The 121,896-nt window shown below is 44.5% G+C and overlaps 3 protein-coding genes and 1 long non-coding RNA gene across 11 annotated transcripts in view; 3 read left to right on the top strand and 1 right to left on the bottom strand.

Annotated features, from left to right (window-relative positions):
* The first annotated feature begins 2,327 nt into the window (after nt 1-2,327).
* LOC109905819 (kinase suppressor of Ras 1) lies at nt 2,328-64,231 on the top strand. Of its 5 annotated transcripts, XM_020503441.2 has the most exons (21): nt 2,328-2,773; nt 23,652-23,792; nt 45,959-46,106; nt 46,213-46,618; nt 46,810-46,946; nt 47,184-47,253; nt 50,569-50,652; nt 52,089-52,150; nt 52,271-52,383; nt 52,507-52,687; nt 53,123-53,164; nt 53,603-53,660; nt 53,842-53,899; nt 57,632-57,886; nt 59,963-60,159; nt 60,368-60,464; nt 60,761-60,900; nt 61,018-61,149; nt 61,390-61,525; nt 62,207-62,340; nt 63,237-64,231. In XM_020503441.2, exons 1-21 carry the CDS (start codon nt 2,639-2,641, stop codon nt 63,313-63,315), a joined length of 2,805 nt encoding a protein of 934 aa, XP_020359030.1. In that variant the 5' UTR covers nt 2,328-2,638; the 3' UTR covers nt 63,316-64,231. The 5 variants fall into 5 exon arrangements, 4 of the variants coding, with proteins under 4 accessions (XP_020359030.1, XP_020359031.1, XP_020359032.1 ...); XM_020503442.2 differs by lacking the exon at nt 53,123-53,164; XM_020503443.2 differs by lacking the exons at nt 2,328-2,773; nt 23,652-23,792 and adding an exon at nt 32,072-32,433.
* Nucleotides 64,232-64,979: 748 nt separating this feature from the next.
* On the top strand, nt 64,980-78,825 carry LOC109905821 (galectin-9B). 2 transcript variants are annotated; one of them, XM_020503445.2, is made up of 8 exons: nt 64,980-65,320; nt 66,297-66,385; nt 66,580-66,787; nt 67,653-67,772; nt 67,858-68,040; nt 77,354-77,442; nt 77,776-77,932; nt 78,223-78,825. In XM_020503445.2, exons 1-8 carry the CDS (start codon nt 65,285-65,287, stop codon nt 78,367-78,369), a joined length of 1,029 nt encoding a protein of 342 aa, XP_020359034.1. In that variant the 5' UTR covers nt 64,980-65,284; the 3' UTR covers nt 78,370-78,825. The 2 variants fall into 2 exon arrangements, with proteins under 2 accessions (XP_020359034.1, XP_031646899.1); XM_031791039.1 differs by lacking the exon at nt 67,858-68,040 and having other exon boundaries at nt 65,009-65,320.
* Nucleotides 78,826-83,648: 4,823 nt separating this feature from the next.
* On the bottom strand, nt 83,649-87,458 carry LOC109905822 (uncharacterized). The gene is made up of 2 exons (XR_002257316.2): nt 85,140-87,458; nt 83,649-83,945 (listed from the first exon to the last, which is right to left on the bottom strand). It is a non-coding gene; the product is annotated as an uncharacterized LOC109905822 (long non-coding RNA).
* A 6,910-nt stretch (nt 87,459-94,368) lies between these two features.
* LOC109905816 (unconventional myosin-XVIIIa) overlaps nt 94,369-121,896 on the top strand; it is a 159,594-nt gene continuing 132,066 nt past the window's right edge. For all 3 annotated transcript variants that reach the window (XM_031791034.1, XM_020503439.2, XM_031791033.1), the window contains exons 1-2: nt 94,369-94,494; nt 96,931-98,155. In XM_031791034.1, coding sequence (XP_031646894.1) covers nt 97,103-98,155 — 1,053 coding nt within the window. In that variant the 5' untranslated portion in view covers nt 94,369-94,494; nt 96,931-97,102. The remainder of the gene's footprint in view (nt 94,495-96,930; nt 98,156-121,896) is intronic.

The raw sequence follows: 121,896 nt of genomic DNA, 5'->3' as shown, positions 1-121,896 counted from the left end.
GCCTTAGAGGAAGATTAAGACGTTGAAGAACGCAGAGGACCTCATCCATAGCCGTCCCCAGTTGCGCCAGCTGGTCGTGGTGTTGGAAGTGGTTCCCCCTGTTCGCCGACCATCTTGGAGATGTCTCATTTGGCTGCTGCTTCCATTCTGTGAGGTAGTATTCTGTAATGGAGACACAGGGAGTCAGGAAGCAGGTGCAGTCGTTGAGTTTACTTCACCTTTATCTAGCACTCCGTTGTATCACCCATTAGGCAGTATTGTCTTTTTGAATGCTTAGACGCTATTCCTGTTTTTGTATTCATTCTATGTTTGTTCCTATTAATCAGGGAGTGATGGAGTCCAGCTGTGCCTCATGATGGGGCGCATGTGTGCTTAATGATGGCTGCCAGGTGTGTGTAATGATGGTTGCCAGGTGTGTGTAATGATGGTTGCCAGGACCGGTGGTTAGTAGTCCGGAAACGTTGAGCGCGGGAGTAGAGATGACATTAATTATTTTCCTTTTTGACTGTGCATTTTTGGCCCTGTTTATTTTCGCCACTAGATGGCGCTCAAACTATTTCTGGTGGTGTGTACTTCCGAAGTTGTTAACTGGTGGAGGCTGGTGGGAGGATCTTTAGGAGGACAGGCTCATTGTAATGGAATAAATGGAACGGAGTCCAACGTCTATTCCTGACATGAAAATGAGCCCATCCTCCTATAGGTCCTCTCACCAGCCTCCACTGATGTTGACTGTTGAAAAGATGGCACCGTACTGGATGGCCGCCTTTTTGTGAGCTCCGACCCAACTTTGCTATTTTGTAATTATTTTGGTGTTCATTTGTACTTTATTTTCACAAAATGTATCCGCTATCATTTCTTATAGCCGACAAGAAATGTTGAACTTCAGATCGGCAGTTACTTACCTCAGATCTGAATTTGACTCATCAGCCCTGGGCTCTTTCTGTAATTCTGACCCAATCTTTGATGTATCCAAGAGGAAACGCCGGTGTCACAGAGGCAAAAGTGGGAGTCCTGGCGAGATTAAGGTGAAGGGAAAACTGGCCACCTCTACCCTCCATTCTTCTGACCAAGATGGGTGAACTATCTTGGCCAATAGAATCACTTGATAATAAGGTGGATGACCTCCGATCACAGATTTGCTACCAATGGGATTCTCATAACTGCAATATTCTCTGCTTTTCTGAGATACCCCCCATCACAGTCCAACTCGATGGATTCTCCATTCCCGAGTGGACAGGACAGGGAAGTCAGGGATATTGACAGTGGGAGGGGTTTGCCTCTTCATCAACAACAAATGGTGTGCCGACTAGAGTGCAGTGGAAGTCTTGACCCATTGTTGACCCTTCTTGGAATACCTGATGGTCAAAGGCCGACCCTTCTACCTCCTGAGTGAGTTTTCAGCTATCGTTGTCTCAGGACAAGAAAAATAACAAGCTGGAAGTTAACAAACTGTACAAGGCTATAAACAAGCAGGAAAACTTGCCCCTCCGGAGGCTGCTTTCTTCGTTGTGATGCCCAACTTCCATCAACACGTCTCCTTCACTACTAGGGGCAATAAAGGCTCCTGAGTGGCACTGCATCTCAGTGCTAGAGGCACAACCTGCCTTGATCGGGAGTCCCATGGGGCGGCGCACAATTGGCCCAGTGTCGTCCGGGTTAGGGGAGGTTTGACCGGGGCTGTAATTGTAAAATAAGAATTTGTTCTTAACTGACTTGCCAAGTTAAATAAAGTATTTTATTTGTATTTTTGCACTCTCTATGCACACTCACAGGACTCTACACACACACACACACACACACACACACTTAATTTGCTCACACATATAACATTCATACACATTTATACTGACTCTACACACACTCACATTCAATAATCATATATGCTGCTGCTACTCTGTTTATCATATATCCCGATCCCTAGTCGCCCAGTATCCCTGCACATTACAGTTGGCTCAGAAAATGCAGCATGGCTGGCGCTTAAATGTACACACAGAGCCAACATTAATAATATGCATAACAATCTCTCATGGCTCAAAGTGGAGGAGAGATTGACTTCGTCACTACTTGTTTTTGTAAGAAGTATTGACATGCTGAATGCACCGAGCTGTTTATATAAACTACTATAAACTACTACGCATTGCTGGTTTTAGAGCTTGCAAGAAAGGCATTTAATTGTACTTGTATGATATTGCCATCTTCTTGTGAAGATTTCTACATGTTATTATATATCCTGATAGGATAAACAGTTCTCCAGGAGTTGTGAGATGTGATCTTCTGCGCAGTGTGAAAGAGGTTAAAAGACGACGCGGCCACTATGTCAAACACCATGCATAAGTAAACTACGTAGCTCTTGAGAATACACGGAACCCACGGTGTGCTAAGTGAAGTGACAGACAGCTAAGACTTTAAAGGTTTTAAATTAACTGTTCTATTCGTTTTGTTTGCAGCTCTTGGGAGTCTATTACTAAGTGCAGATTATTTGTTTGTATGCGTTCCTGTAGCGTGTCTACTTTTTAACTGTCCAAACTCAACCCAACCTGTCAAGCCGTGCCAATGACGAGGAATGGATAGTGTGCCAGTCAAAGGTGGAAGGATGGTTTAAAGTAATTAACTATCGGACGGGGACAGTGGCGCAGCGATGGACAAGGACGCACTCCGCCAGTGCGAACTCATCCAGAATATGATCGAGATCTCCATCTCTAGTTTACAAGGACTCCGAACCAAATGCGCTGCATTGAGCGACCTCACTCAGAAAGAAATACGCACTTTGGAGGTACAGTATGGTCAGCATAGCCATAACATACACTTCGACAGTTATCGTAATAAACTTCAGCTTATTGGTGTGTGTGTGTGTGTGTGTGTGTGTTTGTGTGAGCGAGAGAGACAGTGGAACATGACATTGTTTGATGTGCGTTGTGCCCATGATATAGGCTACTAGATTGGTTTTTATATAGAAAATAATAGACATTGCAAGCACACCACATTCTTAAAATAAATACATGTGCTGTCTTTGATGTGCTGTATTCCTATAGTAGGTACAATTGAAGTCGGAAGTTTACATACACCTTAACCAACTATATTTAAACTCAGTTTTTCACAATTCCTGACAATTAATCAGAGTAAAAATTCCCTGTCTTAGGTCAGTTAGGATCACCTCTTGATTTTAAGAATGTGAAATGTCAGAATAATAGTAGAGAGAATGATTTATTTCAGCTTTATTTCTTTCATCACATTCCCAGTGGTTCAGAAGTTTACATACACTCAATTAGTATTTGGTAGCATTGCCTTTAAATTGGTTAACTTGGGTCAAACGTTTTGGGTAGCCTTCCACAAGCTTCCCACAATAAATTGGGTGATTTTTGGCCCATTCCTCCTGACAGAGCTGGTGTAACCGAGTCAGGTTTTTAGGCGTCCTTGCTTGCACACGCCTTTTCAGTTCTGCCCACAAATTGTCTATGGGATTGAGGTCAGGGCTTTGTGATGGCCACTCCAATACCTTGACTTTGATGTCCTTAAGCCATTTTGCCCCAACTTTGGAAGTATGCTTGGGGTCATTGTCCATTTGGAAGACCCATTTGCAACCAAGCTTTAACTTCCTGACTGATGTCTTGAGATGTTGCTTCAATATATCCACATAATTTTCCTCCTCATGATGCCATCTAATTTGTGAAGTGCACCAGTCCCTCCTGCAGCAAAGCACCCCCACAACATGATGCTGCCACCCTCGTGCTTCATGGTTGGGATGGTGTTCTTCGGCTTGCAAGCCTCCCCCTTTTCCTCCAAACATAACGATGGTCCTTATGGCCAAACAGTTCTATTTTTGTTTCATCAGCCCAGAGGACATTTCTCCAAAAAGTACAATCTTTGTCCCCATGTGCAGTTGCAAACCGTAGTCTGGCTTTTTTTAATGGCGGTTTTGGAGCAGTGGCTTCTTCCTTGCTGAGCGGCCTTTCAGGTTATGTTGGTATCGGCCTCGTTTTACTGTGGATATAGATACTTTTGTACCTGTTTCCTCCAGAATCTTCACACTGTATTTTGCTGTTGTTCTGAGTTTGATTTGCACTTTTCGCACCAAAGTACATTCATCTCTGTTTGTACAGATGAACGTGGTACGTTCAGGCATTTGGAAATTGCTCCCAATGATGAACCAGACTTGTGGAGGTCTACAGTTTCTTGGCTGATTTCTTTTGATTTCCCCATGATGTCAAGCAAAGAGGCACTGAGTTTGAAAGTAGGCCTTGAAATACATTCACAGGTACACCTCCAATTGACTCAAATGATGTCAATTAGCCTATCAGAAGCTTCTAAAGCCATGACATTATTTTCTGGTATTTTCCAAGCTGTTTAAAGGCACAGTCAACTTAGTGTATGTAAACTTCTGACCCACTGGAATTGTGGTACAGTGAATTATAAGTGAAATAATCTGTCAGTAAACAATTGTTGGAAAAATTACTTGTGTCATGCACAAAGTAGATGTCCTAACCGACTTGCCAAAACTATAGTTTGTTTACAAGAAATTTGTAGAGTGGTTGAAAAATGTGTTTTAATGACTTCACCCTAAGTGTATGTAAAACTTCCGACTTTAACTGTATATTGTATTTAGGTTAAACTTCCCTGTTCCTTCCATGCCCATAATCAATAACAGTTACGTAGCCTAAGGCAACACCTATGTGTTTATTACAGATTTTAAACTAATAATTAACAGTTTATGAACTTTTTATAAAACAGTAAGACAGAAACACATTGATGAAAGGTACAATGAAGGATATGGCTGTCTGTCATCAGACAAAGTCTGTGTGATATTTTGACACATCTGACCCCCCAATGAATACTGTCAGTTTCACTTCTCCCTCAAGTCAGTATGTCCCCCAGGCAACCCACAATGCACAGCTCTACTCTTTACTAAAAAAAGATTGAGTTGCCACTTCCACCATGATCCATTCACATTGTTATTCAGCTGGGTATTACAAACGGAGCGACCTCCTTATAATGTAAAGCCCTATAGGATCATACATAGATGGAGATGCCAACTGTCATTATCATCACATCACCTATTCTGTACTGGTCATATCAGGTACAGTACCAATCTCCCATGGGATTGTTGACTTCGAAGCACTGGATAAGACCGTATGTTCTGTGTTTCTCATCGCTATCATTGCCATCTTCCCAAGGAGAGAGCTGGTTCAGGGAGTGCAGATCAGAGTGCTTGTTGTGTACTAGTGACTGTAGAAACATCTAAATGTGGACTTCTCTCCCTCCCACACATTCTCAGTGTGGGCTGTTGAACAACAAAATCAAATGAAGCGCAGTGGGAGGGGAGGAAGGAAGGGGAGAAAAGGGGAAAGAAGGGCGGAGAAGATAAAGGAGGAGATATCCAACATGGCCGTTTCTTATTACAGATAAACAGTGAGGGGTTGTCTTTAAGACTGGACTGGGGGAACCAGGGAACCACCAGTCAACAACATGGTTAGAACAAAAGAGGCAGACTAAGCCACTGCCAGGCCTTTCTCTTCCCGTCTTTATCTGTCTCTCTCCTCTCTCTCCCTCCTCTCTCTCTTCTCCCCCTCTCTCTCTCTTTCTTTTTCATTCCCTTTCTCTCTTTTTCTCCCTCTCCTCTCTCTCTTCTCCCCCTCTCTCTCTCTTTCTTTTTCATTCCCTTTCTCTCTTTTTCTCCCTCTCCTCTCTCTCTCTCTCTCTCTCTCTCTACCCCCATCTCTTTTTATCTCTAACCCACAATAGGCCTGTCTGTCTTTTACCCCCAAGCCATAAGACTCCTGAAGAGCTAATCAAATGGCTACCCAGACTATTTGCATTGTCCCTCTCCCCCACCCCCTCTTTTACGCTGCTGCTACTCTCTGGTTATTATCTAGTTATTATAGTCACTTTAACACTACCGACATGTACATATTACCTCAATTACCTCGACTAACCGGTGCCCTCGCACATTGACTCTGTACCGGTACCTCCTGTATATAGTCTCCACATTGACTCTGTACCGGTACCTCCTGTATACAGTCTCCACATTGACTCTGTACCGGTACCCCCTGTATATAGTCTCCACATTGACTCTGTACCGGTACCTCCTGCATATAGTCTCCACATTGACTCTGTACCGGTACCCCCTGTATATAGTCTCCACATTGACTCTGTACCGGTACCTCCTGCATATAGTCTCCACATTGACTCTGTACCGGTACCTCCTGTATATAGCCTCCACATTGACTCTGTACCGGTACCTCCTGTATATAGCCTCCACATTGACTCTGTACCGGTACCTCCTGTATATAGCCTCCACATTGACTCTGTACTGGTACCTCCTGTGTATAGTCTCCACATTGACTCTGTACCGGTACCTCCTGTATATACCCTCCACATTGACTCTGTACCGGTACCTCCTGTATATAGCCTCCACATTGACTCTGTACCGGTACCTCCTGTATATAGTCTCCACATTGACTCTGTACCGGTACCTCCTGTATATAGCCTCCACATTGACTCTGTACCGGTACCTCCTGTATATAGCCTCCACATTGACTCTGTACCGGAACCTCCTGTATATAGTCTCACTACTGTTAATTTACTGCTGCTCTTTCATTATTTGTTATTTTTATAAACATTTTTACTTATTTGGTATGGTGACATTTGCGTGATTGGTTTTCTATCGCTCATTTGCACGTCACGTCAATGATATCATGTCACCATGTTGGACTGTGGGTCAATTAACCTTGTCGGAGTGGGAGCCCTGATTCTAGTTTGTGAGCTAGGCAGGCTACTGCCTGGGAAGGTCTCCCACTCAGAAGTACGAGATGGGGAGGGGGCGGGGATAGGTTGACCTCAGGTCTCCCCACTGGAAGCCCGAGGTAGGGGGAGGGGGGAATCTAGCAAATAGCGCACCTCTAACTTTGTTCAGTACTAATGCAATTAGTAAAATCAGTCACACTACGAAATGCTGCCAAATAAACCACAATTCATTCATAATACTGTGAATACATAGTTAAACAGACATATTGTTTAATTTTTGTCTGGTTTGTGCGAAATCGTTAAGAATAAAGTAAAACCAGTCTGCACACCACCAAGGTGAATTGGTTTAGTCTTGACTCTTGGTTGACAGTGTTGGGGGATGGGTAATGTATTGATGCTGGGTGCCAAATCAACACAAATGTGTTTATATTTCTCTTTGTTACTTCTTTTTGATAATTATGAGTCTTATTTTTGTATATATTTTTATATTTATATATTTTTACACTACTGTTCAAAAGTTTTGGGTCAATTAGAAATGTCCTTGTTTTTGAAGAGTTGCAAAGAAAAAGCCATATCTCAGACTGGCCAATAAAAAGAAAAGATTAAGATGGTCAAAAGAACACAGACACTGGACAGAGAAACTCTGCCTAGAGTCGCTGTAACGGCTGTCTTGGGTGGAAGAAGGAGAGGACCAAAGCGCAGCGTGGTTAGTGTTCATCCTTTTTAATGGAAAACTGAACACTTCAAAAACACAAAACAACTAAAACAAAGAAATAACACAAGAACTAGGGTCAGAACGTGACAGTCGCCTCTTCACTCTTGACGTTGAGACTGGTGTTTTGCGGGTACTATTTAATGAAGCTGCCAGTTGAGGACTTGTGAGGCGTCAGTTTCGCAAACTAGACACTCTAATGTACTTATCCTCTTGCTCAGTTGTGCACCGGGGCCTCCCACTCTTTCTATTCTGGTTAGAGCCAGTTTACTCTGTTCTGTGAAGGGAATAGTACACAGCGTTGTACAATATCTTCAGTTTCTTGGCAATTTCTCGCATTGAGTAGCCTTAATTTCTCAGAACAAGAATAGACTGATGAGTTTCAGAAGAAAGGTCTTTGTTTCTGGCCATTTTGAGCCCGTAATCGAACGCACAAATGCTGATGCTCTAGATTCTCAGCTAGTCTGAAGAAGGCCAGTTTTACTGCTTTTTTAATGAGGACAACAGTTTTCAGCTGTGTTAACATAATTGCAAAAAGGTTTTCTAATGATTAATTAGAATTTGGATTGGATTAGCTAACGCAACATGCCATTGGAACACAGGAGTGATGGTTGGTGATAATGGGCCTCAAGTCAGAAGTTTACATACACCTTAGCCAAATACATTTAAACTCAGTTTTTCACAATTCCTGACATTTAATCAGAGTAAAAATTCCCCGTCTTAGGTCAGTTAGGATCATCTCTTGATTTTAAGAATGTGAAATGTCAAAATAATAGTAGAGAGAATGATTTATTTCAGCTTTTATTTCTTTCATCACATTCCCAGTGGGTCAGAAGTTTACATACACTCAATTAGTATTTGGTAGCATTGCCTTTAAATTGTTTAACATGGGTCAATCGCTTTGGGTAGCCTTCCACAAGCTTCCCACAATAAGTTGAGTGAATTTTGTCCCATTCCTCCTGACAGAGCTGGTGTAACTGAGTCAGGTTTTTAGGCCTCCTTGCTCGCACATGCTTTTTCAGATCTGCCCACAAATTGTCTATGGGATTGAGGTCAGGGCTTTGTGATGGCCACTCCAATACCTTGACTTTGTTGTCCTTAAGCCATTTTGCCACAACTTTGGAAGTATACTTGGGGTCATTGTCCATTTGGAAGACCCATTTGCGACCAAGCTTTAACTTCTTGACTGATGTCTTGAGATGTTGCTTCAATATATCCACATAATTTTTCCCCTCATGATGCCATCTATTTTGTGAAGTGCACTAGTCCCTCCTGCAGCAAAGCACCCCCACAACATGATGCTGCCACCCCCATGCTTCATGGTTGGGATGGTGTTCTTTGGCTTGCAAGCCTCCCCCTTTTTCCTCCAAACATAACGATGGTCATTAAGGCAAAACAGTTCTATTTTTGTTTCATCAGACCAGAGGGCATTTCTCCAAAAAGTACGAACTTTGGCCCCATGTGCAAACCGTAGTCTGGATTTTTTATGGTGGTTTTGGAGCAGTGGCTTCTTCCTTGCAGAGCGGCCTTTCAGGTTATGTCGATATAGGACTCGTTTTACTGTGGATATGGTATCTTCAGGCGTTTGGAAATTTCTCCCAAGGATGAACCAGACTCGTGGAGGTCTACATTTTTCATTCTGAGTTCTTGGCTGATTTCTTTTGATTTTCCCATGATGTCAAGCAAAGAGGCAAGACATTTGTGCAGTGGTTGAAAAACGAGTTTTAATGACTCCAACCTAAGTGTATGTAAATTTCCAACTTCAACTGTAGATATTCCATTAAAAATCTGCCGTTTCCAGCTACAATTGTAATTTACAACATTAACAATGTCTACACTGTATGTAAACAGCCTGTATTGTGTTTACAATGGACATTGCAGATGAGTAGCACTGTCCTACACTGTCATTGCCTTAAAGAGATGGATAAAGGACTCTGACCACAAGATGCAGATGTTTTCTGTCAGGACAGGACAGGTGTGTGGGGGGTTGGGATAGGCTAGTTTCGAGTGTTGCTGGACACCAGATGATGAAGAAATGGAGAGATGTTTGGTGCTGCCTGAAACATGTTTCTTATGTAATTGCAGAAGTGGTGTTGTGTTTCTGACTGGTTTTCAACTTCTTCATATTAGCTGCAGTGAAGTAGGCTAACTATATTTATTCCTCAACTTTTCTAATATTAATATGCACATTGCTTCACTTTACAACTAGAGTAGCCTGGCTGGCGGGAAAAGCATCCTACGCATGTCATGTATTTTTTCCCCTGCCCCTGTTCCGACAAGTGCATGATAATGGCCCATTCTAAATCAAAACTAATTTCACACATATATTATTTAGTATATGTAAAGACAAGATTACATTGAGAATAGTCTGATGGGTGACTATATTATCACTTGTGAATGATGCTCAGCGTGTGCAGTCTAAGGCAATAAACAGCGAATGCCTTTTTTTGTGACTTTTTCAAATCATAGTGGCATGCATAATGTAGCCTAGCCCATAGGCCTATATGTTTTGATAAGGTTTGTGTCACACCTCATGTAGCCTAGCCCATAGGCCTATATGTTTTGATAAGGTTTGTGTCACACCTCATGTAGCCTAGCCCATAGGCCTATATGTTTTAATAAGGTGTGTATCACACCTCATTTAGTCTAGCCCATAGGCCTATATGTTTTAATAAGGTTTGTATCACACCTCATGTAGCCTAGCCCATAGACCTCGGTTTTGATAAGGTGTGTATCACACCTCATGTAGCCTAGCCCATAGGCCTATATGTTTTAATAAGGTGTGTATCACACCTCATGTAGCCTAGCCCATAGGCCTATATGTTTTGATAAGGTTTGTATCACACCTCATGTAGCCTAGCCCATAGGTCTATATGTTTTAATAAGGTTTGTGTCACACCTCATGTAGCCTAGCCCATAGACCTCGGTTTTGATAAGGTTTGTATCACACCTCATGTAGCCTAGCCCATAGACCTCGGTTGTATCACAACTAAAGTGGACAAATAACTCCAAACGTGGTAACCAAAAAAGTGTACAAATCAAAATATATTTTATATTTGAGATTCTTCAAAGTAGCCACCCTTTGCCTTGATGACAGCTTTACACACTGTTGGTATTCTCCCAACCAGCTTCATGAGGAATGCTTTTTCAATAGTCTTGAAGGAGTTCCTACATATGCTGAGCACTTGTTGGCTGCTTTTCCTTCACTCTGCGGTCCAACTCATCCCAAACCATCTCAATTGGATTGAGTTTGAGTTTGGGTCATCCGTTCACCTACTCTGCATCTCACAAAGACATTGCGGTTGGAACCAAAAATCTCAAATTTGGACTCATCGGACCAAAGGACAGATTTCCACCTGTCTAATGTCCATAGTTCTGGTTTCTTGGCCCAAGCAAGTCTCTTTGTCACGTCCACTATAATGATTGGACCAAGGCGCAGCGTGCGTAGAGTTCCACATATTTTAATGAATAGAAACTCACCAAACAAAACAAACAAGCACAAACGAAACGTGAAGCTACTGGTGTGCACACAGGCAACTAACTGTAGACAAGATCCCACAAAGAACAATGAGGAAATGGCTGCCTAAATATGATCCCCAATCATAGACAACAATAAACAGCTGTCTCTGATTGGGAACTATACCAAGCCAACATAAACCATTGATCACCTAGATGACCCACCCTTGTCACTATCACGCCCCAACCAACTGAGAATAAACAGCTCTCTATGGTCAGGGCGTGACAGTACCCCCCCCCCCCCCCCCCCCAAAAGGTGCGGACTCCGACCGCAAAACCTGACTTAGGTACAGGACTTACTGGACTGTGGAGGCCTGATGCGTGGGACCGGTACAGGTGGCACCGGCTGATGACACGCACTTGAGGGAGAGTACGAGGAGCAGGAACAGGACACACCAGGAACAGGAACACCTGACTGGGAAAGCGTACTTGAGGGAAATTGCGAGGAGTTGGCACAGGACGCACTGGGTTGTGAAGGTGCACTGGAGACCTGGTGTGTATAGCCGGCGTCAATTGTTGCCAAACTTTAACACACTTCTCAGGACGAGTACGGGGAGCTGACTCAGGTGGCACCAAACTGACAACACGTTCCTTTATTCCAAATCTGTGCATCCTCCACCAACTCAACAACTTTCCCATTTCTCTCTCCTCCAAATTCTCCTTCTCCCAGACTGGCTCTGGTTCACTCCTCGGCTCAGCCGACTGCTCCATGTGCCCCCTCCAAAAACTTTCTTGGGGTTTCTGTGGCCTACCTCCCCGACTTCGTCGCTGTCCCTCCTTCGCTGCTTCCTCCTGCCTCCATGGCAGGCTCTTCCCTGTTATTATGTCGCCATCCCAAGTCCAGGATGCTCTCTCCCTAATCTCCTCCAGAGACCAGGATGCCATTATCTCCTGGGCACGCTGCTTGGTCCGTTGTTGGTGGGATCTTCACATATTTTATTTAATAGAAACTCCCCAAACAAAACAAACAAGCACAAATGAAACGTGAAGCTACTGGTGTGCACACAGGCAACTAACTGTAGACAAGATTCCACAAAGAACAATGAGGAAATGGCTGCTAAAATATGATCCCCAATCAGAGACAACGATAAACAGCTGTCTCTGATTGGGAACTATACCAGGCCAACGTAAACCATTAATCACCTAGATGACCCACCCGTGTCACTATTACACCCCAACCAACAGAGAATAAACAGCTCTCTATGGTCAGGGCGTGACACTCTTCTTCTTATTGGTGTCTGTTAGTAGTGGTTTCTTTGCAGCAATTCAACCATGAAGGCCTGATTGACGCAGTCTCCTCTGAACAGTTGATGTTTAGATGTGTCTGTGAAGCATTTATTTGGGCTGCAATCTGAAGTGCAGTTAACTCTCTTACCCTCTGCAGCAGAGGTAACTCTGGGTTTCATCAGAGCGTTTGATGTTTTTTGCGACTGCACTTGAAGAAACTTTTAAAGTTCTTGAACCTTTCCGTATTGACTGACCTTCATGTCTTAAAGTAATGATGGACTGTCGTTTCTCTTTGCTTATTTGAGCTGTTATTGCCATAATATGGGCTTGGTCTTTTACCAAATAGGGCTATCTTCTGTATACCAGCCCTACCTTGTCTCAATACAACGGATTGGCTCAAATGCATTAATTAATAAGGAAAGAAATTCCACAAATTAACTTTATTTTCTTTCCTTTTTTTGTACCCCCCTTTCTCCCCAATTTCATGGTATCCAATTGTTATTAGTTACTATCTTGTCTCATCGCTACAACTCCCGTACGGGCTTGGGAGAGACGAAGGTCGAAAGCCATGCGTTCTCCGAAACACAACCCAACCCAACCAAGCCGCACTGCTTCTTAACACAACGCGCATCCAACCCGGAAGCCAGCCGCACCAATGTGTCAGAGGAAACAATGTGCACCTGGCGACCTGGTTAACGTGCACTGTGCCCGGAAATGAAATGCATTCCAGGTGACTATCTCATGAACCTGGTTGAGAGAATGCCAATACTGTGCAAAGCTGTCATCAAGGCAAAGGGTGGCTACTTTGAAGAATCTCAAATGTAAAATAGTTCAGTTTGCAAATCACCTGCATGCTCGTCATCCTGAGCAGGGTATTGACCTAATGGCAGTTCGGCGTCGTAAATGCACACCTTCGGTAGCCACTGGAGAAGGGTGCTCTTCAAGGATAAATCCCCATGTCGCAAGGATCTGTACACAATTCCTGGAAGCTGAAAATGTCCCAGTTCTTCCATGGCCTGCATACTCACCAGATATGTCACCCATTTAGCCTGTTTGGGATGCTCTAGATAGACATGTACGACAGCTTGTTCCAGTTCCCGCCAACATCCAGCAACTATGCACAGCCATTGAAGAGGAGTGGGACAACATCAAATCAAATCAAATTTATTTATATAGCCCTTCGTACATCAGCTGATATCTCAAAGTGCTGTACAGAAACCCAGCCTAAAACCCCAAACAGCAAGCAATGCAGGTGTAGAAGCACGGTGGCTAGGAAAAACTCCCTAGAAAGGCCAATACCTAGGAAGAAACCTAGAGAGGAACCAGGCTATGTGGGGTGGCCAGTCCTCTTCTGGCTGTGCCGGGTGGAGATTATAACAGAACATGGCCAAGATGTTCAAATGTTCATAAATGACCAGCATGGTCGAATAATAATAAGGCAGAACAGTTGAAACTGGAGCAGCAGCACAGTCAGGTGGAAGTTGAAACTGGAGCAGCAGCATGGCCAGGTGGACTGGGGACAGCAAGGAGTCATCATGTCAGGTAGTCCTGGGGCATGGTCCTAGGGCTCAGGTCAGTTGAAACTGGAACAGCAGCATGGCCAGGTGGACTGGGGACAGCAAGGAGTCATCATGTCAGGTAGTCCTGGGGCATGGTCCTAGGGCTCAGGTCCTCCAAGAGAGAGAAAGAAAGAGAGAAGGAGAGAATTAGAGAACGCACACTTAGATTCACACAAGACACCGAATAGGACAGGAGAAGTACTCCAGATATAACAAACTGACCCCAGCCCCCCGACACATAAACTACTGCAGCATAAATACTGGAGGCTGAGACAGGACGGGTCAGGAGACACTGTGGCCCCATCTGAGGACACCCCCGGACAGTGCCAAACAGGATCAGAGGCAATCAATCAGAAGCAGCTGTCTATCGTTGTCTCCGATTGAGAACCATACTTAGGTACCCTTTCCCCCACCCGTTTTGTGGGAAGTTAACTTTGTCTTTGTTCAGGGAACATAGCCCAAAGCTTCACGGTTTGGTTTTTGTTCTTCATTTTGTCGGCGTCATTTTTTAAATAAAGAGAAAATGTACGCTTACCATGCTGCGCTTTGGTCCAGTCCTTCAGCCAGCCATGACAGTTTCATTGAAATGTACAGCGGTGTGTCATCCACATAGCAGTGAAAGTTAACATTATGTTTTCAAATGACATCCCCAAGAGGTAAAATATATAGTGAAAACAATAGTGGTCCTAAAACGGAACCTTGAGGAACACCAAAATGTACAGTTGATTTGTCAGAGGACAAACCATTCACAGAGACAAACTGATATCTTTCCGACAGGTAAGATCTGAACCAGGCCAGAACTTGTCCGTGTAGACCAATTTGGGTTTCCAATCTCTCCAAAAGAATGTGGTAATCGATGGTATCAAAAGCAGCACTAAGGTCTAGGAGCACGAGGACAGATGCAGAGCCTCGGTCTGATGCCATTAAAATATCATTTACCACCTTCACAAGTGCAGTCTCAGTGCTATGATGGGGTCTAAAACCAGACCGAAGCATTTCGTAAACATTGTTTGTCTTCAGGAAGGCAGTGAGTTGCTGTGCAACAGCTTTTTTATTTTTTATTGAGAGGAATGGAAGATTCGATATACGCCGTTAGTTTTTTATATTTTCTGGGTCAAGGTTTGGCTTTTTCAAGAGAGGCTTTATTACTGCCACTTTTAGTGAGTTTGGTACACGTCCGGTGGATAGAGAGCTGTTTATTATGTTCAACATAGGAGGGCCAAGCACAGGAAGCAGCTCTTTCAGTAGTTTAGTTGGAATAGGGTCCAGTATGCAGCTTGAAGGTTTAGAGGCCATGATTATTTTCATCATTGTGTCAAGAGATATAGTGCTAAAACACTTGTGTCTCTCTTGATCCTAGGTCCTGGCAGAGTTGTGCAGACTCAGGACAACTGAGCTTTGAAGGAATAAGCAGATTTAAAGAGGAGTCTGTAATTTGCTTTCTAATGATCATGATCTTTTCCTCAAAGAAGTTCATGAATTTATCACTGCTAAAGTGAAAGCCATCCTCTCTTGGGGAATGCTGCTTTTTAGTTAGCTTTGCGACAGTATCAAAAATAAATTTCGGATTGTTATTATTTTCCTCAATTAAGTTAGAAAAATAGGATGATCGAGCAGCAGTAAGGGCTCTTCGGTACTGTCTTTCCAAGCTAGTCGGAAGACTTCCAGTTTGGTGTGGCACAGCCCTAGTGCTACTGTGACCTTATTACAGAGCCCTGTGATTCCTTCAGTCTAAAGTTAAATCTACAGACTGGCCACACCTAACTAATAGCCGTCATCTGATTTCCATACACTAACTAATGTTCTGGTGGTCAGCTTCTACTCTGTAATCAGATCTGGCAAACCAGGGATGGACATGGCCCATTATTATCTCTATTGATGATCATTTTTCAGAGATTTGTACTTTTGAGTCTCTCTCCCACTTCATTGGTAAAATCATAGAAGTGCTAGTTTGATCATTTTGAGATTTTCCTAAGCAGCAGCTACGGTGAAGTCATTGGAAGAAACAGAAATACAAAATGATAGGTCGTGTGGTGTCAGGAAACTCCCATGTGGTTTTGCAAATGATCTGTCCCCCCCCTTTCATCTTTCTTTCCTTCCGTCTGGTTCGCTTTCTCCTTCCTTCTTGACCTTTTTGCTCGCACTCTTTGTCACATCTATAAACATCTAAAATGTTTTTTCCACAGATGGAAAAAATGTGGGTACTGTGGTCTTTTCATAACCGCAACACAAGCACAGCTTCAAGATATGAACTGTGATAGTGGCTGAGAATTATACCTTAAACCACTATCATCCCACCCCCACGCAGGCTTTGTCTGGTACATAGAGACTAGCATTGAAAGGTTGAGCACTGGCAGCCAAGGCCACCTCCTTTATTGTATCAGTGAAAAGGCCCTTCCCTTGGGTCATTGTCACACACAATACACACAATTTGGTTACATACACTGTGGTAAAACAGGTGGGCACAGATACGTGCTGCCTGTCTGCCCCATGGACCCACTCAGCGTGCCCCACCCCTTGCTGAGTGTCAATGCCATGTAACAGAGCTGGGAGATGGAGAGAAAGATAGACAGTGAATAACGGCGAGCACCACAGTGGAACGAGGCCAGGCGTTGTCTGGTGCAAACCAACACCGCCTGGTTTACTCTAGTCGCTCAGTCAAGTGCATCAAATCAACTACGGCCATTCTCTGATAGGGAGAGAGACAGGAGGGCATTCAGAGACAGTCTCCCTCAGACTGGTCTAGTGCTGATAAAACTTTAATGTTATTCCACTGAGCACACGGCAAGCGGTACCTGAGTGCCAAGTCTAGGTTCAAAAGGCTCCTTAACATCTTCTGCCCCCAAGACGTTAGACTGCTAAACAGTTAATCAAATGGCTATCCAGACTCGCTTTTTAAGCTGCTGCTACTCGCTGTTTATTATCTATGCATAGTCACTTTACCCCTACCTACATGTACATATGATCTGAATTACCTTGACTTAGCCGTACCCCTCCACACACATTTACTCGGTACCAGTACCTCCTTTATAAAGCCTAATTATTTGTATTTTATCGTGTAACTTTTTTTGTTACTTTATTTTATTATTATTGATATTTTTTAGCAAATATTTTCTTACTTAAAAAAAAGTCTGCATTGCTGGTTAAGGGCTTCTAAGTAAGCATTTCACGGTGCATGTGACAAATACAATTTGATTTGATTTGACTAGGCCAGGCTCCCTAAAACCTACCAGGACCAGCAGTGTTTGAAGATGGGAGCTTACACATATTACACACATATTTACAGTTGCAGCTTTTTGGGTAAGAGGTCAGGTAAAATCCAGCTTTGAAAAAACGAAATACTTAAAACACTGCCATATTAAATTCAGCTCCAAAAGGTGCTAGAAGTAATGTTTGTGGCTGGACAGAGGGGTAAGACTAGAAGTAATGTTTGTGGCTGGACAGAGGGGTAAGACTAGAAGTAATGTTTGTGGCTGGACAGAGGGGTAAGACTAGAAGTAATGTTTGTGGCTGGACAGAGGGGTAAGACTAGAAGTAATGTTTGTGGCTGGACAGAGGGGTAAGACTAGAAGTAATGTTTGTGGCTGGACAGAGGGGTAAGACTAGAAGTAATGTTTGTGGCTGGACAGAGGGGTAAGACTAGAAGTAATGTTTGTGGCTGGACAGAGGGGTAAGACTAGAGTAAGTATTCAGACCCTTTGCTATGAGACTCGAAATTGAGCTCAGGTGCATCCTGTTTCCATTGATCATCCTTGAGATGGGAGTGCCCCTGTGGTAAATCCAATTGATTGGACATGATTTGGAAAGGCACACACCTGGCTATATAAGGTCCCAGTTGACGGTGCATGTCGGAGCAAAAACCAAGCCATGAGGTCGAAGGATTGTCCGTAGAGCTCAGAGACAGAATTGTGTTGAGGCACAGATCTGGGGAACGGTACCAAAGAATGTCTGCAGCGTTGAAGGTCTCCAAGAACCCAGTGGCCTCAATCATTCTTAAATGGAAGAAGTTTGGAACCACCAAGATTCTTCCTAGAGTTGTCCGCCCTGCCACACTGAGCAATCGGGGGAGAAGGGCCTTTTTCAGCGAGGCGACCAAGAACCCGATGGTTACTCTGACAGAGATCTAGAGATCCTCTGTGGAGAGGAGAATCTTCCAGAAGGACAACCATCTCTGCGACAGTCCACCAATTAGGCCTTTATGGTAGAGTAGCCAGACGGAAGCCACTCCTCAGTAAAAGACAAATGACAGCCCACTTGGAGTTTGCCAAAAGGCACCTAAAGACTCTCAGACCATGGGAAACAATTTATTAATTCATTTTTATTTCACCTTTATTTAACCAGGTAGGCCAGTTGAGAACAAGATCTCATCTACAACTGCGACCTGGCCAAGATAAAGCAAAGCAGTGCAACAAAAACAACAACGCAGAATTACACATGGAATAAACAAACATACAGTCAATAACACAATAGAAAAATCTATGTACAGTGTGTGCAAATGTAGAGAGTAGGGAGGTAGGCAATAAATAGAGGCTAAATAATTACAAGAAACAAGATTCTCTGGTCTGATGAAACCAAGATTGAAGTCTTTGGCCTGAATTCCAAACTTCACATCTGGAAGAAACCTGGCACCATCCCTACTGTGAAGCATGGTGGTGGCAGCATCATGCTGTGGGGATGTTTTCAGTGGCAGGGACTGAGAGACTAGTCAGGATTGAGGAAAAGATGAACGGAGCAAAGTACAGAGAGATCCTTGATGAAAACCTGCTCCAGAGCACTCAGGACCTCAGACTGGGGCAAAGGTTCACCTTCTAACAGGACAATGACCCTAAGCACACAGCCTAGACAACACAGGAGTGACTTCGGGACAAGTCTCTGAATGTCCTTGAGTGGCCCAGTCAGAGCCCGGACTTGAACCTGATCGAACATCTCTGGAGATACCTGAAAATACGTCTGCAGCGACTCTCCCCATCCAACCTGACAGAGCTTGAGAGGGTGTGCAGAGAACATTGGGAGAAACTCCCCAAATACAGGTGTGCCAAGCTTGTAGCGACATACCCAAGAAGACTCTAAGCTGTAATCGCTGCCAAAATACTGATTAAACACTTATGTAAATGTCATATTTCTGTTTATTTTATTTTATACATTGACAAACCTTTCTAAAAACCTGTTATTGTGTGTAGATTGATGAGAAAAAAAATACAATTTAATAATACATTTTATAATAAGGCTGTAATGTCAAATCAAATGTTATTTGTCACATACACGTGGTTAGCAGATGTTAATGCGAGTGCAGCGAAATGCTTGTGCTTCTAGTTCCGACCATGCAGTAATATCTAACAAGTAATCTAACCTAACAATTTCACAACAACTACCTTATACACACAAGTGTAAAGGAATGAAAAAAAGATGTACATAAAAATATATGAATGAGTGATGGCCGAACGGCATAGGTAAGATGCAGTCGATGGTATAGAGTACAGTATATACATATGAGGTGAGTAATGTAGGGTATGTAAACATTATATAAAGTGACTAGTGAAACATTTATTACATAAATTTTTTCATTATTAAAGTGGCTAGAGATGAGTCAGTGTGTTGGCAGCAGCCACTCAATGTTAGTGATGGCTGTTTAACAGTCTGATGGCCTTGAGATAGAAGCTGTTTCTCAGTCTTTCGGTCCCCGCTTTGATGCACCTGTACTGACCTCGCCTTCTGGATGATAGCGGGGTGAACAGGCAGTGGCTCGGGTGGTTGTTGTCATTGATGATCTTTTGGCCTTCCTGTGACATCGGGTGGTGTAGATGTCCTGGAGGGCAGGTAGTTTGTCCCCGGTGATGCATTGTGCAGACCTCACTACCCTCTGGAGAGCCTTACGGTTGTGGGCGGAGCAGTTGCCGTACCAGGCGGTGATAGAGCCCGACAGGATGCTCTCGATTGTGCATCTGTAAAAGTTGGAGAGTTTTTGGTGACAAGCCAAATTTCTTCAGCCTCCTGAGGTTGAAGAGGCGCTGCTGCGCCTTCTTCACCACCCTGTCTGTGTGGGTGGACCCATTCAGTTTGTCCGTGATGTGTAGCCGAGGAACTTAAAACTTTCCACCTTCTCCACTACTGTCCCGTCGATGTGGATAGGGGGCTGCTCCCTCTGCTGTTTCCTGAAGTCCACTATCATCTCCTTTGTTTTGTTGACATTGAGTGTGAGGTTATTTTCCTGACACCACACTCCGAGGGCCATCACCTCCTCCCTGTAGGCTGTCTCCTCGTTGTTGGTAATCAAGCCTACCAATGTAGTGTTGTCTGCAAACTTGATGATTGTGTTGGAGGCGTGCATGGCCACGCAGTCATGGGTGAACAGGGAGTACAGGTGAGGGCCCCAGTGTCCTCCCCAGTGTTGAGGATCAGCGGGGTGGATATGTTGTTACCTACCATCACCACCTGGGGGCGGCCTGTCAGGAAGTCCAGGACCCAGTTGCACAGGGCCGGGTTGAGACCCAGGGTCTCGAGCTTAATGATGAGTTTGGAGGGTACTATGGTGTTAAATGCTGAGCTGTAGTCGATGAACAGCATTCTTACATAGTAATTCCTCTTGTCCAGATGGGTTAGGGCAGTGTGATTGCGATTGCGTCGTCTGTGGACCTATTGGGGCAGTAAGCAAATTGGAGTGGGTCTAGGGTGTCTGGTAGGGTGGAGGTGATATGGTCCTTGACTAGTCTCTCAAAGCACATCATGATGACGGAAGTGAGTGCTACGGGGCGATAGTCATTTAGCTCAGTTACCTTAGCTCTCTTGGGAACAGGAACAATGGTGGCCCTCTTGAAGCATGTGGGAACAGCAGATTGGGATAAGGATTGATTGAATATGTCCATAATCACTCCAGCCAGCTGGTCTGCGCATGCTCTGAGGACGCGGCTGGGGATGCCGTCCGGGCCGGCAGCCTTGCGAGGGTTAGCATGTTTAAATGTTTTACTCACGTTGGCTGCAGTGAAGGAGAGTCCGCAGGTTTTGGTAGTGGGCCGTGTCAGTGGCACTGTATTGTCCTCAAAGCGAGCAAAGAAGTTGTTAAGTTTGTCTGGGAGCAAGACATCCTGGTCCGCGATGGGGCTGGTTTTCCCTTTGTAGTCCGTGATTGACTGTAGACCCTGCCACATACCTCTCATGTCTGAGCCATTGAATTGCGACTCTACTTTGTCTCTATACTGACGCTTAGCTTGTTTGATTGCCATGTGGAGGGAATAGCTACACTGTTTGTATTCGGTCATGTTTCCGGTCACATTGCCCTGATTAAAAGCAGTGGTTTGCGCTTTCAGTTTTGCGCGAATGCTGCCATCAATCCACGGTTTCTGGTTGGGGAATGTTTTAGTAGACGCTGTGGGTACAACATCACCGATGCACTTGCTAATAAACTCGCTCACCGAATCAGCGTATTCATCAATGTTATTGTCCGACGCTATGCAGAACATATCCCAGTCCACCTGATCGAAGCAATCTTGAAGCGTGGAATCCGATTGGTCGGGCCAGCGTTGAACAGACCTGAGCACGGGCGCTTCCTGTTTTAGTTTCTGTCTATAGGCTGGGAGCAGCAAATTGTAGTCGTGGTCAGATTTTCCGAAAGGAGGGCAGGGGAGGTCTTTATATGCGTCGCGGAAGTTAGAATAACAATGATCCAGGGTTTGTTTTCAGATTAGCCTTGTTAAAATCCCCAGCTACAATAAATGCAACCTCAGGATATGTGGTTTCCAGTTTACATAGAGTCAAATGAAGTTATACACGACTGTGATTATGATCGAAGACTTCTCTTGGTAGATAGTGTTGTCGGCATTTGATTGTAAGGAATTCTAGGTCAGGTGAACAAAAGGACTTGCGTTCCTGTATGTTGTTATGATCACACCACGTCTCGTTAATCATAAGGCATAACACCCCCGCCCTTCTTCTTACCAGAGAGATGTTTGTTTCTGTCGGCGCGATGCGTGAAGAAACCAGGTGGCTGTACCGACTCTGATGACGTATCCCGAGTGAGCCATGTTTCCGTGAAACAAAGAACTTTACAATCTCTGATATCTCTCTGGAAGGCAGCCCTTGCTCGGATTTCGTCTACCTTGTTGTCAAGAGACTGGACATTAGCGAGTCGTATGCTAGGGAGCGGTGAGCGATGTGCCCGTCAATGGAGACGGACCAGAAGACCGCTCCGTCTGCCCCTTCTGCGGCCCCGTTGTTTTGGGTCGCCGGCTGGGATCCGATCCATTGTCCTGGGTGGTGGACCAAACCGAGCATCCGCTTCAGGAAAGTGGTATTCCTGGTCGTAATGTTGGTGAGTTGACGTTGCTCTTATATCCAATAGTTCCACCCAACTGTATGTAATAAAACATAAGATTTCCTGGGGTAGCAATGTAAGAAATAACACAAAAAAAACTAAATAGTGTATAGTTTCCTAGGAATGCGAAGTGAGGAGGTAATCTCTGTTGGCGCCGGAAGATTAGTGTGACGAAAGTGGTTGCCATTGGTTGCCAGGTAAAGCTTGCTATCTGGGTCTGGAACCCAAAGGTAAGGTGACATCTTGACTCTGCTATACTCAGGGATGGGCAACTGGCGGCCCTCTGGTCTATCCCCCCCCCACTGCAGCCCCTTATGATAAATGAAGATTTTTTCAGGGTTTCCATGGCGCTCAGTTGTCTTGGGACAGGCCAACGCCCCCATGACAAAAATTGCTCTGTGTCCTTTGAGTTTGTATGTAATGAGGACTATTTGCTGTTAGCTGCTCTGAGGGGAGAACTGTTAAAAACACATGAAGTCATAGATGAACTGAAACTGTCCCCTCCCCCTCTACCTCCCCCTCTACCTGTCCCCTCCCCCGCTTTTTCTCCTCGTTTCCTCTCCTTCATCAACATTCTACATTTATGTTCTTGAGAGTTTTTATCACTGAGGTGCTTCTGAGACAAAGTTGTACTTTTTTAGGCCTGAGTGTACAAAACATTAGGAACACCTTCCTAATATTGAGTTACACCCCCGACCCCCCACCCCTTTTGCCCTCAGAACAGCCTCAATTCGTTGGGGCATGGACTCGACAAGGTGTAGAAAAAACGTTCCACAGAGATGCTGGCCAATGTTGACTCCAATGCTTCCCACATTTGTGTCAAGTTGTATCTTTTGGGTGGTGGACCATTCTTGATACACACGGGAAACGGTTGAGCGTGAAATCCCAGCAACGTTGCAGTTCTTGACACAAACCGTCGTGCATGGCACCTACTACCATACCCCTTATTCAAAGGCACTTAAATCTTTTGTCTTGCCCATTCACCCTCTGAATGGCACACATACACAATCCATGTCTCAATTGCATCAAGGCTTAAAAATCCTTCTTTAACCTGTCTCCTCTCCTTCATCTTAACTGATTGAAGTGGATTTAACAAGTGACATCAATAAGGGATCATGGCTTTCCCCTGGTCAGTCTATGTCATGGAAAGAGCAGGTGTTCTCATCTACACTCAGTGGATCTCTCTCTCTCTCTCTCTTTCTCTGTCTCTCTTTCAGTTGACAGGGGGATTTCCTCAGCCTGAGCTTAGTCTCACTTCTCACCTGTGTTTTGCATAGAACACCAGACCTCATGCTGAAAATAACAAGAAAGAAATACTGTGCAGTTTGTTCTCAAACATCAGTGGGTTTCACACCTGCAGTTGTCAGTTTGTTGTCAGTCTCCTTTGTTAAAATTAAATGAAACTCCTACACACTGTGCTGCAAGTTTTAGTTTCCACTCATTTTGTTCTACTTTGTTATAATTACTTTCAGGATTATGCTTTTGCTTAGCATCGTCTCTGTTTCAGTTATTTTGTGAACATTCTTAATTACATTTTCCCCATCAACATTTTTGGAGACTCTTGTGTTTGTGTTGTCGCCCCCTCCAGGTGAAGCTGACTAAGTACATTTGTAAGCAGCTGCAGTGTAAGCAGAGAGTGCCTGAGAGACAGAGGACCCAGGCTCTGGCCAGCTACCCTCGACTGGGAGACTGGCTCTGCACCATCAACCTCAGACCTGAACTCATACAGGTACTATTTAGTCACACTGTGTATGTTGGTTGTGCATCTTGGTTGTTCCAATGAATATACTCTCCTGCAACCCGCCTCACCCAATGTTGTACAGATCTGCTATTGTTATACTTTAGAACCAGAACCCCCATCAGGAGCTAGCCAGCTAACTAGCTACTAGCTAGTAGTCAGTTAGCCACTGCAAGCGGTCTTCACTGTTAATTCGGACACCAGCCAGCCTCAGCTCGGTCAGTACCTGCCAGTCTGCTCAGCGCGATATCAACCCAGAGCATATCGGACAGCTTTTTCTCTACCACATCTCCGGATTCCTACCGCAAGCTCTGAAACTTTACACCGGATCATCGCAGCTAGCTAGCTGCAATCCGAGTGGCTACTCCTGGCTAAGGTCTATGTCCCAAAGCAAGCACCAGTTAGCCTTGAGCTAGCCTCGAGCTAGACCCATCTCCCGTTTAGCCGAAGAGGTCCACCAGCTAATTCCTGGGCTACAATACCTCTTTTGCCAATTGGCCTGGACCCTTTACTGCCGACATGGAGCCCCGCCGATCCATCACAACTGGTCTGCTGGCGTAATCGTCTGAGGTGGTTTCAACAGACTCTAACATTGTGACGTTGCTGAAGGCCCATCTGCTAGCCATCTGCTAATCGGCTCCCTGACTCACCTATTGTTACTCATTGGACCCCATGATCACTCGGCTACACATGCCTCTCACTAATGTCAATATGCCTTGTCTATTGCTGTTTTGGATAGTGATTATTATATTATTTCACTGTAGAGCCCCCAGCCCTGCCCAATATGCCTTAGGCTGTGGAGGTCAACTCCCTCTTGTAGGCGTCAATTGGGTTTACCTTGGTCTACAATCATGAGAGTTTTGCAGCTCCCATTCCTCTTTTGTCCCCCCCCCCCCCCACACACACATGCAGTGACCTCACCTGGCTGAACTGGTGCCTCTAGAGACATAACCTCTCTCACAAACCTCTCTCACAAAATGCCTAGGTTTACCTCCACTGTACTCACATCATACCATTCCCTTGTCTGTACATTATGCCTTGAATCTATTCTTCCATGCACAGAAATCTGCTCCTTTTACTCTCTGTTCTGAACGCACTAGACAACCAGTTCTTATAGGCTTTAGCCGTACCCTTATCCTACTCCTCCTCTGTTTCTCTGGTGATGTAGAGGTTAACCCAGGCCCTGCAGCCCCGAGCACCGCTCCCATTCCCCAGGCGCTCTCATTTGTTGACTTCTGTAACTGTAAAAGCCTTGGTTTCATGCATGTTAACATCAGAAGCCTCCTCCCTAAGTTTGTTTTATTCACTGCTTTAGCACACTCCGCCAACCCTGATGTCCTAGCCGTGCCTGAATTCTGGCTTAGGAAGGCCACCAAAAATCCTGAAATTTCCATCCCCAACTACAACATTTTCCGACAAGATAGAACTGCCAAAAGGGGCAGAGTTGCAATCTACTGCAGAGATAGCCTGCAGAGTTCTGTCATACTATCCAGGTCTGTGCCCAAACAATTCGAGCTTCTACTTAAAAAAATCCACCTTTCCAGAAACAAATCTCTCAATGTTGCCGCTTGTTATAGACCCCCTCAGCCCCCAGCTGTGCCCTGGACACCATATGTGAATTGATTGCCCCCATCTATCTTCAGAGTTCGTACTGTTAAGTGACCTAAACTGGGATATGCTTAACACCCCGGCCGTCCTACAATCTAAGCTAGATGCCCTCAATCTCACCCAAATTATCAAGGAACTTACCAGGTACAATCCTAAATCCGTATCCACAGGCCTCTTAGATATCATCCTGACCAATTTGCCCTCTAAATAAACCTCTGCTCATTGCCTGTGTCCGTAATGGGTCTGCGGTCAAACGACCACCCCTCATCAATGTCAAATGCTTACTAAAACACTTCAGCGAGCAGGCCTTTCTAATCAACCTGGCCTGGGTATCCTGGAAAGATATTGACCTCATCCTGTTAGAAGAAGATGCCTGGCTGCTCTTTAAAAGTGTTTTCCTCAACATCTTAAATAAGCATGCCCCTTTCAAAAAATGTAGAACTAAGAACAAATATAGCCCTTGGTTCACCCCAGACTTGACTGCCCTTGACCAGCACAAAATATCCCGTGGCGTTCTGCATTAGCATCGAAGAGCCCCTGCGATATGCGCTGATTGACAGAGTCCAAAGCCTTGGCCAGGTCGATGAAGGGGAGTCAGGGAACCATTATACACAGTCAGTTAAGAAAGCTAAGGCTAGCTTTTTCAAACAGAAATTTGCATCCTGTAGCACTAATTTCAAAATGTTTTGGGACACTGTAAAGTCCATGGAGATTAAGAGCACCTCCTCCCAGCTGAATATTGCACTGAGGATAGGAAACACTGTCACCACCGATAAATTTACAACAATTGATAATCTCAATAAGCATTTTTCTACGGCTGGCCATGCTTTCCACCTGGCTACCCCTACCCTGGCCAACAGCTCTGCACCTCCTGCAGCAACTTGCCCAAGCCTCCCCCCGTTTCTCCTTCACCCAAATCCGGACGCTACAAATCTGCTGGGCTAGACAATCTGGACCCTCTCTTTCTAAAATGATCTGCTGAAATTGTTGCAAACCCTATTACTAGACTATTCAACTTCTCTTTTATATTGTCTGAGATCCCCGATGATTGGAAAGCTGCCGCGGTCATCCTCCTCTTCAAAGGGGAGACACTCTAGACCCAAACTGTTATAGACCTATATCCATCCTGTCCTGCCTTTCTAAAATCTTCGAATGCCAAGTTAACAAACAGATCACTGACCATTTAGAATCCTTCTCCACTATGCAATCTGTTTTCCGAGCTGGTCATGGGTGCACCTCAGCCACGCTCAAGGTCCTAAACAATATCATAACCGCCATCGATAAAAGACAGTACTGTGCATCAATCTTCATTGACCTGGCCAAGGCTTTCGACTCTGTCAATCAGCGCATTCTTATTGGCAGACTCAATAGCCTTGGCTTCTCAAATGACTGCCTCGCCTGGTTCACCAACTGCTTCTCAGATAGAATTGAGTGTGTCAAATTGGATGGGCTGTTGTCCGGACCTCTGGCAGTCTCTATGGGGGTGCCACAGGGTTCAATTCTCGGGCCGACTCTTTTCTCTGAATATATCAATGATGTCGCTCTTGTTGCTGGAGATTCTCTGATCCACCTCTACGCAGACTACACCGTTCTGTATACATCTGGCCCTTCTTTGGACACTGTGTTAACAAACCTCCAAACTAGCTTCAATGCCATACAACACTCCTTCCGTGGCCTCCAACTGCTTTTAAATGCTAGTAAAACTAAATGCATGCTCTTCAACCGATAGCTGCCCGCACCCTCCCACCCACCCGACCAGCATCACTACCCTGGACAGTTCTGACTTTGAATATGTGGACAACTACAAATTCTTAGGTGTCTGGTTAGACTGTAAACTCTCCTTCCAGACTCACATTAAGCATCTCCAATCCAAATTAAATCTAGAATCGGCTTCCTATTTCGCAACAAAGCCTCCTTCACGCATGCTGCCAAACATATCCTTGTAAAACTGACTATCTTACCTATCCTTGACATCGGCAATGTCATTTACAAAATAGCCTCCAAAACTCTACTCAGCAAACTGGATGTAGTCTATCACAGTGCCATCTGTTTTGTCACCAAAGCCCCATATACTACCCACCACTGCGATCTGTATGCTCTCGTTGACTGGCCCTCACTACATATTCATCGCCAAACCCACTGGCTCCAAGTCATCTATAAGTCTTTGCTAGGTAAAGCCTCGCCTTATATCAGCTCATTGGTCACCATAGCAACACCCTCCCGTAGCATGCGCTCCAGCAGGTATATTTCACTGGTCATCCCCAAAGCCAACACTTCCTTTGGGCGCCTTTCCTTACAGTTCTCTGCTGCCAATGACTGGAACTAATTGCAAAAATCACTGAAGCTGGAATCTTATATCTCCCTCTCTATCTTTAAGTATCAGCTATCAGAACAGCTTACCGATCACTGCACCTGTACACAGCCAATCTGTAAAAAGAACACCCAGCTACCTCATCCCCATATTGTTATTTATCTTCTTGCTCTTTTGCTCCTCAGTATCTCTACTTGCACATCACCATCTGTACATCTATCACTCCAGTGTTTATGCTAAATTGTAATTATTTCACCTCTATGGCCTATTTATTGCCTTTCCTCCCTAATCTTCTACATTTGCACACACTGTACATAGATTTTTCTATTGTGTTATTGACTGTATGTTTGTTTATGGGTAACTCTGTGTTGTTGTTTTTGTCGCACTGCTTTGCTTTGTCTTGGCCAGGTCGCAGTTGTAAATGAGAACTTGTTCTCAACTGGCCTACCTGGTTAAATAAAGGTGAAATATAAATTAAATAAATAAGTGTGTGTGTGTGTGTGTGTGTGTGTGTGTGTGTGTGTGTTTGTGTGTGTGTGTGTGTGTGTGTGTGTGTGTGTGTGTGTGTGTGTGTGTGTGTGTGTGTGTGTGTGTGTGTGTGTGAATCAAGGAAAAGCAAGAGTCTACAGTGCCTTGCGAAAGTATTCGGCCCCCTTGAACTTTGCGACCTTTTGCCACATTTCAGGCTTCAAACATAAAGATATAAAACTGTATTTTTTTGTGAAGAATCAACAACAAGGGCGACACAATCATGAAGTGGAACGACATTTATTGTATATTTCAAACTTTTTTAACAAATCAAAAACTGAAAAATTGGGCGTGCAAAATTATTCAGCCCCCTTAAGTTAATACTTTGCAGATTGAATTTGGGTCTTTGTTTCTTTTGGACAGCAACATGCTTATGATAGGGCATATTTCATAGCAGTGAAGGCCTTTGCTGGAAGCTGAAAGCAGGCTTTTGTAGTTCCGCTCTGTCTCCACCCTTCCAGTTGGCAGTAGCAGCTTCACGGGGAGAGTTTCTGTCACTATTTTGTCAGGACTGGTACATACACAAAAACATTTAATCTGGTGTTTTTATAGAGACAGTTTGCTCTGCCAATGGAAAATGAGTGATCACTTTTTACCGTAAATGTATTCTCTCAAATGTATTCTCTCACAGACCTGCATTTAGGACTGTTGTTGTACGCTTTGGGTACCCACCCCCAAACCCTATTGGTCTGTAGTCAACTCTTGACGTGATCTTCTCCATTCCATGTCCCAGCTCGTGTCCTTGGCCTCCAGCCATACCCCCCTCACTATACCCCGGCCTATGTTTAGGTGTTATGTGTTTTTACTTTGTAACAAAATGGCAGAATATATATGTATGTGTACTGCACACCCAGCAGGTTTGTGCAGATGATGCTATTCAGAAATTGGCAACTGTCAAAAACAGAATAGGAGGATACTATTTTGTTATATACTGTATGTGTCCTGGCCCACTAATCTATGTCTATCACGGACCAGTCTAAGCTGCTCCTATCTACCAAGCCCTCTTTGCAAACACAGCCCAGTGGGCAAAAACTCATTGAATCAACATTGTTTCCATGTAATTTCAACAAAAACATTGAATGTGATGATGTTGGGAATTTCATATTTTTTCCACCAAACTTTTAACATAAATTCAATGACATGATGCTATTTTTTGTTGGTTTGGTATTTGGTATTTTATTAGGATCCCCATTAGCTGTTGCAAAAGCAGTAGCTACTCTTCCTGGGGTCCACACAAAACACGAAACACAATACAGAATGACTTAATACAGAACATCAATAGACAAGAACAGCTCAAAGTCAGAACTACATAAAAAAAAATGAAAGGCACACGTAGCCTATATATCAGTGCATACACACAAACCATATGGGTCAAATAGGGGAGAGGAGTAGTGCCTCGAGCTGTTGCTTTATCTGTTTTTTTGAAACCAGGTTTGCTGTTTATTTGAGCAATATGAGATAGAAGGAAGTTCCATGCAATTAGGGCTCTATATAATACTGTACACTTTCTTGAATTTGTTCTGGATTTGGGGACTGTGAAAAGACCCCTGGTGGCATGTCTGGTGGGATACGTGTCTGTGTCAGAGCTGTGTGTAAGCTGACTGTGCAAACGATTTGGGATTTTCAACACATTAATGTTTCTTATAAAAACAAGAAGTGATGCAGTCAGTCTTTCCTCAACTCTTAGACAAGAGAGACTGGTATGCATAGTATTTATATCAGCCCTCTGATTACAATGAAGAGCTAAATGTGCCGCTCTGTTCTGGTCCAGCTGCAGCTTAACTAGGTCTTTCCTTGCAGCACTGGACCACACGACTGGACAACTATAGAGATTAGACAAAACTAGAGCCTGCAGAACTTGCTTTTTGGAGTGTGGTGTCAAAAAATCAGAGCATCTCTTTATTATGGACAGACCTCTCTCCATCTTTACAACCATTGAATCTATATGTTTTGACCATGACAGTTTACAATCTAAAGTAATGGCAAGTTATTTAGTCTCCTCTACTTGTCCAACAGCCACACCATTCATTACCAGAATCAGCTGAGGTCTAGAATTTAAGAAATTATTTGTACCAAATGCAGCTAGGGGCCACACCAGATACTGACTGTTACTTTTGATTTTGACCCCCCCCTCCTTTGTTCAGGAACACATTATTACATTTCTGTTAGTTACATGTCTGTGGAACTTGTTCAGTTTATTTCTCAGTTGTTGAATCTTGTTATGTTCATACGAATATTTACACATGTTAAGTTTGCTGAAAATGAACACAGTTGACAGTGAGAGGACATTTATTTTTTTGCTGAGTTTAGTAAGAGACTGAAATAGTGACACAGAAAGAAAGAGTGGGTTCCGAGATAGAGATAGAAGGAAAGATATAGAAGTAAATAGATAAAAGGAAAGATAGAAGTAAAGACAAAGAAGTAAAGACAGACGTAATGACAGAAGTAAAGACAGAAGTAAAGACAGACGTAATGACAGAAGTAAAGACAGAAGTAAAGACAGAAGTAAAGACAGAAGTAAAGACAGACGTAATGACAGAAGTAAAGACAGAAGTAAAGACAGAAGTAATGACAGGAGTAAAGACAGACGTAATGACAGAAGTAAATAGATAAAAGGAAAGACATAGAAGTAAAGACCTAGAAGTAATGACAGAAGTAAAGATAGAAGTAATGACAGAAGTAAAGATAGAAGTAAAGACAGAAGTAATGACAGAAGTAAAGACAGAAGTAATGAGATAAAAGGAAAGACATAGAAGTAAAGACCTAGAAGTAGAGACAAAGAAGTAAAGACAAAGAAGTAAAGACAGAAGTAATGACAGAAGTAAAGATAGAAGTAAAGACAGAAGTAATGACAGAAGTAAAGACAGAAGTAATGAGATAAAAGGAAAGACATAGAAGTAAGGAAATAGAAGGAAAGACAGAAGTAAAGACAGAAGTAAAGACAAAAGTAATGACAGATGTAAAGACAGAAGTAATGAGATAAAAGGAAAGACATAGAAGTAAGGAAATAGAAGGAAAGACAGAAGTAAAGACAGAAGTAAAGACAGAAGTAATGACAGAAGTAATGACAGAAGTAAAGACAGAAGTAATGACAGAAGTAAAGACAGAAGTAATGACAGAAGTAATGACAGAAGTAAAGACAGAAGTAATGACAGAAGTAAAGACAGAAGTAAAGACAGAAGTAATGAGATAAAAGGAAAGACATAGAAGTAAAGACAAAGAAGTAAAGACAGAAGTAATGACAGAAGTAAAGACAGAAGTAATGACAGAAGTAATGACAGAAGTAAAGATAGAAGTAATGACAGAAGTAAAGACAGAAGTAATGACAGAAGTAATGACAGAAGTAAAGATAGAAGTAAAGACAGAAGTAATGAGATAAAAGGAAAGACAGAAGTAAAGACCTAGAAGTAGAGATATAGAAGAAAAGACAGAAGTAATGACAGAAGTAAAGACAGAAGTAATGACAGAAGTAAAGACAGAAGTAATGACAGAAGTAAAGACAGAAGTAATGACAGAAGTAAAGACAGAAGTAATGACAGAAGTAAAGACAGAAGTAATGACAGAAGTAAAGACAGAAGTAATGACAGAAGTAAAGGAAAGAAATAGAGAAATAAAAGGAAAGGCATAGAAGGAAAGATATGGAAGTAAAGAGAAGTAAAGACAGAAGTAATGACAGAAGTAAAGACAGAAGTAATGACAGAAGTAAAGACAGAAGGAAAGAGATAAAAGGAAAGAGATAAAAGGAAAGAGAGAAGGAAAGATATAGAAGTAAAGAGATAAAAGTAAACACAGAAGTGAAGACATAGAAGGAAAGAGATAGAAGTAAAGAGATATAGATTTAGTAGATAGGTAGTAGTGTTTTCATTGCCCCATGCCAGCTACAGTACACCCCACCCCCCCGCCACGCTATTTATACACACGGTCCTGCCTCCCCACATACCACACACACGCACACTCACACACATGGACGTAAGCACTCACACACGCATGGACATGAGTGCTCTCACAAACACAGACACATAACACTGGACAGCGTAGGATCGCCGATACAGACTATGAGAAAGGAACTTACGTGGCTAAACTTGCAGGTCCTGGATTCAACAGGTGGATTTATAGGGAAAGGCAGACAGAGATAGTAGGACCAGTGAAGAGCAGCACATGTGGTGCTGTGTCCGGGACACTGAGGTAGGCTAATGTCGTGTCTAATTGAAAATAACATTATTCTCCGCTCACAGCAAGAAAGCATGTGGATGTATGTTGTTATGCAAAGGATTGACAACAATGTTTTGTCACCAAAAATGTGTTAAGTCCATGAATGCAAATCTGCATTCTTGCAGAACAACAATGTTTTGACTGTTCCTGTAAGTCTGGCAACCTGTTTTAATTGAATAGGTTAGAATACAAGCCATTCTCTACTTTAGCATCTGTGTGGACCATACTATCACAGCTCCTAAAACGCTTTTGTCAATTGTCTTTCACTCCCTATGAAAGTGTCCTGGCAACAATGGCCATTCATTTAGCCAGGGCTCCTCTCCATTTGCTATATGACTCACAGTGCAGGAATGTATTCACCCATGCCTCATCACACTAAAAGTGGCACCAGTTGGCTGACAGTCTGTTGGGTACATTTGGGATCGGATGTGCTAAAAGAGCTAGCCTGGTCCCATATCTGTTTTGTTTTGGGTGATCTCGCACTTCGAGGCCCACGTGAGAAGGTTCTTTAATCAGGTCAACACCAACAAGGCCGCAGGCCCTGACGGTATTCCAGGGCGCGTTCTCAGAGCATGTGCAGAACAGCTGGCAGTCATTTTCAACCTCTTCTTGTCCCAGTCTGTAATCCCCACATGTTTTAAGATGACCACAATCATCCCTGTTCCTAAGAATTCCAATGCTTCATGCAACAATGATTAATGCCATGTAGCACTCACTTCTGAAATAATGAAGTGCTTCGAGAGGCTGGTTATAGCACACATTAACTCCACCATCTCAGCCACCCTAGACTCAAATCAAATCAAATCAAATGTATTTATATAGCCCTTCGTACATCAGCTGATATCTCAAAGTGCTGTACAGAAACCCAGCCTAAAACCCCAAACAGCAAGCAATGCAGGTGTAGAAGCATGGTGGCTAGGAAAAACTCCCTAGAAAGGCCAAAACCTAGGAAGAAACCTAGAGAGGAACCAGACTATGAGGGGTGGCCAGTCCTCTTCTGGCTGTGCCGGGTGGAGATTATAACAGAACATGGCCAAGATGTTCAAATGTTCATAAATTACCAGCATGGTCCAATAATAATAAGGCAGAACAGTTGAAACTGGAGCAGCAGCACGGCCAGGTGGACTGGGGACAGCAAGGAGTCATCATGTCAGGTAGTCCTGAGGCACGGTCCTCAGGACCTTGGCTCAGGTCCTCCGAGAGACAGAAAGAAAGAGAGAAAGAGAGAATTAGAGAGAGCACACTTAAATTCACACAGGACACCGAATAGGACAGGAGAAGTACTCCAGATATAACAAACTGACCCTAGCCCCCCGACACATAAACTACTGCAGCATAAATACTGGAGGCTGAGACAGGAGGGGTCAGGAGACACTGTGGCCCCATCCAAGGACACCCCCGGACAGGGCCAAACAGGAAGGATATAACCCCACCCACTTTGCCAAAGCACAGCCCCCACACCACTAGAGGGATATCTTCAACCACCAACTTACCATCCTGAGACAAGGCCAAGTATAGCCCACAAAGATCTCCGCCACGGAGACCCACTCCAATTTGCTTACTGCTCCAACAGATCCATTGCTCTCAACACTGCCCTCATCCACCTAGATAAGATGACTACCTATGTGAGAATGCTGTTCATTGTCTACAGCTCAGTGTTCAACACCATTATCCCCTCCAAGCTTGTCACCAAGCTTAGGACTCTGGGTCTGAACACCTCCCTCTGCAAATGGATCCTAGACTTCCTGACGGGCCAACCCCAGGTGGTGAGTGTAGGCAACATCACCTTCACCACGCTGACCCTTAACACAGCGGCCCAAGGGTGGGGGATGGGGTGCTTAGTCCCCTGCTGTACTCCCTGTTCACCCACGACTTTGTGGCCACACTCGACTCCAACACCATTATCAAGTTGGCTGATGACACGACTGTGGTAGGCGTAATCACCGGCGACGATGAATCAGCCTACAGGGAGGAGGTCAGTGACCTGGCAGTATGGTCAGCAAGACGAAGAAGCTGATGGGGCGCGACAGTGTCTCTTCGCCCTCAGGAGGTTGAAAAAGTTTGACAGTTGTACCATTGAAGCATATTAACTGGCTGCATCACTGCTAGGTATGGCAATAGCACCACCCTCCATCGCATGGCGCTACAGAGGGTTGTGTGGACAGCCCAGTATATCACTGGGGCCGAGCTCCCTCCCATCTAGGACCTCTATATCAGGCGTTGTGAAAAGAAGGCCCTGAAAATCATGAAAGACCCCACCCTCCCAAGCCATAGTCTATTTTCTCTGCTACCACACGGCAAGAGGTACCTGTGCATGAAGTCTGACAACAACAGGCTCTTGAACATCTTCTATCCTTAAGCAATAGAACTGATAAATAAATACACAGACTGAGTTTACCTTGTACATTTATTACATTTTAGTCAATTAGCAGACATTCTTATTCAGAGCAACTTACAGTAGTTAGTGCATAGATTTTCTTTGTACTGGTCCACCATGGGAATCAAACCCAAAGCCCTGGCATTGCAAGCATTGCTCTACCAACTGAGCTACACGGGTAGACCTATTAATTCAATATTTGCACTGTCTCAAAGCACACTCCCAGGGCCACACACACACACACACACACACACACACACACACACACACACACACACACACACACACACACACACACACACACACACACACACACACACACACACACACACACACACACACACACACACACACACACACACACACACACACACACACACACACACACACACACACACACACACACACACACACACACACACACACACACACACACACACACACACACACACACACACACACACACACACACACACACACACACACACACACACACACACACACACACACACACACACACACACACACACACACACACACACACACACACACACACACACACACACACACACGGCGGCAGGGTAGCCTAGTGGTTAGAGCGTTGGACTAGTAACCGAAAGGTTGCAAGTTCGAATCCCCGAGCTGACAAGGTACAAATCTGTCGTTCTGCCCCTGAACCCACTGTTCCAAGGCCGTCATTGAAAATAAGAATTTGTTCTTAACTGACTTGCCTAGTAAAATAAAGGTAACATTTAAAAAATATTAAAAACACACACACAAACACTCACTCCATCATCATCATCATTTTCTCACTCGCACATACATTTAAACTGCACATACATTTATACTTTCATGCATGTTAACATTAGAAGCCTCCTCCCTAAGTTTATTTTATTCACTGCTTTGCAACACTCCACCAACCCTGATGTGCTAGCCGTGTCTGAATCCTGGCTTAGGAAGGCCACCAAAAATCTTGGAATTTCCATCCCTAAGAATAACATTTTACGACAAGACAGAACTGCCAAAAGGGGCAGAGTTGCAATCTACTGCAGAGATAGCCTGCAGTTCTGCCATACAATCCAGGTCTATGCCCAAACAATTCTAGCTTCTAATTTTGAAAATCCACCTTTCCAGAAACAAGTCTCTCACAGTTGCCACTTGTTATAGACCCCCTTCAGCCCCCAGCTGTGCCCTGGACACCATATGTGAATTGATTGCCCCCCCCCCCCCCCATCTATCTTCAGAGTTCGTACTTTTAGGTGACCTAAACTGGGACATGCTTAACACCCGTCCTACAATCTAAACTAGATGCCCTCAATCTCACACAAATTATCAAGGAACCTACCAGGTACAACCCTAAATCCGTAACCATGGGCACCCTCTTAGATATCATCCTGACAAACTTGCCCTCTAAATACACCTCTGCAGTCTTCAACCAGGATCTCAGCGATCACTGCCTTATTGACTGTGTGCGTAATGGGTCCACGGTCAAACAACCACCCCTCATCACTGTCAAACGCTCACTAAAACACTTCAGCGAGCAGGCCTTTCTAATCAACCTGGCCCAGGTATCCTGGAAGGGTATAGACCTCATCCCGTCAGTAGAGGATGCCTGCTTGTTCTTTAAAAGTACTTTCCTCACCATCTTAAATAAGCATGCCCCATTCAAAAAATGTAGAACTAAGAACAGATATAGCCCTTGGTTCACCCCAGACTTGACTGCACTTGGCCAGCACAGAAAATTCCTGTGGCGTTCTGCATTAGCATCGAATAGCCCCCACGATATGCAACTTTCAGGGAAGTCAGTAACCAATATATTCAGTCAGTTAGGAAAGCTAAGGCTAGCTTTTTCAAACAGAAATTTGCATCCTGTAGCACTAATGTAGCACCTCGGACTCTTTTCTCTGAATATATCAATGATGTCGCTCTTGTTGCTGGAGATTCTCTGATCCACCTCTACGCAGACGACACCATTCTGTATTAATCTGGCCCTTCTTTGGACACTGTGTTAACAAACCTCCAAACGAGCTTCAATGCCATACAACACTCCTTCCATGGCCTCCAACTGCCTTTAAATGCTAGTAAAACTAAATGCATCCTCTTCAACCGATTGCTACCCGCACCCTCCCACCTGCCCGACTAGCATCACTACTCTGGACAGTTCTGACTTAGAATATGTGGACAACTACAAATTCTTAGGTGTCTGGTTAGACTGTAAACTCTCCTTCCAGACTCACATTAAGCATCTCCAATCCAAAATTAAATCTAGAATCGGCTTCCTATTTCACAATAAAGCCTCCTTCACGCATGCTGCCAAACATACCCTCGTAAAACTGACTATCCTGACGATCATTGACTTCAGCAATGTAATTTACAAAATAGCCTCCAACACTCTACTCAGCAAACTGGATGTAGTCTATCACAGTGCCATTCGTTTTGTCACCAAAGCCCCATATACTACCCACTACTGCGACCTGTATGCTCTCGTTGACTGACTATGCTCGCTACATATTCGTCGCCAAACCCACTGGCTCCAGGTCATCTATAAGTCTTTGCTAGGTAAAGCCCCGACTTATCTCAGCTCATTGGTTACCATAGCAACACCCTCCCGTAGCACGCGCTCCATTAGGTATATTTCACTGGTCACCCCCAAAGTCAACACTTCCTTTGGCCGCCTTTCCTTCCAGTTCTCTGCTGACAATGACTGGAACGAATTGCAAAAATCACTGAAGCTGGAATCTTATATCTCCCTCTCTATCTTTAAGTATCAGCTATCAGAACAGCTTACCGATCACTGCACCTGTACACAGCCAATCTGTAAATAGCACACCCAACTACCTCATCCCCATATTGTTATTTATCTTCTTGCTCTTTTGCACCCCAGTATCTCTACTTGCACATCATCATCTGCACATCTATCACTCCAGTGTTTATGCTAAATTGTAATTATTTAGCTTCTAAGGCCTATTTATTGCCTTACCTCCCTACTCTTCTACATTTGCACACACTGTACATAGATTTTTCTATTGTGTTATTGACTGTATGTTTGTTTATGTGTAACTCTGTGTCGTTGTTTTTGTCGCACTGCTTTCCTTTATCTTGGTCAGGTCGCAGTTGTAAATGAGAACTTGTTCTCAACTGGCCTCCCTGCTTAAATAAAAAAAAATAATACAAAATACTGACTCTACACACCTGCACACCCACTCACCCCTCACCCACTCACCCACTCACATACAAGCTGCTGCTACTCTGTTTATCTTATATCCTAATGCCAAGTCACTTACCCTATAAGTATTTTGTTTCCCTGCACATGTAAATACAGTATTGGAACTGACTATTTAAATATTTCTTGCATATAGCATGCTTACTTATTTACTTTATTGTGTATTTCATATAGCTTATTCTTATTTCTCATGTGTTTTGTTCTGGTGATACATTTTTGTTGATTATTGCATTGTTGGGTTATGAGTTTTTAAGAAAAGCATTTCACTATACTTGTGAATGTGACATTAAAATGTGAAACTTGCCTTGCCAAGTCCTGGTGGTGACAATGACCATAGGAGTTAGGAAGACAGCACAAACAGATCTCAGGCTAGGCTATAAAAGATCTCAGATAATGAGCGCTCTTCTCCCAGCCCTCAGCCATTGTAAACCTTGGGAGATTTGAGAGAGAGGGAGGCTTTGTCCCCGGCTCAGCGCTGCCACTGTTTACACAGGAAGAAGTGAGGAATGGCCCTCAGGGCAGAGCCCAGATCAGGCGTGCCTCTTTGCCACATTTGCATGACTGGACAGTTTAGGAAAATGTATGAAGAGGCAGTGATAACCAGGGGGAAAAAGTTTTGTTTAGTTAGCATCAACTAATATCATATTTTTTCCATTTGTTCCTGATATTTACTAATTTACAGCTACCTAAAACACTTGGGACTTGCTTGTGTAAAACTTCAACTAATGGGGGATGTCAGTATGTGTTAAGGATGATTTGGGTAGGGTAGCCTAGTGGTTAGAGCGTTGGACTAGTAACCAAAAGGTTGCAAGTTCAAATCCCCGAGCTGACAAGGTACAAATCTGTTGTTCTGCCCCTGAACAGGCAGTTAACCCACTGTTCCTAGGCCGTCATTGAAAATAAGAATTTGTTCTTAACTGACTTGCCTGGTTAAATAAAGGTAAAATAAAGAAAAAAAATTGGTGTCAGCATGGGACCAGACTGAATCAACACATGTATGAAGAACCAGGGGTTAGTTTGTGTAATCTCAGGTCAGCTGCAGTAACAGGGAACACATAAAAGTATGTCTCTCAAGGAAGAGAGGAAAGAGGTCGGTCAGAGCAGAAAAAGTACAAAGGACCTCAACAAAACTTCTGTTTCCTGAGCCCTTGTGGAAGATACAGTTGAAGTCAGAAGTTTACATATACTTATGTTAGAGTCATTAAAACTGTTTTCAACCACTCCACAAATGTCTTGTTATCAACTATAGTTTTGGCAAGTCGATTAGGACATCTACTTTGCGCATGACACAAGTCATTTCTCGAACAATTTTTGACAGACAGATTATTTCACTTATAATTCACTGTATCACAATTCCAGTGGGTCAGACGTTTACATACACTAAGTTGCCGGTGCCTTTAAACAGCTTGGAAAATTCCAGAAAATTATATCATGGCTTTAGAAGCTTCTGATAGGCTAATTGACATCATTTGAGTGTATTGGAGGTGTACCTGTGGATGTATTTCAAGGCCTACCTTCAAACTCAGTGGCTCTTTGCTTGACATCATGGGAAAATCAAAAGAAATCAGCCAAGACCTCAGAAAAACCATTGTAGTCTGGTTCATCCTTGGGAGCCATTTCCAAATGCCTGAACATACCACGTTCATCTGTACAAACAATAGCTCGCAAGTATAAACACCATGGGACCACGCAGCCGTCATACCGCTCAGGAAGGAGAGGCGTTCTGTCTCCTAGAGATTAATGTACTTTGGTGCGAAAAGTGCAAATCAATCCCAGAACAACAGCAAAGGACCTTGTGAAGATGCTGGAGGAAACAGGTACAAAAGTATCTATATCCACAGTAAAATGAGTCCTATATCGACATATCCTGAAAGGCTGCTCAGCAAGAAAGAAGCCACTGCTCCAAAACCACCATAAAAAAGCCAGACTACGGCTTGCAAATGTACATGGGGACAAAGATCGTACTTTTTGGAGAAATGTCCTCTGGTCTAACTGTTTGGCCATTGTTATGTTTGGAGGAAAAAGGGGGAGGCTTGCAAGCCGAAGAACACCATCCCAACCGTGAAGCACGGGGGTGGCAGCATCATGTTGTGGGTGTGCTTTGCTGGAGGAGGGACTGGTGCACTTCACAAAATAGATGGCATCATGAGGAGGAGAATTATGTGGATATATTGAAGCGTCATCTCAAGACATCAGTCAGGAAGTTAAAGCTTGGTCGCAAATGGCTCTTCCAAATGGACAATGACCCCAAGAATACTTCCAAAGATGTGGCAAAATGGCTTAAGGACAAGGTATTGGAGTGGCCATCACAAAGCCTTGACCTCAATCCTATAGAAAATTTGTGAGCAGAACTGAAAATGTGTGTGTGAGCAAGGAGGCCTACAAACCTGACTCAGTTACACCAGTTACACCAATTTAAAGGCAATGCTTCCAATTACTAATTGAGTGTATTTAAATTTCTGACCCACTGGGAATGTGATGAAAGAAATAAAAGCTGAAATAAATAATTCTCTCTACTATTATTCTGACATTTCACATTTTTTAAATAAAGTGGTGATCCTAACTGACTTAAGACAGGGAATTTTTACTTGGATTAAATGTCAGGAATTGTGAAAAACTGAGTTTAAATGTATTTGGCTAAGGTGTATGTAAACTTCCGACTTCAACTGTATATCCCCTAACTACCCCCCCCCCCCCCCCCTCCCTCTCTCTCTTTCTCTTCCCGTCTCACTATCCCCGGTTCTCTGGTCTTAAGGCCAGCCTTAGTCTTATCTGGAGCGTCCAAGACGATGGCCTGTGGAGAAATGCTAGTGTTCATAGGAAGTGGAGGCAGTCTTCTGAGATTGGGTGGCAAAGCACTGATTAGTTATGGTTCTCTCCTTGTCTTCATGGTCCTGTCTGGCGGAAGGACTTCCTGAGCCATCCGATATTGAGAGAGATATATGAATCAACCCCATCAAGTAGTTTCTATGGCTCTTACACTTGAGGTCACTGGCTGCATTCTGCACAGCTTATCTGTTGAGATTCTCTAATACTGTTTCTAGCAGTCTCCCATTCCACTACGGCTGCTTTGTGGGGTTACTAGGGCCACTGTGTTTGGCGGCTTGCTGTTGTGTTGGGCTACTCTGTAGGGCTTCCCTATTATGCCTAGCATGGAGATATTCTGTTAGGCCCAATGCCTGATGCACCGCTTTGGCATGCCAGAAGCAAACTGACAGGCTGGCTATCTGGCAGAGCCTGCTTGGAAAGAAAAGAGAGAGACAGGGAAGGAGGGAGGGAAGGGAGGGAGGGACTGAGGGAGTGAGCGAGAGAAAAAAAACAGTGTGTGAGACTGCGCTCAGGAGACACTGTCACAGTGTTTTTGACAGTGTTTTGGAGCACTAGGGATATCACTGGGACATTAGAGAAGACAAAGTCCATAAGGAGCACATGGTACGTACTACAGGAAAGCTTTTGAACAATCTACTGAAGGAAAGCCTTTTGTATAGCATAGCAACATGGCTTTTTTTTACCAGGTGTTTCCTGTTAGCCAGAGGTGTCTTACTAGAGAGTGACTTGTTTCCGCAGTGCTGATAGACCGTAGCTCTGTGTAGACTAAATACGTTATTAGCTGATAATACTGTGTTAGTACACAAGACATGGGATTTAGTAGCACAGAGAAGATTACTGTTGTTGAGTCTGGCCTCTTTTAATTTGAGGATTTAAGAGGCGGTTGTTCTGTTTAGTTTGTTGACGTTAATAGGTTTTAGTATGCTCCCGTCTGTGTGTGTGTGTGTGTGTGTTCATGTGTGTTCCTTGCGAAGTTTATTTCTCTTTGTCTAGTATTTCATTTCACTCCAGATACGAACTTATACATACGAACAACAAATTACAGACACACACAAACAATGACAACATCTCATCTGCCCAGACCCGCATGCTCACACCCCCATCCCTAGTGCCTGCATTACTGTTTGCCACTTGGCCTTAAATTGTATCAATTTGTTTTTCCTCAGTTTCCCATGCTATTTCAATATTTCAATAATTAAATCATTTGATTTTTCTGTTGTGTTAATAATGGCGGATTGATTTATTTCTACTTTTTTTGTATATGTTTTTTCAAGATGAGTGATGAGAAGAGAATCACCCAGCCCATTGGGTATCTCAGTACACCCCATAAGTTTCTACGTATTCCAGTAGCTTCCAGTAGCTAGGCTGATTAGTGTGTTCACCTCCTGGCTCACGTGTATATGTTGTGTGTCTGGGTGAGTGTGTTTCTTTGATGATTTATAGAAAGGGGCTTGTATTGGGTTATTAAATCATTAAGAGTCTATTGACCCACCAGGGCGTTAATCTAAGTAACATAATAAAAAAATTCCCATCAAAATCCGTCAGTTTAAGCTAGAGATATCAATTTATTTTGCATGGGCTGCGGCTCAATCCGCCACATCCCCCTATGTTGGCCTTCCTCATCTGAGGTGGAAGGTGGCCGAGCTACACCGGTGTTTGTCAGACCATGAGACATCACAAAAATCGGTCTTCTCACAAAACGTCTGTCGAGTCCGAACGGTTTGGCCTACACTCTATGGAAAGATGGGGTTCTCCATTTTGCTCTACTACCCCCACAAGTGTCACAGACTCGTCTGAAGATAACCTATACAAATGAATAGAAGTATGGACGTAGTTTTGTGCCAACAAAAATAAGGGGTTAAATATGTGTAGAAAAACTATATATACCATATTTCCTTAGCTTTCTTACTGTATACCTCCTCCATATATGACAGACACTTCAGAACCTTATTCCTTATGATTGATTTTTGGACTGTCTTTTTTGCCATTTATGAATGCGTTTCTATGGGCTATAGTAGTAAACGTCTTGAACTTTTAGAGGTTTAATGGGTGCAGGTAGCAAACGGATGAGATAAGGGGTTTGTGTGTGTGGTCATGGTGTGTGTGGTCATGTGTCTGTTTGTGGTAAGGGACCGTTTAGTTGAGTTGTTTTTGTCGACCTCTCTCTCTCCCTCTGCTTCTGTGTAGTCAGTCATCTGTTCTATCATTATTAGGTTACGTCAACACCAAACACAGCCAGTCATAGCATGCCCAGAAAGGCTGACACCCAGGCAACGATATGTGTCAGCCTTTTCATAGCTTTCAGTTTGAAGTTCTGGCCTGCCCCACACACAGTATCATAACCCACAGCACACAGTATGTGTGTGTGTGTGTGTCTCTCTCTCACACACACACACACCTGCTATGTGTGGTCTGCAGTGTGCGTGTGTACATTCAACAGATGAGTTGGTCAGGTTCTACTGACATGACAGTGCAGTTGGTTGAGATTGTGTCATATCGCCCGAAGATAAAGAGTTTAAAGGTACCTTCAAGCAAAACCATATCCCCATTAGACACCTTGCTTCCTGGTGAATTTCCAGCTCAGCTTGTCTTTTGTTGTGGGTAACAAGTCTGTCTGCTGATAAGAAGAACGTGACTCCCTGGAAAAACAAATCATTCTATGGAGGGGTTGAGTTCCATGGTAGACCATTGCACCCCAATACACATCAAGTGCAACAGTGCTTATTGAAGAAGTAATACCTTAGGCAATAGGCATGACGGGCAAATAAGTTATCAGGTTTTAATGGGGAGGTTCCAGCCAGGGGCTCTGTATCCTGGGACTCTCCTCTCACCATCTGCCTAGATACAGATACTGATAAAGTAGCCCTGGTCCGCTGCCACCCACACCACCCTCCCTTTGATCCTGCTACTACTGGAATAAGTGGGCACTTATCTAAGCCTCTGGTCCTAACCATGTCCCTTACAGAAATACCTTGTTGTTATTAATCTGTACATAAAAGTGATTAAGTTCTTTAACACTAATTATACAAGCTGTTGAATTGATTACCTATTTCTGCCACGTGTGCATGCATTCACACACACAAGCACCCATGCACACACATACCCATGCACACACATACCCATGCACACACACACACACAAATACACACACACACACTACACTATCTGTCAATATGATAGCAAAAGGCTGGCTGGCTGGCTGGGTTCCTCCAGGGCCCACACACAGCCTGTACCAATCCTGCTAGTTTATTTCTGTTAAGCAAAACAAAAGGGTCCAAAATAACAACGACAGGCTAAAAATAGAACCCGTCTGTTGTCACCAGTTGCCCAACCCTAGGCCCTGCTGTGAAGGCCAGTGGTTCTTAGGGGGTGAGGGAGTCCGTGTGAGGTCTTGGAAAAGGTGGCCTATTATTCTACAGCTGTGTAGTCTCAGTGCTTGTCTAAGCTGCTGACTCTGAATGTTAATTGCATTGAGGTCCATTGTTGTGTGGACATAGTAACGTTATGGTCAGCTAGGTTATTGGGAATAGGCTTTAGGAAGTAGAATTAGGATTTCCAGGTCTCATCATTTCAGTGACGCAGGGAAATAAACCACCTTTTTATTTCCATGGTATTGTTAGGTACTACAGTAAAAGGAGCATACCACAGTAAGAAACTAGACAAGGGGCCTTTGAAGTTGACTCAAGCCCCAGTTTTCCCAAGCAGCATTGATATGACTGTAGAAACATATACTTAGTGGATCTCCAGATCGTGACTATAACTAATAGACCTAGATAATATCCAACTCCTCAGTCTCCTGCGTCACTCACTGAGCCAAACACCACTTCATGCTTCCTTTTGTCCGTTTCCTCCATTTACCATGGAGACAATGCAGGAAGCTATTGGTTGCCAGGCGATTAAGCCTCCATCCCAGAAACCTCCCTCCCCCGCTACTCTGGTTAGTACGGTCCACTGGGCTGAGGACGGTCGCCGGGGAGACCAGAGGTGTGAGAATTCATTCCAGGGAAGCAATGGGGGATGTTGGTGGTATATGGGTTGGTATAAGCCTTCTTTTTATGGCTTGCCAGTAGATTCTGGAATTCACCAGTCCAGCACTGGGGTACCTCATCTCAGAAACCTTTGAGTGAACTATACTGAACAAAAATATAAACACAAAATGCAACAATTTCAAATATTTTACTGAGTTACAGTTCATATGAGGAAATCAGTCAATTTAAATAAATTCCTTAGGCCCTAATCTATGGATTTTACATGACTACCAAATTTTCTAAAATAATGTTGGAGGTGGCTTATGGTAGAGAAATTAACATAAAATTATCTGGCAACAGCGCTGGTGGACATTCCTGCAGTCAGCATGCCAATTGCATGCTCCCTCAAAACTTGAGACATCTGTGGCATTGTGTTGTGTGACAAAACCGCACATTTTAGAGTGGCCTTTTATTTTCCCCATTGTGCACCTGTGCAAACATCTTGCTGTTCAGCTTCTTGATATACCACACCTATCAGGTGGATGGATTATTTTGGCAAACGAGAAATGCTCACTAACAGGGATGTAAACAAATTTGTGCACAACATTTTTGAGAAATAAGCTTTTTGTGCATATGCAACACTTCTGGGATCTTTTATTTTAGCTCATGGAACATGGGATCAACACTTTACATGTTGTGTTTTTATTTTTTTTCAATGTAGCTATCCCTTTAAGGATAGTGTTTTTCACTGGACTTGAAATAGCCACCAAGTAACCTCTAGAGTGACCAAATGTCACATCTTACACAATGTCCCCCACTCCCTGCCTGCCTTGGAGTGACACAGGGTTGACGCAGTCCTGTCTGAAGGTTGGGTTGATAGTTTGTCACAGCACGTCTGTGTAGAATGTCATAGCAACTTGTCTGGGAGAACCACATACACACATTGCCCACGTCTCTCTCTCTCTCCCCTTTCTCTTTACTTCATCTCTGGCACACATACCTCCCTGCCTAAGTCTTCTACCCATCTGTTTCAGGTCTCCTTCCATCCTTTCCCATTCTCATCCTCTCTCCATCTCTCTCTCTCTCTCACTCTCTGTCCAGGCTGTACCAGTGAAGCTGTCCCTGGATGCTTTGCTGCAGATGTCCAGTTGTCAGGTGCAGGACACCATGAGACGGCTGGGCTCCAACCCAGAGGAATGCTCTCGACTCACCGTTGCCCTCTCCTGCCTGAAGAATGCTACTGAGATCGGTCAGTTACACCGTTATGTTACACCGTTCTGTCATTAATAACAGTGCTTATTGATGCTGTGTGCTCTGTAGTTTAGTACTATTTGTAACTCTGACCTCTGCTTTAGGTGGGGACATCAGGGAAGACACAGGAACCTTGATAACAGAGTCGCCCCGCTGTGACAGTAACACATTACCTCCTCTGGACCGTCGCCCCTCCCCCGCCACACTACCCTGTGGCCCCATCCTCAGTCCCCACACCCATGCCCGTTCTGTCTCTGTGACTGTTGTACCCTGTGTGGACGATAAGGGGCATAAAGTCTACACAGGCGACATGACGGACACCTTCCCCTCCTCGCCACTGCTCCTCTCCAATTTCCCTCCCTCCAAGAGACGCACCAAGCACCCCCCACGTGTGCCCCCACCCCCCTCCCGAATGCTGCTGCATCTCCCCTTCAACATCACCCTCACACGCAGCAAGAGCCACGAGTCACAGCTGGCCAATCGCATAGAAGAGCCAGTGCCCAACAACAAGTGGGTGTTTCTCTAGTCTGTCTTCTGAAATTAATTAAGGCAGCTATTTTGTGTTTTCTCTGTTGAATATGAGTGGCCATTTTCATCGCAAGTGTGAGTGTTTGAGTCAAAACCTATGGAATGAGTTGGTTTCTGTGTGAATGATGTGTCTGTTCTCTGAGTGACCCACACAGCTAGCCCACTCTCTGCAGGAGGGGGAAGAAGAATAAGCTGCTCCTGAACGTGCACATCAACAGTAGCAGTGGGAACGAGTGTGAAGACTCCGCCTGCACCCCTGGTCCGGCCACCACCCCCTACACCCTCCCAGGCACCCCCACGCTGCTCGAACGTGAGTCCTGCTGCCCCACTGGAACCTGGGAACTCTGCCGTTCTGCGTTTCCCTTTCTTTTCCTCCCTTTCTGTTTCCCTCATACTCAATTAGAACTCCATCACTTTTCTCCTGTCTTTCTTTCTCCCACTCTTTTTTTCTCTCTCTCTCTTCCCCCACCTCCCTCTTGCTATCTCCTGTCCTCTGTTCCCCTTTGTCTAGCTCCTCTCACACTCCCTCCCTCTCATTTCCTTCCAGATAACCTGGCATTGCACCGGGGGTCTCCACAGATAATGAGGAGAGATATCGGCCTCTCTGTAACACACAGGTAGGACACATCATCACCATACTTACGTATCTATTGTTTAAACCTTAGAGGCCCTCTGGGTCTTAGTGGAGTACAGTTGAAGTCGAAAGTTTGCAGACACATTAGCCAAATATATTTTAACTCAGTTTTTCACAATTCCTGACATTTCATCTTAGTAAAAAAAATCCCTGTCTTCAATCAGTTAAGATCACTACTTTATTTTAAGAATGTGAAATGTCCAAATAATAGTAGAGAGAATGATTTTATTTCTTTCATCGTATTCCCAGTGGGTCAGAAGTTTACATACACCCAATTAGAATTTGGTAGCATTGCCTTTAAATTGTTTAACTTAGGTCAAACGTTTCGGGTAGCCTTCCACACGCTTCCCACAATAAGTTGAGTGTAACGGATTTCCTCCTCTTCGTCTGAGGAGGAGTAAGGATCGGACCAAAGCGCAGCGTGGTAAGTGTTCATGATGATTTCAATTAAAGAAAGCACTGAACACTGATTCAAACCGATAACGTGAATTTACAAAAACCGAAACAGTACCATGTGGCCCAAACACTCACACGGAAACAAACACCCACAAACCAAAAGTGAAACCCAGGCTACCTAAGTATGATTCTCAATCAGAGACAACTAATGACACCTGCCTCTGATTGAGAACCATACTAGGCCAAACACAAAAACCAACATAGAAAAACCAACATAGACTGCCCACCCCAACTCACGCCCTGACCATACTAAAACAAAGAATAAAATAACAGAACTATGGTCAGAACGTGACATTGGGTGAATTTTGGCCCATTCCTCCTGACAGAGCTGGTGTAACTGAGTCAGGATTGTAAAGGAAGGAAAAGGAAATTAAGTTCATGTATATATAATTTGATATACAGAAGAATATACATAACTGTCTTATGATTTATATTATCTTGTTTGATATTGTAAATTTAATTGCTTGCTCGCACACGCTTTTTCAGTTCTGCCCACAAATTTTCTATAGGATTGAGGTCAGGGCTTTGTGATTGCCACTCCAATAGCTTGACTTTGTTGTACTTAAGCCATTTTGCCACAACTTTGGAAGTATTCTTGGGGTCATTGTCCATTTGGAAGAGCCATTTGCGACCAAGCTTTAACTTCCTGACTGATGTCTTGAGATGTTGCTTCAATATATCCACATAATTTTCCTCCTCATGATGCCATCTATTTCGTGAAGTGCACCAATCCCTCTTGCAGCAAAGCACCCCCACAACATGATGCTGCCACCCCCATGCTTCAAGGTTGGGATGGTGTTCTTCGGCTTGCTTGCATGCCTCCCCCTTTTTCCTCCAATCATAACGATGGTCATTATTGCCAAACAGTTTTATTATTGTTTCATCAGACCAGAGGACATTTCTCCAAAAAGTACATTCTTTGTCCCCATGTACAGTTGCAAACCGTAGTCTGGCTTTTTTTATGGCGGTTTTGGATCAGTGGCTTCTTCCTTGCTGAGCGGCCTTTCAGGTTATGTCGATATAGGACTCGTTTTACTGTAGATATAGATACTTTTGTACCTGTTTCCTCCAGCACCTTCACAAGGTCCTTTGCTGTTGTTCTGGGATTGATTTGCACTTTTCTCACCAAAGTACGTTCATCTCTAGGAGACAGAACACGTCTCCTTCCTGAGTGGTGTGATGGCTGCGTGGTCCCATGGTGTTTATACTTGCGTGTGTCACGTTCTGACCTTAGTTCTTTTGTTATGTCTTTGTTTTAGTATGGTCAGGGCGTGAGTTGGGTGGGTTGTCTATGTTTTAGTATGGTCATGGAGTGAGTTGGGTGGGTTGTTTTAGTATGGTCAGGGCGTGAGTTGGGTGGGTTGTCTATGTTTTAGTATGGTCAGGGCGTGAGTTGGGTGGGCTGTCTATGTTTTAGTATGGTCATGGAGTGAGTTGGGTGGGTTGTTTTAGTATGGTCAGGGCATGAGTTGGGTGGGTTGTCTATGTTTTAGTATGGTCAGGGCGTGAGTTGGGTGGGTTGTCTATGTTTTAGTATGGTCAGGGCGTGAGTTGGGTGGGTTGTCTATGTTTTAGTATGGTCAGGGCGTGAGTTGGGTGGGTTGTCTATGTTTTAGTTTGGTCAGGGCGTGAGTTGGGTGGGTTGTCTATGTTCCTTTTTTTATGTGGTGTTTATGTGTTTGGCCTGGTATGGTTCTCAATCAGAGGCAGGTGTCGTTAGTTGTCTCTGATTGAGAATCATAGTTAGGGAGCCTTTTCCCACCTGTGTGGTGTGGGTGATTATTTTCTGTTTCAGTGTTTGCACCATTCGGGACCGTTTTGGTTTTAATTTTGTTTCTTTTTGTATTCTGTATTCATTCTCATTAAATTACATTATGGATACATACCACGCTGCATTTTGGTCCTCCGATCCTTCCTACTACTCCTCCTCAGAAGAGGTAGAAGAAAGCCGTTACAGCGTGCTATTGTTTGTACAGATGAACATGGTACCTTCAGGCATTTAGAAATTGCTCCCAACGATGAACCAGACTTGTGGATGTCTACAATTTTTTTTCTGAGGTCTTGGCTGATTTCTTTTGATTTTCCCATGATGTCAAGTAAATAGGCACTGAGTTTGAAGGTAGGCCTTGAAATACATCCACAGGTACACCTCCAATTGACTCAAATTATGTCAATTAGCCTATCAGAAGCTTCTAAAGCCATGACAGTTTTCTGGAATTCTCCAAGCTGTTTAAAGGCACAGTCAACTTAGTGTATGTAAACTTCTGACCCACTGGAATTGTGATACAGTGAGTTATAAGTGAAATAATCTGTCTGTAAACAATTATTGGAAAAATTACTTGTGTCATGCACACAGTAGATGTCCTAACCGACTTGCTAAAACTATAGTTTGCTAACAAGAAATTTGTGGAGTGGTTGAAAAACTAGTTTTAATGACTCCAACCTAAGTGTATGTAAACTTCTGACTTCAACTGTATGGTGATGGGATTTGTGAAAAAAATACATTCCTGGTTTTTAGCTCAGCTTCCTAGCTTGGCACAGACCCCAAACATTTCTTGCATTGGTCTGGTGGGAATGGCGCCTCAAGAATCTGAGAATTTGAGTTATGCAGACACTCAGTCAGACCCAGTGTTTATCTGACTGGAAAGTGTGTATTTATTCATTTTGATCTTCCGTAAAAGTTTTGGGAAAAGAGATAACAGATTCCAATGAGAACCATTTGGGATCTGGCAGAATTACAACACACAAACTTCTCTGGGACAGTTTGTCCACTACAGTAGGCAACTCCAACATTAGAAGGTGTGAAATATATTAATATTTTGCTTCTCTCTCTCCTTCTAAGGTTTTCAACCAAATCCTGGCTCTCACAGACATGCCAGGTGTGTCATAAGAACATGATGTTTGGTGTTAAGTGCAAACACTGCAAGTAAGAAGAAGCCTTCTATGCGGTGCATTCAGAAAGTATTCAGACCCGATGACTATTTCCACATTTTGTTACGTTATAGCATTATTCTAAAATGTATTAAATTAAATGTTTTCCTCATCAATTTACACACAATACCCCATAATGACAAAGCGAAAACAGGTTTTTAGAAATGTTTTCACTTTTTTTTTTAAGTATTCAGACCCTTTGCTATGAGACTCAAAATTGAGCTCAGGTGCATCCTGTTTCCATTGATCATCCTTGAAATGTTTCTACAACTTGATTGGAGTCCACCTGCGGTAAATTCAATTGATTGGACATGATTTTGAAAGGCACACACCTGTTTATATAAGGTCCCACAGTTGACAGTGCATGTCAGAACAAAAACCATGCCATGAGGTCGAAGGAATTGTCCTTAGAGCTCTGAAAAATGATTTTGTTGAGGCACAGATCTGGGGAAGGGTGCCAAAACATTTATGCAGCAGGAACACAGTGGCCTCCATCATTCTTAAATGTAAGAACCTTTCAGAAGGACAACCATCTCCGCAGCACTCATCTCTGTAGTGTGGCCACTCCTCAGTAAAAAGCACATGACAGCCCACTTCGAATTTGCCAAAAGAGAAACAAGATTCCCTGGTGTGATAAAAACAAGAAGTCTTTGGCCTGAATGCCAAACATCACGCCTGGACGAAACCTGGCGCCATCCCTAAGGTGGAGCATGGTGGTGGCAGCATCATGCAGTGGGGATGTTTTTCAGCGGCAGGGACTGGGAGACAAGTCAGTATTGAGGGAAAGATGAATGGAGCAAAGTACATAGCGAAGCTTGATGAAACCTTCTCCAGAACGCTCAGGACCTCAGACTGGAGCGAATGTTCACCTTCCAACAGGACAACGACCCTAAGCACACAGCCAAGACAAAGGAGTGGCTGCAGGACAAGTCTTTGAATGTCCTTGAGTGGCCCAGCCAGAGGCCGGACTTGAACCCTATCAAACATCTCTGGAGAGACCTGAAAATAGCTGTGCAGCAACGCTCCCCATCAAACCTGACAGAGCTTGAGAGGATCTGCAGAGAAGAATGGGAGAAACTCTCCAAATACAGGTGTGCCACGCTTGTAGTGTCATACCCAACAAGATGCTGTAATCGCTGCCAAAGGTGTTTCAACAAGGTACTAAGTAAAGGGTCTGAATACTTATGTAAATGTGATATTTCCATTTTTATAAAAAACAGTTTTTGCTGTGTCATTATGGGCTATTGTGTGTAGATTCTGGGGGGGGGGGACAACAAAGATTTAATCAATTTTAGAATAATACTGTAGAGTAACAAAATGTGGAAAATGTCAAGGGGTCGGAATACTCTCCGAATGCACTGTACATCTCCGCTTTCATTTGTTCACAAGTCACTCTGCTCCTCTGCGAACTACTGTCTCCTCTGCTTCCAGGTTAAAGTGCCATAACAAATGTACCAAAGAAGCCCTTCCCTGCAGGATATCTTTTCTTCCACGTAAGCCCTTGTCAATTCCTGCATATAAAACGACAAAAAATGCACAATGTAATTATCTTTTTCCCGATACATCCCAAGAATGTCAATTTAGTACTGAATCATTGTTCTCCTATTTTTCAGTCCCGCAAATCCGCCGGGCAGAATCTGTACCATCCGATATCAATAATCAAATTGACCGCACGGCAGAGTTACCAATCCAGTTTGGCACTTTACCTAAGGTGCTAACCAAAAAGGTAGAAAAAAGTGTTTTAGCATACGTGTGTATGTGTATTAATAGTAATATCACCATACATGGAACCTCTAATTTGTCCTGAACCTTAATTTATGAAACCTTTCTGTTGAAAACCCTCTTTCAGGACTACCCTCCCATGCTGAGCCAGATGGATTCCAGCAGTAACCCCTCCTCCACCACTTCCTCTACACCCTCCTCGCCCACCCCCTTCCAGCAGAGCAACCTCCCCAGCGTCACCGCCACACCGCCCCCCAATCCCTCGCCCGGACCCCAGGGGCCCCGAGACAGCCGATTCCACTTCCCAGGTCCTCACAATGACAGGCCCTTACAGGCCCAAGTGTTCTCTACAGGCCCAAGCGTTCTCTACAGGCCCAAGCGATCTCTACAGGCCCAAGCGCTCTTTACAGGCCCAAGCACTCTCTAGATTCCTACCCTGTTCCACTAACATTTCACTCCAAAGCAGCACTTCTCCAGTATCTCTCACAGGCATCCACCCCAAAGACTCTAGATTCCTACTGTGTTCATCTCAATCACAACACTTAACTCCAAATCTACCCTAAGCCAGTAATAGCACATCTCTAATCATATTCCAATTCCTGATTATACTTAATTTGCTATTTTACCACTAATCATATAATATATCCTATTATAACATCTTAACTGCTTGTGGCTTATCTAACCCAATCATATCGCTCTCTCTCTATTTTCCTCTGGTGGTTGTTTCTCCTCTTGTCCTTTAGCTGGCTGTTATTTACAACCTAGACAACAGTTTATCTTCCCTGGTGAGTTAACAATGCGTTAACACCGCTCCCTCCCTGTGTGTCCTGTAGTCCTGCCCAACTAGTACAGTACCATCCCCTTATCATGTTCCCTCTCTCCCATGTTGCTTTGCTGCAGTGGCTTACTATGACTCATGCTATGTTGTGGGAGGGGTCATGGGGGGTTGGTGTCACCTTGGGCACTGCTGCAATGGCATGTTGTGGTCTGCCACTGTAGTTTCTGACAAGCTTATAGCAGAGCCATCATATTACATGCGGATAGCTTTGGCTTTTATAATGCATACCTGCCCTCTGGTAGACAAAGAGGTGAACTGACTGACTGTGCTGCTTGGCGCTGTGCATGGTTTGACAGAGTTAGGCAGCCATCACAATTTAGAGAATATATGCTCTGAAGTGCAGTGAAGATAATAGTTTTGAACATCCTCATTGTCCCACACACAGACGTTTCCTCTTCACCGTATCCTGTTGGACTAGACTCTGAAGGCCACCATGGCACTGGGTAAGAGACAACCGCTTTAAATGACAAAGTCACTGTAGAGTCCGAGTAAAGACCATTTAAAATGCTGTGGTTTTTCACCCACATTGTCTACTGTAAGTCCACCATAGTTACCATAGTTTCTACTAGACAGGGTTAGGTTAAAGTTAGGAACCCCTGTTTATGGTGATGCTTGTCCCAACAGAGACACACAGCAACTGGCCCAATCAGAACATCCATCTCAGGGACAGGAAGGAGGATCGGTGAGTACCCAAAATCCCTAGCGGCAGGAATATAATAATGATACTAAAGAATTATACCTTAAAGCGCTTTTCATTATACAACAATAATCTCAAAGTGCATAATATTAAATAGAAAATAGAAATAGTTAAAAAAATAAAACATATGTACGGTGCATTCAGAAAGTATTCAGACCCCTAGACTTTTTCCACATTTTGTTCAATTACAACCTTATTCTAAAATGGATTAAAAAAGGTAAAATCCTCATCAATCTACACACAATACCCCATAATGACAAAGTGTAAACAGCTTGTTTGAAATTTTATCAAATTTATTGAATCTAAAAAACAGAAATACCTTATTTACATAAATATTCAGACCTTTTACTATGAGACTTTAAATGTTGCTCCGGTGCATCCTGTTTCCATTGATCATCCTTGAGATATTTCTACAACTTGATTGGAGTCCATCTGTCAATATAAGATCCAACAGTTGACAGTGCATGCCGTAGAATTGTCCGAGAAGCTCCAAGACAGGATTGTATCGACACACAGATCTAGGGAAGGGTACCAAAAGATTTTTGCAGCATTGAAGGTCCCCAAGAACACAGTGGCCTCCAACATTCTTAAATGGAAGAAGTTTGGAACCACCAAGACTCTTCTTAGAGCTGACCACCCAGACAAACTGAGCAATTGGGGGAGAAGGGCCTTGGCCAGGGAGTGACCAAGAACTTGATGGTCACTCTGACAGAGCTCCAAAGTTCCTCTGTGGAGATAGGAGAATCTTCCAGAAGGACAACCATCTCTGCAGCACTCCACGAATCAGGCCTTTAAGGTAGAGTGGCTATACGGAAGCCACTCTTCAGTAAAAGGCACATGAGTTGGAGTTTGCCAAAAGGCTTCTAAAGGACTCTCAGACCATGAGAAACAAGATGCTCTGGTCTGATGACACCAAGATTGAACTTTTTAGCCTAAATGCCAAACGTCGCGTCTGGAGGAAACCTGGCACCATCCCTACGGTGGAGCATGGTGTTGGCAGCATCATGCTGTGAGGATGTTTTTCAGCGGCAGAGACTGGGAGACAAGTCAGGATCAAGGGAAAGATGAACGGAGCAAAGTATAGAGAGATCTTTGATGAAAACCTGCTCCAGAGCGCTCAGGACCTCAGACTGGGAAGGAGGTTCACCTTCCAACAGGACAACGACCCTAAGCACACAGCCAAGACAACGAAGGAGTGGCTGCAGGACAAGTCTTTGAATGTCCTTGAGTGGCACAGCCAGAGACCGGACTTGAACCCGATCGAACATCTATGTAGAGACCTGAAAATAGCTGTGTAGTGACGCTCGCCATCCAACCTGACAGAGCTTGAGAGGATTTGCAGAGAAGAATGGTGAGAAACTCCCCAAATACAGGTGTGCCAAGCTTGTAGTGTCATACCCAAGAAGACTTGAGGCTGTAATCACTGCCAAAGGTGCTTCAACAAAGTACTGAGTAAAGAATCTGAATACTTATGTAAATGTATCTGTTTTTTATCATTAATACATTTGCAAACATTTAAAAAAAAAACAGTTTTTGCTTCGTCATTATGGGGTATTGTGTGTAGATTGATGAGGACAACTAATTAATTTAATCAATTTTAGAATAAGGCTGTAATGTAACAATGTGGACAAGTCAAGGGGTCTGAATACTTTCTGAATGCACTGTATATCTAACCATATCATGATAGCAACAAAGTCTAAGAGAAGGGTAGGCCAGCTGTGGAGTCTTAAGGCCACAACAGTCTGAACAGCCCTGAGATTATCAGGGAGGGAGTTCCATAGGCATGGTGTACGAGAGGAAAATGCACGGTCCCCCATTGTGTGGAGCCTGGTCCTGGGGGCATGGAGGAGTTTAGCGTGGCTTGAATGTAAGGGAGGTTCATGAGGGAGAGTAGGTCTGACAGGTAGGTGGGTCAGATGCCATTTAAGGTATTTTAGACAAGGAGATGTTCAAATAAATTATTTGAGGAACTGGTAGCTAATGGAGATCAGCAAAGATGTGGATGATCTGGGCAGAATGTTTTGTTTGTCAGAATCCTTGCAGCACTCTTTTGGATGAGCTGTAGTTTATTAATTGAATGTGCATGCAGTCCCCCAAGTATTGTTTTCCCAAAATCAATTCTGGAGAAAATGAATGCATGCATTAGCTATTCTGCGTCAGATGTGGTGAGAGGGTCTTAGGCGGAAAATGTTCTTCAGGTGAAAGAGTGACGTTTTACAGACGTGACTAATGTGGGTATTGAAGGAGAGAGCATTGTTGAATTTCACACCCAAATTATTGAGGCGAGGGGGATGATGTGGCCAAATATGGCAGGGCAGATGCTGCAGGGCAGATGCTGCAGGGCGGATGCTGCAGGGCGGATGCTGCAGGGCGGATGCTGCAACAATGATCTACTGGAGGATGACTGTCAGCATTGCCTCTGCCTTGTTGCTGTTGAGTTGGAGGAAGTTGTTCTGCATCCAAGAATTTCCTTCTTCCAGACAGTTGGACAGTTGACAGAGCAGATGTTGTATAATGCGTTGTTTTAATGCATGGCAGGGGAAATGGACACTGTGCTGTCTGAAGAGCTGGCCAAGTGGGGGCATGTAGAGCAGGAAGAGGATAGGTCCTAACACCTACCATTGCAGGCTATGATGGACTCCTCTGATCTTGCCTCACTGAGGGTGACGTACTGCTTGTGGTTAGAACGTAGGAGATAAACCAGTTTAGGGCAGTCCCGCAGATGGTAGTGTGCTGTCTGAGGTGCTGCACTAGAATGGTTTGATCTACTGTGTCAAAAGCAGCACTGAGTTCCAGAAGAACCAAGATGGTGGGGGATCCTGTATCTGCAGCAATGAGCAGGTCATTTACAACCTTCACCAGGGCTATCGCGGTACTGTGCATGGGCCTAAAACCAGACTGGAGAGCTTCATAAAGATGGTTAGCACTGAGGTGTGACTGAAGCTGAGTTGCCAGTGTGTTCTCCATGGCTTTAGATAAAAATGTGAGGTTGGAAATAAGCCTGTAGTTTGAGAGGAGATCTTGGTCAAGTGATGGTTTCTTGAGCAAGGGGGTGATGACAGCGATGTTGAACAGTGACAGCACCTGCCCAGTATGGAGAGAATTGCTGAACAATTTGAGAGCAGCTGAGTATGTTTTGAACAGTGATGTTCCAATAGGTTCGTGGGGGCCACTGGTAGTCTTCATTTTATTAGATTTCTACCACAGCAGCAGGTGAGACCAGAGCTAAATCACTTAGAGTGGGGTCAGATATGGGTGGTGGGTTAGGAGCCAGAGTGGGGTTGAGGTTGGAGAATACAATGTTCTTTCGAATGGTGTTGATTTTAGCCTTGAAGAACTCAGCAAATCAGTTGCATTGTTCAGTACTTTCTGAAAAAGTGAAAGAGAACTGTTAATTTTTTTTGAGATTGGGAAACCATCCAGCAACAACCTGATCAAGTGACAGTTCTCTAGTCTAGTTAATTATGCGGTGCAATGATACTGACGGGATAATTTTACCATATAGAGAACTTAATAAAATATTGTTTCTCTGTTTGGGTTTCAGTTTTATTCCGATCTCTCTACCTGTGCTGTTGTGTGCAGATAAACCAGCAAAATAATCGAATAGACTTCTGAAACTGATTTCCAGAAATCTGCAATTACATGGAATACCGGCCTAAATGTATGTTTTGGATTGACATGACACAATTTGTGCATGCTTTGTCTCTGCATATTCAGGAAGAGGAGGCAGAAGATGAGGAATACCTAGGAGAGGAGGATGAGGGAAATGGTAGCAGGGAGAGCAGAGAGAAGGGCCACACAAACGGAGAGTGTGATGGGGACGAGTTAGAGGACCTGCCCAGCTACCGGGGCAGGATGGCCGGGGGCCGATGGAGGGAACCCATCTCCCGTAAGGCCAGCCAGACCAGCGTGTACCTGCAGGAGTGGGACATCCCATACGAGCAGCTGGAGCTGGGGGAGCTCATTGGCAAGGTGAATGACTACAGCTTTACATAGTGTTAAATATACAGTACCAGTCAACATTATGGACACACCTACTCATTCAAGGGTTTTTCTTTCATTTTACTATTTTCTACATTGTAGAATAATAGTGACAACATCAAAACTATGAAATAACACATGGAATCATGTAGTAACCAAAAAAGTGTTGAAGGTCAGTAAATTTGGAAAATGTCAAGAACTTTCAACGTTTCTTCAAGTGCAGTTTCAAAAACCATCAAGCGCTATGATGAAATGGGCTCTCATGAGGACCACCACAGAGGATAACTCGAGTTAGAGTTACCAGCCTCAGAAATTTCAGCCCAAATAAATGTTTCACAGACTGTTCAGAGGAGACTGTGTGAATCAGTCCTTCATGGTCGAATTGTGCAAAGAAACCACTACTAAAGGACACCAATAATAAGAAGAGACTTGCTTGGGTCAAGAAACACAAGCATTGGACATTGGACCGGTGGAAATCTGTCCTTTGGTCTGGAGTCCAAATTTGATATTTTTGGATCCAACCGCCGTGTCTTTGTGAGACACAGTGTAGGTGAATGGATGATCTCCGCATGTGTAGTTCCCACTGTGAAGCATGGAGGAGGTGTAATGGTCTGGTGGTGCTTTGCTGGTGACACTTTCTGTGATTTATTTAGAATTAAAGGCACACTTAACCAGCATGGCTACCAGCAATATGCCATCCCATCTGGTTTGGGCTTAGTTGTTTTTCAACAGGACAATGACTCAACACACCTCCAGGCTGTGTAAGGGCTATTTGACCAAGAAGGAGAGTGATGGAATGCCGCATTCGATGACCTGGCCTCCACAATCAGTCGCCCTTAACTGAATTGAGATGGTTTGGGATGAGTTGGACCGCAGAGTGAAGGAAAAGCAGCCAACAAGTGCTCAGCATATGTGCGAACTCCTTCAAGACTGTCGGAAAAGCATTCCAAGTTTAGCTGGTTGAGAGAATGGCAAAAGTTTGCAAAGCTGTCATCAAGGCAAAGGGTCGATACTTTGAAGAATCTAAAATATATTTGGTTTGTTAACTTTTTTTGGTTACTACATGATTTGATATTATTTAGTTTTGATGTCGTCACTTTTTAGTATACAATGTAGAAAATATTTTTACAAAAAATTAAAAACCTGGAATGAGTAGGTGTGTCAACTTTTGACTGGTACTGTACACTCAGTGGTCAGTTTATTAGGTACACCACCTCGTTGACGGTTCGCTTTTACATAGAGTGAGTCACGTGGCCATGGCTTGCTATATATTGCAGGCAGGCAGGCATCGAGTGTATCTACACAGAGGGTAGTAGCAGTGGTGGAAAAAGTACCCAATAGTCATACTTGAGTAAAAGTAAAGATACCTTAATAGGAAATTACTCAAGTAAAAGTGAGTCACCCAGTAAAAAGTCTAGTAAAAAGTAAGTCTAAAAGTACTTTGTTTCAAATGTGTCAAAAGTAAATGTAATAGCTAAAATATACCAAAATAAGTACCAAAAGTACAAGTATAAATAATTAAAAATTCCTTATATTAAGCAAACCAGACAGCACGATTTTCTTGTTTTTTAAAACTTTACGGACAGCTAGGGGCACACGTCAACACTCAGACATCATTTACAAATGAAGCATTTGTGTTTAGTGAGTCTGCCAAATCAGAGGCAGTAGGGATGACCAGGGACGTTCTCTTGATAAGTCTGTGAATTAGACAATTTCCTGTCCTGCATTCAAAATGTAACTAGTATTTTTGGGAGTCAGGGAAAATGTATGGAGTAAAAAGTACATTTTCATTAGGAATGTAGTGAAGTAAATGTTGTCAAAAATATAAGTAGTAAAGTACAGATATCCCCAAAAATGACATAAGTAAAAATACTTTAAAGTACTACTTAAGTACTTTACACCACTGGGGAGTAGGGCTCATATTCAAGTGAATTGGTATCTGCATGTCTCCTTAAAAAAAAAAAAGGCCAATGGATTCAATTAGAGTTCCTTGAAAAGGAAGATTAAAAAAATAGGCTTCAGGGTAGCTAATAACACAAGTGCCCATACTGTACCTCCCTATTCCAGGGCCGTTGGGGGAAGGTGCATAAGGGGCGCTGGCATGGAGAGGTGGCCATCCGGCTGCTAGAGATAGATGGTAATAACCAGGACCACCTGAAGCTGTTTAAGAAGGAGGTGATGAACTACAGGCAGACCCGCCACGAGAACGTGGTCCTCTTCATGGGGGCCTGTATGGCCCCGCCACACCTCGCCATCATCACCAGGTTAGGGGGAGGGAAGTGGGAAAGGGAGGTGGGGATGGTAAGGGAGTTGAGCAGGGAAAAGCTGGAACCCTTGAATCAATCTATGAGAAGTATTAAATGTGTCTTGGTTTAACAAATGAGGAAACCAGGAAAGGATTTGTTTTGAGAAACTAGATGACCCAGTTATCACTCCCTTTCCCCCCTGACATTTCCTCTTGTTTTCTCTCAGTTTCTGCAAAGGTCGGACACTATTCTCAGTTGTAAGAGATGCCAAGAACACACTAGACATCAACAAGACAAGGCAGATTGCTCAGGAAATTGTTAAGGTGTGGTATTACTCAACTTCTCTTTAATTGGGGCGGCAGGGTAGCCTAGTGGTTGGACAAGTAACCGGAAGGTTGCAAGTTCAAACCCCCGAGCTGACAAGGTACAAATCTGTCGTTCTGCCCCTGAACAGGCAGTTAACCCACTGTTCCTAAGCCGTCATTGAAAATAAGAATTTGTTCTTAACTGACTTGCCTAGTTAAATAAAGGTTAAAAAAAAATAAAAAATTGTAAGTACATTGTAAGCAGCCTACTCTTCCTTTCACTGAAAGTAACTAAACTCTGACCTCTTCCTCAGGGTATGGGCTACCTTCATGCTAAAGGAATCGTTCACAAGGACCTGAAGTCCAAGAATGTGTTCTATGACACAAACAAAGTGGTAATCACAGACTTTGGTCTTTTTGGAATGTCCGGAGTGGTACAAGAGTACCACAAGAGGTAAGCAAAAAAACACTGTAAAAAGTTGAACACTCTGAGAAGCATACTTCTATACCTTTTGAAAGATCAATGTGTAAGTTTCTCCATCTGTGGGTATCTGTTTGTGTGTCTGTCCAGGCGAGAGAACGAACTAAGGCTCCCTCATGGCTGGATCTACTACCTGGCCCCTGAGATCGTCCGCAGGATGGGTACTGGGAACCATGAGGACCGCCTGCCTTTCTCCAACGCTGCAGACGTCTACGCCTTTGGGTGCACACCATTTCCGGCCGTCTTATATCCTGCCATAATAATAATAATACTGCATTTACTTAAATATAGGACATCTGAATGCTTTTAGAAAATTTAGCTCAAAACAAACAACACTGGATTTTTGGGGGATATATACATAAATCGGTTGAAATGTGGCTCCCCATGAAATGAATGTGTGTATGCTGTTTGTATACAGGGTTAAGACTGAGGGGCTAACCATACAGTATATTTCACCCCCAGAACCATTTGGTACGAGCTGCAGGCCCGTGGCTGGCCACTCACCAACCAGCCAGCAGAGGCCACCATCTGGCAGGTGGGCAGCGGAGAGGGCATCAAGAAGGTCCTGGCAAAGGTCAGCCTGGGCAAGGAGGTCACGGTAAGGTCAAAGAGCAGTTTGTGACAGTGTGATGTCCTCTGGGAAGCTTAGTGTACTGTATTGACATGATAATAAACCAAACAATATTATTCTCAGTGTGCGAGTGATATCATTAAAACAGACTGACATCGTACTACCAGAGCCAAAACCTTTGAATGGGTTATCAAATCAAATCAAATGTTATTGGTCACATACACATGGTTAGCAGATGTTAATGAGAGTGTGGCGAAATGCTTGTGCATCTAGTTCTGACAGTGCAGTAATATCTAACAAGTCATCTAACAATTCCCCAACAACTGCCTAATACACACAAATCTAAAGGGGTGAATGAGAATATGTACATATAAGTATATGGATGAGCGATGTTCGAGTGGCATAGGCAAGGTACAGTAGATGGTTTAAAATACAGTATATGCATGTAATGTAAGATATGTAAACATTATTAAAGTGGCATTATTTGAAGTGGCATTGCGTAAGAGTCTAGTGATCCATTTATTAAAGTGCAGTGATTGGGTCTCAATGTAGGCAGCAGCCTCTCTGAGTTAGTGATTGCTGTTTAGCAGTCTGATGGTCTTGAGCTGTTTTTCAATCTCTTGGTCCCAGCTATACATCTACGTTGTGTGTATAGCTATAATGATGGATGTAGGATGCGATAAATACCCCCCCCCCCCTGTACTGTAGGAGATACTGTCTGCCTGTTGGTCCTTCAAGCCAAAAGAGCGTCCCTCCTTCACCCAGCTGACTGACATGCTGGAGAAGCTGCCGAAGCTCAACCGCAGGCTCTCCCACCCAGGACACTTCTGGAAGTCAGCCGAGTATGTATCCTAAAGACCAGAATCCCATTTGAGATGTACTGTATATACACTCTGTATATATTTAAAATACTTCTCCTATGTCTATGGGGATGCCACTCCTGATGGCGTTGGGTTCCCTCATGGCTCACAATGCACCTGGATGGAGCCGGGAGAACATGGGCTGTTTGTATGAGTGTGTAAATAAGAATGTGTTTATGGTGGAGAGGTGTAGCCCTCCGAAACACCTGGGCCTACTGTATGTTTTTTTGGAAGCCCTTTGATTTAAATAACTAAAAGGGATGACTGTGATACAAATCACCAGCTTTATATGCAGTTGTCTTCAATAGGGAATTTTAGCTAAAAGATAGAAATTTTAGTAAAGGTTGAACAGGACAAAAGGTGAAATAGCCTGTTGAAACGGTTTGGTTTGTGACTGTTCATTTCAGAGCTGATTGTTTTGATTCCCTAAATCTGTCCATGTTTCAAAGAGAGTATACTTTATAATAGCACCACCCCCTACCCCTCTCCCTGTCTCTATGCTGTCCATCTCTGTGGGCAGTGATTGGAGGCTTGAGTGTCCCACCTCTTCTGTGTCCCCCTTTCTGTGAATATTTGTCATACCTCTCTCTCTTGACATCTCTGTTTGGGTCTCCCTCCCTCTCTGGGCGCTGCTGCTCTCTCCTGGATGACCACTGACTGACTCCACCTGTTCCTGCTCCACTTCACCCTCCCTGTCTCCCTTGGACCCTTCCTCCTTCTCCACCTCCTCTTTACTGCCAACCCCCTCAAACCCCCTTCCCATATCATTTTTTTCCTCCTCCGTGAACATCTTCTCCTATTGAATCTTCCCTCCTCCACTCCTCTCCTTGATCTATCCCATCCTACTTTCTTCTTCTCTCCTTGCTCTCTGTGTGAAGGCCCTGGGTTCATCATCATTGCCTGCGGGACCATTGCAGTAAGGGCCTGCAGTCTCGCTGCCCCTACATATACAAATAACACATCTCTCAGTGGCAACTTGTGCTTATCAATTCTAAGGAATAGCCTGTTTGGTATTAGATTCAGAGGAATTCAGAGGAATGGATGACCCTGCATAATGACATCAACTGGTATCGCAGCCAATAGAGTAACCAATATATAGAGTAATGTATCTTTGTCAACTTGCTAAATGTACCATAATGCACTGCCTGGGTTGTTTGTTAGTTCGTTGTTCTTTGCCTAACTGCAGTTCATGTATTGACATTTTGGTACTAGTAGTGGCTAATGCAAACGGTCTAGTCTAACCGCTTGCTTTCTTTAAAGTTTCCTCTCTCTCTCTCTCGCGCTACCTCTCTTCTCTCTCTCACCCTACAACTTAGGTTCTAGCCTTCAGTATGCAAGAGGAAGTAATACTATGAGGTTTAATGTCAAATGTTGATTTGCCTCTTGTGCACTCTTTGTGTGCCTGTGTCAGCATGCCCTGTATGTGTGTGTATAGGGACATGTGTGCATGCTTGTTTGGTTGGTAGCTGAATGTAATGTGCTGAACATCCAGAGGTTAACCCTGTGAAAGACTGTAGTGATTGAATGTTAGCAGTGATAACAACACAAAGATAAATGTATCCAATCTATATAAATAAATAAATATATATATATAGAATTGTTTTATTTAATGTACAGAACATTTATTTTATTATGTGTACAAAGTCTTTATGTTGCATTGCACCTTACATTATAGGTACTTCACATCTAATCATGTAGAGCTTTAAAAACCTATTTTTCCCTCACAACACTGTGTAAACAAATTGTACATTACTTAAAGATGGGTTGGTGTTTTTTATGTCATAAGAATGTATATTTTTGTACAGATTGTGGCTACACTCTGAAAGAGTTTCTGGTTTCCTCAGTGAAAGATGATAAAACTAAACTCAAGTCATTTGGTTCTGTGTCTTGTTTTGGAATGCTTACAACAGTTTGAATGTATGGTCAGTTCGATTAAAAGGGTATCACTTTACATTAAGGATTTAAGCAGCTAAATTACAAGTACACAATTCCCACTAGACACCATTTTATACAGTTGATTTATTTCCAAGTGTTTGGTTTGATTTAAAGGGGCAATCCGGGATTCAAAACTTTGACCTCAAATATGGGTGCCACTGACTCACCAGTTCCCAGAAGAGAGGATGATTTAGAGAACAGACATGTTTATGATGAGCAACACTATGGTGGTCTTCTGGTGGTCTCAATACACTTCTGCTACTGATATGCAGGATTACATCAAAAAGTGTGTCATGGAGTATACAGTATGTGCAAAATGTCAGTACAAACGTAGTACATGGTTATTTCTCTTCTAGAACATGTTGAAACAAATACAATGAATGAATGTGTGTATTTGTGGCATTATTACTAAAACACAAAGTAGAAATATCCTCACCGAATCCAGGAGAGACAAATGGAAGTTTCTAAAGGACAGTGGTAGCCTACAATTAGTTGTCTTGGGTTGAAGTGACAATCAGGCAATTCGGTTATGGAATTAGAAATGAAAAAGGTGCCATTGTTATTACATTATACATGTGATGTTAGCATGCATGTGTGTGCATGGAGACACACTGACCTCTATACACAGCAAACTCTGTCCAATTCTGAATCAACTTCCTGACAACATCACCTGACTGAGTTATTGCAGGGTAATGATTGAAAAAGCATACAAATCTATCGCCCTCATCGTCTCTTGACTAGGCCTACCGATTAGGGCAAGACCGATATTTCGCAACAGCAGCATATTTCGACATGTATTCGTTAGGGGAAAAAACAATGTAGGGGAATTGTAAACTGGGCCTCATTGTTACTTACTTCCTCCTCCCACCCCTTCAATGCACGAAAAAACGAAACTACACATTTCTGAAACTACACATAGTTGGTTCTCGTACTGAGAAGAGAGCGTTGAGGAACTGAGAAGACGTTTCGATTTACAGTGAGATTTGGAGAAATGGCATTTTATAACCAGGGACCTTTTTATAATCCGGTACGTTTATTACAACCATTTGTTATATGATTTATTGTGTTGTGTATTTAAAATGTAGATGTTCTTACTGTTTAACTTCGGGAGAGTTGTGCGTGTGTTTACGGTCAAATCTGGTAATCAAAATGCGCTTCCATCCGCTTCTCAGTAATCAAATCAAATCAAATCTAATTTATTTATATAGCCCTTCGTACATCAGCTGATATCTCAAAGTGCTGTACAGAAACCCAGCCTAAAACCCCAAACAGCAAGCAATGCAGGTGTAGAAGCACGGTGGCTAGGAAAAACTCCCTAGAAAGGCCAATACCTAGGAAGAAACCTAGAGAGGAACCAGGCTATGTGGGGTGGCCAGTCCTCTTCTGGCTGTGCCGGGTGGAGATTATAACAGAACATGGCCAAGATGTTCAAATGTTCATAAATGACCAGCATGGTCGAATAATAATAAGGCAGAACAGTTGAAACTGGAGCAGCAGCACAGTCAGGTGGAAGTTGAAACTGGAGCAGCAGCATGGCCAGGTGGACTGGGGACAGCAAGGAGTCATCATGTCAGGTAGTCCTGGGGCATGGTCCTAGGGCTCAGGTCAGTTGAAACTGGAACAGCAGCATGGCCAGGTGGATATACTGTACATTATTGCCAGGTGGATATACTGTACATTATTTTCCCAGTTATAGTCTGCTTTTTTTCAGTTCACAGATTTAATTATAAAATTAATATATGCATAGCTAGACATTCATAGTATCAATTCATGCTATGCTATTGTGCAAATTTAACATGTATGTTATTAGGCTACAGTGAATGTCTCGCGTATTCCGTTATGTAGACCTATTGTAGGCCTATTAAAAATGATCACACAAGCAGTAATAGTGGATGTAGTAAAGAGGAGAGGCAATGGCCTCTAGCCTACATAATAGTTTTCATTTCATTTATCCATTCTTATTCAATTGAGTTTGTCGTTAATGATTCTGTTTATTGTCCCAGAGTCTCCCTTTCACCGGCTCTATCCAAGGTGGGCTTCAGGAGGGGAAGACCATCACTATCACTGGGAGAGTTCACCATGGGGCAGACAGGTGGGTCACCACTCACCGATATAAGCTTTGATAATACATTTCCTTATTAGTTGTCTTCGAGAGAGTCAGTGGGTGCGTTAGAGTCCAGATAATGCCTAGTACACATTTTTAGCTCAGATTCAAACTTGTTCCGAGAACTGTTTAACATATCCGGAAGCACATGATCTCTCTCGGTTTCACTTTCTCTTTCTCAGGTTCCATGTGAATTTGCAGTGTGGTTCTAGGGCAGGGGCAGACATTGCCCTTCACTTCAATCCACGCTATGACAGTCACCCTGGATATGTGGTGACCAACACCTTGCAGCAATCCAGATGGGGGACAGAGGAGCGGAAGCAGCATTCCCCCTTCCAACGTGGCTCCAGCTTCAGCCTCGAGATAACTGACCAGAGGGACTTCTTCCAGGTCACCCAAATCCTCCGCTACTATAGCAAATGGAAGATACAGATGTAGGATCTTAAATTGAGCCAGTTTGTTACAACAGGAAAATAATCCTGTGTTTGTTAATGTTAATTATTATATGGATTATAATTAATGGGGTTGATACATTTTTTGTTTTAAAGGGGAAATTACAAATGTTAGACGCCTCTTTAAACCTTGAATACACAAAAGGTTAGCATTTCCTGTTGGCAAGAAAAGTCTCATCAACAAAAGAGTGATCAAATTAAGAACCTACATCTGTACATTCTGACTACACAACAACCTTTTCAGTCTGTCATTGTAAAATATATAATTTCCTGTTTTATATAAATTACTGTAAAATATTATGCTTACAGAGCTCCCACATGATTTCAATGAAGTCAGTGACTCAATCTTTTTTATTTTTTATTTAACCTTTATTTAACTACGCAAGTCAATTAAGAACAAATTCTTATTTAGAATGACGGCCTACCCCGGCCAAACCCTAACCCGGACGATGCGCCGCCCTATGGGACTCCCAATCACGGCCGGTTGTGATACACCCTGGAACTGAACAGGGGTCTGTAGTGACGCCTCTAGCACTGAGATGCAGTGCCTTTGACGGCTGCGCCACTCGGGAACCCATGGTGTTTCACTCTTGTTTTCTTGAAATTATATGTTATGTATTCTATTTGTATTCTATTTTACAGTGTGACTCAATTTATTCTAGTCTGTTTAGGAGATAAAATGGATTTCAATTCATGGGTTGGAAAATAACTTGAATAGTTGTGAGTGACACCTGTTCTCTCACTCACTGTCCTCAGGTCCATAATGACTCTGCTCATGGTCGTTCTCTGTTCTCTGTCTTCAGTTGAAAGTGAATGGGAACCATTTCATGACCTTCAAGCACCGAATCCCATTTTACTCAGTGGACACCATCTCAGCTGATGGGAAAGTGGAGTTGACCTCCATCGTCTTCCAGAACCCTGCGGTGAGTAGTACCTAACATATCAATTAGATGGACAAGAGAATTTGAAGACAGTTTAACTGATTTAAAGTGATTTCATGTCCTTCAGCCCACCATTCCTGCACAGCCAGGATTTCCGGCACAACCTGGATTCCCTTCTTATCCGGGATTTCCGGCCCAACCAGGATTCCCTTCTTATCCGGGAATTCCGGCCCAACCAGGATTCCCTTCTTATCCGGGATTTCCGGCACAACCAGGATTCCCTTCTTATCCAGGATTTCCCGCACAACCAGTGAGTTAATCTGGATCTGAATCAATAATGATCATTTATTGGCCAACCACTTCTTGGTTATTGGACTCATTAACATTTATTTTCCCGATTTGTGATTTGTATTCCTTTCACTGTCTTTCAGAGTCTCTAGATTTTAGTTATCTTTCAGTCAACTGGGTTAGACATCTCACTATGGGACATCCTTATTTTGTGGGTCATTGGTGGAAGCATTATTTAAATCACGCCTAACAGCCTAATCAGAGTCACTCCTAACAGGCCAATCAGAGCTTTGTGGGTGTACGACCCGAGTGTCTTTATAACACCCTGCACTGCTCTGGTTTCCTCATTCTTCGTGTCTTCATGAGTCTATTTGGTTACTATCTGGTTACTAGCCTTAAAGCAGCTTCATTCAGAAAACTAGCTCTCAACTTAACTGTTCCTTTTGGTGTGCGTTACCACTTCCTAGGAAACTATGCAGTTTATTTTTTTTTTACGTGTTATTTCTTACATTGGTACCCCAGGTCATCTTAGGTTTCATTACATACAGTCGAGAAGAACTACTGAACATAAGAGCAGCGTCAACTCACCATCAGTACGACCAAGAATATGACTTTCGCGAAGCGGATCCTGTGTTCTGCCTTTCACCCAGGACAACGGAATGGATCCCAGCCGGCGACCCCAAAAAAAGACTTCGTAAAAGGGGGAAACTAAGTGGTCTTTTGGTCAGACTCCGGAGACGGGCACATCGTGCACCACTCCCTAGCATTCTTCTCGCCAATGTCCAGTCTCTTGACAACAAGGCTGATGAAATCAGAGCAAGGGTAGCATTCCAGAGGGACATCAGAGACTGTAATGTTCTTTGCTTCACGGAAACATGGCTCACTGGAGAGACGCTATCGGATTCGGTGCAGCCAGCTGGTTTCTCCACGCATCGCGCCGACAGAAACAAACATCTTTCTGGTAAGAAGAGGGGCGGGGGCGTATGCTTCATGGTTAACGTGATGTGGTGTTATCATAACAACATACAGGAACTCAAGTCCTTCTGTTCACCTGATTTAGAATTCCTCACAATCAAATGTCGACCGCATTATCTACCAAGGGAATTCTCTTCGATTATAATCACAGCCGTATATATTCCCCCCCAAGCAGACACATCGATGGCTCTGAACGAACTTTATTTGACTCTTCGCAAACTGGAATCCATATATCCGGATGCTGCATTCATTGTAGCTGGGGATTTTAACAAGGCTAATCTGAAAACAAGACTCCCTAAATGTTATCAGCATATCGAATGCGCAACCAGGGCTGGAAAAACCTTGGATCATTGCTATTCCAACTTCCGCGACGCATATAAGGCCCTGCCCCGCTCTCCTTTCGGAAAAGCTGACCACGACTCCATTTTGTTGATCCCTGCCTACAGACAGAAACTAACTTCATCTTCACTTAATAACAGAGTGAAGTTACATCAGTTAGCTTGTTAGCAGTGATTTTTGTTGTTGTCTAGCTACAGTAGACCTGTTGCCTGGCCTACACACAATTTGCGTTGTTAGCTATTTAGCTCCACTGCTTTAACATCTCACTAATAGCAGGTTCCCACAAATTTTAGCTAGTCCCATCGCAATTGTAGCTTGTTACCTTCACACAGGAGATATCTAAGGTTCGCCTTTGAGTGCATAGCCTACGAATATTCCACCTTACCATTCGATCTGTCCCTTGCCCCACCGATGGACACTCTGGCTCAGGCAGTGGAGCACACAGCCTAGCTGTTGTTGCACATGCTCGCTCTAGGCTTCAGGATGAATCGTGCCAAAAATGCTCTTACCGATCCTGCAGAAAATATTTTTGGGAGGACAGCGATGGCTTTTCGCCACTGCCTCTGTGTTTTACCCGGCAACATCAGTCACATACTGGATGTGCCTGATTGTGGCAGTTCTGCTTGGTCTCCTCCTCATGAGAGGTGTTGTGTTTTTGGCATCATTAAAAGTGAAGACTTATTTTATCAAATCAATTCTCTGTAATTATTATTACATGATTAAACTAATCATGCAAATGTAATTAACTAGGAAGTCGGGGCACCAAGATAAATCTTCAGATTACAAAGTTATAATTTTCCTAATATAACTCTTCAGATATTTTAATATCTGATGAATTAGTCTTCTAATTAATGAATTATTCTTTTCCTCACATTAGTCTCATTCCAAACGTTGTAAATGGTTGGTTATCTGCACGAACACAGCCTTTACTATGAATCATATATACACCAATTGTCTTAATCATTTATTTACTAACTAACTAAATAATCACAGAAATGCATACACAGACAACAGTAGATATGGTTACTAACAAAGGATAGGGAGGATTCCCTAGTGGGCTAAGCCGATATGACGGCTTGGTGGACAAAGGGAAATGGGTGTGGACTGAGAACAGGCGGGAAAGACAAATGGAAACACAACACAGTTGATAATTATATGAATTGAAATGCTAATCCTTTGCACATGAACGCTCACTCATTCGGGAATAATTGCAATCAATATATATATTTACGCCTAGTGTGTCGTCGTGATTTCTGTTGGAATCGTCCGTCTGCGGAGAATCATTTCATCATCTTCTCTCTGCTTTGCTGATGATCTTTCGTGGTTAGAATGGATACTTCAGAGTACCAGTCAGAAAGGTTTTCATAGTATAGATGGTTCGGTGGTTGTCTGTCTTCGCATCCCGGGTTGACATAATTTCTAGCTGCAGACTAGTAATTAGCATCTAAGATTTGCTCTTATTCTGTAGGGATCGATAGTCTCAGAGTTTAACAATTTCCAGCCATGTAGCCAATGCTCCACGTGGTATTGTTAGGAATTCAATAACTATTCGCATTCACAGCTCATTCTGTGGGTTTGCTTAGTCTCAACTCAAACCTTTCCACCCTCAGTGTCCACCGTGGTACACGTGGTCTGAAGAGGATTTCCTCAGGAGGGGTTTTTATTTGTAACAATAGAAAAGGAGGTTCTATGACGCCAGATCACGTCTGTGCTCACGGCCAATGACTTAGTTAAACTTGAAAGGGAATATAGTTCGCTCACATTAAAGGTTTACCATCACATTACATCATTCCACAAACAATTTAATCTTTATTTGTTAATTTTATACAAGAATTAGATTCAAACCCCATAATTGAGATATGTACACATTCAGAGATTTAGTTATGGTGTTTCCTGTCCTCTTTGAGGTCACCAAATGAAACACACTCGTCATACCCGTCCCTTAAGTGTCAGAGAGAGAGAAGTCCGGTTGGTGATTGCCGTTGCGGTCCCCCTCTAGTGGATTACCTTGGTAGGTTTCCTGGAAGCTGCAAAGTACCACAAGGATGGGCAGCGGATGCCCATCCCGTTCCGGACCCGTCGTCTGGTTACCCAGACTGGAAGATCTCTGGGCAGTAACTTAGGCAGATGTTAACAACGCACACACACTCACAAAATATGTATAATTACATTAATTCCCCAATGAACGGCATTGTGGCACTCATACCCTGACTACACCGCTCGCGTCCCGTGCGTTGCAAAATAAATTTAGAAATCTATGTTATTCAGTTGCACTCAACGAGCGTCTGTGTTGCCAAGGGCTAAAATAGAAGTCCTTTCTATTTCTGACGCAGATCCTGCTTTTCCCATTTCCTCATTGGTTTAAGAAGCAGGTACCCACGTGCCATCTCCTCATTGGTTATACCCACGTGAGTGATTGAAAGACAAACTGTGTTGCCGGTCGTCGTGGTAATACTATGAACATTTAGATGCCAATCACCATATAAGTTAAAATGCCTGGAAGGAGGAGAGATGACTAGAAACAATTCGGTTGACCGTATTATGTGTGGATTAATTGTCAGAGTAGAGGACCTTGTGCATTTCAGGTAAAATGACAACTCAATGTTTATCTCCGAGGACAAATTAGCTAGCAAGTGCAAGCTAACCAGGTAAATTGCCATAAATGTTTAATGCTTTTCGACCTGTCCCCAAATTAATGTAATTGGTTCAGAGTTTGCTTTGATATTTTAACCTGCGTTTCGTGATCACGTTTGGTGTAGGGGGACAAAATAAATGTATGCACGATGGCATCGTATCTCAGAGCATCGTAGCACCATTAGGTGTAAAAACTTTACTTATCCAGTTGCGGCCCACTTCTTGGAGGCAGGCCACTCGATTTTGTCTCTGCGTTATATTGGCATCGAACATGTCACCCTCCCTAGGAGAGGGGGTGACCTTGATAATTTATTGTTAAAACGAGAGGCTGACTGGATCTTTAAATTAAAGACCCTTGCGCCCTTCGGTCTCAACGTAGACTTTGATCTGAAGCCATTCTTGTGATTATTGTGACTTTGCCATTGTAATTGTTTGTAAACTTGTATAGTCAAAATAATCTATGATCGTATCCTATCCATTTGTTTGTATGCTGTTCTTTGTATGACATTTTTATATTTGATTATTAACCAATGATATTAGGCCACTCCTGGCCATGATTACAGACACCTGTGTCTTTTGACACTATATAAACGAGTCATCCCGCAGTGTTTGTGATTATACCCTGATGAAGACAGCTTGGCTGTCAAAACGTTAGTAATTACATTTTTGCATCTGAGCTCCTAGAGTGTGCGGCTCTCTTTTATTTTCAAGTTTCTAGTCCGCTAGCCAGCACCTCGTCTTAATAGGTGTGCGTTTCTTTTTTTCTTCTAAAAGCGAGTGACGTCACCGATTTAAACGCTATTAGCGCGCACCACCGCTAACTAGCTAGCCACATCCGTTACATAACTACTATGTCGCTGTTGTCAAGGGTAATTTTATTTGTTAGGTCACTAACCTTCTTACTGATTGTAGCTGGACTAAATGTTGCTGGCATTGCTACTGGTACTCAAGGGGACCAGTTATCCTACCGATTAATTCTGAAATGTTATCCTACCGGAACACATGATTAGAGCATTTTACTAGTTGTATTGTAGTTGAACCTACACATGGCAAGGCATGACTATTTATTTTTTTGCCATTTGTTTGAGGTGGAAGTCCACTGAACTTCTACGACCAGTGTGGTACACCTCAGTAATATCTTAGATGTGTTCTAAGATTATCCCCGTCTACGGGCCTGTCTGCTCCTCACTGTTCTCATAGGGGAGTTTACAACTAGATTTGTTTGATGCTCTGGCGGCCTCGTACGGTGTTGCCCGTAGTCTCGACCCCCCCCCCACTGGCCTCAATGAGGCTTATCATGGGTCTGGGCTGCTATTCCCCCCCTTTGTGTCTCGGGACCCCCCAACCAGCGGGTGGTGTTGGTATCCAAGGCACAAATGAAAAGGTCGGACCATATGTAGAAGTTGTCAGCGGCTGTGTTGTTATGAGAATGGCTGTCACCTTTCAACCAAATCTCCTGGTGTTTGTGCTTCAAAACGCTCAGTGGCTGTTGAGGCCTGTCAGTCACCACCACGTCCGCGTGTGGCAACCTATTCAGTACCTGCATACTGAGATGAGGATATCTGTCTGTGATATCGCAAAGTGTTTCACCAGTGGGAGTCATCGGGTCAGTTGCTGGCCATTAGTGTCATTGTAAGGGGTAACAGTCCCCCACAAAGTGGAAGGTGTATTATCGGAAGCAGAGTACACTCTGTGCATAAATGTTTTTCTTTCTGATGTGGCCGCAGTGCTTGCGGAAGTGTCCGAAGGGCAAGAGAAGTTAATCTCAACTACCGTATTGCACGACTGCAAGGAGGAGGGAAGTTGCTCATTCACAGAGACAGGTGGCTCGAATTCATGAAAAGAATAGTCAATAAGGTTTGCTGATGGCATGTGTTGAGATATAGATATCGTAATATCTCTTTGGATCGGATTCTGCACCAAGAGGTTTCTGAATGTATTTTTCCCAAGGGGTGCTTTTGACAGATACCCCTCGTGAATGACTGCGTTGCAGCTAGCGTTAGGATAAGACAGTGTGGTCAGTGGAGAAGGCCCTGGGGCCTGTGACCATACATGGTTGGTTTTCCAATTCATCAGTTGGAGCAACCGATCCATCAAGTCTGCTCCAAGTAGCAGGGGTTCAGATTCGAGGCTGGTAACATACACTGGGTGAACGAGTGATACATCCTGGAAGTGTAGTTTCAGCATGACTCTCAATGTGAGAGGCGAGGTAGTCTGAGTGACACCTCGAAGTGTAGTGTCGCATAATTCCACTTTTAACCAACATTTAGTTGGTTTCAAAGCCCTTTTTAGATCATCAAACAGAGAGATGAGCGATATTGCCACACCCGAATCAATTAGCGCATGACAAGTTAAGCAGTCCTCCAGGATTGTTTCCAGGTATGGGCATTTAGATTAGTGTTTAGTGGACATATTCCCCACAAAGTGGAGTGGTCATTCGCAACGACGTGATGTGCCATTTCTGTTCAAGGTGAAAGCAGATCGACTTCTCAGATTTTTTTGTTAACAAACCATTTGAACTTTTCTTCGCAACCTTTGTATCAGAGTCTATAGACAAGCCCTGTTGGCTTGTTTCTTGATCAAGCGAGTTTCGAGTGAGAGCGGGAGCGGGAGCAGGAGAAATTTGAATTTGAAAGTGCTTGCTATGGGTGTTAATTCCTGCGGACCTGTTGTCCGGTAATTCCCCGTCTAATCCTTGTGACTTTTACCCTTTTCTCAAATTTTTCTCGTTTTTTTTTCACGTAGTGAAACTTCTAGAGAACATTGGTCTACGTTTTGAATGTCCTCCCTTGTGCTCTGACACTTTGTGGGTTGGGTGCAGGAACGTAGCGAACAGGTCGATTGTAGCGGTAGTCATGTTGATGGCGACGTACTTTACAGTTATTTCGACCTCTGAGGTTATTGGAATCATGGTTTCGTGGTAGAAACTGTTGTTGTGCGTCATCTCTCAATGCTCCAATACCTGATAATGCACCCTCTAACTGGAGTGAGTGCTCCTGGTCAAACTTCAAAACCGAGTGGTCAGGGCTCTTAGCGTTGTGAATCTTTGATGTCTCAAAAGCTGTGCTTGCAAGCTCTCAGTGTTGTAAAATAGGCAAGCCAACGTGGCTGTAGGGCCCAAGTAGACAGAAACATTCCCAGCTCCTCACAAGTGGACATTTTGTATCAAATTCCCATTTTGGAAATTTAGGAGTTCGCCATGTGAGTGAGTGAGAGAGAGAGTGAGAGAGAGGCCACGATCTATACCCAGAAAGGGCTCCGTCATGACAGAGGCTTCCAGCGTTGGGCGACCTCACTCCGCTTGGACCCGTCTTTCCACCGTGTAAGGAGGCGGTGCTAGGTCGATGTGGAAAGCGGCGTGGCGCGAGAGAGAGTGGAGAGAGATGACTCAAGTAGTGAAGTAAACTATAAAAATGGACGTTACACACAGCGTATCACATTTAACAAACCATATTGTTTTAGAAGGTAAAGTAAAAACTCAAACCAGTCCGTCCATCAATACAGGTATATTGTTAAAATACGGTTTACTGCCCAGGGCGAAATATTCCACCCACATCCCGAGCTGATGGATCTCTGGGCCTGGCCCGTGAGAAGTCCAATTTAGACTCGATGGGCTTGCCTCCAAACATGGTTGCCACAATTCAGAGCACCAGAGCCCCATCTACAAGAGGTCTTTACGACATGAACTGGTGGGTATTTGAGAGGTGGTGTGAGAGATGTGAGTTGGTCCTCTTTCAGTGTTACTTTCCTGCTGTTCTCTCCTTCCTACAGGAATTTCTCGACAAGGGCAAAGCCTTTTCCACCGTTAAGGTCTGCTTGGCGGCGATATTAGCCTGCCATGTAGGACTAGGTGAGATGCCGATCGGGGCTCACCCCCTGGTTCGTAATTTTATGAAGGGAGCGTGTGGTCTCCATCCGGTCTCCAAGCCACTTGCACCATCATGGGACTTGGCGCTGGTTCTGGATGCACTTACAGGCAATCACTTTTAACCCTGGAGAAGTGGATCTTAAGACTCTGTCTTATAAGACGGCCCTGTTGCTCGCCTTGGCCAAGCACGTTAGCGACCTTCATGCACTCTCAGTTCATCCTTCATACACTAAGTTTGCCCCCAACTTCTCCAAGGTTAGGATACGTGCTAACTCCGTGTTCATTCCTAAGGTCATTCCCATGACCTATCGTAGTTAAGCCACTGACCTCTTTCCCTTCCACCCTCAGCCTTTCTCTTCTCCAGAGCAGCGGCATCTTAACACGTTGTGTCTGGTGGGCACACGGCGCATCTACATTGACAGGACTAGGCCATTCCAGAATTGTGACCAACTGTTTGTTTGCTTTGCCAGCCCGCTCAGGTCAGGGCTTGGTCCAAACAACGCCTCTTCCATTGGGTAATGGAGGCTATCGCCAAGGCGTACAGTTATCCGGGATTGCAGTCTCCACTGCGTGTCCGGGGACATTCCGCTAGAGGAATTGCCAGTCATGGGCACTGTTCAGAGGCATCTCCGGCTAGTTGGGCTAGTCATTTCTGCACCCTCCCTGGCACACACAGTCATTGGTGCTGGAGCTGAGTAGTATGGATCAGATACATTACCATGAACCACAACAGGCTTCTCAGGAAACGGGCTTTTGGCAATCGGGGTGTTTTGCAAGTGTCCCATAGTGAGATGTTGAACCGAATCGACTGAAAGAGAAATTTGGGTTACAGTATGCAATCCCGGTTTTCTGAAGGAGATGAGGGAGACATCTAACCAGATTGTTCATCTTGCACAACTTGTTCTTAGATTGAGGAAACCAGAGCAGTGCAGGATGTCATATAATGTTATATAAACACGAGGAGCGTACACACACAAAGCTCATATTGGCCTGTTAGTCGTGATTGAATAAGGCTTCAACCAATGACCCACAAACGAGGGTGTGTCCCATAGTGATACGTCTCCCTCATATCCTTCACTGAACCGGGGTTACATACCGTAACCCAAAGTTTTATGCTTAGTAGTCCTGATGCTTCGTAGATCTTGTGATGGGGAATTTTAAGATCACTAAAGATCATATTTGTACAGTGTGATCTACTTCCTCTTTCTGTACACTGACTGTATCGTTGTGTGAGTGTAACGACCTGTCATTGTCTTTAGGCAGATTGTGACAGAGTTACACTAAATATACAGTAACCTGTTTACAGGGAAATGTAGTACTGTAATCAACGTGCTGTCAAGATCCCCCTCTCCTGTTGCTTGTCACAGGCCACTCCTCCATATGTCCAGCCACCATTCTTTGTTAATTATCTTCTACTTTCTTGTACTGTAGTGTTGCTGAGCAAATTTAGTTAGTTCTATCGCATCAACGTCTATTGGTCATAATGAGTGATTCATTCAAATCTTCCTTTTTCATCCAGGCTGTTCCATACAAGAACATGATCAATGGAGGACTCTACCCTGGACGCACCATCAACATCCAGGGAGTGGTTAACCCCAATGCCAATAGGTCTGATCCTGCCTTATTGTCTTTACAGTAAAGGAGAACAACAGTGAGAAATACACTTTCCCTGGAGTTACAATATAAAATCCTATATATATTTGAATGAAAAAAAGCATAAAAGAACTTTGGCAATTCTAGTTCACCTCATTTCCATGGTATTGCAAGTGTGCCAATGAGCCCTTGGCTTAGAAACTTAACTTGCCTAGTTAAATAAAGGTTAAAAAAATAGTTTTTTTATAAATAGAAAGAGGTAGGCCTACAAAACATGCTAGAGGGTGCAACAATAGCAGTTCTCCTGTCATGGTTTTCCCCCAACACTCGTTTTCCCCTTGCCTATAGGTTCCACATTAACCTACTGTTCAACTCTGGGATTGCGCTGCACTTCAACCCCCGATTTGACGAGACCCTAGTGGTACGCAACAGCAAGCTGAGAGACCAGTGGGGAAAGGAGGAGCGCTCTGGTGGAATGCCCTTCCACAGGGGCCAGGCCTTCACGGTAACTAGCCACCAGGAACCATCCACTTTTAACTAAGGCTGCCGTTACACAACGCACCTTGTATACAATCTCAGTTTCAAGGATGAATAATGATTTATTGTTTCAGCACCAAGCATACCACTTATCTTTCTGTTTAGTTAAGCCCTTTCCTGATAATGATTTCCTTTCTGGTATAGTCACTCAGAATGTGGCATGATGTTCATTAGAGAGATGATCAACATTAAAGATGCTGGATTGTTTCTCTCTTTATATCAGACTGAGTACTAATGAGGCTAGTCTGGTCTTTTCAGCTGTCTATTACCTGTGAGGCTCAGTGCTACAAGATAGTGGTCAACGGGAATCAGACGAGCACCTACAAACACCGCCACACCCTCCTCCAGCAGGTCAACATTCTGGAGGTGGATGGAGACCTCAGTTTGACCTCTGTGATGGTTTAGTGCTGTGGGTCACAACTGTCTTTGGTGACCTAGCCACTTGTTTCATTTTGTGCCACCTCTGACCCAAACCATTTGTATTTTTTGATCTCTTCTTGCTATGATAAAAATGACATGAACTTTGTTTTTTTTACTGCTTTCACTGCCTGTTAGATTATCTCACTTGCAAATGTATTATTAGTCAGTGCTGTGCCATCGACTTCAAGGATGAGAAATGTATTCCTGTTTGTTATAAATCACAGTAGAAAGCCATTAGAAATCACATTGATTGCTTTAGCCATCATTTTTGTAGCGCTAGACAAATCCTTAAATCATTATTATTTTGTGACATAATGCCAGACCTGACGTTACCTATCATGAGAAGTACCCTGAGGACATTGCCTGATAATTCCATATGTAGCCTTGTTCATCACCAGTAGTCTCTATGCTCTTTTCTATAAAAATCTGAAGATATATATATTTATGTGTGCTTTTAAATGATTTTTTTCATATTTCAAATGTGAAACATTGGAGTGAGACTGGCTTTGCCTCTAAATCAGGGCTCTCCAAACCTGTTCCTGGAGAGCTACTGTCCTGTAGGTTTTCACTCCAACCCTAATCTATCCACCTGATTCTAATAATTAGCTGGTTGATAAACTGAACCAGGTTAGTTACTGGGGTTGGAGTGAAATCCTACAGGAGGGTTGTTCACACTGCAGGCCTTAATGCTGAAATCAGTTCTATTTTTAAAATCCGTATTGGAATACTGATGGTCCAAACAGCAAGTTACAAGTGACCAAATAAGATTTGTGTGTGTTCAGACAGTAGTGATTTGCTGACATGTGACCGTTCCTGGTGTAAAAACAATTTCCTATCCCGGAGCTTGAGTAAATTACATTACTAAGCTGCTCCCGAATATACTATGCCAGGACATGGACATCGATTCTATCGTAGTCCATGTGGGTTTTAATGACATTATGAAGGGCAGCTCTGAACAGTTGAAACTGGATTTCAAAGAGCTGATTGACTCTCTGCTAGACACTAACAAAAGACCCATCATATCTGGCCCTATGTCCTCTCTGAATTGTGGCATTGAACGCTTTAGCAGGATTCTTTCTCTTCACAACTGGCTATGTGATTATTGTAGCTCAATGGGTGTAACTTTTGTTGACAATTTCATTACCTTTTGGAAACTAAACACGTTTTATAAGGAGGATGGGACCCAAATCATTTGGGTTCCAGGATCCTTTCACAGGGTGCATTGAGACAATCAGGGTTGGGGAGTAACAGATTACAAAAAACAGTAACTAAATATCGTAATCAGATTAGATACTTAAAAAACTAGATTACTTTGAGGATGTTAGTGATTTTTTAAATCTTTGACACTTCTGTTTTCTCAATGACATTCAAATCAGCATTGAAAAAAGGCACAAGTTTGTTCCACCTGAGTGAGTCTGACCACAAGTCAGAGACCACTATGGTGACACACCAAATGTGGTTTATGGATTGCGGGAAAAGAGCAGGAATAGGCTTTTGTAGGCTACAGTCCAAGCTATGTCTTCCAATGGTGCCACTGCTGTCGGCATCTAAAGATTTTCCAATTCACCATTAAATCCATTATTAAAACATGGAAAGAATATGGCACCACAACAAACCTGCCAAGAGAGGGCCACCCACCAAAACTCACAGACCAGGCAAGGAGGGCATTAATTAGAGGCAACAAAGAGATCAAAGATAATCCTGAAGGAGCTGCAAAGCTCCACACATTTGGTGTCTGCCAAAAGGCATGTGGGAGACTCCCCAAATATATGGAAGATGGTACTCTGGTTAGATGAGACTAAAATTGAGCTTTTTGGCCATCAAGGAAAAGCTGTCTGGTGCAAACCCAACACCTCTCATCACCCCAAGAACACCATCCCCACAGTGAAGCATGGTGATGGCAACATCGTGCTGTGGGTTTGTTTTTCCTTGGCAGGGACTGGGATACTGGTCAGAATTGATGGAATGTTTGATCGTGCTAAACACAGGGAAATTCTTGAGGGAAACCTTTTTTCAGTCTTCAAGAGATTTGAGACTGGTATGGAGGTTCACCTTCCAGCAGGACAATGACCCTAAGCAAACTGCTGAAGCAACACTTGAGTGGTTTAAGAGGAAGCATTTAAATGTCTTGGAATAGCCTAGTCAAAGCCTAGACCTCAATCCAATTGAGAATATGTGGTATGACTTAAAGATTGCTGTACACCAGCGGAACCCATCCAACTTGAAGGAGCTTGAGCAGTTTTGCCTTGAAGAATGGGCAAAAATCCCAGTGGCTAAATGTGCCAACAATATAGAGACATACCCCAAGAGACTTGCAGCTGTAATTGCTGCAAAAGGTGGTTCTACAAAATATTGACTTTGTAATATGTCTTGTTTGTTTCACACAAAAACATTTTGCATCTTCAAAGAGGTAGGCATGTTGTGTAAATCAAATGATACAACCCCCCCCAAAAACTATTTTAATTCCAGGTTATAAGGCAACAAAATAGGAAAAATGTCAAGGGGGTGAATAATTCCTCAAGCCACTGTATGTACAGTGGGGCAAAAAAGTATTTAGTCAGCCACCAATTGTGCAAGTTCTCCCACTTAAAAAGATGAGAGGCCTATAATTTTCATCATAGGTACACTTCAACTATGACAGACAAAATGAGAAGAAAAAAATCCAGAAAATCACATTGTAGGATTTTTAATGAATTTATTTGCAAATTATGGTGGAAAATAAGTATTTGGTCTCAATACTTTGTTATATACCCTTTGTTGGCAATGACAGAGGACAAACGTTTTCTGTAAGTCTTCACAAGGTTTTCACACACTGTTGCTGGTATTTTGGCCCATTCCTCCATGCAGATCTCTAGAGCAGTGATGTTTTGGGGCTGTTGCTGGGCAACACGGACTTTCAACTCCCTCCAAAGATTTTCTATGGGGTTGAGATCTGGAGACTGGCTAGGCCACTCCAGGACCTTGAAATGGTTCTTACGAAGCCACTCCTTCGTTGATGATGTTTCCACCCCCATGCTTCACAGTAGGTATGGTGTTCTTTGGATGCAACTCAGCATTCTTTGTCCTCCAAACATGACGAGTTGAGTTTTTACCAAAAAGTTATATTTTGGTTTCATCTGACCATATGACATTCTCCCAATCTTCTTCTGGATCATCCAAATGCTCTCTAGCAAACTTCAGACGGGCCTGGACATGTACTGGCTTAAGCAGGGGGACACGTCTGGCACTGCAGGATTTGAGTCCCTGGCGGCGTAGTGTGTTACTGATGGTAGGCTTTGTTACTTTGGTCCCAGCTCTCTGCAGGTCATTCACTAGGTCTCTTCTGGGATTTTTGCTCACCGTTCTTGTGATCATTTTGACCCCACGGGGTAAGATCTTGCGTGGAGCCCCAGATCGAGGGAGATTATCAGTGGTCTTGTATGTCTTCCATTTCCTAATAATTGCTCCCACAGCTGATTTCTTCAAACCAAGCTGCTTACCTATTGCAGATTCAGTCTTCCCAGCCTGGTGCAGGTCTACAATTTTGTTTCTGGTGTCCTTTGACAGCTCTTTGGTCTTGGCCATAGTGGAGTTTGGAGTGTGACTGTTTGAGGTTGTGGACAGGTGTCTTTTATACTGATAACAAGTTCAAACAGGTGCCATTAATACAGGTAACGAGTGGAGGACAGAGGAGCCTCTTAAAGAAGAAATTACAGGTCTGTGAGAGCCAGAAATCTTGCTTGTTTGTAGGTGACCAAATACTTATTTTCCACCATAATTTGCTAATAAATTCATTAAAAATCATACAATGTAATTTTCTGGATTTTTTTTCTCATTTTGTCTGTCATAGTTGTAGTAGTGTACCTATGATGAAAATTACAGTCCTCTCATGTTTTTAAGTGGGAGAACTTGCACAATTGGTGGCTGACTAAATACTTTTTTGCCCCACTGTATATGTAGGCATAGTTAAAGTGACTATGCATAGATGATAAACAGAGCAGCAGCAGTGTAAAAGAGGGTTTGGCGGGACACAATGCAAATTGTCCGAGTAGCCGATGTGTGGGAGCACCAGTTAGTCGGGCTAATTGAGGTAATATTGTTTATCTTGGGTCAAACATTTTGGGTAGCCTTCCACAAGCTTCCCACAATAAGTTGGGTGAATTTTGGCCCATTCCTCCTGGCAGAGCTGGTGTAACTGAGTCAGGTTTGTAGGCCTCCTTGCTCGCACACGGTTTTTCAGTTCTGCCCACATATTTTCTATAGGATTGAGGTCAGGGCTTTGATGGCCACTCCAATACCTTGACTTTGTTGTCCGTATGCCAATTTGCCACAACTTTGGAAATATGCTTGGGGTCATTGTCCATTTGGAAGACCCATTTGCGTCCAAGCTTTAACTTCCTGACTGATGTCTTGAGATGTTGCTTCAATAGATCCACAATTTTCCTCCTCACGATGCCATCTATTTTGTGATGTGCACCAGTCCTTCCTGCAGCAAAGGACACCCACAACATGATGCTGCCACCCCCATGCTTCACGGTTGGGATGGTGTTCTTCGGCTTGCAAGCCTCCCCCTTTTTCCTCCAAACATAACGATGGTCATTATGGCCAAACAGTTCTATTTGTGTTTCATCAGACAAGAGTACATTTCTCCAAAAAGTACGATCTTTGTCCCCATGTGCAGTTACAAACCGTAGTCTGGCTTTTTTATGGCGGTTTTGGAGCAGTGGCTTCTTCCTTGCTGAGCGGCCTTTCAGGTTATGTCGATATAGGACTCGTTTTACTGCGGATATAGATACTTTTGTACCTGTTTCCTCCAGCATCTTCACAAGGTCCTTTGCTGTTGTTCTGGGATGGATTTTCACTTTTTGCACCAAAGTACGTTCATCTCTAGGAGACATACCTCCATGTCAAAATGTGGTGCAAACTGAGACGTCACCGCTCAAATTGGTAATCCAATGTTTTGAAAATAGCTGGCTAGCCGTCTGTGCAGTACATAACATTAGATATGTGCATGTTATCTTAAAGCTACCTCTGCAGTTTCTTTTGCCATTAATAGGATGTACATTTATCCTACTTATTCCCTGACATTGCCAAGTTCTGATTTCTCATTAATTCTCCCTTCCTCCTCCAATGTATTACACATTGCCCACTTCCTCATCAGACAGTAGCAACAAACTAAGAAAAGGTGCTAATTTCATTCATCAACATTTTAAAAAGGGTAGTAGACATTTACAGAAGACATTTCCCCGATCATAGTCTAGCTCAAAACTAACGAGACTGTTTCAGAATGTAAAAAGTAACAGTACAAAACATACATTATTTTAGCAAACGTAAAATAAGTGAGTTTTGACTGAATAGATATTTAATTAACGTTTCAAAACAATACATTATAATACAGACCTGCTAAATTACTCACATCCAGCATAAAAACAGAAACAGAATTAACTAAAATAATTCTGTATTTATTTCAGATGTAACTATTGTTCATGAAGCAAACATTGTATGTTTGGTAGAATGAAGCTGTCCGCTTTCCTCCCGCTCCTTCATCCGTGGTGCTCGTTCAACATAGCATTTGGAGATTCCTGTGAACATCAGTCAAACATGTCATTCTGAACAGCAACATCATCCTAACAACAATTTAGACCAGTTGACAATTCAACAGAATTCAGTCTTGTTCATGTTGATGATCGGTACAACATGAGACAGATAGCAAGCCATGGTATATCAGACCGTATACCCTGGGTATGAGTCAATACTACTTGTTGATTGTTGTAATTATGTTGGTAACCAGTTTTTTAATAGCAATAAGGCACCTTGGGGGTTATATACCATGGCTAAGAGCTGTATCCAGGCACTCTGCGTTGCAGCCCTAAGCCGTGGTATATTTTCCACATACCACAAATCCCGAGCTGCCTTATTGCTTAAAATATAAAACACAGATACATGCACATGTGAGGTTTCTAATAATAATGTTACTACTACTAGCTTGCTCTCTCCCTGCTTCTCCTGAACATGTTTATCTGATATAGCTAGTTATTGTTCTCCCTTGCTCATCCAAAGCAGGCTTTTCTCCTCCTTGCTAGTCTTCAGATGCTTGACTACATGATCATCATGTTGTGGCTGTAACATGGATATTGCATTAGAAAAAAATAGTATACACTCTTAGAAAAAAGGGTTCCAAAAGGGTTCTTCAGCTGTCCCCATAGTGTAACCCTTTTGGGTTCCAGGTAGAACCCTCTGTGGAAAGGGTTATACCTGGAACCAACAAGGTGGTTCTACCTGAAACCAACAAGGTGGTTCTACCTGAAACCAACAAGGTGGTTCTACCTGAAACCAACAAGGTGGTTCTACCTGAAACCAACAAGGTGGTTCTACCTGAAACCAACAAGGTGGTTCTACCTGGAATCAACAAGGTGGTTCAACCTGGAACCAACAAGGGTTCTTCAAAAAGTTATTTACGGGGACAGCTGAATAACTTATGTTCGTTCTAGATAGCACCTTTTTTTCCAAGAGTGTAGCTTTATCAGAGACATTTTCAGGAAAAGCAGTTCATTTAGCAAGCCAATAAAGTCTGATATAACTAGCTAGTAATTCTTGTCTTATTGGCTGTCCTCCTCCTCACTGGTCTGCAGATGCTTGAGTACTTTACATTTCCTAGAACTAACAACTTTATCAGATAGACATTTTCAGGAAAAGCAGGAAATTTAGCAAGCCAATAAAATACCCATTGCATTGGTTCAAACTTGAAATATAGCTAATCAAGATAGAGATCTTACCTTTTTATCTCTGTAGCAGTTTGCTCTCACCTTGTCTGGGCACTGCACATTCTCTTTTGTCAAGATTCTGCAAGGAGCTAGTCTGTTCTGTTAGAGTTGCGTAAATTCGAATCTGGTATCAGGATACATATGACAAAGAGTCACCGATTGTATACTATGTATTTTTTATTAGCTAAGCAATAAATGGCAAATGCAACTTTCGTATATACGGGCTCACTGTAATACCACGCAGGGCAGAACAGGGAACTGACAGGATGTACGTTGTTCTTATTCTGTGATAGACATAGTTCCAACCCGTCTGTTGGCCTATCACAGTAGAGGCTGAGCGTGGTTTAGACTTGCTCAGCCTATCGCAGGCGCGTCCCCGCCTCTTGGCGCATTCTTGGAGTCCTCCTTCCGTCGATGTATAGATCCTTTCTGTTCTGGTATCGCAGTCTAGTTATAACAGTTGCTCAGTTCCTGCTATTGTGTTGTTCAGTATTTTTCCATCTCAGTTAAACCTTGTGATGACCACCCCTCCCTATACCTGATTAACCACAACTGTGTAAGATAGGGCAAGTTACACCATGTGCTCAATATTGTTACATACAAACACAAGGACAAAGCATCTGCTGAGCTGTTATCTACAGTTTTGCAACATGCAGGTCACACCATGTTACTCAGTTCTTGTCACACACACAAACAGGCAAGTAGATGTAGCAAGCAGTTGTTTAATCTCATGATGATGCTCAAGTGCACAAATGCAGATACCTCACACAGCCAACAACAGATAATATTTAATCATATATATATAGTAATGGCTATAATGTAAAATACGGAATCCCACAGTTCTCCTAAAACATGAGCTAATAGCTAAGTTAGCCAACTTGAGCAAATACATCTCAGCTTGCCAACTAGCAAATCCAAACAATTACACAACAAATATACACAAAGTAAACAATTATTTTCTAAACGAATGTTAGTCTCAACCAAAGGACAAGTATAAATAACTATTGCTCTGTCCCACAACGTAACAACCATTAGTTACAGGCTAGACATAAGACTATTGCTAGCTTGTTAACTAACTATTTAAATTAAAATAAGTTAACTTTGTAGTTGTAATACTATGTGGGAAAAGTTGTTTTAATTTCTTCTTCCATTTCTCACCAACGCCTTGACTAATTTGAACAATTTGATCCATATTTAGAAACTCCCTCCCTGGGTAAGCGATTCATCTCAACAGGCCGGAAGTCAAACAAAGTCAAACTCACGGAAATTGAGGTGGAAGGGGCTACAATGTGGTACTTTCAGACCCATGAAATGTACCCGTTACGACACAGGCGTTCAGAACGTGTGCAATGGTACAATTTCATGCGTCTGAAAGTACAATATTCAAGCGTTCTAATCACCTGTAAATGAACATTGAACAGGTGTAATGATCGCGTGTAAAAATGACCATAACACACGTTCTAATCACCTGTAAATGAACATTGAGCAGGTGTAATGATCGCGTGTAAAAAATGGCCATAACACACGTTCTAATCACCTGTAAATTAACATTGAACAGGTGTAATGATCGCGTGTAAAAATGACCATAACACACGTTCTAATCACATGTAAATGAACATTGAACAGGTGTAATGATAGGGTGTAAAAATGACCATAACACACGTTCTAATCACATGTAAATGAACATTGAACAGGTGTAATGATCGCGTGTAAAAATGACCATAACACACCTTCTAATCAAATGTAAATGAACATTGAACAGGTGTAAAAATGCCCACAAGAAGCGTTCTAATCACCTGTCAATACACACTGGACAGGGGTGCATTTACCTTAGGGTGTTTTTTCAGTCTTTCAGTTTTAAATTGTTATTCTTTTATTAATTATCCTCTTATGTAGTAAATATTTCCGTTTTTATTTTCATCGTTTTTTCATGTGAAGTGCATTTTGTTGCATTCGTGTCTGAAATGTGCTATTGGGGCTCCCGAGTGACGCAGTAGTCTGAGACACGAAGTTCTGCATCCCAGTGCAACTGGTTCAAATCCAGGCTGCATCACATCTGGCCGTAATTGGGAGTCTGGCCCAGCGTCGTCTGGGGTAGGCCGTCATTGTAAATAAGAATTTGTTCTTCTTACCAGGATCTCAGTGATCACTGCCTCATTGCCTGCGTGGGTGATGGGTCCGCGGTCAAACGTAGGACTTTCTAATCAACCTGGTCTGGGTATCCTGGAAGGATATTGACCTCATCCCATCAGTAGAGGATGCCTGGTTGCTCTTTAAAAGTGCTTTCCTACCATCTTAAATAAGCATGCCCCATTCTAAAAATGTAGAACTAAGAACAGATATAGCCCTTGGTTCACCTCAGACTTGACTGCCCTTGACCAGCATGAAAACATCCTGTGGTGTTCAGAATTAGCATCGAATAGCCCCCGCGATATGCAACTTTTCAGGGAAGTCAGGAACCAATATTTGCATCCTGTAGCACTAATTTAAAAATGTTTTGGGACACTGTAAAGTCCATGGAGAATAAGAGCACCTCCTCCCAGCTGCCCACTGCACTGAGGCTAGGAAACACTGTCACCACCAATAAATCTACATTAATCGATAATTTCAATAAGCATTTTTCTACGGCTGGCCATGCTTTCCAATTGGAAAGCCCCTACCCCGGCCAACAGCTCAGCCCCCCCTGCAGCAACTTACCCAAGCACCCCCCGCTTCTCCTTCACCCAAATCCAGACAGCTGATGTTCTTTAAGGGCTGCAAAATCTGGATCCCTACAAATCAGCTGGGCTAGACAATCTGGACCCTCTCTTTCTAAAATGATCCACCGAAATTGTTGCAACCCCGATTACTAGCCTGTTCAACCTCTCTTTCATATCGCCTGAAATTCCCAAAGATTGGAAAGCTGCCGCGGTCATCCCCCTATTCAAAGGGGGAGACACTCTAGACCCAAACTGTTATAGACCTATATCCATCCTGCCCTGCCTTTCTAAAATCTTCGAAAGCCAAGTTAACAAACAGATCACCGACCATTTCGAATCGCACTGTACCTTCTCCACTATGCAATCTGGTTTCCGAGCTGGTCATGGGTGCACCTCAGCCATGCTCAAGGTCCTAAATGATATCATAACCGCCATCGATAAAAGACAGTACTGTGCAGCCATCTTCACATTCTTATCGGCAAGACTCAATAGCCTTGGCTTCTCAAATGACTGCCTCGCTTGTTTCACCAACTACTTCTCAGATAGAGTTCAGTGTGTCAAATCGGAGAGCCTGTCTCTGGCAGTCTCTATGGGGGTGCCACAGGGTTCAATTATCGGGCCGACTCTTTTCTCTGTATATATCAATGATGTCGCTCTTGCTGCTGGTGATTCTCTGATCCACCTCTACGCAGACGACACCATTCTATATACATCTGTCCCTTCTTTGGACACTGTGTTAACAAACCTCCAAACAAGCTTTAATGGCATACCACACTCCTTCCGTGGCCTCCAACTGCTTTTAAATGCTAGGAAAACTAAATGTATGCTCTTCAACCGATTGTTGCCCGCACCCACCCGCCCGACTAGCATCACTACTCTGGACGGTTCTGACTTAGAATATGTGGACAACTACAAATACCTAGGTGTCTGGTTAGACTCTCCTTCCAGACTCACATTAAGTATCTCCAATTCAAAATTAAATCTAGAATTGGCTTCCTATTTCACAACAAAGCATCCTTCACTCATGCTGCCAAACATATCCTTGTAAAACTGACCATCCTACCGATCCTTGACATCGGCGATGTCATTTACAAAGTAGCCTCCAACACATCATCACAGTGCCATCCGTTTTGTCACCAAAGCCCCATATACTACCCACCACTGCGACCTGTATGTTCTCGTTGGCTGGCCCTCACTACATATTTGTCGCCAAACCCACTGGCTCCAGGTCATCTATAAGCCCCTCCTTATCTCAGCTCACTGGTCATCATAGCAACACCCTCACGTAGCACACGCTCCAACAGGTATATTTCACTGGTCATCCCCAGTCAACACTTCCTTTGTCCGCCTTTCCTTCCAGTTCTCTGCTGCCAATGACTGGAACGAATTGCAAAAATCACTGAAGCTGGAATCTTATATCTCCCTCTCTAACTTTAAGCATCAGCTGTCAGCTTACCGATGTGTACCCTACCTGTACACAGCCAATCTGTAAATACCCAACTACCTCATCCCCATATTGTTATTTATCCTCTTGCTCTTTTGCAACCCGGTATCTCTACTTGCACATCATCATCTGCACATCTATCACTCCAGTGTTAATGCTAAATTGCCTTACCTCACTACTCTTCTACATTTGCACACTCTGTACATAGATTTTTCTATTGTGTTATTGACTGTATGTTTGTTTATGTGTAACTCTGTGTTGTTGTTTTTGTCGCACTGCTTTGCTTTATCTTGGCCAGGTCGCAGTTGTAAATGAGAACTTGTTCTCAACTGGTCAACCTGGTTAAATAAAGGTGAAAAAAAAAAAAGATAAATAAACTGGCATTGGTTATTTGGACCAACAGGATGGAGGATATGTAATGTCATTTTGTATTATCAGAGAACAATCTTTGCAAAATAAGGCACTTGATATGTTATTTACTTGAGGCATGAAATCATGTATAAAATAATTGGAATGTTAATGACATCTCCATGGGTTAGGGTTACCTCTTAAGGATTGGACCCTTTTTTCCCAAATTTTTGCCTAAAATGACTTAGGAGTCAAGGCATAATATAGATTTTGGCCACTAGTTGGCAGCAGTGTATGTGCAAGGTTTTAGACTGATTCAATGAGCCATTGCATTTCTGTTCAAAATGTTGTGTCAAGACTGCCCAAATGTGCCAAATTGGTTTATTAACAATTTTGTTTGTTTGTTTAAAAAAAAAAAGTACCCCCTTTTCTCCCCAATTTGTGGTATCCAATTGTTAGTAGTTACTATCTTGTCTCATCGCTACAACTCCCGTATGGGCTTGGGACAGACAAAGGTCAAAAGCTATGCATCTTAACACAGCGCGCATCCATCCCGGAAGCCAGCCTCACCAATGTGTCAGAGGAAACACTGTGCACCTGGCAACCTGGTTAGCATGTACTGCGCCCAGCCCACCACAGGAGTCACTAGTGTGTGATGAGACAAGGATATCCCTACCGGCCAAACCCTCCCTAACCCAGATGACACTAAGCCAATTGTAATATCTACTGTAAATTGGACAGTGCAATTAGATTAACAAGAATTTAAGCTTTCTGCCCATATCAGATATGTCTATGTCCTGGGAAATGTTCTTGTTGCTTTCAACCTCATGCTAATCACATTAGCCTACATTAGCTCAACTGTTCCGACGGGGACCCACTGATCCTGTAAATAATTGGTGTAATAAGACTAATAAAGCTTGAAAATGTGTGATACTGTGAGGAAAATGCTAAAAGATGTCCCAGTATATGTATTTAGTAAAATATTATCAGGGTGTCTGCTAAATTACTAAAATGTAAATGTAATGCTGGTAGAAATATGACAAAACGCTGAAAATAAGGTCAGGTTAAGATGGGCTCAGGAGATCATATACGTTTCCTTCTATGAGATAATATCAGTCATTTAACAGGACCTTTATCAATTATGAAGCCTTTATGTGCTTTATGTGCATAAATGCTTTAAAAAACTAAATGTAACGTTAGCCGATGAAGATTATCCCATAGAACAAAACGTATAACATTTTCTAAGCCTGTATTTACCAAATAACACATTTTCGGCAATAATAAAAATTGGCTCCGGCTCCCTTGGTCAGCCCCAGCCCTCTCTGGGTGAATTTAGTAGCACCCCCTGGTGGCCACAGGCAGGGGATGGGCCCTCTCTCTGGCTGCCCCCCCCCCCCCCCCCCCCCCCTCTTCCTGGTGAAGAGAGCAGGGTGCATGTAGTGGCGCCGCCTGGGGGTCGAGGGCAGGGGGTCAGCCGCCCTCGAAGGGGGACACCCCCACCCTCACTGGGGCGGCCCCAGCCCTCTCTGGCCCTCTCCCCCATCTCCCTGGTGCAGGGAGCTGGCTCGTTGTAGTGGCACCCCCTTTTGGCCGTGGGTGGGGGTCGGCACCCCTCTCCGGGTGTTGGCCCCCCTTTCCCTGGGTTGGCCTCATCCCTCTCTAGCTCTCTGTAGGGAGCTAGGTGGATGTAGTGGGTCCCCCTGGTGGCTCTGGGCGGGGGTCGCCCCCTCTCCCTGGTTCTGCCTCAGATTTCTGGCCCTCTCCCCTCATATCCCTGGTTCAGGAAGCTGGCTGGATGTACTGGTGCCCCCTGGTGGCCATGGGCGGAGGTAGGCACCCCTCTCTGGGGGTCGGGCCCCCCTCCCTGGGTCAGCCTCAGCCCTCTCCGGCCCTTCCCCCCATATCTCTGGGGAAGGGTGCTGGCTGGATTGGCCCCGGTGCCAGGGGGTGCCAGGGCTCAAGTGAGCTGGGCATCCTGAAGATGCAAGACACTAATAATAAATCAAATCAAAGCAGGTAGGCCTACGCCTACAGTTTCAGTAGCTGGTCTAGTCTGGCATGCTGTGTACTACACTTGATTAGGCCTACTTACCTTTTGTTGAAATGAAGGATTATTCAAAGTTCTCTCCAAAAGCAGTAGGCTATATATTCCCTAAACTCTTTGTTTTGCATGTATCTTAGGCTACCTGCTGATTTTGTGTCACTACCCTCAGGCCTCTACCCCGCCCCCATGAGCCCGGAGTCCCACTACCCCCAGCCTTTGTGCCCCCTCAGGCTCTTGTGCTGATGCCTGCCCTTCTCAGACCACTAGCCTGCCATCCAGGATTGGAATAACTGACTGAGATCGACTAGCTCCTCGACCACCAGAAAGTTAATCTGGCTGAAGTGGTTCTGGACTGGTGAGTGAATACTAACTACATTGTAAAGAACAGTGTCGGGCAGCAAGTGTTTGCTGTAGCAGAGGAGAATGACTGCTGCACTCTACAGTTCTGCGGCCCCGGCCTTACTTTTCACCCTTCACATCCAGGACAACCTGGGACAGGAAGCAATGACCCTGATACACCCTTTGAGGTGCGACTCCTGCTGCTTCCCCTGCTACCTGCAAGAGCTGGAGGTGCAGAATCCCTCTGGGAACCCCATAGGGTACGTGGTGCAGAACTGGCACCCTTTCTACACTAAACTCACCATGCAGATTGAGTCCCTGGATGAGAAAACGTGGTGGGGAAGATCAGTAAGAAATGGGTTGGATTGCTGCAGGAAGTTGTCAAGATGCAGATAACTTTGTAATCTCATTCCCTATGGAACTGGAAGTGAAGATGAAGGCTGTGTTGCTGGGAGCCTGCTTCCCCATCGACTTTATGAAAATAAATAACTTAAAATCCCAAATTAACTTTTACTCCCACACTTTCTACTCTTAATGGACTATGAGAACCCTTGGGTGTGAAATAAATCAATGAGAATATTGATGGGGGATTTACTGACAATTGTTTCCTATCCTCTCTGTAGTGTTTTTGTGCATACTGAAAGTGTTTTTTTACTGGACTCTATTTTTCTTATGTATAATTTATCATAGGTGCACCTTCTAGGTAGGCTACAGTAATACAATCGATTAATTAAAAGGAAATGTACAAAGCTGCAGACATTAGAATGCACATCATTTCAGTACCATGGACAGCGTGATGACAATAGCAGTGTTATACAATTTTTTTTAAACTTTGGGATTTTTTTATACCAAAGTTATTGCCAGACTTCTAAAACAAAGCCCTCAATAGAAACTGCCAATAGGTACACAACACTGTTACTTTGGAGGACATTTTCATTGAGCAAAAGAATTGTGCAATCAGGACCAAACTTCGTTATAGTCTTCCAGCGTGATTCATAAACCTTTCTATGTGCGTTATAAGGAGGCGATTAATTAACTAGAGTTTAGTAAACTGAGCAATACACATAAATAGTCACAGATTTATAACACATGATTGTTGAACAAGAAAGGTTGCTTCGGTAAAGTTACAAATTCTGTCAGGTACCAAATTCTCTACTCTGTGTGGTGCAAGGTGACATCTCAAAGATGTTGCAGAAGGGCCTGGGGAGAGGCCACTGCTAAGGCCCATAGGTAAGAGGGGTCTCAGGGTACATAGGCTCTGGATTCAAGGTTGATGTCCGCACTAAAGACTTTATTTGAAACTCATAATTAAAATAACACACTTTCAGTTAACAACTTACGATTTAGCAAACAAAGGACAACGGAACATAGTAACCCCGCTTTTCAGTGAATATATGCAGCAGGTAATATCCCAGATGATCTCTTTAACATTCTATTAACTTCAAATTTCAACATGCTTTACATTGAGCATCAATGTATGGAACATGGAAGTTGTCAATTCATACAGTTTTTGTTTAATTTTAATCCTGGTGTTGTTCAGTTGGCAGAAAATGTCACCTATAGGGATGGTAATGTGATCCGTCTCCTCTACATTTCTACACTCCCAGCATCACCGCCTTCACCTTCACTGTTTCATCCAGAGACTTCACATTAAAGTTTACATCTGACCAGCATTGACAGACAACACATGCACCCTGGATCTTAAGCTGGGGCTCTCTCCTCTTGTTCTGCACAGTGAGTTTGGGCAGGTAATGGTGTCACTCCTGCACCACATACCAGAGGGATTCTGCACCTCCAGCTCTCAAATTAAAGTTTGTTATAACTTACCTTATAGTTTATGACTCTACCATGCATAATGTTTTCACTTTCCAGGCTTGCAGTTGATGCAGCAGCCAAACATAGAGGCAAACAGTTCACTGCGCATGAGCGAAGGTGTGGTGTGAATTTCCACTACTGGTAAACCGACACCACAGTGGCGGCCAGTGCTATAAGCAAAATAATCAACTGCTTAGGGCCCACCTCTATGGCCAGGGGCACCCCACAAACCAAAAAGCTTGGGCCAGTGATAAAAGTAGGCCTATTGGTAAACTGGTACCAAATGGTGCTTAATAGTGCTTGGTTGGAATGAATCCCAGATAAATAAACCAGTCACTCCTAGATTATTTACTGTGTATATATTAATACTTTACCCACAAAATATAAAATGCTACCGCAACCAATAGAAATCTATCATCATAGAGTGATAATGTAATCTTTCATAAGTGGTACATCCTGTGTCCAACTTGCAATATACCCAACTGGCCAGCAGGAATCACTATTCGATATATTTTCAGTGATGTTGCATGCGTGCTGTAACCAGTCATCTAGCTAATCATATACAGTCAACGCAGCTGCTTTCTAGTGCGAGCTGCACCCATCAATACAGCTCCCTCCGATTCGAACGCACCAGTGTCAACCCACCGACACAAAGCAGAGGAAGAACACACACAAACGGTGAGTCATCCATCATTTCATGAATATGTTAGAATATCTCAAAATGATTCGATGCACCAATTTGAGCTAAACATTGAAAGCAGAATGGTTTAGCTAGATAGCTATAGATAGAAGTCTCTCAGAAATCCCAAAATATGTTCACAGGGATGTAGCAGCTAGCTAGCCTAGTTGATAGGCTACACCAGAATTAATGTGGGCAAAGAACAGAGGCTTGGGCTGCCAGCTAATCGTGCAAGTTTACTAAAGGCATACTGGTAGTTTCAAAATATCACTTTTCTCAATAAAGTCTTGTAGCCAGGGCTTTTCTGTGACAGACAGATTTAGAGGAAATTACTTTACAGTTATAGTTAACAATGGCCTGTAAAACATTATAATTCCCAATGTGACATCAGCTAGCTGGCTAGCTAGTATTAGTAGCTTTCTCGCTTTTTGTCCTCCCTGTCCATTGAGGGAATGGGGAACGATGACACCTCACTCGCTAGCGTGGTGGAGCGTGCCAACTATTTCAGCTGCATTTCATTGTTGTAACGAAAAGCCTTGATGTAAGTGGCAAAATGATGTGCCCATAGCATCCCTGCGGTGTTGGAAAAAAAGTGTAAACATCTGTAGCAACAAGGAAGCTTGGCTATAACCACGAAAGTGTATGACATTTTTCAGCTCAAAATTAAGCTGTTAAGGAGCGTCATGCAGGCATATTTTTTTGCTCACAGGATGCAAAATAGTGAGCTATATGTAACTATACCATTATTAAAAATCTATTTCCATCAATACATCTTCTTATTAATGATTTACAAATTCACTTTCTTTAAGGTTTTGCTATCTCCTGGAAAAGGGGTGATGGATGTGTTGTACTTGCCAGTATATTTTTTAAAACTGTGCATGTGGTGATAGCTGCCAAGACCTATTATGCAGGATATTCACATAGCTAGGTATTTCCATCATATTAGTTGTCAGATTGTCTGTTTCTCCTACAAGGAAGACAATTTGATAAATTGTTTATTTGTCTGTCTATTGTTCTCTTCCTGATCATTTATAGCTAGTCCTGAAAACACCTTGCTTCCTGTTTTTTGGGGAGCAAGAACCTGACCCCTTATTAATGAAGCTTGTTTAGATGTAGGGGTCTCCTGCTGCTGGGAACTCTGGGAACATCAGATAGAACTGGAACTTTGACACCAACGTTTCACCCAGTGACTACCAGAGTGGACTGTGTAGATTCTGACCCATTTTGAGCGCCCCATCCGTCACTGGAACAACAGTTAGGCTAAACAGTTATTTCACCTTCAAAATGTCTTCTATCACTCAGGTAGAGGAGGTAGGTATAAGCCTATTTGGGTGTTTGGCTTACATTGAATGTGATTTACACATATAAAATGGAGACTGAAATATAGCTTAGGCCTAGACTACATAATTTGGGTTTGAAGCCTTAGGCTGTTTGGGATTCCGTGCAATGCTACCCGATGTAGAGGGGTAGCTCCTCTGAGGCAGAAAAATAGTAATAAAACCCAGATTTTGGGAATGTCCTGCCTACTTTCTGCAGTATGTTGAGAGTGTCTCTTTGGCAAAAAGATCTTCCTTGATGTTTGAGCAAATGAAGCTCTAATGGAGGCTAGTGTAACAGTATAACTTTAGACTGTCCCCCTCGCCCATACCCGGGCGCGAACCAGGGACCCTCTGCACACATCAACATCAGTCACCCACGAAGCATCGTTACCCATTGCTCCACAAAAGCCACAGCCCTTGCAGAGCAAGGGGAACCACTACTTCAAGGTCTCAGATCAAGTGAGGTCACCGATTGAAACGCTATTTAAGCTAGCCGTTTCACATCCGTTACACTAGGAATGTTGTCTATTTTGCCAAGATCACTTAAACTGTTGTTTGGTTGTGATGTGTGTAATATTTTTTCCATGTTCACTTTATCGGCTAGTGTTTTGTGTGGCATGGTAATGGTCTGTTGCAAAGTGTTAAGGTGTGGGTTGCTCTATCTATAGTCCTACTCAAAAGGCTTAGAAAGATGTTTGGTTACGAGAAATAAAGATGGTGTTTATTAAATGCACAATTTTATTTTCTGCAACAAATTCCTCACTCGTCCTCTGCAATGGAAGTGATATATTGTGTGTGATCTAATTAAGCAATAAGGCACGAGGGGGTGTGGTATATGGCCAATATACCACGGCTAAGGGCTGTTCATAGGCACAGCTCTTAGCCATGGTATATCGGCCATATATCACAAACCCCAGAGGTGAGTTATTGCTATTATAAACTGGTTACCAATGTAATTAGAGCAGTAAAAATAAATGTTTTGTCATACCCGTGGTATACGGTTTGTTATACCACTGCCCAGTTTATAATTGTATTTATGAAACATAATGAGCTCTGTTTCTCATTCTGTCATGCCAGATGTGAAGGTCGACTGAAGGTGTTTTTTCTCTCGCACAGGGCATTTGAACTAGTGGCAGCTTAACCACTTTTTGGAGGTTACGAAAGACTGGACCCACCCCCCAAAAAAACTGGACCTCTGCCTCTGTATGGAAAAATCCCCCTTGCCTGAGAAAACAGGAGCCAAACCGGTAGGACCCACTGTGTTGAGCAACACAGCAGGCACACCACCATGTTCAGTCTGATCAAAAAGGAGAAGGATGGAGGGAAGAAAGAGAAGGATAAGAAGGACAAGAAGGAGAGGATGTCTGCGGCGGAGCTGCGCAGCCTGGAGGAGATGAGTATGAGGCGTGGCTTCTTCAACCTCAAGAGAGAGTCCAAGCGGGATTCCAAGAACAAGCTGGAGATCTCCAACCCCATCCCCATCAAGGTGGCCAGCAGCCACGAGCTCAGCCTCACTGACATCGAGTCAGACGGCCTGAGCAACCGCAGTAGCATGGTGCTGGACGCAGACGGCCTGAGCGCTGCCAGCTCCACCGATGACCTGAAGGGTGAGGGGGGCGGCTGTCTGGACAAGGACCGGGGCTCGGTGCGAGACCGCGTGGCCCACTTCGGCTCGATGGCCAAGCACAACTCCTCTCAGGTCATGAAGCGCTTCTCCTTCTCCCAGAGGAGCAAAGAGGAGAGCCCCTCGGAGACCTCCACGCTCTCGGGACAGAACTCAGCTGCTCCGTCCCCGCAGGTGGAGAACAAGGTGTTCGACCCGCAGAGTAAGCACAGCCTCCAGCAGCAGAAGCTGGGGGTGGGGGTCGGGGTGGGGGTCGGGCCAGCACCTTGGCCAGTGCCGGTCAAGATGGCTCGCATCCCTGAGGTGGTGGACAAGACCTTCCCTGCTGACCTGAGGCTCCCGGTTGTCATCCCTCCACAGTCTCCGGAGCCACGGGAGCTGGAGCTCCAGCGCCGCAACACGGGTGACTTCGGATTCTCCCTGCGCCGCACCACCATGTTGGACCGCGGAGCCGACGGAGGGGTCTACCGGAGGGTGGTGCACTTCGCAGAGCCCGGGGCCGGCACTAAGGACCTGGCCCTGGGGCTGGTGCCGGGAGACCGTCTGGTGGAGATCAACGGGGGAAACGTTGAGAACAAGACCAGGGACGAGATTGTGGAGATGATCCGTCAGTCTGGAGACACGGTGAGGCTGAAGGTGCAGCCCATCCTGGAGCTGAGTGAGCTGAGCCGCTGCTGGCTGAGGAACACAGACGGCCAGCGCCGAGAGGTCCAGGATGTAAGTTACCCCAAATCACTCCTCTACTTATCACCTAGATAGACATTCTATTCAGACCTACAACTTCTAGAGAGGCAACCCACGGGCTGGTTTGGCTCTTCTATACTGTAGGGTTGAATTAGACCCAACCCTCCCAACATATCACACTCGTTGGTGTGGGTGTGTGGAAAGTCAGTGTTTTTAAATGGTGGAGTGAGTCACCAATGCCAATGTTTTGTTTCATGTTTTAACATGATGGGTGTTGTAACTCTGGAACTGTTTTAACATGATGGGTGTTGTAACTCTGGAACTGTTTTAACATGATGGGTGTTGTAACTCTGGAACTGTTTTAACATGATGGGTGTTGTAACTCTGGAACTGTTTTAACATGATGGGTGTTGTAACTCTGGAACTGTTTTAACATGATGGGTGTTGTAACTCTGGAACTGTTTTAACATGATGGGTGTTGTAACTCTGGAACTGTTTTAACATGATGGGTGTTGTAACTCTGGAACTGTTTTAACATGATGGGTGTTGTAACTCTGGAACTGTTTTAACATGATGGGTGTTGTAACTCTGGAACTGTTTGATGGTGATCACTTTTGCTAACAAACAACCACATTTCCCTCCCACTTCCCACACAACTTGTTTACAGGTGGCCTAACCTATGGAGTGGCCCAGACACTTAAGTCTCTCATTGTTTCCACAGCGCACTTCAACCCATGTCCAGTTTGGTTTTTGTATGAACTAACAGAAAACTGTTAGAGTAAAAAAACAATTACAGAACATATATGTTCTGTTGGGAAACGTTAGTGACGAACTTACCACAGCTCTGACGGCTTGAAGCAGTTTTTATGAGACTCTTCTTGCCATGTTTCTTCCTCTCCTTATATATCTTCTGTAATGTTTAGGTTTCAGCCATGCTTTCTTGTGGGTGTCTGGGCTTGATGTAGATATGTCACCTTGATGTGTGCAGCCCAGCCACAGATGTTGAAGGGCAACATGGAGTGGTGGATGGAGTCGACTTCTGGCCGGACCACCCGGTTGATATCAGGTCGCAATTGTAAATGAGAACTTGTTCTCAACTTGCCTACCTGGTTAAATAAAGGTAAAATAAATAAAAAAATATCAAATGGAAGCTGTTGTGGCTAATCTTGTATTTTATGCTCTGCTTGTTGGTTTTATCAGATAAGAAGAGCGTTCTGCCCGGGCTTCAGCTTCTGTGAGGGTAGATACGTAAGCAAGTGTGTGTACGTGTGTGTTCTTCAAACACTATGTCTGCATGCTGATGTAAGTAGAAAGTGTGTCTGTGTGAACAGGCTACTGTTCGGGAACTGCTGTCCAGTTCAGAGTTCAGACAGAGGAAGTGTTGTCGAGGCAAACAACTCCAGCTGTGTGTGTGTGTGTGTGGGGTGGGGGGTTGGATAAGACTTCTTTAATCACATTAGGGTTAGAGAAGATGGGCCACACCTTCTTCATGCTAACTTGCAACAGTCGGAATTTAAATCTGTTTGTGATGATATCCATTTATTACACTGCTATAAAAAGTGTTTGTGTGTGTGTGTTCACCGTGTCCTGTAATCACTCAAGAACAGCAGACAATGTATCATGTTTGTTCAGTCATCTGCAAATAGTTATACTGCTGCATAAGTTATGTATCAATATATATATATATTTTTATCTTTTGAAAATCATATTCCTATCCAAGAATTTTCCAACAGCTAGACCTAACCACAGTGCTCTGAGCCAAGTCCTTGTTTGTAATCTTGTGGACTGGATGTTTGTGATGTTGGTTAGTAAGATGGTTATGTTACTGTTCCAGTGTAATAGTGGATTGTTGTGCAGCGGTGAAAAGGGTGTGTTTTGGATTGTGTGTGTGTGTGTGTGTGCAATTATGCGTGTGTCTGTATACTTGCAAGTGTGTGTGTGTAGTGTGGTAGGCCTTGTCCCTGATTAGGTGGCAGACAGTGGTCTGATTGCGGTCAGGGTCAGGGAATGTTATGATACTTGAAGGATACTCTGTGCCTAAAAACTAGGTTTACAAAATGGTCACACATACACTACCAATTCATGACCATGTTTGTTGTCACTCAACACCTCTTTATTTTTGTATCTGACCTTCAGCCCAGAATAATTGGCTCTTTGAAGCTTAAGGGCATCAAATGGGTCAGTCTTAATGCATAGGTGAAAATGCCTACACTCTTAGAAAAAAGGGTTCTAAAAAAGTTATTCGGTTGTCCCCATTGGAGAACCCTTAGTTGTTCTTTAGTCTAGTCTGTGAAAGGACATGGAATAGCAAGGCACAAGCTTGTCTTAGCACACTTGTCTAAACTACGCAGAGAAGAAATGGCCGGCTACTGAGAAATTTGGAGAGACTTGAAAAACACAGGGGAAATTATCCGTTCCCCCAAAATATGCTTTTCTCACAAATGGGTGACATGGTAGCACCGCAGAACCCCTCCCACTCCCCCACCCCTCCTTTCTGCCTCACTCCGGAATTTTCGGCATTGTTCTATTTTGGAATTTACCAATAAACAAAGAAGGACTTTGCTGTGCTGTTCAGTTTGAGGCCAGCCTCCCCCTTTTGTACTTTTCCTGGCTCTGCGCCTCCCTCCCTGTGTAGTGTGTAGGCTAACCCACTGCTGTCTCCCAGAGCAGAAACAGGGAGAGTAGATTAGAATCAGATCCCAGGCTCTGACTGACTTCCACTGCTGTGAGAGGGTTAGAGTCTCAATCTGACAGATCATGATGATGCAGTCAACACCCTGAGAAGTGTGCTTTGGAGTAGGTCTGGGAATGGCCATGGACCTCACAATACGATATTAGCAAGATACTTAGGTGCCGATACGATTTGTACTGCTTTTTAGTTTTGTTTATTTGATCATTTAAAACAAGGTGCACATGATTAAGGATCAAGGATAAACACAAAGTTTACAACTTTCATGATAGCGTTTGGCAAGTTTGGCATACAGTGCATTGTGAAAGTATTCAGACACTTTCACTTTTTCAACATTTTGTTACATTACAGCCTTATTATAAAATCGATTAAATATTTTTTTCCCCTCATCAATCTACACACAATACACCATAATGACAAATCAAAAACAGTTTTTTTGACATTTTTGCAAAGAAGGCCAGCATCCCAGAGTCGCCTCTTCACTGTTGACATTGAGACTGGTACTATTTAATGAAGACGGGTACTATTGAGACGGGTACTATTTAATGAGGCTGCCAGTTGAGGACTTGTGAGGCGTTTGTTTCTCAAACTAGACACTCTAATGTACTTGTCCTCTTGCTCAGTTGTGCACCGGGGCCTCCCAATCCTTTTTCTATTCTGGTTAGAGACAGTTTGCGCTGTTCTGTGAAGGGAGTAGTACATAGCGTTGTATGAAATCTTCCGTTTCTTGGCAATTTCTCGCATGGAATAGCCTTCATTTCTCAGAACAAGAATAGACTGACGAGTTTCAGAAGAAAGGTCTTTGTTTCTGGCCATTTTGAGCCTGTTTTATTTATTTTATTTCACCTTTATTTAACCAGGTAGGCTAGTTGAGAACAAGTTCTCATTTGCAACTGCGACCTGGCCAAGATAAAGCATAGCAGTGTGAGCAGACAACACAGAGTTACACATGGAGTAAACAATTAACAAGTCAATAACACAGTAGAAAACAAAGGGGGAGTCTATATACAATGTGTGCAAAAGGCATGAGGAGGTAGGCGAATAATTACAATTTTGCAGATTAACACTGGAGTGATAAATGATCAGATGGTCATGTACAGGTAGAGATATTGGTGTGCAAAAGAGCAGAAAAGTAAATAAATAAAAACAGTATGGGGATGAGGTAGGTGAAAATGGGTGGGCTATTTACCAATAGACTATGTACAACTGCAGCGATCGGACCCACAAATGCTGATGCTCCAGATACTCAACTAGTCTAAAGAAGGCCAGTTTTATTGCTTCTTTAATCAGAATGACAGTTTTCAGCTGTGCTAACATAATTGCAAAAGGGTTTTCTAATGATAAATTAGCATTTAAAATGATAAACTTAGATTAGCTAACACAATGTGCCATTGGAACACAGGAGTGATGGTTGCTGATAATGGGCCTCTGTATCACGATGTAGATATTCCATAAACAATCTGCCGTTTCCTGCTACAATAGTCATTTACGACATTAACAATGTCTACACTGTATTTCTGATAAATTTTATGTTATTTTAATGGACAAAAAATGTGCTTTTCTTTCAAAAACAAGGACATTTCTAAGTGACCCCAAGCCTTTGAACGGTAGTATATAATTTGTAGATATCGATACTTGGGAATCCCCCAATCCCTTGTTGGAGCTGTTAAGACAAAATTAATTTAGTGAATTCTTAGTTTTCTGCAATCAACCCTGCTCCGTTCCTGTCCCACATCCCTGCCAGCACTCTCCCTCTCCTCTCTCGTCTTTCAGCTGATGCCCACTCACAATACTGAGTCTTTGTTATCGCTTGTCATGTAGCTCTATCACGTAGCGAGCAGTCCTGTCCCCTAAGGGGGGTAGGGAAGCCAATTTGGAGCTTTTTGTTTGTGTCCCTCAATTGGCTGAGATTCAAGGGCCCTTGTGACACAAAGTCCTAATGAAAGGCTAATCTGCCCCAGCAAGCCGTGTTCTGGCCACATGTTGTTCTCTGGAGTTTTTAGGAGACGGAGAGTGACTCTGGGACTGTGGGCCCTCCCTCCCTGGGCCCTGGAGTTGGTTTCTTCGGATAAGCCCCTTTGAGTCACAGTGTGGATAAGATAGTTAAAAAACGAAGTGGCCGAGTGTTCTGTTTCCATTACGCAAACAGGAAATGAGGGTTTATTGAGGTGTGTGTGCGTGGGTGCGTTTTTGTGTGCGTCCCTTACTGATTTATATGTTCCTTATATGTTCCAGTCTCACTAAGCAGCAGGCCAGCTCTCCATCCCTTTGTCTTCTAAAACAGACATCAACAGCTTGTCCGTTCAAGTGAAGGAGAAGCAACAGAACGGTAATTTCTCAGTTCAACAAAGGCTGTAATGGAGGCACACTTCACAGGGACACAAGCAGCTGCTCTACTCTCGTCTCCAGATTTATAAGCACTCTGAAACGGCTTTCCAGACCCATGGTAATTAGACATTCAATGCAGAGTCTGTTTCATAAACAACTAAAAGTTAATGAAGAAATATCCAGTGTGCAGGGCAGACACCTTAGCCGTGTGGATGAAAGACTGTTGTCAAGCCTAGAGTAGGGAACATGGGCTTGTACCACAGCTGTCCCAAGTACTGTAGGGACACAATATGGACATATGCGCAATATTTCATTAGTTGAAAGTCACAGAGAGAAATAAGTCATTCCAGTACTTGTGCTGTTTAGGAAGTGTACTGTAACTGTATAGAAAAATGTCCCCTAGAGGCTACTGTGACCCTTACAGTATGACCCTCTATCCTCCATCCTCTTGGAGCCAAGTAGCTCTTGGAACAGGGGGGTCGGCCGGGCGCTAGGGTTGAGTAGGGGCTGAGTGTGTGGGTGTTTTTCTATTTTTAAAGTTTCCCAACATTTTTTACGTCCAACTTTCCTTGGCAGAGAATGACATGTTGAAATTCTCCTCTTCCATAGCTCAGGAATGTGAGGAGGTCAGCAGGCTGGCGGGGAGTATGCTCTGACACACACACACACACACACACACACAGATGGTGATTTACCAGTGCCCCAGACAGACAGGAAGCTCCCAGTCAGTGGCTCATGTAGACAGGATATCCTGCAAGGAGCACCAAGATGGGGAGAAGGGATAAAGCATTGCGGTTCACAGGAACAAACAAGATACTTAGGTCTATTTTGGCCCTGGATAAGGCTGAGGAGGGTCCACCCAGACAATGGGCTCATGTGTAAATGCATATGATTTAATTCTCAACCTAGGCAAAATACAGCAGGTTGATTAACTTGTTTGAGGCTGCCAGTTTGTAGGACTTTTAGAAACCGGATTCCTCCTCCTATGATTGACAGCTCTTGGCATCAGCTGCCCATTTCTCTAAAACAGGCCTTTTTGCTCTCCCTGAGCTTCTTTCAGAGCTTAACCCAAGTCATCCTGAATTTACTGTACCTGGATCCATGTCAAACCTGAGCAATAACAAACGCCACGCCATGCCATGCCACGCCAGCATCCTGACATGTAGCCTACATCTGCTCCTGCTCCTCTCTCTCCTGTCTTCTCAGCAGATACCTCTGAAAACTCTACACACGCAAAAAACCCTCAGCAATCCCAACCAAGCCCAGCTGGGGTCATTTCAGTCCACGGTCCAATCCCAACCAAGCCCAGCTGGGGTCATTTCAGTCCACGGTCCAACCCCAACCAAGCCCAGCTGGGTTCATTTCAGTCCATGGTCCAATCCCAACCAAGCCCAGCTGGGGTAATTTCAGTCCACGGTCCAATCCCAACCAAGCCCAGCTGGGTTCATTTCAGTCCACGGTCCAACCCCAACCAAGCCCAGCTGGGGTCATTTCAGTCCACAGTCCAACCCCAACCAAGCCCAGCTGGGTTCATTTCAGTCCACGGTCCAACCCCAACCAAGCCCATCTGGGTTCATTTCAGTCCACGGTCCAACCCCAACCAAGCCCAGCTGGGGTCATTTCAGTCCACAGTCCAACCCCAACCAAGCCCAGCTGGGTTCATTTCAGTCCATGGTCCAATCCCAACCAAGCCCAGCTGGGGTCATTTCAGTCCACGGTCCAATCCCAACCAAGCCCAGCTGGGGTCATTTCAGTCCACAGTCCAACCAAGCCCAGCTGGGTTCATTTCAGTCCACGGTCCAACCCCAACCAAGCCCAGCTGGGGTCATTTCAGTCCACGGTCCAACCCCAACCAAGCCCAGCTGGGGTCATTTCAGTCCACAGTCCAACCCCAACCAAGCCCAGCTGGGTTCATTTCAGTCCACGGTTCAACCCCAACCAAGCCCAGCTGGGGTCATTTCAGTCCACGGTCCAACCCCAACCAAGCCCAGCTGGGTTCATTTCAGTCCATGGTCCAATCCCAACCAAGCCCAGCTGGGGTCATTTCAGTCCACGGTCCAATCCCAACCAAGCCCAGCTGGGGTCATTTCAGTCCACGGTCCAATCCCAACCAAGCCCAGCTGGGGTCATTTCAGTCCACAGTCCACAGTCCAACCAAGCCCAGCTGGGTTCATTTCAGTCCACGGTCCAACCCCAACCAAGCCCAGCTGGGGTCATTTCAGTCCACAGTCCAACCCCAACCAAGCCCAGCTGGGTTCATTCCAGTCCACGGTCCAACCCCAACCAAGCCCAGCTGGGTTCATTTCAGTCCACGGTCCAACCCCAACCAAGCCCAGCTGGGTTCATTTCAGTCCACGGTCCAACCCCAACCAAGCCCAGCTGGGGTCATTTCAGTCCACGGTCCAACCCCAACCAAGCCCAGCTGGGTTCATTTCAGTCCACGGTCCAACCCCAACCAAGCCCAGCTGGGGTCATTTCAGTCCACAGTCCAACCCCAACCAAGCCCAGCTGGGTTCATTTCAGTCCACGGTCCAACCCCAACCAAGCCCATCTGGGTTCATTTCAGTCCACAGTCCAACCAAGCCCAGCTGGGTTCATTTCAGTCCACGGTCCAACCCCAACCAAGCCCAGCTGGGGTCATTTCAGTCCACGGTCCAACCCCAACCAAGCCCAGCTGGGGTCATTTCAGTCCACAGTCCAACCCCAACCAAGCCCAGCTGGGTTCATTTCAGTCCACGGTTCAACCCCAACCAAGCCCAGCTGGGGTCATTTCAGTCCACGGTCCAACCCCAACCAAGCCCAGCTGGGTTCATTTCAGTCCATGGTCCAATCCCAACCAAGCCCAGCTGGGGTAATTTCAGTCCACGGTCCAATCCCAACCAAGCCCAGCTGGGGTCATTTCAGTCCACGGTCCAATCCCAACCAAGCCCAGCTGGGGTCATTTCAGTCCACAGTCCACAGTCCAACCAAGCCCAGCTGGGTTCATTTCAGTCCACGGTCCAACCCCAACCAAGCCCAGCTGGGGTCATTTCAGTCCACAGTCCAACCCCAACCAAGCCCAGCTGGGTTCATTCCAGTCCACGGTCCAACCCCAACCAAGCCCAGCTGGGTTCATTTCAGTCCACGGTCCAACCCCAACCAAGCCCAGCTGGGTTCATTTCAGTCCACGGTCCAACCCCAACCAAGCCCAGCTGGGGTCATTTCAGTCCACGGTCCAACCCCAACCAAGCCCAGCTGGGTTCATTTCAGTCCACGGTCCAACCCCAACCAAGCCCAGCTGGGGTCATTTCAGTCCATGGTCCAAAGTGGATAAGGGATCCAACATTTTTTCCCCCCGTATGTTATTAAATGTATTAGTCAATTGTTTATGTCTGGGTTTTATGATGCACATTAGTTTAATAGCTTCATGGCTGCCGTTTCCTCTCCTCCTCTCCAGTCCTTGTAGATGTGTTGTGACTGTAGAGCAACGTTGTGAGTCAGTATGTGGATGAGGCCCAGTGCCTTTTTAATAGGCCTCTCTGGACTCGGTATAATATTCCCTGTGAGAAGAGTTGTTCTGTGACCTGTCTGGGTGGGCCCCAGGCTAGCTGGCTAGTTCTCCACAGTGGAGGTAGGAGACTGCTGAGGAGAGGATACACACTACCTTGTAAAGATGCAGCATGGCCTGTTACTGCAGCGGTGCCCATGGAGAGGTTGTCTAGGACTGGGGCTAGTCTCTCCACCCACAGCTGTGTACCAGATGTGGGCAACACACACAAACATACACACATGTGTATACACACTCATGCACGCAATACAAACATACATATACACACACACTGGCTTAATCTACAGTGCATTCGGAAAGTATTCAGACCCCTTGACAAAAACATAAAAACATTTTTATAAATGTATAAAAAACATAAATAGCTTATTTCCATGCGTATTCAGACCCTTTGCTATGAGACTTACAATTCAGCTCCGGTGCATCCTGTTTCCATTGATCATCCTTGAGATGTTTCTACAACATGATTGGAGTTCACCTGTGGTAAATTTAATTGATTGGACATGATTTTTAAAGGCACACACCTGTCTAGGTTCCCACAGTTGACAGTGCATGTCACAGCAAAACCCACCTGTGTCCTTTGACACTTTATAAACTAATGACCTGCAGTGTTTGTCATTCTACCCTGATGAAGACAGCTTGTCTGTTGAAACATTGGACATTGTGAGGCTCTCCTTTTCTTTTTCAAGTGTTCTTCTCCGCTAGCCAGCACCTCGCCTAAACAGGTGTGCGTTCCTTTCGCCTCCAGAGCAGAAACCAAGCCATTCGGTCGAAGGATTGTGTCGAGGCACAGATCTGGGGAAGGGTACCAAAACATTTCTGCAGCATTGAAGGTCCCCAAGAACACAGAGGCATCATTCTTAAATGGAAGAAGTTTGGAACCACAAAGACTCTTCCTAGAGCTGGCTGCCCAGCCAAACTGAGCAATCGGGGGAGAAGGCAGCACTCCACCAATCAGGCCTTTACAGTAGAGTGACCAGACGGAAGCCACTTCTCAGTAAAAAGCGCATGAAAGCCCGCTTGGAGATGCCAAAAGTCAGCTAAAGACTCTGAGATCATAAAAAAGCAGATTATCTGGTCTGGTGAAACCAAGATTGAACTATTTGGCCTGAAAGCCAAGCGTCACGTCGGGAGGAAACCTAGCACCATCCCTACGGTGAAGCATGGTGGTGGCAGCATCATGCTGTGGGGAGGTTTTTCAGGGGCAGGGACTGGGAGACTAGTCAGGATTGAGGGAAAGATGAACAGAGTAAAGTACAGAGAGATATTTGATGGAAACCTGCTCCAGAGCACTCAGGACCTCAGGCTATGGATCACCTTCCAACAGGACAATGACTCTAAGCACACAGCCAAGACAGCGCAGGAGTTGCTTCGGGACATATCTCTGAATGTCATTGAGTGGCCCAGCCAGAGCCCAGACTTGAACCTGATCGAACATATCTGGAGAGACCTGAAAATACCTCTGCAGTGACTCTCCCCATCCAACCTGACAGAGCTTGAGAGGATCTGCAGAGAAGAATGGGAGAAACTGGGAGAAAGACTCAAGGCTGTAATCGCTTCCAAAAGTGCTAAAACAAAGTTTTTATTATTTAACTAGGCAAGTCAGTTAAGAACAAATTCTTATTTTCAATGACGGCCTGTTCAAGGGCAGAACGACAGATTTGTACCTTGTCAGCTCAGGGATTTGAACTTGCAACCTTCCGGTTACTAGTCCAATGCTCTAACCACTAGGCTACCCTGCCGCCCCAGGGTAGTACTGATTAAAGGGTCTGAATACTTATGTCATTTTTTTTTCTTTTTTCTGTTTATTTTATTTGATCAATTTGCAAACATTTCTAAAAACCTGTTTTTGCAATGTCGTTATGTGGTATTATGTGTAGACTGATGTGGGGAAAAACACATTTAATCAATTTTAGAATAAGGCTGTAACATAACAACATGTGGAAGAAGTCATACTTTCCGAATGCGCTCTATGCTGAATACACCTAGAATGGTTATGGGTAATCCCTGGAGAGTCTACAGTCCCCTTTGTTGTCTTCTTCTCTGTTGTCCTGGAGAGGCCTTGTTGTTCACAGCCCTATATCCCCAGCCTGAAACAGAACAGCAGAGCATCTCCTCTGTTGTCCTGGAGAGGCCTTGTTGTTCACAGCCCTATATCCCCAGCCTGAAACAGAACAGCAGAGCATCTCCTCTGTTGTCCTGGAGAGGCCTTGTTGTTCACAGCCCTATATCCCCAGCCTGAAACAGAAGAGCAGAGCATCTCCTCTGTTGTCCTGGAGAGGCCTTGTTGTTCACAGCCCTATATCCCCAGCCTGAAACAGAACAGCAGAGCATCTCCTCTGTTGTCCTGGAGAGGCCTTGTTGTTCACAGCCCTATATCCCCAGCCTGAAACAGAACAGCAGAGCATCTCCTCTGTTGTCCTGGAGAGGCCTTGTTGTTCACAGCCCTATATCCCCAGCCTGAAACAGAAGAGCAGAGCATCTCCTCTGTTGTCCTGGAGAGGCCTTGTTGTTCACAGCCCTATATCCCCAGCCTGAAACAGAACAGCAGAGCATCTCCTCTGTTGTCCTGGAGAGGCCTTGTTGTTCACAGCCCTATATCCCCAGCCTGAAACAGAACAGCAGAGCATCTCCTCTGTTGTCCTGGAGAGGCCTTGTTGTTCACAGCCCTATATCCCCAGCCTGAAACAGAACAGCAGAGCATCTCCTCTGTTGTCCTGGAGAGGCCTTGTTGTTCACAGCCCTATATCCCCAGCCTGAAACAGAACAGCAGAGCATCTCCTCTGTTGTCCTGGAGAGGCCTTGTTGTTCACAGCCCTAGATCCCCAGCCTGAAACAGAACAGCAGAGCATCTCCTCTGTTGTCCTGGAGAGGCCTTGTTGTTCACAGCCCTAGATCCCCAGCCTGAAACAGGACAGCAGAGCAGAGTAGAGCATCTCTGCCATAGGAACAAAACAAAAGCACCTCACTACAGTAACAACTCACTGCCACAAACACTCCACTGACTAACTAGTGTGTCCCACTCCCACTACCAGCCCAACCAGCTCTTCTCTAGCCACGCTGCTGTTTGTGTGCTGTTTGTTGTCAGTGTGAAGTCAGCCGAGCAGAGACGGCTTTGCTTGGGAGCGGCCTGGTGTGTTTCTGTGTACTAAACACAGCTCTGGAGGACTGGCCTGCCATGCCACTGACCCGCAACACAAAGCCTTCTGGGAACTTTCTGCCACATTCCACCACGGCCAGTCGGCCATGCTGTGTTGCTCTGCTCTGAGGCTGAGGAACAATACCAGCAATGGTTATTATTTTGTGATTGGGCCCAAAGTTTTTTGTGGAGGGAGGGAGGAGTACAGTGGAGAGAGGGAAGAGTATAGTGGGGAGCTTGTTTAGAAGAAACTGTTGTCTAGTGTTTAACTTCACTAGAGAACAATATGCTCCGAAAGGCCATAGTGATCAATGAGAGAATGCTGAGTGGGTTGCAAAACGTAACAGTTAATGGGTACAGTGCAGATATATCTTCACCTTGCAGGGATATGTACTTATTTTTCAGTCCCATCATGCAGGCTGCAGGCCTGCAGTCCCACCCCTAATGTACTACAGCCTTGTTTCAGGTTTCGTTTTGATGTTGTCTTCATTGTCACCTCTGGTGGATTCTGTGTAGAAGGAACAACCTAAGCTTCTTTAATTAACCTCTATGGGATCGGTGTCCCTATACAGGGGCGGTTGTTGCTAACGTGCGCTAATGTGACTAGAATGACGTAAGTAATATCCAGGACATAGACATGTCTATGTGCAGAAAGCTTAAATTCTTGTTAATCTAACTGCACTGTCCAATTTACAGTAGCTATTACATTGAAAAAAATACAATGCTATTGTTTGAAGGGAGTACACAACAACAACTTTTATCACAGCACTTGGTTTGAAACATTCATCTCTGAAGGTAGATAATGTACTTACATTCAGTAATCTACCTCTGATTTGTCATCCTGAGGAACCCAGAGATAAAATGTAGCATAGTTTTGTTTGATCAAATCAATTTTTATATTCAAATGTAGGAACTGGGTTCTAAAGTTTGAACCCCTGCTGTATCTGGAAGGGTCTAAGGCACTGCATCGCAGGGGTTTGATCCCAGGCTGTGTCACAGCTGGCTGAGACTGTGAGACCCATGAGGCGGTGCGCAATTGGCCCAGCGTCGTCCAGGTTTGACAGGCTGAGATATCCTTGTCCCATCGCGTTCTAGTGACTCCTGTGCCGGGCTGGGCGCATGCATGCTGACACGGTCGCCAGGTGTATGGTGTTTCGGCTGTTTCGGAGGATGCACGGCTTTCGACCTTTGCCTCGTCTGAGTCCGAATGAGAGTTGCAGCGATGGGACAAGACTGTAACTACATTTGTTTTAATGCCTTGTGGGCCGGATTGAAGTGCCCAGCGGGCTATGCTTTGCCCCCTCTTGAGTTAACCCCTCAAACACTCGCTAGCTCACTGGCTGTTAGAATTCACAGATTTCTACACAATACAGTAGATCTTCTTCATCAAATTGAAACACTCACTCTGTCTCTACAAAGGCTGAGGTGATTTGGCTCCATTTGGCTTTATCTTGGTGCACTCCGTGAGTTTCTCTGTTTACTTGAATATTACAGTTCAGTGGCGGGCTGGCAGCAATCTGTGATAAATCAGTAGCGCTAGTGTTCTCTTCTCTCCTCTCCTCTCGTTCGTTATCATCCATTTCAGAGCCTCACTGTCTGTCTGTCTGTCTGTCTGTCTGTCTGTCTGTCTGTCTGTCTGTCTGTCTGTCTGTCTGTCTGTCTGTCTGTCTTGTTTTTTTCTTTCCATCCCGTTCCATCCCTGTTCCATCCCCTTTCCTTCCCAGACCCTTTCCACCCTGTTTCCACCCTGTTTCTTTCCCCATTCCTCCTCCTTTCCTCCTTTCCTTCGCTTCACCCCTAGTTGTCCTTTCCTTCTTTCTCCCTCACCCTGCAACCTCTCTCTTTCTCTCCCTCTCCTTGTGTTCTTGGGCTCTTCTTCTCAATCTACAGTAGCTTTCTGTTTCTCCCCCTTTCCCTCTTCCAAACCCCTCCCTCTACACTCCTCCCTCCCTCTCTCTGTCTGCCCCATTCCTCTCTTTCTGGTATTTCCGGTTGGCTTGGCATCAGTTCTAAACTGTCTGGAAGCCATTTTGGTACATTTTGAATATTTAATATGTACTGTGAAAAACAACAACCTCATTCAGACCTAGAGGAACCCCCGTAAAATAGTAGAGAAGAGCGCTCTGTAGTGTGGAGAGGTGCCCTAAAGCATGGGGCTGTGTGTGCCCTCGGGTCACCACCTCTGTAGTGTGGAGAGGTGCCCTAAAGCATGGGGCTGTGTGTGCCCTCGGGTCACCACCTCTGTAGTGTGGAGAGGTGCCCTAAAGCATGGGGCTGTGTGTGCCCTCGGGTCACCACCTATGTAGTGTGGAGAGGTGCCCTAAAGCATGGGGCTGTGTGTGCCCTCGGGTCACCACCTCTGTAGTGTTTAGAGGTGCCCTAAAGCATGGGGCTGTGTGTGCCCTCGGGTCACCACCTCTGTAGTGTTTAGAGGTGCCCTAAAGCATGGGGCTGTGTGTGCCCTCAGGTCACCGCCTCTGTAGTGTGGAGAGGTGCCCTAAAGCATGGGGCTGTGTGTGCCCTCGGTTCACCGCCTCTGTAGTGTGGAGAGGTGCCCTAAAGCATGGGGCTGTGTGTGCCCTCGGTTCACTGCCTTTGTAGGGTGGAGAGGTGCACTAAAGCATGAGTCTGTGTGTGCCCTCGGTTCACTGCCTTTGTAGGGTGGAGAGGTGCCCTAAAGCATGGGGCTGTGTGTGCCCTCGGTTCACTGCCTTTGTAGGGTGGAGAGGTGCCCTAAAGCATGGGGCTGTGTGTGCCCTCGGTTCACTGCCTTTGTAGGGTGGAGAGGTGCACTAAAGCATGGGGCTGTGTGTGCCCTCGGTTCACTGCCTTTGTAGGGTGGAGAGGTGCACTAAAGCATGAGTCTGTGTGTGCCCTCGGTTCACTGCCTTTGTAGGGTGGAGAGGTGCACTAAAGCATGAGTCTGTGTGTGCCCTCGGTTCACTGCCTTTGTAGGGTGGAGAGGTGCCCTAAAGCATGGGGCTGTGTGTGCCCTCGGGTCACCACCTATGTAGTGTGGAGAGGTGCCCTAAAGCATGGGGCTGTGTGTGCCCTCGGGTCACCACCTCTGTAGTGTTTAGAGGTGCCCTAAAGCATGGGGCTGTGTGTGCCCTCGGGTCACCACCTCTGTAGTGTTTAGAGGTGCCCTAAAGCATGGGGCTGTGTGTGCCCTCAGGTCACCGCCTCTGTAGTGTGGAGAGGTGCCCTAAAGCATGGGGCTGTGTGTGCCCTCGGTTCACCGCCTCTGTAGTGTGGAGAGGTGCCCTAAAGCATGGGGCTGTGTGTGCCCTCGGTTCACTGCCTTTGTAGGGTGGAGAGGTGCACTAAAGCATGAGTCTGTGTGTGCCCTCGGTTCACTGCCTTTGTAGGGTGGAGAGGTGCCCTAAAGCATGGGGCTGTGTGTGCCCTCGGTTCACTGCCTTTGTAGGGTGGAGAGGTGCCCTAAAGCATGGGGCTGTGTGTGCCCTCGGTTCACTGCCTTTGTAGGGTGGAGAGGTGCACTAAAGCATGGGGCTGTGTGTGCCCTCGGTTCACTGCCTTTGTAGGGTGGAGAGGTGCACTAAAGCATGAGTCTGTGTGTGCCCTCGGTTCACTGCCTTTGTAGGGTGGAGAGGTGCACTAAAAGCATGAGTCTGTGTGTGCCCTCGGTTCCCTGGCTTGCTTTGAAATAGATTACAACGACAGAATCGATGCATACCGTCCACAGGGCCTTGCTGGTGTTTGGGTGCCTGTGTGTTTGTCACAGTCTTTACGTGTTCGTGTTGGTATGCTTTAGCACACATTAGACACGCACACACACACACACACACACACACACACACACACACACACACACACACACACACACACACACACACACACACACACACACACACACACCTCATTACAGTGTACCCGTGCTGCTGACATGTTATTTGACTCCGTTCAGGAAGCAATCCTGATTTAATTGGCTCCCGTTTTATCTAAACCTTCTCAACATTTTGGATCTCAAACCCCCCCCCCCCCACCCCTTTCCCTACACCCACCTAAACACTGACTGAGCTCCAATAACAACCCATAGTTGGAAAGTGACTGTCTTGTGTTTTTCATTCCACTTAAAAAGAGACTTATGCCACAGTACTGACTGGTTGACTGGATGATAACAAATCCAGAAATCTGACTTGGTATTTTCCCCTTCTTTTCTCCCTGGAGGTAGAGAGACCTTCAGTATATCCTGCCTGCAGTATTTTCCCCTTGGTGCCAGCGTGAGTTGTTGACAGGGCTGCTGTGAGCTCTGAGTCTGTGTGAAGGACATGATATGAGCTCAGTCCTCTTTGCCTCATTGCTCCCATCATGCTTAGTACTTAGAGAGTGCCTCCCACCGAGCTCGAGGTCATGAACTTGTATGGCGCTCTGGTTAATTTGGCACCGAGCTCAAGTTAAGTCTTAATACCATTATTCTGAAGTGTGTTGTAACACCAGTCCTCATTAGTAGGAAAGATCCTATAGCCAGCTATATCAGTATGCTAACTACACTATCAAAATATGGCCTTTAGGTTTAATTCAGAGATTGTGTTATGAACCCCCTACAACCTCCCTCCCCATACAACACCTCCCTGGCTCTGAAAGTGTAATCCTACTCGTGATATCACAGCTTGCCTTCTGGCACCGTTCCTGAATGGTGGGGACGTATCAGAAATGGGTCACCTTACAACTTCACGCTTACAAATGAATCTCCCCGGTTTTACTGCTATTAAACCTTTGGGAAAGTGTGTGTGTGTGTTAATACAGCTGCATGGGGTGTGTTGGGCCCAAGCGTGCATAGGAGGAAGCAATAGAGATTGGACAGGAAAGCCTGCCACAGGAACTGGCAGCCAGATTGATTCATGGTTCAAGGGCTGTGCAGTACAGTACTGTACCTCCTTGGGTCAGTGTCTGTGTAGTGTGTGTTGTAAACTGGACTGTACTGTACTCTTCCTGCTCCATTGACTAGTTATCTGGTCCCAGAACCATAACGGAACTTGTAAAGTGACGGTCTGATTGGTCTAACACGGCTTTCCTTCATAGCCTCTGAATAGGTGATGATTGGTGACGGCAACATATTTGCACACAGACAAAGACAGAGGAGATAAAGAGGAGAAATGGGAGAGTATTGAGACACAGTCTGCTTTGGATCACGACTATACCTCTCTGTACTGGTGTACTGTACATAGCCTAACTCTTGGGCTAGACGCCCCCTGTTCTACAGTAGAAGTAGTTCTGATGTGTGGGAGGAGAGGAGAGTCTGAATAGAGTATGTCTGACATGTAGCTGCCCATGCAGGTTACACAAGGTTTCCACGGAAATGAGCGCTTCAGGCCTGACTGACAGAACAGCAATGTGAAACCAACTGCCTCCATCACGGGAGAGATACAGACTCCTTCTGAAAACTCTGCACTTTCTGAAAACTCCCTCTCTACCGCACATAATAATTCACTTATGAAGGAACTATTTGAGGCATTCGTGTTCTCACATGAAATATAGTGGAATAATACCACTGTAAGTCTATACCCTTACACATATGACATTGATTTGTATAATGCATATATTCTCAGAAATTAAAAACACATAATAGGATTGTAAATCCTCTCCAGGGACTGTACTGTACATCAGATCAGCGTGGAGATGCATGGGAACACATCTTGGCTTGTAAATCCTCAGGGGCCAGAGAGAGTTAGCTTTTTGAAGTCATTGCGTTTCTGCTTGTGGTCTAGCAGTGGGAGTAGAAATTGGGGAGAGAGGAAGGAGGAGAGGCTGTGAGAGAGATAGGAAGGAGGGGAGGCTGTGAGAGAGATAGGAAGGAGGGGAGGCTGTGAGAAAGATAGGAAGGAGGAGAGGCTGTGAGAGAGATAGGAAGGAGGGTAGGCTGTGAGAGAGATAGGAAGGAGGGGAGGCTGTGAGAGAGAGATAGGAAGGAGCGGAGGCTGTGAGAGATAGGAAGGAGGGGAGGCTGTCAGAGAGAGATAGGAAGGAGCGGAGGCTGTCAGAGAGAGATAGGAAGGAGCGGAGGCTGTGAGAGAGATAGGAAGGAGCGGAGGCTGTGAGAGAGATAGGAAGGAGGGGAGGCTGTGAGAGAGATAGGAAGGAGGGGAGGCTGTCAGAGAGAGATAGGAAGGAGCGGAGGCTGTGAGAGAGATAGGAAGGAGGGGAGGCTGTGAGAGAGATAGGAAGGAGCGGAGGCTGTGAGAGAGATAGGAAGGAGGGGAGGCTGTCAGAGAGAGATAGGAAGGAGGGGAGGCTGTCAGAGAGAGATAGGAAGGAGGGCAGGCTGTGAGAGAGATAGGAAGGAGGGCAGGCTGTGAGAGAGATAGGAAGGAGGGCAGGCTGTGAGAGAGATAGGAAGGAGCGGAGGCTGTGAGAGAGATAGGAAGGAGCGGAGGCTGTGAGAGAGATAGGAAGGAGCGGAGGCTGTGAGAGAGATGGGAAGGAGCGGAGGCTGTGAGAGAGATGGGAAGGAGCGGAGGCTGTGAGAGAGATAGGAAGGAGCGGAGGCTGTGAGAGAGATGGGAAGGAGCGGAGGCTGTGAGAGAGATGGGAAGGAGCGGAGGCTGTGAGAGAGTCCTGGCTGTTCCATAGGGGAGGTTAAAAAGACAATCCTACATTTCAGAATCAATGGGTTTGATTCATTTACAGTAAATTACCATTGAACATCAGTATTGTAGATTGTACCATTAACTACCACAGCCAGGTAGGAGTTCAAACTTCTTTACCTCTATCCACCAGTCAACCGTCTGGTCTTACCGAATGACTGGGAGGAAGTAGGGCAGCAGGCTTCTCCCTGAAGTTCCTCTCTGGTATTTATGGAATCTGCTTTTGGTACAAACATGACACTTCCTGACACAGTCCCTGGAGATTGTTATGCAAAGGAGGAGGAGGAGAAGGGGAAGGAGAAGGGAGTGAGTGAAGGAGTGAAAGAGAATATGTTTTTTGATGTCTGGTATGTAGAACAACAGAGTTGGAGATAGAATGCACACAGCTGACTGAGTAAATCAGTCATGTATTTAACCCACATCATTTAGTGTTGAAACCTTGGCCTCAAACCGTTCTCTAACCCAGTCACTGGGTCTCACTTGTGAGACCATCCAGATAAAGCTTTTGTTAGATGTGTTAGATTGTGACCATAACCTCACCCCACTATCTTTGCCAACTGACCGACCACCATCTTTGACTCCTTCTGGCAGCATGAGTACATTGACTTCCTTCCTCATTCCCTGGATTTTTGTGCCACCTGTTGTTTCATTCACAAAGCTCCCAATTAAGAGGGGAAGTGTATGGAGGAAGAGGGAGAGAAAGGCCGGGAGTGGAGGGGAGAGCAGCCATGCCCCCAGTGGCCCCAGGTCAGTCTGTGGCTCTTGCCTCCAGTCTCGTTAGAGCAGACATTGCTTCCTCCTAGGATGGACCTTTCATCCATGTCATGAGAATATATTCCCCTGGCCCCTAGTCCCCCTGTGACGGGCCGACTGGCTGGCTGCAATCAGACCCTACCCATCCTGTCTATCCCCCAACCCCCTCAGTCTCCTCCCTCCCCAGGACTTAGGCTGAGGCCTTCCCTGGAAACCCCCCGCCTCATTAACTCCCAATGGACATTCTCTCTGACACCCCCTCTCTGTGGCATCATGGAACAGTCCACTCTCAGACACAGACAGACGGAGCTCTCCATTAACATGTTGCTCATGTGATGCATGCATACATTATTCTGTCCCCCCCCCTCTGTGTCCCGGGTACAAGGCCTTGTTTTGGCCCTGGCTGCTGACCTGCGGTGATCCTTACGGCAGACACAGAATGGCTCCTCTGTGCTCGCAGCATTCCCGTCAGCCCTCTCTCTGATCTCTACGCCGTGCATTGAAGAGACCAGCCCACACACTGGTTCATCAGGCCTAAATGAGGGAGGAAGGATGGAGGGATGGATGAAGGGTTGATTTGGTGGTCTACAGGCTGATTGATGGAGAGTAATGACAGTGTAATGACCAGTAGAACAACAAGGATTTCTGCCTGTCAGCAGCTAGCTGATAGAAATGTCATGCAATCTTGCCTCCTGCATGTTGACTACTGCTGTGTGTGTGCGTTTGTGTGTGTGTGCGTGTGGACCTCCTGCTCCATCACAGATGGCATGAGTCACAAACACACCCAAGCCTGTAACACAGCAGTAGTTTCAGAGCAGCCTTATACAACACTAACCAGTCTATTCAACCTCACCATCTATTAACAGGTAGGAATACATTGTGTTACTCTAACTTACTTTAAGGCTCCTCAGAATAGAAACATGGAATGGAATGCTTTTTTGTCTCCCGGGGGCTGAATGAGATTGAGTTTCCTTTACTCCACAGTGAGTCCACACGGTCCCATATATAGGGATTGTGGTTAGAGTTGGATATTTAGTTTGAATTCCTCTGATTCCTGATGCTCTGATCTGTTTATTGTAACCTTTTGGCTGCACAGTCTGCTACGGATCAAGCTTGTGGACATTTTTCTCTAATACCCCCATTACATGCAATTACCCAATAGAGGTGTGTGAGTAAGAGTGTTCTAGGGTTTATGTTGTGAATCACTCTCCTATCATTTCAGCAGCAGCATTTCACAGCAGGTCAGATAACAGGACTTTATTCTTTTAAAGTGCTTTCCTCACCATCTTAAAAAATGTAGAACCAGGAATAGATATAGCCCTTTGTTCACTCCAGACCTGACTGCCCTTGACCAGCACAAAAACATCCTGTGGCGTACTGCATTAGAATCGAATAGCCCCCGCGATATGCAACTTTTCAGGGAAGTTAGGAACCAATATACCAGGCAGTTAGGAAAGCAAAGGCTAGCTTTTTCAAACAGAAATTTGCATCCTGTAGCACAAACTCCAAAAAGTGCTGGGACACTGTAAAGTACATGGAGAATAAGAGCCCCTCCTACCAGCTGAATATTGCACTGAGGCTAGGAAACACTGTCACCACCGATAAATCCACGATAATTGAACATTTCAATAAGCATTTTTCTACGGCTGGCCATGCGTTCCACCTGGCTACCCCTACCCCGGTCAACAGCCCTGCACCCCCCACAGCAACATGCCCAAGCCTCCCCCATTTCTCCTTCACCCAAATCCAGATAGCTGATGTTCTGAAAGAGCTGCAAAATCTGGACCCCAACAAATCACCCGGGCTAGACAATCTGGACCCCAACAAATCACCCGGGCTAGACAATCTGGACCCTCGCTTTCTAAAATGATCCTTTGAAATTGTTGAAAGCCCTATTATTAACCTGTTCAACCTCTCTTTCGTATCGCCTGAGATCCCCAAAGATTGGAAAGCTGCCGCGGCCATCCCCCTCTTTAAAGGGGGCAACACTCTAGACCCAAACTGCTACAGACATATCTATCCTGTCCTGCCTTTCTAAGGTCTTTGAAAGCCAAGTTAACAAACAGATCACCGACCATTTCGAATCACACCGTACCTTCTCTGCTATGCAATCTGGTTTCCGAGCTGGTCATGGGTGCACCTCAGCCATGCTCAAGGTCTTAAACGATATCATTACCACCATCGATAAGAGACAATACTGTGCAGCCGTATTCATTGACCTTGCCAAGGCTTTCGACTCTGTCAATCACCACGTTCTGTCTCGCCTGGTTTACCAACTACTTCTCAGATAGAGTTCAGTGTGTCAAATCAGAGGGCCTGTTGTCCAGACCTTTGGCAGTCTCTATGGGGGGCCACAGGGTTCAATTCTCGGGCCCACTCTTTTCTCTGTATACATCAATGATGTCACTCTTGCTGCTGGTGATTCTCTGATCCACCTCTACGCAGATGACACCATTCTGTATACTTCTGGCCCTTCTTTGGACACTGTGTTAACTAATCTCCAGACGCCGCCAACCCCCTCTCCATATTAAACCCCTCCAACCCCCCTCTTCGTAATAAACCCCGCCAACCCCCTCTCCATATTAAACCCCACCAACCCCCCTCTTCATAATAAACCCCGCCAACCCCCTCTCCATAATAAACCCAACCAACCACCCCTCTCCATAATAAACCCCACCAACCCCCCTCTCCATAATAAACCCCGCCAACCTCCCTCTCCATAATAAACCCCACCAACCCCCCTCTCCATAATAAACCCCACCAACCCCCCTCTCCATAATAAACCCCACCATAACTAACTAGCCTCCTCACCCAACAACTCCCTCTCCATAATTAACCCTACCTACCCCCTATTCATAATAAACCCCACCAACCCCCCTCTTCATAATAAACCCTGCCAACCCCCTCTCCATAATAAACCCCTCCAACCCCCCTCTCCATATTAAACCCCGCCAACCCCCCCTCTTCATAATAAACCCCACCAACCCCCCTCTACATAATAAACTCCACCAACCCCCCTCTTCATAATGAACCCCACCAACCCCCCTCTTCATAATTAACCACACCAACCCCCCTCTCCATAATTAACCACACCAACCCCCCTCTCCATAATAAACCCTTCCAACCCCCCTCTCCATATTAAACCCACCATAACTAACTAGCCTCCTCACCCCACCAACTCCCTCTCCATAATAAACTCCACCAACCCCCCTCTTCATAATTAACCACACCAACCCCCCTCTCCATAGTAAACCACACCAACCCCCTCTCCATAATTAACCACACCAACCCCCCTCTTCATAATTAACCAAACCAACCCCCCTCTCCATAGTAAACCCCTCCAACTCCCTCTCCATAATTAACCCCACCAACCCCCCTCTCCATAATAAACCACACCAACCCCCCTCTTCATAATAAACCCCACCAACCCCCCTCTCCATATTAAACCCCACCATAACTAACAAGCCTCCTCACCCCACCAACTCCCTCTCCATAATTAACCCTACCTACCCCCCCTCTCCATAATAAACCACACCAACCCCCCTCTTCATAATAAACCCCACCAACCCCCCTCTCCATATTAAACCCCACCATAACTAACAAGCCTCCTCACCCCACCAACTCCCTCTCCATAATTAACCCTACCTACCCCCCTCTCCATAATAAACCCCACCAACCTCCCTCTTCATAATAAACCACACCAACCCCCCTCTCCATAATAAACCCCACCAACCCCCCTCTCCATAATAAACCCCACCAACCCCCCTCTCCATAATAAACCCCACCAACCCCCCTCTCCATAATAAACCCCACCAACCCCCCTCTCCATAATAAACCACACCAACCCCCCTCTTCATAATAAACCCCACCAACCCCCCTCTCCATATTAAACCCCACCAACCCCCCTCTCCATATTAAACCCCACCATAACTAACTAGCCTCCTCACCCCACCAACTCCCTCTCCATAATTAACCCCACCAACCTCCCTCTCCATATTAAACCCCACCATAACTAACAAGCCTCCTCACCCCACCAACTCCCTCTCCATAATTAACCCCACCAACCTCCCTCTCCATATTAAACCCCACCATAACTAACAAGCCTCCTCACCCCACCAACTCCCTCTCCATAATTAACCACACCAACCCCCCTCTCCATAATTAACCACACCAACCCCCCTCTCCATAATAAACCCCTCCAACTCCCTCTCCATAATTAACCCCACCGACCCCCCTCTCCATAATAAACCACACCAACCCCCCTCTCCATAATAAACCCCTCCAACTCCCTCTCCATAATTAACCCCACCAACCTCCCTCTCCATAATAAACCCCACCATAACTAACAAGCCTCCTCACCCCACCAACTCCCTCTCCATAATTAACCCCACCAACCTCCCTCTCCATATTAAACCCCACCATAACTAACAAGCCTCCTCACCCCACCAACTCCCTCTCCATAATTAACCCCACCAACCTCCCTCTCCATATTAAACCCCACCATAACTAACAAGCCTCCTCACCCCACCAACTCCCTCTCCATAATTAACCCCACCGACCCCCCTCTCCATAATAAACCCCACCATAACTAACAAGCCTCCTCACCCCACCAACTCCCTCTCCATAATTAACCCCACCGACCCCCCTCTCCATAATAAACCCCACCAACCCCCCTCTCCATAATAAACCCCTCCAACTCCCTCTCCATAATTA

The sequence above is a fragment of the Oncorhynchus kisutch genome, linkage group LG15 (assembly GCF_002021735.2).
Source record: "Oncorhynchus kisutch isolate 150728-3 linkage group LG15, Okis_V2, whole genome shotgun sequence".
In the NCBI taxonomy this organism is placed as follows: Eukaryota; Metazoa; Chordata; class Actinopteri; order Salmoniformes; family Salmonidae; genus Oncorhynchus; species Oncorhynchus kisutch.
Note: the sequence above shows the minus strand (reverse complement) of the source record. Positions and strands in the feature narration are given on the sequence as shown.

What these genes read in the sequence shown, in the direction of transcription:
- LOC109905819 (XM_020503441.2), top strand. Translation starts at nt 2,639, where the DNA reads ATGGACAAGGACGCACTCCGCCAGTGCGAACTCATCCAGAATATGATC. An exon ending in AGGGACAGGAAGGAGGATCG is followed by an intron (nt 53,900 to 57,631) that starts GTGAGTACCCAA and finishes CTGCATATTCAG; the next exon opens with GAAGAGGAGGCAGAAGATGA. An exon ending in TGGGGGAGCTCATTGGCAAG is followed by an intron (nt 57,887 to 59,962) that starts GTGAATGACTAC and finishes TCCCTATTCCAG; the next exon opens with GGCCGTTGGGGGAAGGTGCA.
- LOC109905821 (XM_020503445.2), top strand. Translation starts at nt 65,285, where the DNA reads ATGGCATTTTATAACCAGGGACCTTTTTATAATCCG. An exon ending in ACCAGAGGGACTTCTTCCAG is followed by an intron (nt 66,788 to 67,652) that starts GTCACCCAAATC and finishes CTCTGTCTTCAG; the next exon opens with TTGAAAGTGAATGGGAACCA. An exon ending in ACAGGGGCCAGGCCTTCACG is followed by an intron (nt 77,933 to 78,222) that starts GTAACTAGCCAC and finishes TGGTCTTTTCAG; the next exon opens with CTGTCTATTACCTGTGAGGC.